The sequence below is a fragment of the Drosophila mojavensis genome, unplaced genomic scaffold (assembly GCF_018153725.1).
Source record: "Drosophila mojavensis isolate 15081-1352.22 unplaced genomic scaffold, ASM1815372v1 contig_74, whole genome shotgun sequence".
NCBI lineage: Eukaryota > Metazoa > Arthropoda > Insecta > Diptera > Drosophilidae > Drosophila > Drosophila mojavensis.
Window position 1 is genome coordinate 19,541,346 of NW_025318899.1, and position 121,896 is coordinate 19,663,241.

The following is a 121,896-nucleotide window of genomic DNA, read 5'->3' on the forward strand; positions in this document are numbered from 1 at the left end:
TTAATAATTATCGGGGCGTGTATTGCAACATTCTGCATACAATTTCCAACTGCCTTTCGGTCCCGCTCCTGCATCTGGCCTTGGCCCAGGCCCTCAGCCGGCCAATGGCCACATTTCGCTTTTATATCCTGCACTTGTTCTCAAAGATACAAAATCAATTTATTGTTTTTGTGCTGCGGTCAATGTTCTGTCCTTTGCTATTGTTGTTGTTGTTGCAGTTGTTGTTGTTGTCGTTGTTGTGGTCAGCCAAGTGTTGGACAGCATTATAAATATTTTAGCTTGCTTTTGCAGCTTATGGACAACAAATGCTTGCCACCAGACTTTGGTTTTTCTCGAGCAGGAGACGGGAGCGGGGTGCACGTGAGCCAGAGCCAGCAGTTGGCCTCTGGCTGGGCAACTACAGTCCATTGAATTGTTTAAGTATCCGAAAAGCTCAACTGTTGTTTGTTTTTACAGCAAAATGTTTTGTTTGCATTTGGTTTTTAAGTCCTTGTAATGAAAAACTTTAGTCCACAAAAGAGATTTTATGATTTTAGCACATCTGAAGAGCAAAGTGCTTATTGCTCTAACGAAATAAAACGATTATAATATCTAATTTCAAGTGTTGCACATAAAATTTATTGAATGTGACAATATTGAAGAAAATTTGCCTTTAATAACATTTCAAGAATTTTTCTAAATATTTTATATTTGTTTTTATGCATTTTTTATTTTTAGCAGAGCTGTTATGCATATAAATAAAAAATAAATATGTAAAATATATATATTAACGCATTTTAATATTTTAAAAAGTGAAATAAATATATATATATATTTATTGACAAACCTCAATCATCAATATTTTATGGTAAAGTCAATAGTGTCTCTGCTCTTGTAATCTCCATTGCAATTTAAATCTCTCTAAATAGTGAAATAAATCTGAAATTTCTCACGCCCTACGGAATGTTTGATTTAACAAACAAATCGCTTAGCATTTGCACTCTGTGGCCCTCTAAAATAATATTTAAACCCCGAGCACATGATTCAGCAAACACATTTGCTGGCTGCACCCCCCTCAACGCCCTCCCCCCTCGGGGCACCCTGACTCCACTTATGAGTAAGTGCTTCGTAGACAAGTCCTTGAACATCGACCACATTGCGGCCAAATGCCGGTCACATTCTGGGCACCAGCTGTTGTGCAACCACCACCACCACCACCACCACCCATGCCCGTGCCACGCCCCCAGAACAACCAACTGAATTCTAATAATTTTTAAACAAAAACAAACTTCCTTCTCATGCAACCGAACACAAATTCTGAAACATTACAAAAATTACAATGAGACACATTCGCTACGAGTTTCGTGAGCTTTGTTGTTGTTGCTGCTGCTGCTGCTGCTGTTGTTGTTGTTGTTGCTGTTGTTGTTTAGAGAATTCGTTTCGAAATTTCACGCCAACGTCTGTGACGAAATTTTCGCCGGCATGTTCGGTCGTTTGGGTCAGGGCAAGGAAACAAGTGCAGCAGCAGCCTTAGATGACAACCCCCACGTGAACGTGGAACCAAATGGAAATGGGAATGGGAATGGAAATGGAAAAGGTTGTGCAACACGAAACCAAAACGAGCAACAAAAAAATCGAAGAACTCAACCCCATGGCCATCGCGTTTGCCACTTTTAATCAGCGCCCTGCGCAGCTATTTAAGGGACCGGGAGCAGCAACCGTCCGCCGGATTCCCCTGGCACTACGGCACTTTCTGCAGTGGCATTAAAATTCAGCTAGAGATACAAAATGAAAATTTCTTTACTGCGGGCTTGGCGTTAGTTTTTTAACGCGACGGCCCAAAATGAACTGGGGAATGAGCCGCTGAATGCATGAATTCCAAAGCAATTTTGATGTTGACATTGAGTAATGTTGGCACTGGGCCCACGGCCTGAACCCTAGTTCGGATTTCGGATTTCGTATTTCGTATTTCGTATTTGTGGGGCATTTTCGTTGGGTGGTTGTTTGGTTTGGCATTTTCATATCATTTTCGAATATTACATGCGGATTAGCATTTCCTCATTGGGATTGCAACAAAACGTGCCATCGTTATGCCCAGCGAGAGCGGGAGACGCAGACAGAGATGGGGCTATGCGCGGTGGGAGGCGGGAGCATGTGGGCACCGTTAAAAAAGGGGGTGGCTTGCATGCGGGTGGTTGGGTGGCTTAATGGGTGGGTTTTTCCGACAGTCACCAGACGGCATGGTATATTGTCTCAGCCAAAAAACCTCATAACTCATTGAAGGGTTACGAAATTAACTCTGAAGGAATATATCAGCGCATAAACGAAAAGCTCAAAGGAATATTCTGGGTAGCTAAACTGGGCTGAATAAAATAGATACATTTAACAGAAATTATAGGGATAGAAACTAAGTTAGTTTTTTTTTTATTTTTTATTTTTTTTAATAACAACCAGGGGCCGCAAATAAGAGTTATTAATTTTAAAAAAATTGCAATTTTTTGGTTAAAAAACTTTTTTTTTTTTAATTTTTATTTTATCAGAAATTATAATGATAGAAATTTAAAATTTTTTGAATGACTTTTATTTTTAAAATTTTTATTTTATTTTATTTTTTTGTGTTTTGTTTAATTTAATTTTTTTTTAATAACAACTGTTCTGTTTGTTTTACAACAGTTATTTAAATATATTTAAATTTAAATTACAATAATTTCCTTCAAAGCATTTCATAATCGCCTTAAGACATACGCTTTCAATTATATTTTAAACAATTTTTGGCTATTTTGTAACTATTTCCTTAATTGCAAATATTTCAGTTACTCCATTTCATCATCATTCTCATATCTGCTGCATTTTATAAAACTTTCAACAAATTATATTTCAGCCATCTTCGAGTATTTGGAAAATTTTGAAAAATCCGAGCAAATGAAGCCCTCTTAGAGCTTGTCTTAGCCCAATCGAATTCACTGGCAAGTTGTTTCAACTTTTTTAGGAATTCTCAAATCAACAGCCTTTCACAACTCAGCCACGAGCAAGTTTCCAATTTGCTTTTCACGCTTGCAGTTTTACAAGCTGCTACATGATTGGGGTCGTCCGGCCATAGTTCCTACGACTGCTCGCTCCAGCCAGCAGTCCCCGCCGTCTGTCCGCCTGTCCGTCCGTCCCATAACAAGCTGCCAAATTTCACACTTGGCTCTGGCTGCGGGAAATATTCAATAGCCGGGCACCTAAACTAAAAGTTTCAGCGCGTGGCGCTTGAAATGTGTCAGTGATATGAAAAATTCTTGAGCTGCAATCGAACTTCCCTAATCCCTGCCCCAGCACAGCCCCAACGGCTACCCTTTCGTCGGACGTCATCTAATTTACTCGGCATTTTATTATTAGCTGACAGTTTATTAAAAACTCATCGAAACTGGGTCTGATTTCGATTCAGATTTGGTTTTCCACTCTTTGGGGTTGCCCCCTTATCAAGATCCACGACACATGTCAGAGCTGCGTTAGCTGATTACCGACGCTAGATAAATATTAAGCAACTATATAACAACTTCCCCCGCCTGGCCCCCTCCAATCATCGCCCTCTCAGCCAACAGTCGCTGCTGTCTCCATTGCGAACGACGTCATCGCCTGTTTGTTTGGGAAGCGCCAAAACAGCTTCCTTTCTGTAATTGACTCACCGCCAAGGGGCAAGACCCCGCCTCGCTACGACCCTCGCCCCTCCCCCCTCTGCCCATGCAGCGTGGTAATGAAATTTTTTGGCTTCGAGTGCTATAAATGTATGCAGGGCAACTCCTGGATTGTTATTGTTGTTGTTTGGCACGTGGCACGCGGCAGTTGCTACGTGCAGCCGGGTGGGGCAAGGAAATGGCATCAAATTGATTTAGATTTTAGTTATGTTGTTATTCAACATGCTGCCCCACGGCATGCTCGTAATTATTTTTGAACAGGGAATTGTGCAATAATTAAAAATGATTAGCTCATAAAGATTTCCGCATGAGGACAGACATTTTCATTGCAATCGAACCACTCGACACTTTTCATTGCAATGGATATTTAAAGTTGCAGCTTAAAAAACTCCATCTCTATGCAAACAACATAAGAGGAAAAAAAAAAAAAGTTTTGAAACAAAACGGAAATACTTTAGCTCAGCTTAAACTTTTTAAAACTTTGTCTTAGACAAAGTCCTTTTCGTTAAATGCCTTCTCTTTAGGGGCGCAGCTCAGTTTGGAAGTGATAAATTTCCATTTTTTTTTATGGCATCAAGAAAAATCAAAACAATTTCGTGTGAAAAATTATGTATTTTTGGAAAATTTATCACACTCACACAGACATCAGCATCGAGGCAGACAGATTCTTGGATTCTTGGGGCCGGCGCATGTCAAAAATCTTGAAGAGCTCCTCAACTGGAGCGAGGCATCGGATGCATCAAGTGGACGACGGACCAGCATGACGATAATGTGACCATGCTGAAGATGATGCTGATGCTGCTGTTGATGTTGTGCGTGCTTGCTGACGATGACGAAGCTGCTCTGCTCTGCCCTGCCGGCACTTGCTCTGCATCTCTGTGTCTGTGTCTGAGTCTGGGTTTTATGGTAATGCCAAGTACGTGAATGATGCACCAAGCTTGGCTGCTGATTCCCGGTATATGGCAGGCAGCGGGGCAAATTTGTGCGCCAGCCAAGATTTATAGAAATAAGTCGAAGGCACTTGTTTACCGCCCCAGCACAATGCGCTGCGCTACCAAGAAATCTGCACAAGCAACCAAATGAATCTCTGCACCAGACGAATAAAGCCGAATATAAAACTTACTACAAGATTATGGCCATCATATAAATTATGTTGCTTTAGATACTTTTGTCGACTTAGTAGCTGAAAGAGAGATGGCGAGAGACAGAGGGAGAGAGAACGAGATGTTGAAAATCTAAAATGTATTTTTTAACAATTTAAAAGCTAACTAAACTGCTATTTAAACAGTCCATAAGGAAAAAATATTTACATAATATCTAAAAATAATAATAAATATTTATATATAGAATTATAATATAATATATAATCGAATCTAGACTTCCTATTCGAAAGAATCTTAACCTCTACGACATAATCAATAACTACTCTACTTAAGTACTGTCTGAAAGCTCTTTAAACAATGTAAGGGGGAAAGTAAATATAGATACATATATACGAATGTAGACTTCCCATTCGAAAGTGTTTCAAAAAACCTTTCCGACATAATCAACAACTACTCTACTCAAGTACCCTTAGAATGCTCTTTAAACAATATTTTGCGCACTATTTTGTATTCTTTTCAGAGCTCTACTCGGATTAAATTTACAAATTTAAGACAATTTGATGAAATGACTTACAAAACCCGGCTGGGTGCTGAACCCAGCCCCAAATCTAGTTTACAAATTAGAAACCGCAAAACCAACAACAACAGCAGGAACCGCAGCAACATCAGCTGCAACAGCAGCAACAACAACAACAGCTGTAAAATCAGTTTTCGCCTCTGCCCAGCCACAAAGCCACGCCCCCTAAGGAACAAAAAAAAAGTATAAAGCGCCCAACGTGCTATGGGGGGCAAGAGCTACTAAAGGCTTTTGTCTAATGTCCAGCTGGAGTCTGGGATGTAGGATGAGAGCTGTGGGATATGGAATATGAGTGTGTGAGTGTGAGTGTGTGTGTGTGAGTGTGAGTGTGTTGCACTTTTGAATTTCAACTTTGTCTGCTGCGTGTAAAATTTACTTGCTCCAAATTCAATTCAAAAGCGATTATCACCACTTAGCTGTCAACGACACGACGCCAGCTCCAACAGATCCCAGCCGGACGAAGTCCTAAGAGCGCGCAGAGCTCTGCCAATAACCAGCGCAGCCACTTGAGCACTTCACAAAGGGCATGGCCAAATGTAGAGACATACATACATACATATGCATGCATCCGTGTGTATAGATGTATGTGTATGTCTATGTATATGCATGTAGCTACATCTATAACACTCGGTTGGCTCAAATAAAATTTACACTTACAAGTGGCGCTAAAGTCAAGTGTAATGCCTCAGCCCCTGCCCCTGCCCCAGCCGCTGTCCCTGCCCTAAGCTGCCGTCAGCTGGTTAGACATGGCCAAAAGGCTGGCGGTGGTGGCGGTGGTGCTGCTGCTGCGGCAAATGTGGTCAAGAGTTTTATAAAGTTCATCATCCATGGCCTGGTCCTAAGCATTTTTCAAGTGCAGCGCCAAAAGATTTTCAATTTCAAATACACAAGTATGCATTATATAAGCAGTTGGCCGCCCAGCAGTCGCTGCCTCTGCGAATCCCCTGTCCACACCTAGCCGCAGCGGCTTTAAGCCATTTCATTATGCCCTGCACAATGGCCACAATGGCTAGCTCATCCCGTTGGCAGCGCTCCAAGTTTGCAGTTGAATCTGCTTTTCGGCTAATCGTGATAAAATTCAATTTATGATGTAAGTAGGAATCATCTGGACGTGAATTTTGAAACGGGATTTGTTGGAATTATTAAATTAAATAAATATATAAAATCAATAAAAATGTATAAATTTTAGCATGATTAGAATTTAAATTTGAATTTATATAAAATTCAATACATATAATAAATTTAAAAAACTATACATGTAAGAATAACTGAAACTTGGATTTAAATAACGAAAATAAATAAATAAAAATAAATAAAAAAAATGAAATTGTATCAAATTAAATATATAAATAAAAAAAATATATAAATAGAAAAAAAATTCAATAAAAAAATAAGATAAAATATTCCTTATACTAGAATTTGGATTTAATTTATTAAATTATTATTTTGATTATTATTAATTATTAATTATTTAGATAAACTTTTGACTGCTTTAATTCAAATTAAATATATACAAAATAAAGAGCATCTGAAGCAGCTATATCATACATATAATTGATATTTCTCACCCACTCTCCCTCCCTCTCATACTCACACTCACTCGCACTGTCTAGCCCTCTCTCTTTCCGTCTTCAACTTGTCTTGACTGCACATACATAAAGTACATAATCATGTTCATGACGTGAGCTGAAGTGGGTTTGGGTTTTGAGTTTTGGGCTGGACGGTGTTGGCCTGTGTTGGGCGCCTGTTATAAAAGCTTAAACCGTTACAAGTATTTAAAAAGCACTTCACTTCAGCTTGAGGACTAACACAAATGTATTAAAAGCATATTGAAATGTATTGCATTGTTTATTTTAATTAAATCAACAGCATTCGGGAGACACTACATGCCGGTTACATAATCCTCCTCTTTGCTTGAGTTGCTGTCTTGAGGCGGACTACGGGCGCCTGGGCGGCATTCTAGCTGCTGCGGCAATGTTTCGGCAGCTCAATTTCTCACAAGGATCTGGTTGGAAAATATATATATGTATATTCAGTAATTAGATGAGAGACTTTGAGCAACTCACTTCTGCAGGAAATCAGCTGCAAATCACATTGCGTTTGATCTCTCCAGACTCTGTCCCGAATCGTCCTACGACACAGATTATTTAGCTCAGTGGTGTTCATCCGATTTCTTCGGCAGGACACACAGGCATTGTAGATCTTATCACAGTCGGACCTCTGTGAGTGGATGGCCGTGAAGCAGATCACCAGGAGGACGACGAAAATTATTTGAATTTGCATCTTGCCCGCTCGTTAAACAGACACTGATACTCAACTGAATGCTCCAGTCGGCTTATATAGGCAGCACGAACTATAGATGCTATAGACAATCGGCAACAGCTGTTCCTTAGAGCACGCATCAAAGAATATGGATTGATCGTATTCCCAAAAGATTTTCAATGAACTAAAAAGAAAGTTTATAATGATAATATAAATGCATTGTCTTACCTGCAATATTTGACTTACATAATGGGACATCTGTTTCACAGGTGAGTCACATACTTCCTCATCTGGAATTTCGACTATAAATAGCTGGCAAGTTAGCCAGGTTTACCTACAGTTCATCTCGTACTCCACCAACTCAGTAATCATGTCAAAAGTTCTGATATTCTTGGGTAAGTTTTGACGGCAAGCCGAGCCCTGAAATCAGGATTATAATCAAACAAATTTCTCCCATAGCTTTCTTCTGCTTGTGCCTGATGCAAATCCAAGCTCAGCCAAACGAGAACAGAAGGATCTGCGAGAAGCTGAACCGTGACTGTGTTGCGTGTCAGCGTAGAAGAGGACCCGACGACGATGTGACTAACATCTTCAATGCCAACTGTCGCAGAAGCGATCGCCGCTGGAAGAATATTACACGCTGCGAGCTGGACCGTGCCACCTGTGAACGTAAGTACAAAGAATTAATTGAAGTGACTATGCCTATAAATTTATAACAATTTCATTTATTTTCAGTAACTCTGGGTTCCTGCAGAGCTGTGACCTGCGCCAATGTGCGTCGCATAATAAACTAACGGATGGAAATAGAGAGAGGAAGTGTAAATGACTAAATTGAGAAATGTATTGCATTGAAAAAGTTAAGAAAATATAATAACATTTTATTTCATCCAACCCAAAAATCAATTAATCAATAGTTGACATAAGTACGTGAATCACGCCCACTTTGTTGACTCAAATAATAATAATATCAAAGTGTGGTCTATATAGCCTCACTAATTCACACACAATATCCAACAGGGGCGCTTATCAGTCAAGTGCATAGCTTGCAAGATCTATGAAACACTCACCACTATCCCTCTATCTCTCTCCCTCGCTCTCTCACTCTTGATAGTTGTTTAACACTCACTCTCTTGCGACTTTCTTAGCTCAACTTAACTCACCACACGCATGCAGCTAAGCTTACATATACATTTGTATATTCACCACAGCTCAGCTGTTTCTGGCGCTGTGTCTACCACACAGCAAACAAAGCGTCGCGACGCTGCTCTCGCATGTAAACAAAACTTGATGAGATGCAGAGAGGAAAACCAAACAACAGACACACGCACACACACACACACACATACAGCTCTATCTGGCTCTCTCTACAGTCGTCTGTCTGTTTGTCTGCCGATCTATCTGCTAAAATACACATGGTGATAATAAAGATTGCGAGCCGAAAACAAAATTTTTTGTGCGGCGTTAGTCGCTGTCATCGTTGCTGTTACTGTTGTTGTTGTTGTTGTTATTGTTATTGTTAATTTTTCACGCACACAAACAGGCCAAACAACGTAGGAGCTCTTGATACTCGTAATAAGCCAGTTGCACGTCCAGTCGCAGTCGCCTAGTTGACAGTTGTCGCGAGTGTCGCGTGAGCCCGAAGAGCAAAAAATAAAAACAGAAAAAATAAAAGTAAAAAAAAAAAAATACCTCACATTTCACCATTGCTTCTGTGTATAAATTGCCATATTGATCGACTGAACTGATTGATTAAGTGTTTCGTGTGTGAGTCGCTGAGTGGAGCAAAGTGAAGTGGAGTGGAGTGGAGCAGTGCAGCAGCTGCTGCCAATGCGGATGCCAAAATGTCAAATAGCACATTTACGCATCTGGCCAAACTGCAGCCGCTCCTCCGTGTGGTGGGCAGCAGCTTCGCGGCGCTACCAGCCACCGACGACGTTTATTCACCAGACTTGCAAAGTATTCGCAGCTACAGCAACAATATGAATGTGGGCAGCCACCAAAACAACAACAACAACAACAGCCACAGTAGCGATATTTTGGTGATGTACGAGCAGGAGAATTACACATACCGTTCCACATCGACCATTGTGCTAATGGTCGCCGCCTGGATACTGCTGATACTGGGCTTTGTCTTCTGCTGCTGTGCGGAGTGCTTCGGCGTGAGCGTCTGGCGGGGAAAGAAGCGCGCCAGTATCTCGCGGAGCGGCGCTGAGAGCTCTGCCACCAGCACCACCGCCACTGGCAACCAGTCGAGCCAACTTCATGCAGGTGAGTTTCTTGGCTTTTCAGAGCTTTGCTGCGGCGAAAATGCCAATGCAGCGGCATACTTTTCGGCGCGGCTGAGAAATGTGACAGCAGCAGCAGCAACAGCAACAGAAGCAGCAGCAGCAGCAACAGAAGCAGCAGCAGCAGCAGCTGAGCTGAAGCAGAAGCAGCAGCAACAAGAGCCACAACAACAATGAAACTTTTGTGTCCCGTTGGCCAAAGCAACACTCAACTTCCTACACACCTCCTCTCTCTCTCTCTCTCTCTCTCTCTCTCCCGTTCCCTCTACGATACAGTTCAAAAATGCAAAATGGCAACAATAACCTAAAAATGACAGTGTAAGAGGTAAATAACGAACTATAAATACCCTGCTATATGGAAAATACTTCTGCTTATGGCAAGCTTAGCTATAATTCTGGTCACTTTTTGGGCAAACATCCAATGGGAAATACTTTTATGCAGCGCTCTCTATAAGTAAATTATATTTATAATATATTAATATTTCTATAAAATACTCTTAAGTATTCACAGATATATAATTATATATACTTTATATAACTTTTTTTTTAGTGTTTATTTAAAAATATATAAATATATTATATAGAGCAAGCCCTACTTACCTAAGCCACATTATAATCCAATCCTAAATAACTTTCTCAACTGCAGCTACCCTCAATTCTATAGCTATCCAGCATATAGTTGCTATTGTATTTATAAAACCTGCCCGCTTTGTTACAAAGTTTTTACCTAAGAGTCATCAGTTTGCATTGAAAATGTCGAAAACTTTGTGCTCCATGGGGATGGCCGCTGCTGCACATGTGCGATTGCTAAACAAAGTGAATTTCTCTGGGGCTTAGGGTATGGCAACGCATTTGTATGGGCTGTCAATGCGCTCAGCTGCCACTGCTGAACTACTTTTGGAAAAAAGCAAAAGGCAACGGAGCAGAGCTCCATGCAAATGTATTTTGCGTTTTGAGTGCTGAGAATTGTGCACTGCCTGCAGTTTTTCTGATGGGGTAGTCTGCCCGCCTGCACTCCCACCCTCTCTCCTGCCCGCCCCGCCCGCTCGCTAGCCTTATCGATATCATAAAATATTTAGCTATTTTTCGTATCTCGTTTCGTTTTGTTATTGGTAAATTTGGCATGCGTTTTGGCTAAAATTGGCTTTTGGCCAAGTAAACGAGTGGCAGCTACACACGTACGACTCCACACACACACACACACACACACACACACACACATAAATTGCCCATATTTCTGGCATCATTTTGAGTTTATGCGCCTCTGCCTAGCTCCCCCCACCCACACACACACACACACACACTCACCCCCACCCCAGGCGGTTATCGGTTGAAACTTGTGCATTGCAGAATGCCCACTAAATTCTCTAAGATATTGAGTTTCATTAAGCCAATGCTCATGTGTGTGTGTGTGTGTGTGTGTGGGTGCGGGTATGTGGGCCAGACGGAGCATCAGCAGCCTTCAGTGGGTCATTAGACTCTCGTATCGATAACGCAAAATTTGTTGGCAATTTATTTGGCCTACTAGTTGGCTGCAGATTTGTGGAATGTTAGCTTAAAGTGGCTTTTGCTTGCCGCATTCTTTCCAAAGCTGCTGCAGCTTCAAATATGCCTTTTGTTTGCTTCGACAAAGTGCTAAGCCTTTATTGGAATGTATATTTCATAAAAGTTATTTCAACTGAAATACTAAAATGATTTAGAGTAAATTTTAAAGAAAACTAAGGGAAGGCTGAGACAAATATAAAATATTATTTGCAAAAGAAATGCCAATAAATGTTAATTATTTGCTTTTTTCTATCGTTTGTCAGCTTTCGATAAATATTTATTATCAAGCTCTTCCGGTCAAGTCTCTAAAAATATTCCATTTAATTGTCAGTTAACAGAGTAAATACTTATCGATAAACAAATGTAAATTACCAATCACTTCACTTCAGTAAACAATTATCGATAAGCATATGCAATAAAAACACGCTGTCGATAAACCAATGTATTCCATTACAAGTTTATAAAGTAAATACTTAACAATAATCAATTATCGATATACAAATGCAATTCAAACAAGCTCTTGATCAACATTTATTACCAGCCCTTCTTTAATATTCAATAACAACAAATATTTCTACTTATCGATCATCGATGAAACGTATATCGATAAGCCGTAAACTGCAGCTGCAGTAAAAGCAACATTGATTTGAAATCAGGACACATTGTTCTCCCCAACGACGGCGTCGTGAAATGTTATTTTAATACACCGCCGTGCGTTAGCAGCATGAACCGTAAGCCGTAAATACTAAACTGCAAGCAGGAGCACGGCGTGCCGAAGAAGCCCGTAAGTAATCGATTTGATGGTCCGTTCCCCCACTCAATGTATGCAGTTGAGCGCATTGGCCCATTTCGATAACTACATAAGACCCGTCTTAGTGTGTCAAGCGATAAATTCGCGCACTCGCCGCACTCCTCCCCCCCTCAGCCAGCAGCAACTCAATGCCAACAAAGCGCAGCGAGGGCAAAGCGATGCGGTAGATAACTTTAAGTTGCAGCCATAAAAAATTGCGAAAGTCACAAATGTTTTATGAAAGTTTCTCATTTTATTTAGCCTTTTATATTATATTATATACATACATACATATATATATATAGATATGTATATAGATATCAGCGCGCCCTGTGCATCGACTCGGCAGAGTTCGCATACTGCACAAGTTTTTAATAAAAGTTCTGCAGCAGCAGCTATTGCAATACCCACCACAGCACCACTTCCACTTGCAGCACCACTTCCACTTCCACTTCCTCCAGGGGCTGTCTGTTCAGGAATTCATAACCGCATTTCTCTCAGCGACTGCCAAGCCGAGCAGCAGGCGCAGTTGTACATACCAATTACTTATATATCGACGATATGGTGGCTGAGACAATAACTGAGCATATCCCCACAGCCCCCTCTCCATTGCGCTGGGCACAGCTGATGCAGCTTTGGCTTATAATAAGTTTTTGTCTCCTCGCTTCGGATTGCGCTTGCCAAGTTCCATTGAGTTGCCCAACTCAAATCTATAATATAATTCAGTTTTCCTCCTCGATTTGTAGACACTTTAAAATTGGGTTTCCATTTATTTATGTTGCGAAATATTGTCAGAGTTTTATTTGCTGTTTATGCGCTTCATTGCTAGCTGTCCCTCGCCTCGCCTCGTCTCGCCCCACCTGCTGTTTATTCGTGTACATCATTTTTTACAGCCCCTCATCAGCGGCAAAGCTGAAGGTGGGCGGGGGGACAGACAGGAGGCGCTGCTTAGTTAGTCCTTCATGGCACTTTGATTGCTCATTTGGCATTTATTTGACGGCCTTATTCTCCGCCTGCCAACTTCTATCTCCTACTGCTGCTCTTAAATTATTCATTGTGCGTGCCTCCTGCCCCACTCCTGGCGCCTGCAGCATCTTCAATCTTCTGCTGCCCACGTACATCGCTGCGTTGAGAGCTATGCGAATTTTTAAAATATTCATGTCCTGCCGCTGGCATCGCTGGCCAAGAAACTCGCTGAAAACATCATCGGACCAGGCACTAACTAAATGTGCGTAATTTTTACCGACAGCGCATTGAAAATATCGCTCGCAGCTATCAGACAGCAGCTGTACGTGAGTTTGCAACTTGCCCCCCTCCGCTCCGCTCCCACTGTGCCCCACACAGACAGACAGGGAGAGTCGGAGGCTCGCATCATATTGGATTTGCTGCCTGTTTAGCTAGACGATGTACACTGAAACCTAATATTCCGCTCTTTCGGTCAGACCAAATTGGCTGTGAAAGCAATGAAATTTGAGAAAACTTACTTTAAATAAAATATTCCTTCAATGTGTAAGCGTTACAAGTTTATTTAAAATTTGTTAAATAGAATTCTCGCATTTCCTTTATGGTTTATATCGACATCTATATATTTATTATATGTAGTTCCTGCTTTGACCTTAAAGATATTCTCTCTATTGAGATTACTCCTTCTGATATCAAGATTAAATTATTATAAATATAATAATGATATTATATATATATATATATATATATATATATATATATATATATATATATATATATATATATATATATATATATATATATATATATATATATATATATATATATATATATTTTTTTTTTAAATAATATTTTTTTATTTATTTATTTATTTATTTTTATTTATTTTTTTTTTTTTTTTTGCATATATTTTTATATTTATCCATTTGTTTACTACTTTTTTTTTATGAATTTGAAGTAAAGATATTGTTGATAGTCTTACCGCATACAAAACAAAATATCTGATAAAAATAAATTGCAAAAAATACATGCGAAATTCTTTTCTCTATGCAACACAATGATCCACTTTGAGTTTTACTCTCATATTTATTCTATATATTTGCCATTAGATTTTTATTTGCTTGGCTGTCAGTGTTGGTTCACCCTAATCCATGTGACCGACATCTCAGTGGACTTGCGCCTTAACACTGCGTCTAATTTATATTTATTCAACAATTAATATATATATACAGTTTGGCAAGAAAGTGTTTACACACAGGGAAAAAATTTGAATTTTTTACTTTGAAGCGAAATAAAAGCAGTAAGAATATGCATATTCAATTTTTTTAAAATGAAAGTAGGTATATTAGACTATAAACTATATTAGTAAGTAAAAAAAATTACAATATGTTTCCATTAACAAAAGAAAATAACAAAAAACAAAAGAAGTAACAAAAATCAGCTGACAAGAAAGTGTTTACACAACTAAAACAATTAATTCATTATAATGTTTTAACTACTTTTTAGTTAAAACTAATACTTTTTTTGGCCACCGTTGGCATCTATGACTGCTCCCAAGCGTCTATTCATCGATTGGACCAAGTTTCTGACATATTCCACTGGGATATTTCGCCATACCTCCAAAACAATGGTTTTCAGCTCAGTTTTATTCTTTGGATGCCTCTTGGCGGTCCTCTTCTTCAGATAAGCCCACAAATTCTCAATGAGGCTTAAGTCCGGGCCTTTAGTTTGCGTATCCAACACATTTTTTTAGTTATAAAGTAGCCAGCACCTCACAATATGCGCCTTATGTTTGGGATCATTGTCTTGATAAAACCTTATAGTTGGTTTGCCATTGACAAAGAATCCAAATTTATTGGCACTGGTTACTAAATGTGTGCGCAAAATGTCAAAATACTGTCCAACATCCATGGTGTTCTCAATAAAACATAGATATCCAACTGCTTTGCTTGAGATGCACCCCCAAAATCAACAGTCGGTATTATATTTTTCTTCTCGAGGGCTTTTAGGGGCTTGCCCCACTCTCTAGTTGGACCATTGTTATAATATACCATCATTTTGGATTCATCGCAAAATATTACATCATCCCGATATGAATCTGGCTGATTTCCGTGCATTTTAGCAAACGTTAGACGCTTTTGAGCGTGATCTGCCGACATCAGTTTTTTTTCCGGGCTAGTCGGGACGACAGATCATTACTTTTTAGTGCTCTTCTGACACTTTCCCGGGAAATGGTTATGCTACACTCCTCCTTCAGCTCACTGGCAACCATCCTGGTCAAAATAGTTGGTTTCTCGTCCATTTTTCTGAGCATAATTCGCTCTGCCCTGGGTGATAATAGATGAGGGTGTCCTTTAACTTTAACCTTTAACCTTTAACTCAAGCCTATCCTCTTTTTTTGCACGGCTTAGTATATTATATACTGTTTTCCAAAAAATCAAAAACATTTGGCCAATCTCTGTGGCAGTTTTACCCACCAAGAGACATCCAAAGAATAAAACTGGGCTGAAAACCATTGTTTTGGAGGAATGGCGAAATATCCCAGTGGAATATGTCAGAAACTTGGTCCAATCGATGAATAGACGCTTGGGAGCAGTCATAGATGCCAACGGTGGCCAAAAAAAGTATTAGTTTTAACTAAAAAGTAGTTAAAACATTATAATGAATTAATTGTTTTAGTTGTGTAAACACTTTCTTGTCAGCTGATTTTTGTTACTTCTTTTGTTTTTTGTTATTTTCTTTTGTTAATGGAAACATATTGTAATTTTTTTTACTTACTAATATAGTTTATAGTCTAATATACCTACTTTCATTTTAAAAAAATTGAATATGCATATTCTTACTGCTTTTATTTCGCTTCAAAGTAAAAAATTCAAATTTTTTCCCTGTGTGTAAACACTTTCTTGCCAAACTGTATATATATTTTTTTTCGTTCCATTTCTATTTCTGTATATTTTTTTGCTGCTATTCAAATTGTGCATAAAATTTACATTTTTTATTAGCGCTGACCACTCCAGAGCAGAAAAACAAGAAGAAGAAGAAGCTGAAGATGAAGAGGAATGATCCAATGGCACAAATATTGCTCGGACTCTCTGACATTTCGCACGTTTCGACTGCTGATTGTGGGTAATTTTTATTGATTGTTCGCATCTACCGACATGGCAGATACACGCAGTTGAATATATGTTGATGTCGATAATGTTGTTGTTGTTGTTGTCATTCTGGTTGCTGTCTGTAGTTATACTTGTATTGGGGTCAATTGGATTTGTGAAAATGTGGCTGGAAGTGGAGGAAATGGAGAGTTGAGTCTGGTCGCTGGGGCAGCTGCCTGTGCAGTTGCATTTGGAGCTGACATTATGCAATTTGATTAAGTTGCATTTAATTGCTTTTGCTGTACAATTATAAATAAATGCAAATTGCTTTGGTTTTGTAGTGTCATTTATATTAATTAATAATGTTAAATTTCTGTATTGATGACTCTGTAGCTCTTTCACCGAACTCTGTGTCATTTAGGCCGAAACAATGAATACATTTGCCTGACAACAGCCATTGGCAATTGCCATTGCCATTGCCATTGCAATTGCCATTGCCATAATTATGGGCAGGTGCTCAATTATACACGCACCTATTAAGTGCTTAGCACTACATACATACATATATGGCATATACAGGGCTTAGAAGTGCACATCCTTTATTTATGACGGCAAATTTCATATATTGCATTACTGCAATTACAATAGCAGCAAGTAATTGGGTTTCCATTATCTGGCCAGGAGCAAAGAGCCTAGCCTAATGCTAGAATGTGCTATATATATAAAGTTAATTATAGCTCTGCATAAATAGTTCAATTTTAGAGCTATAGCCAGTTAAATTATGAGACATAACTTTGGCTTTCTGCTCAATTTTATTGTGACTCATTTGGTATAGTGATAAAATAAATATATTCAAGCTGAAATACCAATTTTAATCTTTAGTGAGAACGGCTATCCATGCTACCTTTGATGAATGAAATCATAAATATTCGCTGATCCTTACTCAGAGGAGCAAAACCTTTTTTATGCAACCCTTATCTAATAATTTGAGCAATAATTTTATATATATTAAATACGATTTATTATGGAATCACAATTGATTTTGCATATATACATATACAGTGTCTAACATTAATATTCGGTTTTTTCATTTTTCAATTTCAACCGCCCATAAAACAAGTAATATTAGTTGAAATAAAAAAAATTGAAAACGCTAAATTGTAGATTGTAGAATTACCCTTCCGATGAGCTATATATCAATATAATAGATTTAGTATAAGTAATAAAAATTATACATAAACCGAAATGACACAAAATTTAACGTTACTTTAATATATTTAATATTATTTTTTTTTTTATTATATTTTATTATATTTTTTATATATTCACACGCATCTTTGCCAACACAAACCTCAAGCCAAAGCCAGTTTTCATTGCTGTATGATGCCTCGAGCACATAACAAATCATTGAATATAAAACTTATATGAACTATAAACCGTGCGAAGGCACTATTTCTTATAAATTTAATTTCCACCTATTCATACATTAAATTTTATGCATATACATATAAATCCCATATAGAAGCGCTAAGAAACAACTTCTTTCACGCGCTATAAACTGTGCGCTATTAAGCTCAAAAGAGCTCTCTCATTTCATATTCTTTTCTCCCTTTAGTGTTCTTTAAATATATATTTAATAACAAGCCAAAAATAATATGAAATGCGTGTGTATACATATATAGCATATGTTAACGATAAAACAGCTCCACAAACAATTTCATTTATGTATGCTTCATAGACTGTAGAGAACTATCAGCGAGTGTGTATGTGTATGTGTGTGTGTGTGTGTGTGTGTATGTGTGAGTATGCCCTAAAGTGATTTTTACGCACACTTCTCTTACTTACTTGTGTATATAAGTATGTGTACTCCTTGCTCTGGCCTCCCTGGGCAAATTCCTTGCTCACTTGGCAGCCTTTCAACGTAAATTACCATAATTCGCGCTTTCAAAAGGCGCACACTTAACCTTTAATTAAGATACTCGAAACTTTTCAATATTCAACGCTTTTGTATGCAATGGCGCCGCATTGGCGCCCATTTTCTTTTATCCCCCTTCCAGGCAGGGCTGTCGCTTACACACGCACACACACGCACACTACTTACACCATTCACACATACATGCACATACACGCACACACACGCTCACACGTCAAGTCGCTGCATTTTGCCATAACGAAATTAACGCCACGTCTGCCTGCGCTGCAAAGTATGCAACATAAATTTTTGCGCCATGCCAATAAAAATAATTGAAGCAAAATGTGCTGCACATGAGCTGACGAGCGAGCGAGCGAGCAGGCTGAGTGAGGGGCGGAGGGGTGGTGGCCTGTGCAGAGTTCATGCAGGTTGTTCGACTCCAATGAGGCTCCAATAAGACTCCGATTGCAATTTTACTTTTATTGCCAGCCGCTTGACGTAGCTGCCTGCCTTTTAAGTGCTTGCTCTTTGTTGTGGGCGCTGTTCATTGGCTCAATAGCTGTTGTTGTTGTTGTTGTTGGTTGTCTGCTGCCTGCTGCCTGCTGCTGCTATTGTTGTTGGCTATGACAATACCCATCCATCCAACGTCAACGCTCACTTGTGCTTGTTTTCATTTCCGCTGCGCTTATCACATTATGGCAAGCTCATTGCCGGCTCCTCCTTTGATTCGCATTTTTCCGTGCTATTGCTATCAGTCAAGTTGACTTTAGCGTTTCCTTTGTGACGTCACTGGCAAGCAGCTCTGATGCATTTGCCATGTACACCGCGCAGCAGCTGTCATATCATTCACAATTTATAGTAGGTACACGTATATGAAATGACACGTAAAACTCCTCAGTTGGGTAAGCTTTAAAATCGTATACCACAACAAATACATTCATTGTGATATTATTAATAGCATAAACCTGAATAATTCGCCTAATTCCATTATAAGTAGACTTTGCCCTGGAAGCCGTTTATAGCTCACGACCAAACAAATTTCTAATCGATTTTCCAATGGCCTGTGACGCTTTTCACAGTCAGCCAGAGCCGAGCTAAATATAAATTCGAGAAAATAAAAAACCAACGGGAACTGTCAAAGTGTCATGCCTCTCAAGGGCTGCGAGCTGCCAGCTTAGCGACACATTTTGCATAGAACATTAATAAATAATTTGGTTTGTGTGAATGATTTTCACATGAATTCCCGTCCAGTCGTCGTTACTGTTACTCTGTGTGTGTGTGTGTGTGTGTGTGTGTGTGTGTTGTCCTGTGTGTAACGTTTGTCTACTTTGCAGCTCATGTAATATTCATGATTATTTGAAATTTGCGCTTCGTTATCCTTTATCCTTTTTATGTGCACACACACACACACATACACACACACAGTCACGAGAGACACACGACAATCATATGTTAGCGCGTCCGGGCGCCTTCTGTGTTTGCACAGATATACATGAATACAAACACTCGCACACACACTCGCACACACACACACACATACATACAGAGAGGGTGTGCAAGTCCTTGCATATCATCAGCCTTTAGTCGCCAGCTAACGTAATCGGTTTTCAGTGTCGCCGAGGAACTCGCCTGGGGAATTCCAACAGCGGCATTGATAGCAGCTCCGTCCATCAATATGGCCCTAACAAACTGTTGCGTACCTTCAACAGCTCCTGCTACACAGTCCTCCTGCTGCTCATCCCCCTCCTCATCCCACTCTGAACTGTCTCTTGGTTGCGTTTTTATTTGTCACACGTTTGACGCCGCCATATTGTCAATACACACAGACAGGCTACTACTACTATGTGTGTGTGTGTGTATGTGTGTGTGAGGCACTTCCGTTTCAGCGCTTATCAGTTGTCGCTGCGCGTTTGTTGTTGTCAGCTCCCATGGCGCGCTTTTTCCAACTAGGTTGATGCAAACGGCGAATGGCAAACGGCAAACGGCAAACGAGCAGCGAACGCCACTTGCAACGTGCCACCTCGAACGGTGGCAAAGTCAACGGCTTTTGTTAGGACTTAGGGACAGCGCCCGCTGCGCTGGCCTTGCCTTGCCTTGCCTTGCCTTGCCTCCCGTCGATGTGGGCGTGGCGCTGCGCGTCGTCTGGTTGCATTGCGATAAAATTGTGTGTATGGCAACTTCAACAAGTGAAGCGCTTCACTTGGCTTCGCATCGCTCGCGCGCTCTGCAAGTTTTGTTGACAAACTGAAAAACAATTATGATTGATTGTTCAACACTGGCAAAAAGATAACCGAGCACGAAAGGTGTGCGCAGTCGTGTGTGTGTGTGGGAGTACTTTTAAGATAGTCAACTAAACAAGTTTGGAGCAACTTCGAATTGTCTGCGTGGATCGTGCGGCGAGTGCTTATGAACTAGTTCCGAAAGTGAGCTAAGAAAACTTTGCAGATTGCTTGAGAGCAGGTGCTTTGCTAAACCAATATTTAGATACAAACTATGCGACCCTTGTACTCTAGGCTGTTTCATTCATTCTCATTTGATTTGATGGAACTATAAAATATTTATAATTAAAATGTCCGCTTTACAGAATTGTGCATATATGTATATATGGAAATAAATTGAATAAAAAACTAAACGGCTTAAGACTTTCAGCTCAGAAACTAGTCGAATTAAAAAATATAAATATATACACTCATGATGAAAATAATAAGTACACCCAAAAAATTTTGAAGATTCGGTCATAACTAATTAATTTTTGATATTTTTTGAAAAAAAACTGGATGGTAACTTTAAGAAAGCTATCTGGAAATATGTGCATGCCAAAAAGAAAAATTATATTTACCCCTAAATTAAAAGAAGTCACAATCCATTGAAAAGAGCCTGCTGAGAATAATAGGTACACTCCATTTCTTCAGTCCGAAAAAAAAGTTTAAAATAAGAATATGTATATATTAAGACTAAGGATATACAGTAACATTGATATTCGTTATTTTTATGTTCAACTTCATCTCCAAACGCCTATAAAAATTATAAAATTAATTGAAAATAAAAAAGTGTAAATGTTAAATTTCCGATGAGGTATATATCAATATATTTGACATAACTAACAAAGATTATACATAAACCGGAATAAAAAAAATTTGAAAAAATTATGGAAAGTTGTTGCTGAGGAATTAATTAGTTCAAAAAACTTCGTTTCACGTCATAATACAATATATATTGAATGCTTGTCTGATAATTGGGAAAATAGAATACAGCGCTATTACTAAGGAACTATGGGAATATATTGACTTTTTCTAGTTTATGACTTGTAAGTAGTTCATGATAGTAATGAACATTTAATCATTTATGAATAGTAAATAAATATGATTGTTTGAATTTCAACAATATATTTATTTGAAACGAAGCCTAAGACTAACTTAATACATAATCACAGTCAGTTACGTCTTCTAGCTGAATCGATAACATGATCTGATTGCCATACATGTATCAATTACCTGGTAAGCGAAAGGGAAATGGCAATTAGTTAACCCTAGCTACAGCAACTATAATTAGCCGAACATAAGCCCAATCAGCTGGCATGGCTCAACGAATTGCTTGAACAACCTGAGCTCTATTCTGTGCCGTCACCTTTGTCTTGGGCGACACGCAACTCGTTTAAGGCCAAGCCCACTATGCGCTACAATCTTATCAGGGCCAACATGCCGCATCTCCAGCGTGTCCTTTGTGCCAGCACATGTCAGCCAAAAAAGGAACAAAAAAGGATACAGATACAACAAAGTGCCGTCAGCTGTTGCCGCAGTTGTTGTTGTTGCTTTGCTTTTGCCTTTGCCTTTGCCTCAGCCGGAGATAGCTGTTTAAGCCAATTTGTAAACCATCAAATCGCGTTAAATGCGCTTTTCCGGTCTACGTCGATGCTACACGGGCCCCTCGCTATCGCTCGAGAGAAATCTCTCATTGTTATTGTTTTCTTTGCTAAACGGAAACGGTTAGGCACCCCTCGCAAAAGGCACTCACTGCACGGCTCGCTACGCGCATCCTTTGCGACTCTGTTGTATTCAGTTCCTCTTTTCCTTTTTTTATTCCCTGCTTTTGCACCTCGAAGCGAGTGCACAGGTATGCGAGCATTCATTGACATATGTACAGATATATGTATATATAAATATGGTATATATGCGTATGTATTACTATAAAGGCATTGGCTGCAATCGTTGGCGCTTCTTTTTCATCTCTCGCCTGGGTTATTCATATTGATTTGTTTGCCTTTTGGCTATGCTTTGTGCGTGAGAACGGGATATTGAATGGCGGCCGGGCGGAGCTCACAGAGAGGGCACAGAGAGCAGGAGCAGACAGCCTCAAAGGCAATGCCTCATGCGAGTTATGCAAACGCTATTCAATTATCGATCCTCAATGGCGGATTGTCACCAACTCCAACTGGCATTCTTTGACCTCATTCTTCGACTTCCGTTCGGGCGGTGCAGTCAAGCGAGGCATGGAATGACCGCTGGCCCAGACCTAAAACCAAACCGTGGCCAATGAGCCTCGCACAAGGTGAAAAGCCTCTGCCTCTGTGTCTGCCTCTGCCTCTGTCTCAGCTCCCTCCCTCCACACATTAAATGCCTAAAAAATGAGCGTGTAATTTACGAGCTGTTTGTCAACAATGTCCACAACAGAAACAGAGCCCAGAAATCTACTTTGTATTTTTATTAAAAAAGGAAACCAAATTGAAACTGAAACTGAGGCCTAATGAGGCGTTTGATCACTTCCGTTCTTTAATATATATCGAATAAATTTAAATGTGCCAAAGGATTTTAACATACGAATCGTATTTTGTGTCATTAACGGAGACAGAGGCTCATAAATTTGACTGCATTATGAGTTTGGCTCAAAACAGGAAGACCAAGGAGGTTTTGGTCGAGACTGGGGCTGAATATGCAAATGCAGACTTTGAACAATGTTGAGGCATTATTTATTTAGTGAAAATGAAACGTCTTATGGCTATAAACTACTTTTAATTAATATTCAAAGCTATGAGCTTCTGTTTATACTGCAACTACACATAGATAAATATACTAAACAGCAATTCAAGCGAATTATCGTAAATTAAATGTTGAACTGTAATTATGTATTCATCTACGCTCATAGACTGCATAGACTTTTAATTTATTTTATTGGTTAAGCTAAATTGAGAACATATTTAGCAGCAAATTATGCGTAAAGATTTTAAATTAGCTGGCTAATTGCTGCTGCTATCTTATGCGCTATCTGACTCTGAAAATGGCATATTAATTTTTAAGAAACATATTTGAAAACTTGGCTAATTCTATAAATATATTACCATATTTTAAGTGTTTTTTTTTTTTATATATATAAAACTTAACTGTTCATTAAGATAAATAAATAAACAAATTAAAGTAAAAACATCAAAACTAATAAAAACAAAAAAAATTTGAATCGAATAATTACACTATTTTTATTTTCTTTACCTAAGACGGTATAAATAATTTTTCGGAAAAATATATAAAATATATATAAATAATAAATATAAAATATTTTCAGAAAAATAAATAAATAAATAATATTTACAAATCACACATTTTATTATGAATATAATTAAATTTATTTAATTTTTTTTATTTTATTTATTTATAATATATTGGAAATGTTTATTAAATATATACAAAAACCTTTAATTTGATAATGATTACAAAGATATTTGTAATTTCCAAATTATTTATTATAATTTATTAAAAAAACAAAACTCTTCTTGTTTATTTAACTTTAAATTTATTCATTTTATTCATTTAAAAATAAGTAAATAAATGAACAACAAATATGTTTGTGTTCTTTATATTTATTTGTTTAAGACATATTTTATCTTTATTTGTATCAAAAGTATTTTCTACATTATTAATTTATAAAGAAAAGCAACAATTTGTTATTAACAACTCCTCCGTTGACTCCGTAGTGAGCTCTGAGCCCCTTGAATCACATACTTTTTGTTTATTTGCAAATATTATTTGCATTATCTAATTATTTGCTTGAATTTCTCATCGTTCAAGTATGTTGTTTGTCAATAATAAAACAAAAATTGTTTAAATAGTTTATGTTTATTCAATTTGTCGACACGCTGAGCGACTGTCATCGCTCAAAGAGCTAAACAGGTGTACGAAAGTCCAAAGAACTTAATCATAATCTAAATTTAAAGCGTAGTTAATGTGGCTAAAACTGAAGTACTATGGGCACGACTATTGTATACACCGAGTGATGTTGTAAGACCTATTTAAAATATACATCTAGTATATTTAATCCGACTAGCAGCTTGTGCAGCGCATAGAGCAAATATTTACTCAGACCTTAGCCGAGCCAACAGCCGATAGACCCTTAGTAATGCCTATAAATAGAGCCGGCTACCTGTGTTTTTGTTCCTTCAGACTGGGAGAAAGTGCCAACAGAGATGACGCTGTGTTTAATCGTGCTCAACTCTGTGAACTTAAGAACTGTCCAAAAGGCTAATAGCACAATGCCAATATCAGCGTGACTCGCAGTCGCACGTACAAAGTGCGATTAAGTCTACGTTGATTTTGTGAAATTCCAGAGATAGACAAGTAAGAAAGCTCTAGTCGAGACTGCTCGACTACGAGATCCCCTGAACCCTTGGAGCAATAGATATTTCAATACTTTTTCGCGACTTTCAGCTTACACAAGAAACACGCACACACACACACACGCACGTACGCAAACACAGGCATACATACACACACACGCATACAGACACACATACACACACACACGCATACATACACAAACGCATACACACACACACATACACACACACATACACAAACACATACACACACAAGCAACCATGCATAAACACGCATGGGCTGCAGTGTGCGCTTACTATGAGAACTTAATTGTTTAATAACTTCTTTTATGGACGTACGATCTTCATGAAACTTTTAGATTATGATTATAACATGAATATGCATGTAATTGCCAAAGCACAAGTCTCTAGTATTTGAAATACGCTTTTTACAAAAGTGAGGGTGAGGGGGTGAATTTAGAGGTGGGGGGTAAATTTTAACAAAAACCGAAATTGTATAAATTGCATATAAGCATACATTAAAAATTTGGAGACTCTAGCAATAAAGGTGTAGAAGATATAATTTTATAACTGGGTTTCGATAAGGGTTTTTATCGATAAAAAAATATCGAGATGAGTTATCGATTTTTAATGATAAACTTGATATGCGCGCTGTAATTACGGACATTTTAAAAAAAATTTGAAGTCTCTAGCTCTTATATCTTCTGAAATCGACGCGTTCATACATACGGACAGACGGACAGACGGACAGACGGACAGACAGACGGACAGGGCCAAATCAACTCAGCTCGTCACCCTGATCAAGAATATATATACTTTGTGGGGTCTGCCACGCCTCCTTCTCCCTGTTACATACATTTCAACAAAACCATTATACCCTGATTTCCCATTGAAAATGGGTTCAGGGTATAACAAGTCAAACAGCGAGGCGCATAGCTAACTGATAGATTTACAGCCGGGCTCGATGACAGTCTTTTATCTCTCAGCCAGACTGACTGGCGCTTGAGTCAGTGCTGAAAAGACTCCACTGTAGTCGCTATCATGTGAGCCGTGTGAATCCCATGACTCAGTGAGTGTGACTCTGCGCCAGTTTTTTCCTTATAGTCATATTATTTCACGCATGCGCAACCAGTAACCAGTTTGCACCTGTTGATTGTCAACAACAACAACAAGCAAGCAACAATAGCAGCAGCAAATAAAATAAGAATAACAAAAGGTACTCAAAAAATGTACTAAATATATATTTAGGCCCCCTTTTTTGTTATAGTGATGACTTGCATAGCAGTCGCTACCGGGGTTGATTTTATTTTATTATTGTTGTTATCAAGCCCTTGAATGCATACAATATGAGATTCTAATTGGCGAGTCTTATTGGAGTTTGCCGGCTTTTAGCAGAGACACAAACCTTTATATAGGTGCAATTAGAAGAGTTGATATATTTATAGCAGTCAGGACTCAGCCCGCAGTTGATCTCCTTAAAATATACATATACATATTTAGCGAAGACGCAAACTCTTCTAAGGCTGAATCGATTCTCTTTGTATACTGTATAAGTTGATTCAAATGTTGGTATGCGTAAGACTCAAACCGCCACAGTCGATCTCCTTTCTATGTATAAGTGATATATTGACATAAACTCCTAGGTGATAATTTTTGTTTAAATTAAACACTGTTATCTTCAGGATATGCTCAACCCAAGGCAAACCTTAAGAATGTTAGTTAAAAATTAGTGAAGACACAAAACCTTATATTCTCCAGGCAATAGCCTGATTGATATCTACAATTAGGACACAAACCTGATTGTGATCTACATTAAATAAATATTATGCTTAGTGAGTACACAAAACCTTATAATTATTGACATGCTAGCTATAAAGATTGCCGTCAAGTTCCTCATGTTAGTGTGGACATAAAAACTTATTAGCGGAGCTCTGCTATGCTAAATAAGGAAATAATTTAAATTCGAACAAATAACTTTATTTGTTAGATTTACAAATGTAAAAGAAAAACAATTTGTTATTTGTCAGCTAATTGCTTTAATTGGAACCAGCTGTAACCGAATTGTGCCGATATGTACAGCATTTTTCCGCATTGGTTTAAATATTTAATTCTCGCATTAGAACAGTTCCTTGCACAGATTTACACAATTGTAAAAGTCAAATAATAGCAAACAACAGAATGCAATCAATGCCGAGAGATATGGGCAATAAATATTATATACATATATTTCGAGTGATACTTAACACACATATTTATAATGCTCTGCTCCATTTGCTATACGCCAAATGGCAGTGCGGCATTTAAGTTGTCAGAGATAATAAACGACACTTCAGATAAGCATCCATCGCCATAGAATGCAGCCCACTCATAAATCATGCGAATTTCACACAAAATGCTTTATCAACGCACTTAAGACTAGACACACAAACTGGGTTAGGAGGCCACATCGCGCTAGGCCTTAGTTGTTGAGCTAAGTAAATAAATAGACTAGCTGTAAGTCCCACTTGCATTCATGGGAATCGCAAAGAGAGATACTATTTGTTGATTGTAAATGCTAAGTGTTTATGCCACGTGTATACGATATTCCGTTTTAAATACTATAATTAATCGAGCGACAAGCTGATAACTCAAATCGTGTGTAACTAAGCTGTGTGGAATGCTAATTGATTTGAGCACAGCATATACAAATGTGAACAAAATGAATTGGAATGCTGTAGAACGCGAGGAAACGCTTAGCTTATACTCTGTAAGCATTGTATAAGAGATAAATATAAGTGCTGCAATTGCACTCATACACAATTTCAGTACTATTCGTCTTATACGATTTACCATAATAATGCCATACTACTGTCTTATACTCCAGGCTTTGACCCTATCACACACATAAGTACAGGGTATAGCAAGCGCATCATCATAGATTGTTGCAGCTGAGGATTAATATGACAAATATTTTGTTCAACTCTTTAACATAAAGTTCATATAATTTGCAAAGATGTCAAATGTAAGTGTATTGAATGTGATTACGAGTATTATGCCATTGTGATTGTGATTGTGACTGCTATTGTGATTTTGATTATCGCCATAGCCACGCCTTAAACAATTGCATAAATTGCATCCGTACCACAATTTGCATGCAAAAAGTTCACGCAACTATGCAACGTGCCGCATTACTCGCATTATCAATGTTGCTGCCGCAAATTGCGCAAATAATCAAAGTGGAATTTTTGACTATAAATTTCCAACAAAATAATTAAATGCAAATTTTAATAAAGCCGCGCAGAAGAGGCATGCAATACGTAGAAATACCGATTAAAAACAGAATAATTAATTAAGAATAATTAATTAAGAATAATAAATTAAGAAATTCATAATAATTAAAAATAAAAAATCAAATAAAAGTTATCAAATAATAAGTTTTTTTATCCAAACATATATTAAATATTTTTTAAATATTTAAAAATCTTCCATAAAATAAAAATGTATTCAAAATATTATTAAAATAAACTTAAGGCAAATTGAGACAATGTTTCATATTTTTCTGACCTCCAAATTGATCTTCTCTACATATTTGACTGCTTCGTGTTTTTACAAGGTATTAAAACCAAAAATGTCTTTACGGTCAGTTAAAAGTTCTATTGAATTATGCAAAATTGTCTGTGAAATTTGGCAGTTAATATAAATGAAATATTTTGCATGTACGAAATGAAACAAATGCCAGAACTAACCCGAGAGGCGTTCGAAATGCACTCGGTAAACTAAACAATAGATGCCTCTCAATGGCGCATATGCAATAAATCTACGTATCTCTTCAGTAACATTTATAGAATGTTGTAAGGCACAAATACTGAAGCACCTGTTAAATTCCAATTAAAGTTAAAGAAAATTACGACTATGTAAAAAAAGAACTAAAAATAAAAAGTCGAGCTTCGCGTTTGCTGTTATCGCCACAATTAGCCCTGTTTTGTGATTGTTCTATTTTTGTTTGTATACACCTAAGGGGGATATGCTACTTAACTAACTGATTATGTAACACATAAATAAAAAAAATTAAAAAAATTAAAAAATTAGAAAAACTATATTGTCAATAATATTTAACTAAGATACACATATTGCCAATAATATTGTCTCTTATTCTAGTCTAGATTTGCCTGTGTGTTAATAATTGTTTATATAAATATAAATGTATTATTAACACTATTTAGCAAATGTTATTGTTTTTTTGTTCATCAAAAATAAATAAAATAACAGAAGAAAGAAAAACAAAAACAAAGAAATGAATTGAACTTTAGACTAAATCTGCTCGAATATAATCAAATATAAATAAAGCTGAATCAAAGCAGCTAAAAAAAATTTTTTTTAAATCATATGGTAAATTCATTTCATGTTTTCATATATATATAGATATACATATATTTAGATATATATATTTACCATATAACCAATTGAATGAATTGTTTTATGTAGAATTTGAATTACAGGCGAAAGTTGATTTTAAATCATATTTGCAAAGGTAAATTATATATATGTATACATATAAAACCTAAACAAAATGCATTATTATATGTAGCTCAATTGACATTTTGATGAGAAATTCGCCAAGCAATTTGCAAGCTACTAAACTAACTCGATGTGAAAAACCAGGTTAACAAGCCAGGCCAACAAGCCCTGCGCTGCATCGACGCAAATTTGATTACTAATTCTTGTAGCCTTGATTAAGATTGTTTGTGCATGGGCATACCCTACATCTGGCGAATAAACACTCAAAGCAATCTGGGTGTAAGTGTATTTAAGCTTCGTCAGCTAAGAGATAGGAATGTGTGTGAGTGTGTGTGTTGTTGTTGTTTCTAATTTATTTCCGATAGTGGAAAACATTGACGATCTGCCTGACTCGTAGTCGGTGGGGCCTGCGTTGTTTCAGTTTATTTAATTTTTTATTTTTATTTTTGCGGCGTCTTCACGTCACAGACACACACACACGCACACACACAGGCACACCTACACATGGAGCGAGATACAGATTCAGTCCGTGTCGGCAGCGCGGGCCGCAGTCAGCAGTCAGCTGTGTGCGGGCTCTTTGCTCTAGGCGGTGTTTGTTTGTGTCGCGCTGTCCAGATACAGCGACTCTCGTACTGGGACCGCAATCGTAGTCGCACAGCAACAACAGCGGCAGCAGAGGCAGCGACGTCAACTGCGTCGCTGGCAGCGCAGTCGGCGGCAAGTTAACGTTAACGTTAACTCAAGCACTTGGCAGCTAACTTGGCTGTAATTGCTGCTCCGCTACGTAGCTCTTTTTAATTGTTGTAAACAAGCGCGCGCGTTCGGACTCAGCTTAAAAATAATAAAAACAAAAATTCTAAAGAAAACATTAAAATAAAGCAACGAAATTACAAATCAGCCGCGAGTTGTTTTCCGACACACAAAAACATTTGTTGACAGAGGTCATGAAGTATTCGTGAATTTGTTTTGTTGTGCGCCCATATGAAAAACATTTATGCAAATTAATTAATAGAAACGGCACCAAAAATTTCAAATTAAAAGTCTACAGAATTTGCTCAAAATAAACAAAATGTAAGCAGAGGCGTCAACAAAATCTCTCAATAAATTACTCAATATATATCTGTTTATAAGTGTACATACATAGCTAAATAGATAGATACAGATATACATATATGTATATATAACGAGCCGCATATAGTAATTCCATAGATATTTGCAATCGCTTCCTACTTTTCCATTTCGCGTGTTGCGCTTTTGTCTTTGCTCTGTATTCTATAGATTATTTGTTTTGTTTTCATTTCTTTATTATTTTTATAAATAATGCCATAGAGAATTATTTCTGTGCTTTTACAATGCTGAGAATGCGCTCCTCAATTACATAAAAATCGTCTGATTGAAATGGAATTGTCTATCGAACAAAAGTGCTAAGAATAAAAACTTTTATATGAATCGAGAAATTCATTTTTCATATCTGACAATTGAACGTACAAGAAATACAAATGTCAGGCAAATTTTGATTACAAACCCAATATGAATGACAGTTGTTATCAAGTGAAAGATCAAAGATAGAGTGAACCATAAGTCTAAAGCAAATCAAATATATTTACTTTACTTGTTTAAAAAAAAAAAGTGCTCTAGCTGGCACTTTGAAAAAATGGAGTGAAATTATCGATTTTTATTTATACTAATTGAAAAATGGATCGTGTTATCGATAACAATGGCAATATACAAGTTATGCTTAAAAATTAAGTGAAATTATAGATTTTTATTTATATTAATTGACAAAAAAAATAATTGAAATATATCGATAACAATGGTAAATGCATAGAATAGACAAGAATACATTTAATGTGTGGGATGTGTTATCGATAACAATGATAAATGCATAGAATAGAAAAAAATATATTTTAAATGTCAAGTCTTTAGCTTTTGGATTTACTCTAGCTCAACTCATTTCGTCAGCCTAATCAACAATATGGGGTCTGCCACGCCTCCTTCTGCCTGTCACATACCTTTCAATAAAATCAGTATGCCCTAATTTTCCCTTTTGCAGTGTATAAAAACCTTTTGCTGCCTGCATAAAAAACTGCATTTAATTTATTTAAAAATATATATAAATATATTTATTTATATACCAGGCATTGATGTTGTCAATTTAATTCATTCCCCTCGTTTTGAGTCCATTCTAATACAGTTATAATTTACTCTTTATGCAAGCGTTGAAAACTTGAAATTTTCCACTTGATTTATTCATTAATTGCGCCCTTAACGCCTGCAATTGTATAAAAAAAATTAATATGTATATATATACAAATTAATAAAAGAAAATTACAGTGTAAACAGCGCAGCTGCATATTAAGAACTGAGGCCTACAACACTTATAATTGCAAGTCGCTTAATGAGCGACAACTTGACGACTTTTATGAGCTGCAATCAAGTGTTAAGCTGCATACAATTGAATCTAATTGGATCTGCTTGTGCTCCTCTCCCCTTGATCCAGATAACAATTGACAAGTCAAAAAAAAAAAAAAAAAAAAAAAAAAACGTTGCTCAAATCGTTTAATCAGTAATAAACACACACTTATGCACTTATATCCCTATATATGAATATGAGTATAAATTTATGAATTGCTTTTATTTTTATCGAATTTAGATTTATATCTTTATTAACTGAGCAATTTATATGTGCATGAGCTTTATTTATGGCAACGCATTTAGTCTTATCATATTGGAATTTATACTTTTGATCAAGCTCAGTAAGATTTACTATATAAACAGTTAACTTTGTAAGCTGAAATATAACTGAATACTGCAGCTGAATAGCTGCCATAGCTCACACAACTTCTGAATCGACATTGAATTATTTGCTGACATAAGTCAAGTACGAGTCTTACATAGCACCTACATATCAGATCCTAAGCTGGGCGCAATCTATAATCGAATTGCGCCAGCTTCGGTGATCTTGGCATGTAGCTAACAATTGTTAACTCAAACAGAAGAGCACTTTTTTATGGCATTGCAGGCAGTAGGAAACGGCAGGTAAATGAAACAGAGCAAGGCACGAGCACGGGTAACACTTCCATACACTTTTACAGCCCGAACGAAATCAACTTGGCACCTTAATAAAAGCAGCACCATATGGATAGAGAGATACCGATACCAAGTTCGAGACCGGGCCGCGAATCACAAGTCAGATACATCATTTAGAAACGTTTATTGCTAAGATAAATTCAGCAAGGAGTTTAATAGCCACTATCAATATTTGTACAACAAATAAGCGACGAGCGCGACCGAGCTCAATGCGAGGCGGCGTAAAATGTCGCAGCCATAAGATAGAGACGAAATCGTAGCAGCAACAGCAGCAGCAACAGATGCGTAAGGCGAATTAACACAAACGCGTTAATACAATTAGTTTAAAAGTGAAAAATCTCATATACAATATATATATTTATATATACACATATATATGTATGATTCGATGAGGCGAAAAAAAAAAAACTGTTAACTAAATAATAAAATTAAAAAAAAAAAAAAAAAAAAAAAAACAAAATATATACGCAGCGAGGCTGTCGACAAAAAGCGCCACAACAAATTTGCAACTTTACACTCGTCGTCGGTTTTCAGTCGCGAAATGAAGCCACAGCCTCAGAGCTGAACCACAGAGCGCGTGTGCCAACACATACAAAAAAGAAATATAAAACGAAATATTACAATAAGAGCATCAAGTGAATATAGCTGAAACATGGTCGAGTTACTCAAGGCGCTCAATTTGACGGGCAATCTGCTGGCGGGCCTGGAAGACAACAGCCTGGAGAATGTATCGAATCCAATTGCACTGATCGCTGCCGCAGATCCGAGCATCAATGGGACGGCCTTGAATGTAACCACCACCACAACGACGACCACCACGCTGTCCAATGCCACCGCCAGCAGCAGCGGCGAGAAACTCCAATTGGATGGCTTCGATCTGCCGGGTAACTATTCCATATTGATCAATAAGCTGGAGCAGCTGGCGCTGGGCCTGGACTCGGCGCTGGGCAACTTCACCATCGATCGCCAGGAGGTGGAGATCAACTTGAGTGGTGCCTCGGCCAACGATGTGGCCGACGTGGCCGACGACTTGATCTTCAGCGATGTCCTGCCCGCTGCACGGCCGCCAACGACGCACATTGCGCACGGCTCGCGGATCTACACTGGCGAAGAGGAGGACTTCGCCCATGTGGTGAGCGACATTTGGATTGGAGTCATCCTGACGCTGCTGATTGTGTTTGTGATCTTCTTCATCTGCGCGTGCTTTTTGTATCACAAGTTTCAACAGTGGAAGAATTCATGTGAGTGCACGCCACACGGCGTATACTTGATAAGCCATTAAGACAACATTGTGTATACGAGGTGTGGGACAGAGACAAGACAAGAGACTTTACAGCCAGCTTGGTTTGTGATATGTGTTAATACTTTATAGTAAACTCATTTCAAAATTCATTAATAACAAATAAATTATCTGTGGACTTTAATTATAATTAACGAACAATAAGACTCAGACACATTCAGCCTATGAATGCTTCCACTCAATAATGTGATTCAGGCAAAAAAACAGTGTGGTAAGACAAAAGAGCTTACGCATCGATTTGGATAAGAAATTAAAATCAGAAAGCAAATCTAAAAACATATGGACACTTGCTATGCCTTTAACGCCCATGATATTGATTTTTGTGGTCCGACTGTCTCTCTCTCTCTCTCTCTCTCTCTGAGGGAATGACGGCCATTTAGAGGCAGACAAATTTTAGCACCAAGTATTTGCATAGCATGCTGACTGCTAGAACTCTCTTGAAATAATTCCGTAGAATATGGAAATAAACAAATAACTTATTTATCTTGCCAATTGGCAAATAACTGTGGGCCTCAAAGCATAGGCCGAAGCAGAAACATAAGTTCTGTTCGGTTCTGTTCCGTTGTTGGGCTGTCGGGCGAATGCTGCTATCATAATTTGTGTCTGGCTTTGTTCAATTATAAATTATAAGGCAATTAGCTAATAAATTCTAAACTGCAAATGATTAGGCTCTTACGCACACAGACACGCAGACACAGACAGAGAAATGCATTTAGATCTTATCTCTGTGGGGCGTTGGCTCTGCCTTTTGCTTGACAGCCGAAAACAAACATAACATTTTCAGTTAATTAAAGCTGCAGTCAAGTGGCCCATCGGCTGGGCCAAGACCTGGGCCAGCTACGTACTATGCAATCAAGTGCTCTGTTTGCTCAGTTCGAGGCTCGATTACACTGCAAATGTGTGTTAATGAATTCAAATTGTTTTCTACTGCTGCTGCTATTGCTACTGCTGCTGCTGCATAGTGAACAAAAGAATCGTCATCTCGATTGCTTGTTAATGGCCAAATACCGAGTCACTGGGCCACTTTCGTTTTGATTAGCCCAGCAATTCAGCTTAGGTGCATCGATTGACACTGGCGAGGCGGCCATCAAATGCAGGCAGCAGCCGAAGGCAGCTCAAGTGCCTCACAAGGGGAAGGGGCTGCAGGCGAGTCAAGTGGCTTGTGGTGAATGAACGATATCCATTTCAATGGGCCAGATAACGAACTGGGCAATAAGATAGTAATCAAGTCCCATGCCACTGCTCTATTCATATTTGTTTGCCAACAAAAGATTTCCAGCAAGAACAATGCGTTCTACAAATAGACAGAGCTTTGCTGCTCTCGTTTCCTCGACTCGCCTCTCTGTTTAAGATTCTTGAAACCATATGGAACTCAGACTTACGCCATTATTATGCAAATATTTAAAAAATTATTTCGCCAATTAATGCAGGTCCAGAATATTGTAAATAAATATGCAAGAAAAAGGAAAAACTCAGTCGAATCTCAATTACACTGTAAAGCTAATAAAAAAAAGTAATTAGCGCAGCGAAAGAGTGTGTCAACATATTTTATATTTTGAGCACATGTGCACACACTTAACAAACAATGCGACGTCACTCATACGCAACGTTGTACGCATTGTCGGCGCTGTTACGGTGCGTATGAGTGACGTTTTTTCTGGCAGTTCACGGCTGTTTAATTTAGCTTTAATGAGCTTGTTTATCTTTGTTTGGGCTGTTGTTGCTGCTGCTGTCGCTGCTGTTGTTGGAGTTGCCTGTGCTGTCACATTTTGGAGGCGCTGCGTGATTATTATCATAACTGTTTTTGGAAACAACTTTATCGTTGTTTTTTTTTTTTATAGTTTTATTTAATATTTTAGAGGAAAAACTTTTGCTGAAAGCTGTGAAAATAGATATGAAATGTGAAAAAAGTTCAGAAAAATTTAATTTTATATTTAATTTTTAATGGCGATTTAAATAAAAATATATATTTTTATTTATCAAAAATATGTAGAAAATGCGAAATCATTAATTCAAAAATTTAGCTCGCTCTTACATATTTCATATGAAAAAAATATACATATTTAATTCTTATTTTTTCCCCCAATTTCATTCATATTACCATTCTATGTAGAACATTTTTCCAAGTGTACTCTGAAGGTGTTTATTTCGAGCATTCTTTATGATACTTTTGGAGAATTAAAATCCTCAAAAAAAGTCGTTAAACTTTTCCATGCGTCGCCCATCCACACACCGCCCGCACTTCAATACAATGTCTGAGTGGCTGGCAAATAAAGCTGCGAAATGTTAATTAAATTAGGCATTGATTAAATTTGCAAGTAATTAATAAAGCGTAAATTGTAATGGCAATGCAGCCGCAGCAGCAGCAGCAGCAGTAGCAGCGCATCATCATCATTATCAACATCATTATGGCGTTGTCAGTTGGGAATTAAATGTGACTTTCACTTGCCCAAACCCCGCTTTAGCCTTAAGCAGCTTTGACGTCAATACATTTCCCACTTGGCTATGAAATGTTTTTCACAGCGTGCAACAAATTTAAGCCGCTTATTCATAAGTAGATAAATTGTATATGTATGCGTGTATATGTATACAGAATTATATTATACGCATGCTAATATTATTTGTTATTTTCGATTTATTGAATCGCACGCAAATTTCGCAAAAATATGCTAAATGAATAAAAACCCCAGACCCCAAAAAGCCAGCGAAAACCAACAGAAAGGCAAAGCGAATTAGCAACAGTAACTAAAATCAAGTTTGTTATTGTATTGCCAATGCTAATACCCGTAACAGGCCAATAACTAAACAGAGAGTAGCCCACAAAGCAGCCAAAGCCGTTGGGGGCAGCGGGCGGAGTTGGGCTAACCAAAGTCGACATGATGCTTCAGTTTATAAGCCACAAAACGTGTTGGATTTGTTTCAATGGCGCTAATTGCTTAATTGAAACTGTTTTTGCATTGCATTTACTGTTAGCTTACTTTCCGCCCGCCCCGGCCCCGACTCCGTTACTGCCCCCGTCACTGCCTTCCGCTGCCCTTCCGTTCTTCCGCACTTCGCGGCCGACGCGCCTGTTGTGCCGTTCATAGCAAAATGTCAATTAGTATTTGCCTGCTAAAAGCCAAAAAATCGACAATAGCCCAAATTAGCTGTTCGCTTGACACATACACACACACATATACATTCACACTCACACACCCTGCCGCGCCACTCCTCAATATTCCAACATGTGTCACGCTGTCGTATACGTAATATACACTTTGATTAGCATTGTGCATACGCCACGCCACGCTCGGCATTCGATATTGGAAATGCATTGCGAAAAATTGTTCCATTTTAATTACAAATTTGTAAATATATGTATGTATGTATGTATATAGCCGATTCGCAGCACATCATCATCATAATTGGCCGAAGGGCAGCTGCATGCAGTTGCTGCTGCAGCATATTTCAATAATTGAAGCACGCTATATTTTTAATTAGTTAAATGCGCGTTTAATTAGCTTTATAAATTATGCACATGCAGCGGTTAGTTGAAAACCCTGCACAAGTTTTTTTATCTCTTTTTTTTTTTGTAATATTATTTACTGGCCTCTGCAGTTGTATCTCTTTTTTTCGATGCTCGCTGACTTTGGAGTTTATTTTTTGTATAATTTATGAATATTTGCTTAACGGACAGCAATGCTGGAATGATGGTCTTTCAGTTATGATTTATTTATACATTTTTGGCATTTTTTTACCACACTCCGTTTGTTTGTCTGTTTATTTGTTTGTCTTTTCGCTGTCGACGGAAATGAACTGTGATTTTTATTTATTAATCGGCGCATGATTTATGTATAAATAATTGTAATGCATTTTTTAATACGCGGATGAGCTGTCAGCAACGGTATTAAATTACGTGCGGCACGCCAGCTAGAAAGAGCGAAAGCAAGTCAGAGAGAATATACTCAAAGTGGCTGAACTGCAGAGAATAAATTAAATCATCAAATATGCTCAAATTTAAATGAAATAATTTGATATGCAAATTGCCAAATTTAATTATCAATGCGAAAATTCTAAAATTCAGCATTTTACATATTTGACTTCATTATTTATTAAACATCAATCATACGCACCGTTACAATTCAAATATCTAAAAAGCGCGCTCAGCATAGTATTGGAAAACGTCAAACAGCCGACAAGCGCTTACACAGCTGCCCAAGCGGTTCAACAAGCGGAGCGAGAACGCGAGCGAGAGAGAGAGAGAGAGAGCGCGCACACAAAGCCAAGCCAAGCAAAGCAAAACAAAACAAAACAAAATGCGACGCGCAATTAACACTCACACTCACACACGCGCACGCACACAGAACTAATAACAGACGCTGCCAGACAATAACAACAGCAACTACAACAACTAGAAGAAGAGCAGTGAGCAAACATGTTCCACAGTTTGACGGCAGCGCATGTTAACGACCGCGCAAAGAATGCAGCAGGCAGCAGGCAGCGAGCAGCGAGCAGCGAGCAACAAACGGCGACCAGAACATCGTGCAGAGCGGCGCAGAAGAGCGACGCAACTTGGCAAGCGGACAGACTAAAGACAGGAGAGCGCAAAGAAAAACAAAAAAATAACACACGCACACAAGAGAGGCACAACAAAGAGATTAAGAGAGAGCGGCAGTGAGAGCGAGAGCGCGAGAGAGCACAGAAGAACTGGCTGGTAAATTGTATTGGCGACAAAAGCCAAGCGGCGCTGCTGCTGCCGTCGCTGCGTGTGGCTTTTATGGCTAGTTTTAAAATTAACCACAGCTGCAAAAAGAAGAAAGAACAACAGCAAAAGCGTAAAAATCAAAAGAAGAGACAGACAAAGTCGCAGACTGAAACGAAATTCAATTAAAAGGCAACAGCACATAAAAGTGTGAAAATGCTGACACAGCCAAAAAGGGCTGCGACTCTGGCTGTGGCTGCGGCTGTGGCTGAGGTTGCGGCCGAGACTGTGGCTTTCGGCAGCGATCAGCACAGACACACTCGCACACACACACACACACTAGTGCATGCTTGGAAAGCAGCGCCGCTGTTGGCGTTGCCTTTGTTGACTGTACAACGGGGCGTATACTCGTTTTTTCGGCTTGCCTGCTTTCTACAGCCGTCAGCCAAATAATGTGTATACGTTTGTGGATTTTTTTAATCATATTTGTTGGTATTGTTGTTGTGCGCTTTTTTACGCTTTCTACACCAGCAGCAACAGCAACAACACCAACAACAACAGTAACAACAATGACAACAACGATAGCAAAGCTCGCCACACTTAATTTGCATATTTTTGCACAACAAAAATCGTTGAATCTGTCCAAGTGTGCGTGTGTGTGTGTGTTTGCTTGCGTTCTCTTGTCTGCATGTTAGCTGTCACGTTGACTATCTTTTTGGCTATTGTGCGACACACACACTAACACAACCACTTACACACACACTGAGACACGCGGTGCACTGGCACCACGTCGTATGCGTAATATTGCATTGAAAGCGCATGCAGTAACCAAATTTTTTGTTGTTCCATTTTTTATTCTAGCTTTTTCTGCTTAGCAACGTTTTTTTTTTTTTCTTTCTTTTTGTATTTATTTTATTCTAGTTTTTCGCTGATTCTTTATACAACAGAGAGAAAAAAAGTAGATTTCATGCTTTTGTTTGTCGCTCGCTTTTGTTTACAAACGATATGCTGCTTCGCAAGAGTGTCAAAAAATACACACACAAATGCATATATATTTATATAAGTAAAATAAATTGTCATAGCGACGCGCTACTGATGATAAGAGCTGAATAATAAAGAAAACATTTCGCCATTATAAACAACACAATAAATATACAATACGCTCGATTTAAATGAAAGTAAGCTATGCTCAAATATTTTCATGGCAATGGGCAACAATGGAAATGGCATAGCTATTGATTTTTAGTTTCAGCTCAATTTATTGAATATGTTGAGCATAAATCAGAAAATGCCTTCTAAGCCTCTTTCAAATATGTCGAATATTTTACAGCTGAACAGAGCTGATTCCACACCGAACTAGATCATTTCGTTCTCTCGCTCTATCTCTCTCTTTCTCTCGGTGTTGCCACCCCTTTTAACCACATGCACCCCATTTGTGAATTGACAAACTATCTTGAGTTTTGCTCTCTAACATTTGCTCTCGCAATAAATATTTGGTACGTGTGCACACCCACCCCCTTTGCCGATCCCAATAGACGCCCTATAAAGTTGACAAAGGGGCTGATAGCAACAGCAGCTGCTGCGGCTGCTGCTTGGCCATAAACATGAAACTGAAGGCCGTCGAAAGCACGCTAAAGGTACAAGAGACTAGATGCACACACACACACACACACCCCAAATGACATTGAGGTAATTGCACCAGGGGTTGCTTGGGTTGGTTGATTGGCTGCAGTAGTAAGCAACAATTGCATATATGGAAATCATAATAAATGTATTTTCATTGGATATATTGGCTTATATATTATTTATATAAATGCTCGTTGTCTTAAATTACAAAAAATGCTTTATTCCGCAAAAATCGCAGAATTCATGCGTGCGCTTGTCTTTTCGCTTAGCTTAAGATTCGAGAGAAATATGATGATGAGAGCGAATCTCTTAAAAATGAGTTGCTTAAACCAAACTATGAAATAAATATATAATTATATGTGTAAAATAAGCTGCATTTGCGTGAGTTGGGTATGCATTAAGTGTTTCTGGTTGCATATATAGAAATATGTATGTATGTATAACTAGATTCAATTTGGAATTTGATTGTGTGTTATGTTAATGAATTTACACATAACATAAATTGCATAATTCATGACTGGCAATTTACTCGCTTCAATGATAATTCATTAAATTACATATTATTTGCATATATCAAATCAGATTCGGATGACAAAAATGAAAAACAACTCTGTATATTGACTGCGGTTGTTGTTTTTGTATACAATTATTATATAAACTCATTCAAGTCGAAATGTCATGGATCTATGCCAAATAGTACCTTTAGCAATCCACAACAATTCAAGTTCAATGGAATTTCATTTGTTCTGTGCTTCGCTTTAACAATTCATATGGTACCTTAAAATTATTTACAATGTATATAGTTTGACTGTTTGTCCATATCAAAAATATGCTGTATATATAAATATATAAACTGTTTGCAGTCTCTTAATTTTTTTTTTTTTTTTTTTTAGTTTTCTTCTTTTTATGTTTTTTTTTTCATACAATTAATGCTTTTAAAACGTAGTCTTTTCTGTTCGTAAATGTTAATTAAATGCAAAAAATTAGATTATCTTTAGATGGTTTTGCTCTTCAAAATGTTTGCTTCATTCATTATGGTAATAAGTCTGTATACATAGAGAATACTTAATCCCTGCAAAATGGAAAATCTTATAAAGAGAGTGAAATCGTCTCCAGGTCTGCGAGGTTTGCGCTAAGCTACAGAATTTCAAGTACAGTTGCATCTTAACCTAATGAGTAAGAGTTGTGGATTGGAGTCTGATAAGTCTTTAGAGTTCCGCCTGCTGCCCAACTACCGTAAAGTAGCTTGTAATCTTGCGATTAGTCTTTGTCTTGCCAGTGCTGGCCACGGCGTCCGGTGCTGAGCCACTGGACAGTGCATTTTCCTTCTCCGGCGTTGTCTCCTCATCGTCATCCCCCTTGGCCGGCTCCACTTGCATTGAAACGGTGACCGAGACCTGTGCACAGCCACCACCGGTGCCGGTGCCTGCGCCCGCATCAGCTGCCAGCTCGGGTAAATTGTGTTTGCTCTCCGGCACCGGGGTGGCAGGTGTCTCCTCGGCAATGTCGTTCAGCGTGCTGAGGCTACGCTTGAGCTCATCCAGCAACTTTTCTTGTGCGGCAATCTTCTCCTGCAGCTTCTCGCGACGCGGACGACGCGTAGCTGGCTTCGACTTGTTACTGTCTGGAGACTCCTGTTGCGCTTGGTTACTCGATTCGTTTGCCGTTTGTCCGCCGTGCTCGCGCTGCTGATGACGCTGCAAATTGACGCGCGAGGAATAGCCACGCTGGCATGTGCTGCAGGTAAAGGGTTTTTCGCCTAAAAGAAAGTTTGGATAGTTAGATGAAGGCAATCATGCCAGATGCTACCTGATCACTCACCTGTGTGCCGGCGCATGTGGACGCGCATGTCGATTTTGCGCGAGAAACGCTTGTCGCACATCTCGCACTGGATGGGCTTGTCGCCCAGATGCGTGCGCCGATGCACAATGAGATTCTGGCGTGCGCGGAACGCCTTGCCGCACAGGTCACAGCTGTAGGGCTTCTCGCCGGTGTGGACACGCACGTGAATGGCCAAATCGGAGCTGCGCACAAAGCCTTTGCCGCACAGCTCGCACTTGTAGCGCCGATCGTTCTTGTGGTGGCGCATGTGCAGCGCCATGTCCTGCTTGGTGGCCAGCGGGAGGCCGCATAGCTCGCACTTGAACGCCTTCTCGGTGCGATGCCGCAACTGATGCTCGGCCAGGCGCATCTTAAGACGGAACGCGCGTCCACACTGGCCACAGACATGCGGCTTCTCGCCAGTGTGCAGACGCAGGTGATCCTGCAGCCGCGAGAAGCGCTGAAAGGTCTTGCTGCAAAAGTTGCAGGTGTGGATGGTGCCATTGCGCTGTAATTCCTCGGATGATTCGCGCTTAATGGAGACCGCTGCATTGCTCTCATCTGTGGAACTATTGTGCGGCGTCAAGCTCTCGACATCGGAATCAGTATCTTTGTCTTCCTCAAAGTCGTCGTCGTCCTCATCCTTCACATCGACCACGTAGTCCACATAGCTGCGAGACTTACGGGCACGTCTCGGGTGCAATTCCTCTTTAATCTCTGGCTGTAGCTCCTTATCATCCTTTTCAAGCTCTTTTGCGATCTTGGCTGGCTGCTCCTTGGGCTGCTTTTCCTCCTTTTCATCCCTCGCCTTTTCCACCTTCTGCTTCTGCTGCTCCTTGCTTTGCTTTTGCTCTGCTTCTTTCTTCTCTTGCGGCACCTGCGCTTTTTCGCTCTCTTTCGGCATCTGCTCTTCCTCGACCTGTGCTGTCTTTTGCGCCTTGCGTCCTCGTTTACGGCTGTCATTGCTGACTGTGGCCTGACTATTTTCTTGCTGTTCTTTCTCCTGCTTTGGTTTCTCCTCTTTCTTGCGCTTACGGGCAGGAGCCCGCTTGGCCACCGGCAGTTTGATGATCATTTTCTTGATCTTACGCTCGGCTGAAATTTCCGCCACCATAGCGCTTATCATAGCGAGATCATCTTTATCAGCCGTCTCATTCTCTGGCGGCGGTGTCTCTGGCAGCTCCAAGGCTTGCACCTGCACCTGCAGCTGCACCTGCGGCAGCGCCTGCGCCAGAGCTGCAACGGACTCACTTGGAATACTGACCATGGGTTCGCTGGGCTCCTCTTTGGGCACCAAAAGCTTGAAGATCCCATGGCTCTCGCTGAGATGCAAATGCAGCTGTTTGCTCTGCTCAAATATCGAATCACAAACATTGCAGAGCAACTGCTGTTTGAGTCCATCTTGAAGGTCCACCAACAGCAACTGCGCGCAGTTCTTTAAATCGCTCAATCGGACTCCATCGCTCAGTTCCAGTGGCGGTTCCAGCTTCACTTGCTCATCCACGGGCGCTTTGCTTTTGAAACGTTTGTTCTCCCTCTCCATCAGCTGCTGCGGCTGGTGCTCTTTGTGCCAGTGCTGAGAGAGCGCCAATGCATCCCCATAGAGCAGAGAGCAATTGGCGCAGCTGTAAATGAAACGATGCGTCTTCTCATCGGCGTGTATTTTGGCAGCCACAACGGGCAATGGAGCGGGGACGGGGACGGGAACGGGGGCGGAGACAAAGGCCGGCATATTAACTGCGACGCCTGCGCTAATGCTGGCGCTGGGGCTATTTGAGCTTTTGCGTTTGTTTTTGTTTTTCTGGTTTTTGTTGTTGTTTTTATTTGTGCTACCCGGTGGACGCCCACGCGGCTTGCGTGAAGCAGCTAGCGACTGCGACGACTCGGGCTGCGTCTCTGACTGCTGCTTCTGTTTCTGTTGTTGTTGCTGCTGCTGCGCTGCATCTGTCATTTTACCGTTACTGACCTGCGACTTTGCTGCTGCGGCCGCTGCCTTCATATCATCCAAGCGTATACGCTGCGCTTCCAGCTCGGCCTCGTCCTCACTATCAATTTGCAGCACAACATCATCGGCATCATCCAACAATATGTCCTCCTCTTCAATATCCAAATCCGACTCAGAGTCCTCGTCTGATTCGTCCGTGTCGTCTGTTGCGCAGCGCAGCGACGCAGCTGCGACGGCCGCTAAACCATTATGCTGTGTCTTTTTTGTTGTCGCTGCTGCGGCACTGCCCAGCTTGAGCGTGTTCGGCATCGGCACATTTGTCATTTTGAGCATGTCAGAAAACAGCAAATGAATAGTTTGCGTTTTATATTAATTAATTACACCTTTTTTTATGTTTAAATTATTATAATTATTGTTACTTTGAGAGCACAGCAACGCGCACCACTGAGGCCACTACAACAAAACTAAATCCACTGACGCCGCTGGCAGACTTTTTTTAACGCTCTTGCGCGCTCTCTCTCTCTCTCTCTCTTTTGTCGCTCTCACTCACTGCGTCTCTTTTGTTCTTTGAGTAGCATTGCCAGATGGTGGTTGAGTGAACTTGGTTCACTTATTCGTGTTGCCAGACAATAACAAAGCAGATCATTATTGCCACCCTGTTAAGATCTTTGTTATTCTAAACGATGTGGCAAGGCTAAAACGGTTTCTGCAATGTTATTCACATTAACATGCTAATTTATTTGTTATTTAGCATATGAATATGTACAGAGAGCGAAAACAAAAGATCAATCGATATACATAGTTTCTTATATTATCGATAATGATAATATAACGTATATTTGAAAGCAATGCAGCTGCTGCTGAGCCCTGCTAATGTCGTTTTGATAGATATTTGACTTTTACCAACCCATATTTGGCAGTAAAGCCAAAACGTTTTGACTATGCGGCTCACGCGCCCAATTGGCACGTTTTAAGTGTGGCCTCCAGTGCATCTTTCGGTGTTATTTTTCTTCGTTTTATGCGGTTTTTCTTCAACATGGTCTTTTTGTGCTATTTCGTGGTGAGCGCACAGACACACACATAAATGGTAGAGCACAGGCCTATTGTGTATGTTTTCTTCTCTCTTTTTTTATCATGCCCGAAGTGTGTGTACATTGTTTGGGCGCATTTTGTTACGCCGGGCAACATGTGCAAAAGTCAATTTGAAAATTGCGGCACAGCCAGCCGCAGCAATGTCGAGTTCCGCCTCCAACCCGCCCCACTACTAAACATGCTGCTGCTGCTGCTGCTGCTACTACTCTTACTGGTGCTCGTAGTACCAACTGGTACTTTGCGGTCCACTTTTCATTGACGCCGCCGACGCACATAAACAACGTGCTACGACGACTCCGGCCGGAACCCCACTAAAAACCCTGGCCCGGGCCCGACCCCGTACCATTGACAAGTTGTTTATATTGTTTTTAATAACATTTAACGCTGTGGCAACATGTGCGTGGTGCACTGCATAAATTACTCCAAATGCCTATGTGGCATTATAAGTCAAATGCTTTCAACTTAAATTAAAAATAAACAACAACGTCAAATCACTTCCATTATATATATATAAATTCCATATATATATATATATAAATTCCATATATATATATATATAAATTCCATATATATATATATATAAATTCCATATATATATATATAAATTAAATTCTTTATATTAAGTTAAAATTAGTTGAATGTCCTGAACCATCTGTCATGACCTTTAAAATATACTTATACAGTTAAATTGTTGCAGTTTGAGATGCACTTTAATCGATTTTAATAGAGAAGCGTTAAATTTAAATGACTATTTACATTTTTTATGGGTTCTGTGTATTCAGTAAATTTAAAGAAAGAAACCTGATTTCATACATAATTATATAATACAATGGGAATACCTGTACCTAAATAACTTAATTTATAATTAATTGGCACAGACATCTGTTCTTTTTTTCGTGCAATCTAAACAAAATATATCTAATATAAAGCTATAATTAATTAACTTATAAAGCAAGCAGCTTCATCAACGTTATTAGCTTTTCAGTTTACCTGACCCAAGCAAGAAGATAATCAGATGTGAAAACACTGTCGTCTAATATCTTGGCCATTGTTATCATAAAGTTAAATTAAGTTTTTGGGGTTTCGTGTTCGTGATTCGCTCATTTTTCTAAGCGACTATAAACGCATTGTGTGCGCGGCGTCTTTGCGCCGGTGAAGTGAAATAAAGGCACGGGAAATGAAATATTTGCGAACAAATAGACACACTTATTACATTTTCGTCCTGGACGCCACAGATGCTGATGCCGATGCTGGGCTCCTCCTTCCCCTCCGTTGTTAATGTTGTTGTTGAATGCTTTTGGCGCGTGTTCGCTGCTCTGGCAATGTCTTCTTCATGTTGTCTGTTTTGTCCCTTTTTATTGTTGTTGTGCCTCTAACTGACATGCCGCAATTTTTCTTCATTTTTTGTTTTCGCCTGTGCACGGTGAAGTCGGCGGCTGGCGCCCCCACCAAAAGATCTCGGAGATGGATGGGTTACTTTCCTAATAATTTAGCAGTTAGTTTTAATGCGCTACGTAAAACTATAAGGAGTTTGACTAAACTAAAATAGTAGAGGATTGCTTGGGTTACTTAAAAGTTGATATATCTATTACTAAAATAACTCAGTGATTAAATATATTATTTCATACAGTTCTAGCCTGAAATTCTTTTTGTAGCTCATCTAGGAGTCTTTAAGATCGAACTACACACAGCATTCTTGTCCTGTTCTCATGTTCTGTTCAGCCATGCTAACATGTTCATAATCATTTTTCTTGTTTCCACAACGCCGCAGCCAAAGAAAAACATGCAATTTGCTCAGAAGTAGACTCGAAAAACATGTTGAGAGTGGACCGAAAACAAAAAATATTTGCATGTACCTGGGAACAAGTTTAATTAGTTAAGCGAAATCCTCTTACCGTTAGGCCAGACGCATAAACCTTTGGGCGTCTCAAGTGCTTGACGAGAATCAGACTCCACTGGGAGGTATTGGTTGCAGTTAACGCCTACCGGATAATTCTCCAGACATTGTCTGACTGCCACAACTTCAAATATAAAGTTGAAGCAGAGCCGCCAAAGGGGGCCCTGGAGCAGGGCGTCGAGGTATTTTTGGAGGCAAGCAACTAACAGTAGTCAAAATAATGTTTCAAGGCCGCCCATGCCCCACACAAAGGGAGAAATTTAAACGGCAATTTGGTGCCGTGTTTACCAACCCCAAGGACAAAGGACAACGTACAAGCGAACGACAGCAGCAGCATCCAAAACTGTGGCTTCTGCTGTTTTCTTTTTGTGCGCCCTTGCCTTGATGAGTGGGGGGGTTGGGGACGCTACCGCAGGGGCAGCAACTGCTTACGTGCCTGGCGAGCATCACACAACGAGACCTTATCCTCCCGTTCAATGGGGCTGTTGTTATTCTTGGTTATGCCTGCCGGGCGGTGGAGGGCTCAGGGTCTTGCCGCCATTCGCCAAACCTTCCTACTGGGCACGTCATTTTTGGCTGCTTTGGGCTGAGTCGTTTGTTTTCTTTTTTCTTTCGCTATTGGCGCCCAAATCCTCAAAAAAAAAAAGAAAGAAAGAACGAAGAGAAGAAGAAGATAGAAGCACTAACGCATAGCCCCCCTTAACATAAACTGTGTTTAACTTTTTCGTGAACGCCCAAATATCTTTAGCCTGCCTTAGGTTATGCTTTTTGCTTCTCTGGTCTTGCTCTAAGCCGGCGCTGCTACCACTGCGTCCTAGTTATTTCTGTTTGGGTTCTTCATGACCTTTAGCATATTGACTAGTGAGGTTTTTGGTGTCCATTTTGCTTTTGGCTTATAACTTGCGGCGCATACTTTATGCACAACGCACTTACACTTTGTGCCTTCTTCTTTATATATGTATGTATATATATTGTACACATATACATATACCGTTTCATTCGTTTTACTGCTGCACTTCATTTTATTGTGGTGCTAAGCTGCGCTTGGGGAATTGAAATGCGTATATCCTTGGGGCTTATGGCGACAGACAGTTCATCAAATGAAGCTTTTAAGTGGCCCTCCATCCATCTCATAATTTAATATTTGATGCAGCTTTAACACTCAGACTTTAAGCAGCAACGTTTTAAGTAGAGAAAATGCTGCCGGACTGATGGAAATTAGTTATGAGCAGTAACCGCTTTATCGCAACTATCGATTGCTCTGCACGCAAAAACATAGCAGATCAATGTTAAGTAAATCATCGAGTAAGTTGTGCAGTGCCAGATAATTTAAATGCAGGCAGACTCATTGTTTGGAAAAATCAAAGTAGATCAATGCTAAGTAGAAAGTATGGCATGACAGATTAGTTTAATTGGCTAAATTACGTGGGCAGTCGCTGCTCCATCACACTCATCGATTCTCTTAGCACACAGAAACATCGATCGTTACATATGTATGTATGTACCATCGATATATCAGCAAATAAAGCTGCTTTACCGCAATTAAACAAAAGTCAATTGAAAATTACATAAAGTCTTAAGCTTGCTAAGCTGCTTCCACAACTGAGCAGCTTTACAGAGTCAAAGTGGGACTTTGCCATATGGTTGAACTACCCTTAAGTCCCAGTCCCCCGCCCCCACACGCCCACTGCCTACACACAAATGACAATGAGTTTCCATTTTGTCTGCTCGTCCTGTGCCCTGTGTGCATCATCAATTTAATTTCGTAAGCTTACAAAGCGTTGCATAAAAAATGAACGTCCGTTCATGTGGGTGTGAAAACGCTCCTGGTTTTTCCGGTACCACACCCCAGCCGGCAAGCCCACACAAAAGGGTGTGAATCGAAGCGTGCGCCATTTTCGTGTGTTTTTTAAAGCCACGCAGCATGCGGCTAATCTTCAAAATCGTGTAGCACGTCTCTAAACGCTTGCCGCATCAACAGTTTTCTCTGTAGTTCTCCCGGTGGGTGGCTTGCTGACTCACCTCTATGTGTGATGAGGGGGGCATTGGGCATTTCCCCACACATTGTAGAACAGGGCAATTGCAATAAAAATTGTGTTGCCTACTTTTAAGGGTTGGACGCAGGTTGCACATTTCCGGTGGCAGCAGTTTTTAGTAGCTTTTAACAAAACGTTGCGACATTCATCCATAAAAATTTCATTAATGTACATGCCGGTCCCCCCACCCCAGCCACTACTAAAAGTAGCTGAAGATGGGAGGCATTGCATAGTCCCAAAGGTACAACGGAATTGATTTGGCAATTCGGATTGCTTTTGTCTTTTTGCTGCCAGTTCCGGTGGCGAGTTGAGAGGTAAATAAAACTGAGAGTAGGGAAAGCAACCGGCCTTTCATTTACAGATATGCATCTCTATATATCATTCCACTTCAGGGCATTAGCAGGTCAGCTGGATTATGTTTATTTAATTTCCTTTCTTCTTCTTTTTTCAGATCGTGCCAATCATGGCGATGCCACCATTGAAGTCTGCCGCCATTGCCCGCCTGAGTACGAAGCCGAATCTCTGCCCTCCTACACCATTGTCTCTGGCTTGCCCACCTACGATGATGCACTCGAGGAGTTCCGTAAAGCGGGCATCATACTAACTCCCTCCTTTGTGCCTGTCATCAAGATCTTCGAAAGCGCCAGCAATGAAGCCGGTGGGGCCAAGGAACCAGCCGTTTCCTATAGCCTTGTGGAGACTACGGCTAGCGATGTCAATGCGGATAACATTTCAATTACCTCCATCACCTGCAATTGTGGCGGCTCCTCGCCCACTGGCTCGCTGCCCAGCTACAGTGCCGCCACAGCAGCTGCCATGGTGGCGGCCAGCGCCAGTGGCTCGCAGCTCACCTCGCAGGTAATTGAGCTGTCGCCGGAGCATTTGGCCTCGCTCTCCGAGAAACGCCTCTCGTTGCAGATCTCATTCAACAACTCGCTACGCCGCCGCTCCCGCTCCACGTTGCGCAACCACTTGCTGCGCTCCCGCGCTGTGGGGAACACCGCCGGCCTCGGCCCCATTGAGACAACGATGCCCAATGTCACGATCGCCACTGGCACCGAGGTGCTGCCGCCCATACATCGAACCTCCTCCTCGGTGTCGCTGTCCAGTGAGCGCCAGCTGCTGGATCAGCGCTTGAGGCATTTGCATCATCGTGGCTCCTTGTACTGAGGAGCAGCTCCGAATGCCAAACGCTCAAATTTCAATTACTTAATTTTTAGTTATAAGCGACAACAACAAACTGATATATGGAATAATAAAGTGTTTATACAAATGTTGTAATTAAAAATGCCGATGATTTTCTTTTTGGAATGCATTGAATGGGATTTAACTAGTGGAAGCCAAAATTGTTCACGTCTACACTTGAGTTAAGGAATTTTAAATAACTTAAGAATGAGAAAAAACATCAAGAGTCTGAAGCTTGAACAGCTTTAATATATGAAACCTTTAGTGATCTGCTTATGTTTTAGTGATTTGCTTATGTTTTAATATTCATAGTAATATAGAAAAGAAGAGCGAATTAGAACTGTAGTACATTGGCAAATGAAATAGGTAAATAATGGTATTCCAAGAATATATATTATATAGATAGCTGACATGGAATAAGGGGATAGGACTGCAACATTTTTTTAATCTTATATGTCTAGAACTTCATTTTAGACTATTCTCTTATTTGAACTACCAATCCTCCCTAGCTAAACCAGAAATATATAGGGTACAAATCAAAAGTCGAAATGCTAAGAAATAGGTATATCCAAAAACTGAAATTTGATTTGCTCTTTTACGGGTTGCCGTGGTTAGCTTTCAGATTGAACACATATCAAACTGACACGCCTCTAGGCGTGAAAAGAAAAAATGAAACATTGCACATGTATCTGACACCGCATAGGGGGAATAGAACTGCCAGCTAACCATATAACAGAACGAAACTCTGGCTTGGCGCATGCCATGGCAACGATTTCGGTTTGTTTATGAAGCGCCGAGGGCTTTGGTGTCTTTTCGCAATAGTTTTCTGTAAACGATGAGCGGCACCACACGCAGCGGGCTGGTGCCTACGCCGAAGCGGCATATCAAATATGTGAGAAAGGTAAAAGAACAGGCGTCTGCTAGAATATGCTGTGTAGAGGTTCGTCTAACGTGAGCGTATGCATCCACAGAGGAAAAATCACCATGCCGACGATTCGCGGATGCCGTTGAAATTCGAGGCACAGCCGATGCCACTATCGCTGCGTCCGTTTGGTGGGCTATTCAATCCATTCGCCAAGGGCTGTTCCGTGCTCTGCAATCATCCAGCGCCGCCGGCCGTGAAGGATGTCATCAACCAGCTAAAAACATCGCTGGCCATTGAGGGCAAGTGTGTGACGCACGCGGCCAAGGAGAAGCCACTGGAGCAGCAGCTACAGCCGCACGAAGCGGACAATATACCCGAGGATTTGTTTCGGCGCTATGCTGAAACCGATTCCCGGCCCATGACACCGACTCCAACAGTGACCAGCATCCATACGCGCACCAGTGCCGGCTCTTTCTATCGGCGCTGCATCACGCCGGAGTGGGGCAAGCACGAGAACATTCAGCGCAAGAAGATCATATTGGATCTGCGACGCACTCACTCGCAGGAGACGCTCTACTGGAAGCCCAGCTCGGAGCTGACACAAAGCGGCATCGAGGAGGGCAAGAAGCCAAAGAGCGCGGGCGCCAACGAGGACAAGAAGCCACGCCACCAGCAGTCCAATGAGCAAAGACCTAAATCTTCGCTAGCCACGGCGACCCTCTCACCTGGAGATGATCAGCATGCGGAGCTGGAGCCGAAGCCACACAAGATTTGCATCAATGAGCACGACATGAGCGACGACGACGCGCGACGGGGCAAGAAGCGTAAAAGGCTAAAGCCAACGCCGGGTGCGTAATTCACATAGATATCCAGTAACTACATTCAGGAAACTGGCTCAAATTTCAGATATTCAAATTTTATAAAGCTTTTGCTGTCCCATATTACTAATCCTAAATACATAAATTACTATTCAACATACTCTTAGCCACCACAACATTTCACCTAAGCGAGGATCCAGAGACTCAGGTGGCTGCATTGGGACCCGATTCACTGAATGCCAGCACCAGACCCAGCTTGATACCCAACACGGCTGGCCTACTGCCCAAGGATCGACGCGAGGTGGAGCGGGAGCCCATTTTGCTCAAAGGCAGCTTCCTAACCGATGAAGCCTTTCAGGCACTTAAAACGGATCTAACAGTAGATCTAATAGAGAACACCTTTGGCAGATATGTATGTTAATATAGGTCGAGAATCCCAGCTCCTTTTTAATAACTTTTCCTACAGCTAAACCGCGCACTGCGCGAGGCCATTAAATACATACCCAAACCAGTGCACAAGACAGTGGAAGAAGTAGACAAAACAACTGTTGGTACGAATTCCAAAATGCCACGGAAATTCTCAAAATCCGCCACACGTTTCGATGTGCCCATGGACCTAGCCATGCTAAAGAGTTTGTACCTAATAGAGCATTGATATAATATAAATTTTAATGTAATATTCAATTCTTGCAGACATGACTCCATGGGACTACCTCAGCAAGTATGTTTGGGTCTCGCAGCAACGCAAACAGCTCTATAAACGCGTTTTCCTGAAATATTTAAACCGTTGCGAAGAACCGGAAGCGGAAACGGATGATGCGACTCTCATTGAGTACAAAGAGCGCACAATGGTCTGGCGTAGTCTGCCGCAGGCCCTGGAGGATGTTTTGGAGTTTCATGGCAATGAGAAAAATGTACAAAATACACTTAATCATTTGGACTATAAGCAGGATGGCAACGGAATTTTGGATTTTCGCGCCTGGTGCGGCATTGTGTCCTTTGCCGAGCGTTTGACACAATCGGATCCTGCCTGCAGTGATGATGATTCATGCGATGAATTGGAAAAGGCCGACTTCAATAGCATGGAGCAGATAATTGACCAGTTTGAAGTGCCCGAGAAATTACAGAAAATCTTTAATATAATTCGTATCACACACAAAATAAAGCATTAACTTTTGAAATTTTCGCACCAACTTAAACGATATGTTTCCATTTAGATTTGCGATAGCTTCTTGGCATAATTGCCATTCACCAAATTCGACCACACAATCAGCTGTTGCTGCAAACTTATCGATACTTTTGTATACCTCGGTTTGAGTGCTTTTGATAAATTTTCTATAATTAAATTAGAAAAATATAAATTAAACTACAATCATGGCCACATTAGAGGACAAGTTATTAGGTGAAAAGCTAGAGTACTACTGCAGCAGCAGCGAAGGCGAAGACAATGGCGATGACGGCGACGGCGACTGCGACGACGAACAGGGTGCTCGCGGTAGCAAAGGGTCTGCTAGCTCCGGATTGACAATCAACACGGATCCTAATGCGGCACCACCGGGCGGTTTTCGCCAGCAGTGCTCAACCAATACCGGACCCAAGGGAGTTGTGCAGGACTGGCAGCGTTTCAAGCAACTCGAAGCCGAGCGCCGTGAAGAAACTGAGCGACAGCGTTTGGCCTTGGCTAAAAAGCTCAGCATGACGACTACAACATCTGCCGAGGACGAGGAACGCAAACGCCAAGAGGAACTGGACGCAGAATTTGCAGAATTGATGAGCGAAGATTTTCTGCATCAATATCAAAAGCAGCGCATGGCCGAAATGCTACGCCAAACAGGCCACCATCAGCAGTTCGGCAAGGTGCTGCAGCTCAGCACCCACGAGGAGTTTCTCTCCTGTGTGGAAGAGGAGAATAAGCACACTACCATTATAATACACATATACGAGCGCAGTCAATCGGCCTGCGCCACGCTCAATAGCTGCCTAGACACGCTGGCCAACGACTATCCTTCCATAAAGTTTGCCAAGATCTGCAGCTCTGTGGCGGGCATGAGTCGTGACTTTCGCACCAAGGGCCTGCCCGCTCTATTAGTGTACAAGGCACAGGCGCTAATTGGCAACTTTGTGCGGCTGACCGACGATCTGAGCGATGACTTCTTCGCCTCCGATGTGGAGAGTTTCCTCATTGAGCATGGCATCATAGTCGATAGAGCCTTGTACAATTAAGTCCACAGATTGTGAATTTTATAGGATATAAGCTAAAAGAGAGCTGACCAATTAATGTGTTCGAACGTCTCGCATTTAAGCAGATCACACTTAAGTTTTCAGTTAGTTTCTTCAGGTCTCAAATATTTCAATTTAGTTATTTATTTTTCCCATTTCAATAATTGGTTACATTTTATCTTGAAGAAGTTTTGTATACAATTTCTATGCAACTTTTTCGATTTTTTGTTATGAAAAAAAGAAACGCAGAATGTCAATTTATTTTTGTTCTTTATATATATATATATGTGTTTATATATACAAATGAAGTCAAATTTGTTTAAAAATATATTCGAAATGCATTCGCAGCAGAATTATAAAATATTATGTATTTTATATAAATATGGAAATAGACCCTGCACATTTTTTATGGTTATTCCATTTTTCATCTGTTTTGTTTTTGTGTTTTTTTTTATGAATCATATACAATAAACATAAGATTTATAATATTTAAGAGCTAATGAATGTACTTCACTCAAAATCGTACTATGTAAGATTTATACATATACAATAATATATCTATATTTATTATATATATATATAGCTTATAGCCTAACATAAACGGGCATTATAAAAAATGATGTTGGTAATAAAAGGTTTACTAATCAACAAATTGGTGTTGCTCGTATTCATTTCACTTTTTAGTAGGTCCAGCATAATTGGCTTCATACTATGTATGAAATGGCCAAATTCTTAAATTTTGTTTTCAACTTTAACTAAGCCTAATTACATTTATGTAAATATAAATTCAAGTTTTCATATCTTCTTGTTTTCTTGTCAAACGAACTCTGCAGCACAGCGTGTGAATTTTTTCTTAACTTTGTTCGATTTTTCGCTAAACTGTGCGAAATATCAGCAAGTTTTTTCAGTTAAATGGTAAAAGGCTAGGAAATGGTACAGATTTTAGGCATTATGTGGAGGATTTAGCGGGGCAGTGAACGAGTTTGGAGCGTACATTATGCAGAGGATAATGACATACTGTTCAGTTGGGAAGGCTTGGCTTTAACTGGGCTAAAGATCGTTAAGTCTGTGTCTGTTTCGCATTTTACTTGAAATTTGTTTCATTATTTGAATTTAAACTATTTTCACTTCTGCACCTTTACTGTGGGTTGCTCGAGCTGTGCTAGCACTAGTTTTAGTTTAACATTTTATATGTAAACATGTATAATATATAGTTTCTTTCTTAGTTTTGTTTTCTTGTTTGGACACACAGACATTAGCTATAAATATAATTACAACTTTGTTTGAATTTTCTTGGCGCCTAGATATTACGTAATATTATTAATTAAATGCTACATATTTGTATATATACAATGGGTTTTTATAAGTATGTGTGTGGTAATATAATAGTATGCATATTTCGCAATTCATTCTCACGATTTATTTATTCTTTTTTTTTTTTAATTTTTTCGAATTTGTTTTTGTACTTTTACGTATATAATATATATAATATTGAGTTTTTGAGTTACGGTTCTAACAATATTGAACTCCTTTTATTTTATTTTGATTGCTGGGCGAGTCTTTGCTTTGAAAATTTGAAAAAACGTGTATATTCTATATACAATAAATATTATTCAAACTGTATTTAGCATTTAACATTTGTTGTTTGTTTGTTTGTTTGTTTGTTTGTTGGTTTCTCGTTGTTGCTTTGATATCTCTGTTTATGCTCAGGTCAATTGTTTCTAAAAGAAATGCAGCTAGCCTAAGAGTTTCCGGTTGACAATGTTTACGAGTGGATTGAATTTGATTTGCTGTTCTCAGTTCAGAATTAAATTTAAATACAGAGATTCTTTATATCAAAAAGGAAATAATTTATAAAATTCAACGTATTCGAATAATAAAATAATGCATTACATTTCATTTCGTAGTTTCTTTGTTTTTTGCAATTTTGCTTTTCAGTTGTCTCAAATAAAATTTGGCAATTTGTTGCAATATCCGTTAAATTTTATCGTTATTAACTAAAGAAAATCAGCCTTTTCTTGCTATACACATAAATACAAGTACATATATATGTTAATATATAAATGTGTTTGTGTATGTGTGTGTGTGTGTTAGATTTCATTTAATATTTAATTAAACGCTAGTCAAATATTAAATCCATTAAATCGATTTTCATTTTTTATAAATGTTGCTTGAGCCTGCGTCGCTTGCCTCCAACTTGGATTACTCCTGCTGCTGCTGCTGCTGCTGCTGCTGGTGTTGCTGCTGCTGTTACAGCCGCGGCGGCTTGAAGCTCAGCGTTGTGCTGCACTCCAAGCTCAGCTGGTGCTCCATGGTGTCCATTTTGTCATAGTCGTGGCTGCCGCAGTCCGCTATGGAGTTGCGCACAGACGGCGGCTGCTCAGCGCCCGGCAGGAGGCCCACCAGCAACAGCGGCTTGTTCAGCGGCACTCCAGCTGCAGCGGCTGTCGTGGCGCCGCCAACTGTTGCTGCTGGCGCTGTGCTGCCGGTCAGCTGTTCGTTGCTGATGCTGTTGCTGCTGTTGCTCTGGCTGCCGCCAATCTGCTTCTCCTTGTGGCGTCGCAGCGACGATCGCAGTGGATACTGCCGCGGCACATTGATGAGCAGGCGGCGTGTGTTGCTGTTGGGATTGCTGATGCTGCTGCTGCTGATGATGTTGATGTTGCTGCTGTTGGGATTGCCGACGATGTTGGGTCGGCGCGTTGCGTACTGTATGGACTCGGCGCTGTTACTCAAACGGATGTTGCCAACTGATTAAATGCGGATTTATATACACAGGTTACGCATTGATCGCATATGGATATATATATATATATATGTACACACATCGGATGGCGGAGGGGGAGAGAAAGAAGAAAAACGAAAAATAAAATTTGTTTATGAATTTGAGCAGGGCTTCACATAAAGAATGGGGCGTTGTTTTTTTTTTTTTTTTATCAAATGTATATTATTTTGTTGTTTCATTTATGGTTTTAGTCGGATGGTTGTTGGTACAGCTAACTGTTCTTATGGTTGCTGTTGTTGTTGGGCGTGTTGTTAACAGCCAAAAACAACTCAAAACATACATGAAAAACACAAACATAAAACACAAAATTTCTTCCTTCTGGGTTGCGTTAGTACACATAAAATCATAATAATAATAATAGAAACAACAATTACAATAGATGTGTGTGGGTGTGTGTGAGTGTGTATAGGTAGGTGTTGATGTGAAGTGTGTTTACAACAATTTCTAAATGTCATATATACGATTTCAAAAAAAAAAATAAATAAAAACATTTAAACAAAACAAAAGCTTAACATTTAATAAATAAATGTAAATATTTATTGTATACAAACAAAATACTAATTGTTTACACATAAAAAGCATTCAGAAATAAAAGGTATTTTCTATTTGTTGAAAATTTCTGAAAGCGCACGCGTTCTACATATAAAACAATATCAAATAATTATCAATAATTATAATTAGAATTAGAAATAAATATTTCGATAACAAAATTTTTTTTTTTATCAAATGTATATTATTTTGTTGTTTCATTTATGGTTTTAGTCGGATGGTTGTTGGTACAGCTAACTGTTCTTATGGTTGCTGTTGTTGTTGGGCGTGTTTTTAACAGCCAAAAACAACTCAAAACATACATGAAAAACACAAACATAAAACACAAAATTTCTTCCTTCTGGGTTGCGTTAGTACACATAAAATCATAATAATAATAATAATAGAAACAACAATTACAATAGATGTGTGTGGGTGTGTGTGAGTGTGTGTAGGTAGGTGTTGATGTGAAGTGTGTTTACAACAATTTCTAAATGTCATATATACGATTTAAAAAAAAAAAAAAAAAACATTTAAACAAAACAAAAGCTTAACATTTAATAAATCAATGTAAATATTTATTGTATACAAACAAAATACTAATTGTTTACACATAAAAAGCATTCAGAAATAAAAGGTATTTTCTATTTGTTGAAAATTTCTGAAAGCGCACGCGTTCTACATATAAAACAATATCAAATAATTATCAATAATTATAATTAGAATTAGAAATAAATATTTCGATAACAAAATTAAATGGTCTTTAATTTTTAATAAATATTTTGTATGCATGCAAATGGATGGATATTCGACGAATATTCGCAAAATTGTATTTAACCCTAATTCTGATATTTAATCTAACTCATAATGAGCTAACTTTGGATTTTGAGAATTGCATAGAAAGGCTACTTAAACAAATATCGCTTAGAAATTGATTTTAAAGGAGCTTAACTCTGCAGAGATATATATTAGGGAGATAAGCTGATTAAAGACTATGATATGTATTATATATTTAAGGTAGATACGACTGACCAAGTCAACTTATCATATCTGACAGGGCAGACGACAATTTATGTTCGATCGTTAATTAATGCATGATTTACACAAATTACGAGTTAATAAGTTAACAACATTCATGGCGATGCTTCGACAAATTTTGCATGGGGACAAAGTTCAGAGATCGCTGAAACATTTCCTATATATGTATATAAATTACAATGTTAGTTCTTGTATGACTTGTACAACTCCACAGAGTTTTACAAATGAGCTTTACTGGATTTATCTACAAGACACAGGACATGCCACTTGCAAACTGTTTCTGATTATTTGGTTAAGCGATGATTGTACAAATGAAAACAGATTTTGGAACATAACGAAGATTTTAAAACAAGAAATCCAAAACATTAAAAATGACTGTGACAAAGTTGTTGTTGCTGTTGCCGCTGCTGTTGTTGCTGCTGCTGGCATGACTGTTGCTGTTGCTGTTGATGTTGCTAATGTTATGGTTGCTGTTGCTGTTGTTGCGATAAATGATGCTGCTGCTGCTGCTGCTGCCGCGCTGCGTCTCAAACGACTGATACAGCGACAAAGCGGAAGCATTACTGTCCAAGCGCTCGCGTTGGCACTGGCGCTGGCGCTGACGCAGACGCCGCTGCAGCATGAGCGGCGTGGAGTGGCGCAGCTGACGCAATGTGGGCTGCACATGCTGCTGCAGCTCATGCGCCTGCAGCGTGTGCAGCACACGGCCATCTAGCGAATCGCAGTCGCTGTCCGAGTCAATCTTGTTGCTGGCGCTGTCCACATGCGCAACAACAACACCAACAGCGCCAGCAGCAGTTGCAGCTGCGGCAGCAGCAGCGGCTGACAGATTCTGTGTCGAGTAGTAACACGTATTATTGTTCTTGTTGCTGTTGTTGTTGAATGTTGTTTCGTGTAGATGAAAGCTACGAGCATGCGGCAACATCAGGTTGTTGTTATTGCTGTTGCTGCTGCTGCTGGTGATGCCCCTGCTGCTGTTGTTGTTGCTGTTGTTAAGCATTTGCTGGGCAGCAGGTGCGTTGTTGGTGAATTGGTGATTGTTGGTTAGTGCTGCTGCCGTTTTATAACTACCCGAATTGGCGTCCAGCAACAGGCGACGCTGTTGCTGCTGCTGCGGCGGTCGCAGCAGACCCTTGGAATGTATATGTTGCTGTTGTTGTTGTTGTTTTTGTTGCTGCTGCTGATGATGACGGCTGTAGCTGTAGCTGTCCTCGGTGTCCATCATATCGTCCAGCTGCGGCTGCTTCTCCCTTTCCAGTTCCAGTTCCAGTTCGCGTTCGCGCTGCTGCCGGCGATAGAAGTGATAGAGCAGCGCGGCTTGGCTGCGCTCCGCCTCGATGTCGGCGGCACCGCCGACGCCGCCCACCGTCTGGCGCATGTCACGCGTGCTGCCGCCACCCAGGTAGCCAGCGGCAGCGGCGGCGGCGACCGCCAGGCAGCAGTTGCTGCACGTGTCCACCGGCAGCTGCAGCGAGACGACCGCATCCCGTGGCCCCAAGAACCATTCGGAGCGGGTGCGCATGCGTGCGGTTTGGCGTTCATGGACCTAACACATATTTGTGTGTGATTTATATATTTTGGAATATTTTTGCATTGATATTGTTGTATTGTTGGTGTTGTAGTTGTAGTTGTAGTTGTTGTCATGTGTCGTTGTTGTGATGTGTTGTTGTTGTTGTTTTTTGGGGAAGACGGGGATTCAAAAATTTCGCATTAGAGTTTTGTCATTTAAAGTATTCGATTTTGTTCATAATTAATATAGGATTTTTTGTATTTTTATTTTTAAAAGCTGAATTTTAAATTTGTTTTCCTTAATTTGTAGATTTGTAGATTTTCAATAAATATTAAATAAATTGAAAAAAAAAACAAACAAAAATAAATAAAATACAAACGAAAATTGTAATAATTAAAAGAGTTGTTAACAATTTTAAATTAGAATTTTGTAATTATTATTTACACAAGTTTTAAGGCAGCGCAGCAGAGAAAAAAGTGCGAACAAAAATTATAGTTTATAAAATATTAAATAAACATATATTAAGATTATTCACAAGGATAGCATGAAATTTAAGGTCACATATAATATATTTAATTTTTTTTTAGCCACTTGTGAATAACCCTTTTCATTATAAACAAAATAAGATTGAAGCAAAAAAAATTTGCAGCTGATTATAAATTGATATATAAATAATAATTAGGGAACCGCCAACAAGCATTTGCTGAGCACACTTTATGAAACATACAAATTATATATATATAGTTTATATTATTTATTGTGAAACAAATGAAAGAAATTTCATATGCAGTTGCGGAGCTCTCCGAGGTGTGTGTGTGTGCGTGTGTGAGTGTGTGAATGTGTGTGTTTGTTAATCTGTGTTAATTCTGTGGCAAACTACAAATTAAAAGACAAAGAAACAAGAGACAAGATACAAGAGACAAGATACGAGCACAGGCAACAAACAAAGAGTTGGTTGGGTTAATTGAGGCAACGACAAGACGACAACAAAACAAAACTACAAATTAACAATAAACAATTAACAATTAACAATGCAAATTCAACAATTGCGTGGCTTAATCAAAACATAACTTAAGCTATTAACTAGATAGCTAAAAAAACAAATTCGTTTGTGTTTGTGCAGCAGTTTGTGTTTTTTGTATTTTTAGTTTGGCTTCAACATAAAAAATAATTATTATAATGATAAGATATACGATATAAGATATACAAACTATGTTTAATTGTCTGAACACATTCGGGAAACAATGATAAGACATAATTTGCTTGAGTTCCTTATAAACTTATAAATAAATATATATGTACAATGCCTAAATTGTTTGCAAAAAAAGTTTATAGAATATTAATGTTTTTTTTTTTTTTATTTAATGAAAAAAGAATTAATTTAATAAAATTTCTGTAAAATTTAGTTTCTGTAAAAAATTGTTTTATATTTTATATAAAATTTTATTCGTTTTTGGTTGATTCTTGTTTTTTTCCTCCTCTTCACTTTTAAAGTTTGGCTAAAGAACATATGAAATAAATAAAACTATAAATGATTTAAATGTAGTTACAAAAAATGAACAAAGTACAGTTATTTTTGTTGTTTGCTCTTCTTCATTTTTTGCATAATTAAATGTGTGTTTTTTGTGTAGTTTTTGTACTTTTTTTTCGAGTTTTATTCTGAGCTTTTTAGTGCCAGATTGGCTTAAAGATATACTTAAATGTAAAAATAAATTGTTGTTTTTTATATATTTATATATATATAAATATATTTGTGAGCGTGTATGTGTGTTTGTGTATTTGTGAGTCTGTAAGTGGTAGTTGTTGTTTTTGTTGTTGTTGTTGCAGGCGCAGCTTTAGTAAGATATATAAGTATATAGTATATAGAGCATAGAATAAAATACAAAACTAGTGACAGAGAGAGAGAGAAAAAGGCGCAAACGTTCAAAATTTTGATAAATGAATTCCAAAACATTTTTGTTTTTGTGTTTGTTGTTTGTTTTAGATTAGTTAAAAACAATTTCGTAAGTAAGTAAGAAAGGTGAGAGGGAGGGGAAAAAGTTCATAGCGTGGGGGGCGGCCGTCCAAAGGTTATTTTTTTTTTATCAAATTAAGAAAATTAAACAACAAATATATATATATATAATTGAACAAAATTGGTAATCAATTGGAAAATAAACAAATAAACAGCGTAAATGATAATATTACAGAAAATAAAATAAAATCAAAATAAAGAAAGTAAAAATAATAATACAAATCAAGAGTTAAAAATTCATCAAATCAAGAAAAACTTATCGACTATCGATTAATTCGGAATTTCTTTTGCAGTTTGCTTGCTCAAACCTGCAAATAGAATACAGAACTTAAAATTCGAGCAGGATTGCTAATGGCAAAGGGAAGGTTGATTGGATTAGGATATCGTTTCTTTTTTTTTTTTTTTGGAGGGGGGAAAGGATTTGATTGCCCTTTTCAAACGGATATTCTAGAACCAGGCCAGAACTTGTCCCTCACCTGTGGCAAATACGAGAGACTCTTGGTGCTCTCCGCATAGCGATTGACGGCGCGCAGCTCCTCCATGGTCATGCCGCCAGAGTTGGCACCGCTGTTGCCGCCAGTGACGCCGATGCCGCCAGCGCCCCCATTGGAGCCAGCGGCTCCGCCAGAATTCGAGCTGCACGAGCTGCTGTGGCGTATGCCACGATTGCACCGACTGCAGGTCCGCTGCGGCTGCTTCAGCTTGCCGCCATTGCTGCTGCTGTTGGCCAGGGCTGCACTGGCGGTTGCTGTGGGCGCAGCAATGGCTCCAGTGGAGGCTGCATTGCTGCCACGACGATCGCTGCTGCCGTCGAGGCTTTTGGTGCCGGTGCGCAGGCGTCGCTGATGATGGCCGCTGGGCAAGGGTTTCTTTTTGTTCTGACGGTAGCGACGCTTCACGGTGGTCAGCTCGTCATCCTCGTCGTCCTCCTCATCGTCGTCGTCGTCCTGTGAGTTGCTCGTTGTGCCCATCAGCTGCTGCTGCCGTTGCTTGAATTGCTGCAGGCCCCGCAGCTGCTGCTGCTGCTGCAGATGCGACGGCGTGGCCGGCGCAATGCTGCTCAGCTCCAGATCGGCGGCAAAGTCATGGGCCAGCTCATCATTATCCTCCTCATCGTCCACATAGTCGTCGTAGTCATAGTCAGTGCCGTTGCCATTGCCGTTGCCAGCGCGCTTAGCCGGCAGCGGCGAGCTGGTCATGGCAAAGATGCCCGGCCCCTCCAGCGACACGGAGAGACGGGCACAGCTCTCGATGAACGAGTGCTCCGGCGACACGCCTAGCGACAGCACGCTGTTCTCCAGCGCCGAACTGGAGCTGGTCAGCAGTGCGGGCGTCGAGCGAGATTCCTCCTGGGCCACTGCATGCAACACGTTTCGATTTTAAGAGTAATTTATAGTTAAGAGGTTTGGTATGAGCAATGAAATAGACATGAAATATGTACAGGGCGTGTGTGAGTCAAAGCAGAGTGCAGAGTTAGAGGAATAGATAGATAGAGCGAAGGCAGAGAAGACAGACAGAGGGAGAGGAGAGACAGAGACAGAGAGAGTGGGAAAAGCGAGTCTAGTGTGTGAAGAATTTGTGTTAAGCCCAAAGCAGAGAAACCCCAAAAGCCTGTTGCCCAAGCAATGGACTTAAGAACTAAGCACATAGCTAACCCCAAATACGAATAGTAGCACAGCTTATAGATAGCCAGATAGAGCTAATCAAGATAGTAAAGGTACTCACGTAAGCCCCAACGCTCGCATTGGCACTGCAGCCAAGTCTTTTCGGCCTCCAGAGAATGTTGTACTGTGATAAGCAAAAGGAAAAATTCATTAATCATTGTGTATTTATATTAAATGTATAAATTAAAAATGATTTAAATAACTTAGTTATAATAATTATATTGTATTATATATATTTTTAAATTTATATATTTAAAACTTTATAAAAACTACGGTTGCCTTTGTTATAATAATTGAATTCTTATGCAATGAAAGTCTATATGCCTTAATAATATATATTCACTTATTGTGGGTGCTTTTGATACTATAAATATTCCATATCGTATTGCGACTCAGAAACAGGTCTAACTGCTTATATGGAACAAGCATTCCGTATTCATAATATATAATTATATACATATTTCTCACGTATTTATCTGATTTTATTTTACGAATTGACAATATTAAATAGTTCTATATTGAGTATGGTTCTAGAAATCAAATATGGATTATAGATCATAACTTATGCAGACAAACTTGCATATATATGATTCCATTTAGCTAAAGTTCTTAAGTACAAACTTTCAATTCTAAATAGTTTCATTCAGTAAAGTATAATAATACTTCTAACTACATACAAATGTAATTCCTAATCTTAACTCGGGCATTACTCCGACACCTCTTCCCACTCCACTTACATGCATATTTCTGTTGTGCCAATTTGCCGCGTGGTGGCGGGGGATATTGGAAACTGCAGATCCATTCGTCCTGCACCTTTAGAATGCGCCCCGTGACGCGGGCATAGTATTCATAGTTGTCGCGCCCAAAGATATCGTGTGTGGCAAACTTATCGATTATGTGCTGCATGATCTTGGTGGCCACCTGAAAAGGAAGAGTGTTTAGTATCCATTATAATCACTATAAGTATTTAAAGTATTTAGAGCTCACCTTAAACTTGAGCACATCCTCCATGCGTGCGGTTTTGCCATCGCTGACGCAGGATTGAAAGAAACTGGGCGCTACAGAGACGCCGAGAGCTTCGCTGGTCATGCCCGTGGATGCGTGGGCCGCATTGCTGGCGATAACGCGGAATGTGCCAAAGAGTAAAACTAATAGATGTTGCGTATATTTGGGCAGTGATGCAAACAATCTGTAAGAAAAGAGGAATGCGGTAAAGAGGAAATGAGTACATTGAATGCGAAATGAAGGCAAGCGTAAATGTCAAGCCAGAAGCCCGTATAAAGATCGTCTTATCTATGCATATCTAGGTGGCAGTGGCGGCAGCAGTTGTTACTCATGTTTTTATTACACAGTGCACTGACTCATTGTCTAGCCAGGGCCATCGAAGAAAGCCATCCAGGTGGGTGCAGCAGGCGGGCGTATGCGGGTGCCGGCGGGGGGTTGACGTTAGACAGAGGTAGAGGAAGACTAAAATTCAGCTGCTTGAATTGTTCACACTTTCATTTTGGCATGCGCGGCTTGGAAAACCTGACAAACAAACTACCAAAACTGGTCTGTCTCTCTCAGCCCCCTCTCTCTCTCTCTCTCTCTCTCTGTCTATCTGTCTGTCTTTCTTTCTTTCTGCCTCTCTTTCGGTCTATCGTGCTCGTTACACAACCTAGAGACCAACGAAGCGAACTAAGCAACTATCACAGCCATCCAATCAATTAATGCTCTTTGCTCTTCGCATCTGCGGCTCCCATAAAAAAGTGAAAACTCGAAGATACAAACACATAGTCAACGTCCATAACCGACGCGTCGCTTGACAATGAATTATACTATAATACATGGTATATAAGAAGTAAGCTCCAGGGGCCGCCATCGTCTATTAAGCTGCCGGTGTGAATTGCTATACAATGAGCTGAGCAAACAGACAGACTGAAAGAAAAGCGTACTAACCGAAAGACAACAGCAACAACAACAACTACAACAAATGTAACACTCTAAAGGTGTTAAATGCATTGATAAGGCACAATAATAGGCCGCCAGCAAATGCAGCTCCAATTATAGACAGAAAAAAAGTAAATAAATGAGACTTTTGTATAAAAAGAAATTATGACTTGGCAAAAGGTCCTCAGTAAACGAGAAGTTCATCCGATTATTTATTTGGATTATTAGAAACCAAGACGTAGGCTTCTTATTTCTATGATATTTGTAAACACAACTTACGGCAGACTAAGCAAATTCCGAACAGTATACGATAGATTCTACAGTAAGCCAAGTCGCTTGATAGCAGGCTGACTCGGCCTTCTTAAATACTTTTTGCTTTCTGTTTCAGCTCAGCAGATTTTACAGACTTTTTGTTAACTCTTTTAATCAACGGGCTGGGCATTAGTGATAAACATTGTTTACCAACAGCGTAGTGCTCATATCGTGGGTCAAGGCTTTATAAAGTTACTTCATCTTTAAACTATCAGCGCGTTCACCTGTTTCCTCATAGCACAAAAAAAAAAAACACGCAAATAAAGAGAAGCAAACAGAGCAAACCCGAGCAATGGCCGCCTAGCCTATGGCTTGAACTTTTTAGGTCTGGCCCCCAACGATATCAACGACCCGAAGTGCAGCAAACAAGACCCCAAAAAAATATATGAAATATTAAAAAATGAAAACGTGCCGCCGCTGTAATACCATAAATATATTCTACATGGCCCACGGTCCAATCTTATCGAAGAGTGCGTTAAGCTCCATTCTTTTTCAACTTCTTCATATGGAGGACAACGCCGTGTGATGCCTCGAACTCGAACTCGAACCCATCAAATCAAAGCAATCTAAGCTAAATAATAGATAACTTATCTATTATTATTAATACGTATCTGGCTATGTATGTGGCTTGGCTTTTGTTTACAACTTTATGCTGTTCGGCGACACTCGTAAATGGAATGCGTACAAATTGTTTACTAATTGCATTAATTACGAGGAATTCCGTTTGGAAAAAACAACAACAACAATAACAACAGCAACGAAAACAATATAATAGTAGAATTGAACGATTGGTTAACGAAACAAGTGTTTACGTTGTCGTTTGATATGGACGCGATAAGGCATTAATTATTATTTTTATATTTTATTTTTTTGGGGTATCGTCGTACGCAAACTGAAATGGATGATTAATGTCCCCCTATCGATTTAATTGTTCAAAATTATTTGATTTTGTTTTAGCTATTTATACAAATTGATTATATTTTACAATCAGCTTGAATTAATCGAGCTGTTTCAAAGCTGTTTCCACATATTTCACATGGATGACGCGAAATTCTTTAAATTAAGTGAAAAATAGTTAAACTGCAATTAAATGGGTATACCCAGACTGCGTTGCACAGCATCAAGAGTGGTTCCTAGAACAGCTGTTACAATTATTTAAAGCATTAGCTTTTTAAATACAAGCCTTCATCTAAAATAATTATTAGTTGCAGAGATGACTACTACGCGTGAGTATTCGATTTATTTATACAGAAAGTCAAGTGCTCTCAATGAACTTAATACTTAATTTCCCATTAAGTTTCCATTTCTTTAGAGAATTTTCTCGCTAAAGCCTGTCAACTAGGTCTAATCTATTTAACATAATTGAATGTATTTTTAAAATAAAAATCGCATAGAAAGGCGACTTCTTCACTTCAACTCCAATCAAACTTTCGTTTTCTTTAGGGCATTTTCTGATCAAATTCTTTCAAAGAGATCCAATGTTGTTTTCTTTTTGTTCAATATCAAAGTGTAAAATATGATTTATTATGGTTTTTTTATATGAAAATCACATAGAAAGGCTCACTGCCCATTAATCTCTTCTTTTCTTCAGGGCATTTCATAGTCGAGTTCTCTCAAAGACATCCAATTCAAGTTTGTATTGTTTCTACACATGATTTTATGCATATTATTAATGGGATACATTAGAGACCCGCATTTTGGGCACACGCACCCAGCTGCCTGCTTATATAATCGCTGATCGAGACGCGTTACGCATGCGCCGTGTTGCCAGCCAGACGGCGCTGATTTTACATAATGCTTAAGAAACCGGCTATATTTAAAGGCATTTCTGTGAATTGGATGCTAAATAGTTTTTCGTATGCTTAACACACATATTTATATGTATATGTGTGCGTGCTCGTGTGTCTGTGTGTGTCTCTGTGTGCGTGTAAGTGCTACTGTTAAGGCCAACGCTGCGTCACATTATAGATGAATCATTTATTATTATTATTGTATTTTTTCATTCATAAAAAAGAAATATGTCAGCCGTAGCCGCAGTCGAATACAATTTTTGTATTTCTCTCGCACTCGTCTGCCTTTTCAAGTGCCGCATTTGATTTGCCTTTTTTAAATGTTGTTGTAACTGTTTTATTTCTTTCTTTCATTTCTTTTTTTTTTTTTAATTTCTTTTGTATTTATCAGAGATATATATATGCACATATAAATGAATGTATGTTTTATATATGTATTGTTACGTATTTGTGCCCTACAGAGAAACCAGTTTTGATATTCCCACAACTCTTGTGCCACTTGAGCGACTTCAGATGCCAGCTCTACCGGCTGATAAGACCCATAAACAAACACTGCAGGGCGGGGCACTGAGAGTTGAGAGTAGCTGAAGTGCTGAACTGCTGAACTCGGAAGCAACCAGGCTTTATCACAATTTTATACTATGCCGCATATAACCACAATAAGAAATCAGGCGTAATTCTTATTAAAGTAATGTTTGCACATTAATTAGATCGCAATTCAGATTAGTCAAATAGTGAGTCAATGTAATATGTCTACATATAGTGAATAGGAATTACTTGAGTCACAATTAAAACAGCAAGAACAAAGGATAGCGATTCGCATAGTTGCCGTAAGCCGCAGAGTTGGTCAGTCACTCTATTTAAAGGGCTTTTTCCCGCAAATTCTCAATTATATCTTTAAAGTCTGCATCAGCTGCAGCTGCATCAATATTCATCGTTGCGGCGGCTTCGATTGCGTCTCATCGTCTGCGGCAACGCGGCTCCACGCCCAAAAGCCTTTGTGTTAATTTAGCAAAAAAAAAAAAAAAAAAAAAGTGGAGAAAAAAAATGAAAGATTCAAACAGATGCGAAACTCGAACCGCAGCAGCAGCAGATTTAGCTGTTGTTGTTGTTGTTGTTGGCGGTAACAAAAAACAAAAAACGAATGAAAAATACAATACGTCATAATAATGAGCCAAGTAAAACAGCAAACGCAACGCACGATAATCATAAAAAATATGAAGCGGTTTCAACATATAAATTTACTCACTTATACATATATACATATATACCCTATATATATATGCATATACAAGTGCAGACAGCCAGATACTGGCATGGCCCAGGCACAAGATACAAGTGAGAATGGTAAAGTCGAGCGTACTTGACATACGGATACCGTTTACTCTTCACTTGCACGCTTCTCTGCGATTCTCATTTGGCAATTAATTAAGTCAAAAGGCACAAAACGTTGCAGAAGCATCAATTAAGCTGGCATTAGCTATAAATTATATAGAAATTTATATAGAAATACATAAGGCATCGGCTACTGATCTAACTTCTAGCTTTATAGTTCAGACAATTAACACTAATAAGCCACATGCCAAAGATATATATTTAACAATTATAATCTCAGCTGCAAAACCCATTTAATTTTTTATTTGACTTACATAATAATGTGAGCAAAGTTTTATATAGAGTCCAAAGATTAATATCGTAGTATTAGTCCGGCATATGGTTTGGTTATGACCGCGCCAAAAGATCAGAGTTCAGGGCAATCACTGGAAAAGTCAAGCCAGACAGGCAGCCCAAACCAAGAGAGACCCAGAGAAGTAGGGTAAATGGAGACAGATACAGAATGTGAATAAGAATATGATGATGATGATGAAAATGAGAATGAAGATGAATAAGAGAGGCTGGCAACAGCCAAAACAGGGCCAGGCGAACAACGCGCGACGCACTCGATGAGCTCTACTGACGCACAATTTAGTGACTGTATGTACTGTGGAAGAGATCGCTGTTTATATGCGTTATATATGAATGTATATTTGTATTGTGCACTCGCTTATTTTACTTTCATTGGTTTTGTTTGGGCATTGGGCATTGTGTGTTGTTTATACTGGGAGACTGACTGACTGACTAACTGACTGACTGACTCTGGCGGCAGTTTAAGTTTATTTATGCAGCGTGGCCAAATGGAAACTGAGGTAGCAATTTTTTCTTATATGTATATACATACAGATATATAATATTATATTTTTATTTTTGTATATTTGTTATTGCGATTGGCGAAGCCCTTTAAGACAACAACTATAACTATGACGACTTTAGCACACAGAACCCAGTAAAGAGTAGAGACGACAACAAAATCGAACGAAACGAAACGAAACAAAACAAAACAAAACACAATTCTGTGCAGTCCGTGACTGACTACATAATGTAATAATCAGGAAGTGAACATCAGTCGATATTGCAATAGACCCAAACAGACGTCCACGTCGCCTCTTGTTAATGCATTGGACAATGCGGCTTTTGTTATAAACTGTTTCCCTGTCGCCGTCTCTGTCTCAGTCGCAGTCCCTTCTTTTTCTTTAGCTCGTGTTTTTTTTTTTTTTTTTCACTTATATTCCAGACAGCCGTCTCTGCTCAGTTGCCATTTCGCCTGTCTAGCCCAACAAAAGCGGGCAATTTTTGCATTCTTTTTGCACTTATTGATATTCGCCAGCAGCAGCAGAAGAAGGTTTATGCCTAACTATTGTCACAGACAGGCAACTGGGCAACCGGACAGACGGACAGACGGACAGTCCAATCGACCGACCAGGCAGCAATTGTGTAAATATCCTATTAGCTTTGGCAGTGTGCATGATATGACAGGCAGCTGGCATATGAAAAGGTCGAAACCAAAAAAAGAAATTTAAAAATAAATCTTTTCCGCGACACAAAGTCTAAATACCCTAGACAATAGACAGAAATTAGATTTGCCTCATCATTAAAAAGATTTGATTTTATTATCCAACTCAAGCACTAAATTACTTTTAACAATAAAAGAAATTTTTCATTTTATTTGATTAGTATTTTATTTTTGTAAGAGAATTCGCTAATCTTCACAGTTCGTAGCAAATGGTTTGGTAAAGTTCTTAAGCTCTGCCTTGGGACAGGCGTATGAGCGCAACAGGCGTTCGAAAAAGCTTCAAAACGAAGCGAAAAAAGCTTTGGCTAGGCAACAAGTTGAAGCTAACAGGAAACCGAAACAATTGACAGAGCCATAAGACGGAAAGAGAGAGATAGATAGATAGATTGAGAGCGGCAGGCAAGAAGCGGGGTTGGGTCATTTATACACACACACATACATACATACGCACACACCTGACTGCAGTCAAACTTTTTTAGCTACCAACGACGTCAGCGTCTTGTTTGTGTTTTGTTGTTTGTTGTTTTTCTAACAGGTAATTTTACAAATAAAAGTCTACAGAAATAACAAACTCACATGGTCTTATGCATTTAGCACACTATACAGATACATATGTGGATATATGTACATATGCATTGGTATTGCTGAGGATTATCTAGTATATTGCAAAAACGTGCAACAATGACGTCGTAGCTGCCGTCGTTCGTCTGCTGCAATAATAATAACACTTAGCAGCAACAACAACAACAACAACAACAACAACGGCAACCAAATGAAGTGCCAACTGATTGAATTGAGTGCCAATAGTTTTGTGGGGGACCTGTTGGGCTGCTCTTACGTTTTACGTTTACGTTAATTGATACAAAGTCTCAAACGCGCGTCTACTGTGTGTATCTATTTATAAAAAGTTTCAGTGGCAGAGTCGCTATTTTCGCGCATTGGTTTGATTCGGCAACGAATCTGATTGCGGTTGCTCAATGTGTGCGTGTTTGTTTGTGTATATACATATCAATATAAATGTGCATATGTGTGTGTGCGTGTGCGTGTGTCTGTTTGTAGAGATATCATTTTGCCGTTGCTCTTGCTGGTTTGGCGGCCTGCGCCTGCCCTAAAATGTAAATAAACAAAAGAAAGGTAACAGCAACAGCAACAGCAGCAGCGGCAGCGGCTACACATAAACAATTACAACAATAAATGTGTATATAATTGTATGCTGGCCACGAACGCAAAGTTTACAGTAACCAAATTAAAATTTACGTTTGAACCGCTGCTCTGCTGAAAATGCTGAAATGGAAAAATCATTTGGCGGTCGATTTTTACGCATGTACCGATATCCGAATTTTAAATTTATGTTTTATTGCTGACGTTATTTGTTTACACGCACATTAGCATTAATGTAACAGCGCTGATGATGTTGTTGTTGTTGTTGCTGCTGATGCTGATGCTGTTGCCGCTGCTTCTACTTCTGTTTCTGCTGACGCAGTTGCCGCATCCAACCACCCATTCATCCTCATATATCAAAGTGGCAGAGTGTATTAACAAAAGCGAAATCTGAATAGACGCATATAAAGCGTTTGCAATCAAACAGCTGTCAAATGCCAATTCAGCAGCATTAAGTTGGCAAGGCCACTGCAGCTCCGATAAAAACGAAAGATAATATCGATTGCGATTGTTAATGCTTAATTGCCAGTGCCGCTCACTTCACTTCACTTTGCTTCACGCACAGCCAATTTCAGCTTCTCCTCTCTACACACTTCACCCACATTGCAAGCTGCGATTGCAATTGCAAAAAACAAAACAAAAAGTAACAGAAGCAATTGTAAATTACAAAACTGCAATATTTTTTGTTTTATTTTAATTGAGCATGCGTGGGCCTGTCTGTTTGTCTGTCTCTTCGTCGGTTGGCCCACGCTTTATGCTCTAATTCAGTTCGGTTAGAAATCGATTGCAGCAACAAAGCAAAGCAAAGCAAAGCAATGCGAATCAACGCAAAGCAAACAGGCAAACAAAACATTTCAATTTACAGCTGCAAACTAAGTACTTACTACAAGCCCAGAGAATTACTCTCCACCAATTTTTGTCGCCTGCGCTTAGCGCTCAAGTGAAAATTGGTGAAAATCTAGCAAATGTGTCAACAAGTGCCAAGCCAAACGGGCGTGAAACGCAGCAAAAGCAACAAACGCAGCGATAGCAAAACATAGTCAACGCTTTTCACTTAATTTCAACTAAATTCGCAGACGTCTTCACCCGCTCGCACACCCACCCAACATCTGCCAACACATACACACATACACGAGTGTGTACATGTACATACAGGTACAGGTATGTGTTTGTATTGAAGATTCTTGAGCTGCAACCAAATCTAGATCCGGTTCAGCAAGTTTACCGCAAGCTAGTTACAATATATACACACACAGACACAAGATGGGTACATCAGTGCTGCTAGAGATGGTCGTGTGTGAGCACGATATACAGTACATTTAACTAGGCTCTATAAAGATCATGTGCCGCATTATTTATGAAGTTCAAATTTAACAGGTAAAAACAAACACTCATAAATATTACCTCAACTGATAAGGTATATTTAAGAAAATGGCGCGCAAACCATTTAGATATACGAGTATACTACAGGTCGTGTCACGTCGCTAACACATAACTATATTCAATATACAAAAGTTTGCATAAATGTGTGTATATATTTATATGTACATATATGCATCTACATCTGCACATAATTGTCAAAGTTGTCAACTCACCTGTGTAAACGGTCCGTTTGCTCGGCTTCGTTTTGCAGCTCGTTAATGGCAAAGAGCTCCATCTCGCCACTGCGTCCAAAGATGCCGTTCGGTATCTTGCGGAGGAACTTCTTTAGTACGCTGGCAATGGTGAACACCGAATAATTATCAACGTTGACGAGTCGGCCCGCCTGCAGGAAATGGATGAGCTTCTTCATTGCGCCCTGATGGCCGGGCGCACGGAAAACATCGCGTCGATTGGGCGACTCCTTGTTCAGTTTCAATATTAATACAAGCAGAGGGCCTGGAATGTTGTTGTTGTGCTTGCACACCTCCTCCAGGGGCACACCGAACTTCACCTTCTCCAAGCGGTACGGATAGGCGGGAGCGGTAGCTGGATGGCCACAGGATGTGACAACGTTGCCCAAATCAGCAGCGCGTCGATGCACGCGTTCAGCCCAGCTGGACATTGTGTATGTGTGTGTGTGTATGTGAGCGTCGGTTAGTTTATGTGCGGCTATTTGCCTGCGTACGCGCGTATGTATATTAAATTATGTGTGTATGCGTGCGTGTGTGTGTGTGGGCAACACTTTTCTTTCGGGCGTTCGGTTTTCACAGAAAAATGTGCTCGCTCACAATTTTATGCTGTTTTATGCTGGTTGAAAACATGTTCCTCGGTTCCCCTTTACTTTCCCACTGGAATGTAACTGCGTTGTTATTGTAGTTGTTAAGGCATTTGGATATTTGCCTTCTGAAATATTATTATATTATTATAAGAAATTGAATTATTATGAATTATTAATTGAATTATTATCGAAATTGTATAGGTTAAGTAATTGAAGCTGAACCACTGTACAGAGAAGTTGTTATTGTACGCGCTAGCACGGGAGTGTCGCTCTCCAAAAGATCGCTCTCTCGCTGCTCGCTGTTAGATGCGCATAGGTGCGCTCTCTACTGTGCAAGCTGCGCTTGCGTTCATGTTAAATTTAATAAATTCAGTACAAAATTGAACACCGGTGCCAGCACTTCGTATATTTCAGAGAGACCGCAAGTTGCTGTCTACTTTTTTTTATAAATATTATACACTGGCCATCGAAGGACCAGACTCCTTTTGGAAGGACATTTTTGGCGCCCCCGGGTGGACACTCTCTGGAATTGAAGGAAGCTGGATTATGGATTTTGTGGATAATCAGGGAAGTACATAAATACATAGAGCACATAGATGACCAAGTAATGCAAGCCATAAATAAATAAATGCATTACTTGAGACATACAAAATATTAATGTATGTACAATCTACGCCTATGTACATTGTGTTGAGCTTATTTCAAATTGAAATTTAAAAAAAAAAAAAAAATAAATAAAAATAATAATAAGGTGCATATTGACCTTTGATCTGCAAATAATTCAATCTCTATTGCCTCGCATAATCCAAGTTTTCTTTGGCGCCGCTAGTGTGTTACAGTTTTTTTTGCTCATTTTCGTCTCGCACTTTCGTTTTGCGCTTGCGCTCACAGCTCGCTCTCGCTCGCACATAAAAGTTCGTTCTCGCTTGCACAGATAATTGCGCTCTTAATTTACGCTCTTCATTTGCATGCGCGCTTGCAATATCGTTTGCACTCGCGCTTGCACTTATAGTTGCGCTCTCGTTTTACTGTCTCGCTTGCACATATTAGTGCGCGCTCACTTTGCGCTCAGTGCATACTCACTTGCTATATCGTTTGCACTCGCGCTTACACAGCAAATTTCGCTTTAATTTACGCTCATCATTTGCATGCGCGCTTGCAATATCGTTTGCACTCGCGCTTGCACTTATAGTTGCGCTCTCGTTTTACTGTCTCGCTTGCACATATTAGTGCGCGCTCACTTTGCGCTCATTGCATACTCACTTGCAATATCGTTTGCACCCACGCTTGCACACGCAGCAGCGCTCTCGCTTTGCGCTCAAAACGTGCGCTCGTCACTTGGATATATTTTCGCTCAAAACTTGCACTCTCGCTTTGCGCTCATTGTATGAGCTCGATCTGCAATTATATTTTGGCATTCATACCGGCGCGCTCTCGCTTATGAATGCATTGCACTCAGTCGCTCAACAGTCAAATATAACTCAATAGACCACTTGCCCAAATAGTCACTCAACATTTTGGTTGTTGTCTTCGCTATATCGTAACAGTCACTCAAGTATAGTTTAACACTGCCAGCGTAATATATTGAGATTTATTACGATCGCGCGCATTTGTTAACATTCTTGAATTGCTCTTCGCTTGTTGTCATACATTAAGTGAACTTTTATTTGTTTCGATTGAAATTGGTTTCAACTGAGCATCACTTATAGCATCATGACTAACAAGCGAGGAAAGAATAGGTCTATGGACGAGTCATCATCAGAGCGTGTCGAAGCTCTGTTGGCCGTTTACAAAAATGTTACAAACGACATAACACGCATTAATAAATCATTAAAAGATTACACTAAACCAGTAGAGCCATTTGAAATTGAATGTCGACTTGAGATATTGAACCGCTACATAGAAAAGGCCTTTAAGACACAACAAGAGTTGGACGACATTAACGCAGATTTAGTGCCTCGGTCAACGTTAGAAGATTTGTGTGTATCGACAAAGGCACTTCTTATGAAGCGAGGTAGTGATAGCCAACCTAAAAGTGAGAGTCCCGCTAACTCTACAATGATTAGCTCAGTGTCACATTCTAGGAATCTACCGAATATAAAGCTGCCAAAGTTTAGCGGAGAATATTCGGAATATAAGAATTTCATTGGACTTTTTGAGAGTTTAGTCGACAACGAGCCAGGGTTATCAAATATAGAAAAGTTTAACCACTTGTTGTCATGCTTGGACAAAGAAGCATTAGGCACTGTCAAGGCATATCAGGTGACAGATGCAAATTATCCAAAAGCGTTAGCTGCTTTAAAAAATGTGTACGACAATCAGTGTCTCATATTTTTTAACAGCATTTCAAAACTATTTGATCTCCCACACATGTCCGAACCGTCAGCATCATCTTTGCGCATGCTGATAGACTCAGTCCGTGCCATTTACGAATCTCTTTTATCGCTAGGATCTGATAAGCAGATTTCGAATGCCATGCTCATCCATTTGGTAATGATGAAAGTGGACGCTGGCACGCGCTCTAGGTGGGAAGAGAATCTTGACTACAATAAGCTTCCATTGTGGCAAGATTGTGAAGCTGCCTTGAACAGACGGTATCAGCATTTAAGTGCTGAAGACTCATCTGGTCCACGTCGTAAGGTAGCTCAGGATAATAAGAAAAGAATTGGGAAAACTTCTCTAGCTGTCGCTCTGCCAAGTGAGCCGCAGAGTCCCAAATGCGTGTGTTTTGTAAAAAAGAACGATCACTTCATTCACTCGTGCTCGTCGTTCGCAGCAATACCTTGCCAGAAACGTTTTACGTTCGCAAAGAGCTATCCGCTCTGTATAAATTGTTTGCGAACAGGACACTCAGTGGCTGCTTGCAAATCAGCCCACTGTCGTGTGTGCTCTAAGCCGCACCATACCATACTGCATAGATACAGCTCTGAAGCGGCTCAAAGTAGCTCAGCAGTTGTATCAGCAGTCCCTCGTGTCACTTCGTCACAGATTTCATCTGTAAATCACGCACGGATAGCCTCTGATCAAGTTCTTTTGGCAACTGCAGTTGTGAAGATAAAAGATCAATCTGGATCTTATCACTTAGCTAGAGCTTTATTAGATTCCGGCTCGCAAGTAAATTTCATAACTGAAGAACTGGCAAAACAGTTGAAATTAAAACGGCAAAGATCTGGGATTCAATTGTTGGGCATTGCTAATTGTCAGTCATCTGTTCGGCACAGCGTTCAAACTTCGATAGCGTCCCGAACGGACGACATAGAAATCCGAACAGACTTTGGTGTGTTACGTTCCATTTCGTCGTATCAACCAGAGAAGCACACTGAAGAGATCAAGGTACCTGATAATGTACAATTAGCTGATCCTCAATTCCACAAGCCGCAACGTATTGATTTGTTGCTCGGTGCTGATATCTTTTTTGATATATTAAGAGAAGGCAAAATAAAAGGATCCGATAACAACCCAACATTGCAATTGACTGCCTTTGGTTGGATTGTATCTGGTCGCTGCCGAACATTGAATGCAGCTACTAGTTCGTCGACTTTCATTAGCGTCGTAAACGACGACATAGCTATAGATTCAATAGTTCGCAAGTTCTGGGAGTTGGAAGAAAAGCCAAATACAATTAATTCGAATTTGTATACCCCAGAGCAACAACTGTGCGAGAAGTCATTTGTGGAGACTATTTGCCAAACTACCTCGGGTCGTTTCAGAGTGTCGCTGCCATTCAAATCAAGCCCACATTGTCTTGGTACGTCTTACGACACAGCCAAGCGACGATTTCTGGCCTTGGAAAGAAGAATGAGCAAGCAAGAAGACATTCGGCCAATGTATATTGACTTTATGAAAGAATACTTGGCCTTGGGTCACATGAGCCCAACTAACAATCAAATTCCGAGAGAGCCGCATTATTTCATCCCATATCAATGCGTGCTAAGACCGCACAGCGCATCCACTAAACTTCGAGTAGTGTTTGATGCCTCTAGCAAGTCCTCCTCTCAATTGTCGCTGAATGATCTACTCATGGTGGGTCCGACCATCCAGCCGCAGTTATGGGAGACTTTGCTAAGATTTCGACTTCGTCCTTGGGCTGCTACAGCAGACATCGCTAAAATGTACCGTCAAATTGAACTTGACGAGTCCCACCGCAACTTTCAACTTATTGTGTGGAGGGAAACGCCCACTGATCCGTTACAAATCTTTCGATTAAACACAGTAACGTACGGGACAGCGACTGCTCCATTCTTAGCAATTCGATGTTTAAAACATCTAAGCGACTTGCATGCTTCCACTCATCCAGCTGCTGCAAGATCGTTAGCCCGAGATTTCTATGTTGATGACCTGTTGACAGGAGCAGATAGCGTCGAAGAATTGTGCTTGTTGCATCGAGACTTGATCGCAATTCTTCAAAAGTTTGGATTTCCTCTCACAAAATGGTCGTCCAATTGTAAACAACTCGCAGCACAACCAGCTAGAAACGATATAGTTATTGGTCATCAAGAGGACACAAAAACATTGGGATTAATTTGGAATCCAATGAATGACAGCTTTAGATATTCCATGAACTGTCCAGTAGAAGTTCAACAGACCAAAAGATCCGTTTTGTCATTTGTAGCAAGGTTATACGACCCCTTAGGTTTGTTAAGTCCGATCGTAACTCGTGCGAAGGTCCTTTTACAGGAAATGTGGTTGCACAAACTTGGGTGGGATGACCAATTGCCTGTTCAAATGAGGCAAGAATTTGAGGCAGTAACTAGCTGTTTCTCAAATCTAAACTCGTTGCATATACCTCGTTACGTTGGCACACTTAAATCGAAAGGATGTCAAATCCATGGATTTGCTGATGCCTCAACGAGAGCTTACGGTTGTTGTTTATACGTAAGAATGCAAACAGATAAGGGTATCACTACCAGGCTGCTAGTCGCTAAATCTAAGGTAGCGCCCTTGAAAACAAAATCTGTTCCGCGGCTGGAGTTGTGTGCTGCAGAATTGTTAGCTACCTTATGGGATGCGGTAAGGAAAGTACTTGATTGTCCTATTAATCAAGTCACATTTTGGTCAGACTCTGAGGTGGTGCTTCATTGGCTGCGAATGCATTCATCTAGCTTGAACACATTCGTTGCTAATCGCGTTGCAACCATCCAAGAGTTGACAACTAATGTATCTTGGCGTCATGTACCAACGAAAGACAACCCAGCAGATATTGTATCTCGGGGATGTTCAGTTGAGGAGCTTAAAACATCATTGTGGTTTTGCGGACCAGGATTTTTAAAGCTCTCTGACACATTGTGGCCAGCCAACCCACAAATCACCCTATCAAAGGAGTTAGAGCTGCTAGAGAAGCGTAGAACTGCAATTACTATGATCGCGGTCGATGAGGTAGCAAATCCTATCGTACATCTTATTGAGTCAACGTCATCATTTTCTAAGCTAATCCGCATCGTTGCCTATATGTTCCGCTTTATCAATGGAAAACAAGAAAGTCATTCTTCACTTGTTCCTACAGCTTCTGAGTTAAGCTTCGCATTCCTTGCAGTTATATCTGTAATTCAACACATTGAATTCAGCGAAGAAATAAAGAAAATAAAGAAGTCAGTCGTGTTGCAACCGTCATTGCAAAAACTGACACCATTTTTGCACCCACATCAGCATGGCAGGCGTATGTTATGGTTGCTACGAGTAGGAGGTCGTTTATTGAAGGCACCATTAGCACATAATGCCAAATTCCCATTGTTGCTTCCAAAAAAATGTCGTTTCGTAACGCTTTATTTGGAGCATTTGCATCACTCTCATTGCCACGCCAATCCCCTAGTACTAATGGGCCTGCTTCGTGAGCAGGTTTGGCTGGTCAATGCTCGACAGGCTTGCAGTGCAGTAGTCCGAAAATGTGTACATTGTTTTCGCTACAAGCCGAAACTCTTATCCCAAATAATGGGCAATCTTCCCGCTGATCGCTTACATGGAAATAGGCCATTTGAGATCAGTGGAGTGGACTTTTGCGGTCCAATACTAGTTTCGCTGGGAATTCGGGGCAAATCGCCAGTCAAAATGTATATTGCCATATTTGTTTGCTTTACTTCGAAGGCAGTGCATCTTGAATTAGTCACCGATTTAACCACAAATTCATTTCTAATGTGTTTATCCAGGTTCGTTGGTCGACGTGGGCTTGTCCGGAAGCTGTACTGCGACAATGCCACCAATTTCGTGGGTGCTGCACGCACGCTGGACCTCAAAGCTACGTTCCATGGCAACACAGCGGACATGGAAATGTTTGCTGCGGAGCGGGGCATGGAGTTTGTATTCATCCCTCCTCGAGCGCCGCATTTTGGCGGCCTTTGGGAAGCGGCGGTGAAATCCGCCAAAGGTTTGCTGCTGAAAGCGATGGGCAGCGCTCGATTACGGCAAGACGAGGTGGCCACCGTGCTGGTCGAGGTCGAGGCCGTGCTCAATTCGCGGCCAATGGTCGCTCCCAGCAGCAACCCCAACGACGGCGAAGTGCTCACGCCAGGGCACTTCCTGATAGGAGCAACGCTCGTGCCGCTGCCAATCGCGTCCACAGAGCCAGTCGACGACGTCAAGCTGACACTATTAAAAAGATGGCAGCTGACATCCAACATCAAGCGTCGATTTTGGAACGACTGGTCAAGGGACTACCTGCTCAGCCTGCAGCAGAAGTCAAAATGGACGAAGGAGAGACAGAACATACAGGTCGGAGCAGTCGTGCTCGTGGGAGAGGACAACGCTCCTCCACAACAGTGGATGCTAGGCGTGGTGACGGAAGCCATAGTCGGAGGAGATGGTAGAGTGCGCGTAATTGTCGTTAAGACAAAAAATGGCACATATAAAAGGGCAATTCATCGCGTTGCACCACTGCCACTCCACTAATACACCATGTTATTGAAGCCCTGCGGCCTTTCAACGCGGCCGATGTTAAGGCATTTGGATATTTGCCTTCTGAAATATTATTATATTATTATAAGAAATTGAATTATTATGAATTATTAATTGAATTATTATCGAAATTGTATAGGTTAAGTAATTGAAGCTGAACCACTGTACAGAGAAGTTGTTATTGTACGCGCTAGCACGGGAGTGTCGCTCTCCAAAAGATCGCTCTCTCGCTGCTCGCTGTTAGATGCGCATAGGTGCGCTCTCTACTGTGCAAGCTGCGCTTGCGTTCATGTTAAATTTAATAAATTCAGTACAAAATTGAACACCGGTGCCAGCACTTCGTATATTTCAGAGAGACCGCAAGTTGCTGTCTACTTTTTTTTATAAATATTATACACTGGCCATCGAAGGACCAGACTCCTTTTGGAAGGACAGTAGTAGTTGTTGTTTCTGTCGCTATTTTGTCTCTGTATGCATTTATCTTTCGTTGTTGTCGTTGTTACTCCGCTCCTCGTACTTGTATCTGTTAATTTTTTTTTTTTTTTTTTTTTTTTTTGTTTTGGGCGTTGTTTGAATTTTCTTCGTACGTAGTAATTATTTTGTTCGTTAAGATTACACAAATGTTAAATTAAATTTAACAAAAGCTGTGTTTTATGTATGTATTTATATAGATGAGTATGTGCGCGTGTGTATGCTTGCTTAGATTTGGCAATTTCAATTTTATATGCTCGCGCACTCACAGCAGCCACTCCTGTATGCACTTTTTTTTGTTGCTTTGCTACTTCTTTCTTTTTCACAGTTGCCGTCTCTTTAGAGTTGAAGCGTAGATAGCGCGGCGCGTCGCAGCATATTGAGCGAAAGATATTTAATCCACATACTAAGTGATAAGTATAACGACGCGGCTGGTTGTTGCTTTGTTTTTTTATTAAATTAATTGGTTAGTTTTCGTGGCTCTTAAAATAATTCTCGCGTCCCTACACGCACAACTTGCAGCTTCAGCACTTGTGTATACACTAGCGATGCGCAGCTTTTTTCCACTAGGGATGTACTGATAATATCGGATTGTTGATACCAAATTCTAGGTTATCGATGTATCGATATAATTCTCAAATATCATTGATTCGTGAGCTATGCTAATGACGATGTATCGACATCGAGTTACAAAATGTCACCCTGCTTGTTCCCAATAGTATCGAATCTCTAATTATGGCGAATATGTGTAAAGTGAAATTGTTGCAAAGGAAATAACAATAATACAAATCTATCAATAAGCCGTATATTCAATTTAAGTTATTTGGCCAAAAGAAGTACGTATTGAACACAGTAGGCTGCAAAGAAACTGGCAACTCCACTGGCATATATTCATTTAATTTATTTTTGTTTGTCTGAATCATTTTGTTGTCTGCTTCAAAATAACACCAGCAACAACAACACATAATTTTCTTCTCATTCCATACAAAAAAGTTAATAAAAAGGCGACAAAAGCAAGGCAACGCGACACAACGCATTTGTCCCAATCGTTTATCCAAAATTTTCAAGTTCCACTTGCAAAAACAATTTCAATATGTGTGAGTGCCGCTGCTCACCTTGAATCCGTAGTCGTTGTTGTTTTCCCCTCCCGTACGCGTTAACATATACAAGATATTGACCCTGTACGCTTGATTCACATACATACATATAACATTTAAGCACTCACATACACTCTCAAGCGTACACATACACCCATACATACGTACATACCAACAAAAGTCGCTGCATAGAAACATTTTTCATTTGGTAGGTGAACAAATGACCACTGCTGCCTCCACATCGCAAAATGCGTCATCGACGTTGATGGCCGCTGCCGGAGCTGGCGGCGCAAGCTCCACGACGACAGCAACGCTGTCAACGACGCCCAGCAGCTCAGCGGTACGTGCCCTGGCCATGGAATACAAGTCCCTGCAGGAGGAACCAGTAGAGGGATTTCGCGTCAAGCTCATTAATGATGATAATCTGTTTGAATGGGAGGTGGCTATCTTTGGCCCACCAGACACGCTATATCAAGGTGGCTATTTCAAGGCGCACATGAAATTCCCACACGATTATCCGTACTCGCCGCCAACCATACGCTTCCTCACCAAGGTGTGGCATCCGAATGTCTACGAGAATGGCGACCTTTGTATATCTATACTGCATCCGCCTGTCGATGATCCTCAAAGTGGTGAGCTGCCCTGCGAACGCTGGAATCCGACCCAGAACGTGCGCACCATTCTCCTCTCAGTCATTTCGCTGCTCAATGAGCCCAATACATACTCGCCGGCCAATGTAGATGCCTCGGTGATGTATCGTCGATGGCGGGACTCCCAGGTAAGCAAAGTTGGAATTTTATTACTATAATCTATGCTCAAGTATATACTAACTGTATTCTTATATGTAATGCAGGGCAAAGACAACGAATATCCAAACATCATACGCAAGCAGGCGTTGGCCGCCAATGCGGAAGCCAAGCGAGAGGGTATTGTGGTGCCTATGACCCTGGAGGACTATTGCCTTAAGCCCACTGTTAAGCCTAGCACAGAATCTGGCCTGGATGCAAATTTCTATGATGATGATTTTGACTTGGAGACGGAAGATTTGCCAACAGACTCGGATGAGGATGAGGACGATGAGGATGAGGAGGATGAAGATGATGGGGAGGACGGCGGAAATGGGGATAGTGCAGCAATTAGCAAAAATAATGTCAATACAAAGTGCACGAACAACAATGGTCTCTCCGCGAAATCAGTTACGGCATCTGCAACAGATGATGCCGAGTCCGCTGACGACAGCGGTAAGGGCGAGACAACATAATGCAGATACACCCGCTCCGCTCCGCTCAACTCCATCTCCAACTCAACTCTGCTCCTGCCCTAGGCGTCTACGTAGCATTTAAATGAAATACTAAGTGTGCAAATGAATCGAGTTAAACAGCTAGGAGGCGCCCCGGATGCCAAACGAGCTGGCGTCTTATCATTTCTCCTAACACAATTATTAATTTTGTACTTTTAATTTGTGTACAATTGTAAAACTGAAACGTGAATCACTTATTAGCTGGCTTTTATTTCTCAGCTAGCCTCTGGCTAGGCACGTTTTGAATCCGTTCATAGAGTTTCAAGAGCTTGCGATTCCTTTTACAGCAACTAAATAACACTCAAAACTGATAATGATTATACAAGATATATATACAATATACATATGTATTAGCTATTAATTATTATTTAAAAATATACATACAATTACACACATCCGTATGTGCTTGTATATGGTACAGATCATTAACGGGGGGCGCTACAGATGCAAACAATTTTAACGTGAACTAACCTCCTCCTAGAAAGCGAGAGACCTCCTAACAAAAGCTAAACTAATAAAAGAAACAACATAATTTACAATCAACGGATTTCAACAATATAAAGCAAATATTAAACGTAGCAATTAAGCCATTTGTAAGTGCAAAATTGAAAAACAAAACACCAATTGCAATATTAAAATGAGAAACTGCATTGTGTAATTAATTGCAAAGATAAATAAGCCAAATAAAATTATAAAAAAAAAAACTCATGTGTCTATTTTAAACTGCGAATAATGGAAAACATTCTCAAGTCAGTTAAACTGAATAGTAAAAGGACAACTTAATAATCTGCTAGTAAATATAAAACTTCAGTAAATATATTATTTGCTACATCAGTATGTTTTAAAAACTTCATAAATATATTTTTAGGATTGAGACAACACTCGAAGTAAATTTAAAATCACGATTACTGTATTTGATATCACGATTCGTGCTTCCAAGTTTATCTCAATTAATCGATCGACTGTGACAGTAACAAAAGTTGTTAAACCTCTAATTTATTTCTTAAATTTCGAAATATTTTAGATTTGAGTTATGAGTTTGGCTCGTTTGCGCCATGCAAGAAGCGCTGGAGTAAGATCCTTATCCTTAATGGTAGGCATGCGTATCAAAGAGCTATAGACGCCAATGTCTGCCACAGACATTTGATTGCCGCCAAAATATTGCTGATCATTTAGTCGCTTGTCGAGCAGCCGAACCATGGCCACTTGGCTCTTGTGTGTGTTGCACCGCAGCAGTTGATAGCAGATGTCTAGCACAGCATCGATTTCATTGCAGAGAGGCGAGTTCTCATAGCGATATTCTGCGGGACCCACTCGTCCCAGGTATCTGATGATATTCACTTCACCATATATGGGCACATACATTGTGGGCGAGCTGAGCATCTCGGTGTGTTCACCTGATGATATATTAATTATTTAAAATAAGTATATTACAATGGGATTTTAGTAAAACAAACTTACAGTTCTTCCAGATTAGTGTTACTTTGATCTTGGGCAACGATTCGTTGACTTCTATTTTGGCCAAATTAGACTCAAATTCGCGCGCTGCTGGTCCAATATCTGCCATAGTCGAGTGTGTAAATGTCTTCACATCAATTGTGTACAAATCACGCCAAGCGTTCTTCAATGCCAGCAGTGCATATGGTATAAAGTTGGGATGCCCATTAACGACTACATCATGCAGTGGTACCTATCGAAAAGCAATTCGTTAGCTTCCGTAATTTAAGCCATTTGGACTACCTCCTATATTACCTCTTTAAGTCCGCCGTTATTACAGGCTGCCGTCTGCTGCACGCTCTTGTCGCACACTTTGACACCCAAACCTTCCCGCATAAGACTCAATTGTGCTTTCAGCTCCTCCAGCTGTTTCAACACCTTCTCTTGGCGCTGCAAAATTGCTGCCGCGTCTGCGTTCTGTAAATAGTACAAACAAATTACATCATTGCAGGATAGCCGATTTATAAACTAAGAAATAAACCAAAATAGAGATGGGCGCGTGACAATTTGACTATGGCGATCGCAGTGCCTTATAAATGAAATTAATGTTTTCGTTTACTTAAGAAGCCACACTTATTGTGATGATTATGAGTATTTATTTAAATCACCACACTTTTGACATAGAGCTTAAAACGGAATTCGATGGGAACACACACTTAACTATAAACAACACGTATTATCATGCGCCCATTTCCAAGAGGAACACACAAATGCAAAAGTACGGTACGTGTTATGCAGTTTTGTTAGTATTGTTTATAATTAGATTTGAATATTTTTATAACCTTTAGTAAATGTTGTATTTGTTTGCCTAAAATGTCCAAATCAAGTGCACAGGTGGCCGATTTTGAATTGTTCCTTTCACTCTTTGCAGCGCCATTGCATTGAATTTGACGGGCCTTTTTCGAAATCATACATTGAATGAAAATTAATGTTTTTGTTTTTAATTGTTTACGAAGTTGAGTTATTTAATTTTTGATAATCAATTATAAAGCAATTCACTGTCACAGTGAATTTCTGCTGTTCACAACAATGCGCATCTCTAATTTTGGCCACGGCAGCTGGGGACAACACACTTACTTCAGGGCATGGCGCAGATCCAGCAGAGAGGCTTACATTCCTTAATTCGTACATACAGGTAGGCAGTTTAATATCGAATTGCGGCAACAAGGTTTTCAACTCGTACATTTCACAATCCAAATTTGGATAAGCTTAAGCAGATCTAACACAGAAAAATGTGCTTGGCGGTAGTGTTGAGTCAAGTCTATTATCGAATCGTTGTACTTACGATATATTATGCAAATGCAATCGATAACGATAGCTAGCGGCCAGCTGATTAACATTAATCAAAATATTTAAATGCTTAAAAATAATATTTTTTATTCAGCAACTGATAATATATTATATTTATCCACTCTTGTTAGGTTAATGATTCAGCGTAGAGAATTTATCATTATGCCTATCCTACAAAATAGTTTGTATCATAAGCATTACAAATAAAATTTTCCAGCTCAGAATTAAAAATTACGTAGTTATCGCCACATTGTTAATTGCAGACAAATCTGGAGGATATCAACGAAGAAATTTTGTGTATTAAATTACAAAAAAGTGACCGCACTTCGTAAATATTTGAATAAAGCAACAACACTATTTATACACAATTTAAATATAACTGCTTAAATAGCTTATCGATATATCGATAGCTGTCAGTCGTATAGTAGAGGCGAAAAATAATTATACAAGTTGGCAGTCACATATATTATGGCGTCTATATTTTAAATTACGAGAACAGTAATATTTATCTAACAAAACAAAATGAATAATAAGAAAGCAAGAAGTTCGGTGAGTAAAATATTAAAACACATAAGCAGAGGCTATAAAAAATCTCTTATTCTAGCTTAAGAAAGTGTCGAAACTGCCAGATGAAGAGGCTGATCATGTACGGACAAAGCGTCGCATCAGTTTCAGCGGCAAAAAGTTTATACGGTACGTATTATGCATAATATAAACGAATTCTTCTAGTTACGGAGCTCTTTTCCAAATACAGAGAATTTGATACAACAGAAAAAGCGCGAGACTATGACAACTCATATGAAATATCAGATCACACCAATGGAGAGGACAGCTCCGGGCACTCCCATGGCACAGTAGCAGCGTCTGTTTTGCAAAGTACAGCACATCTCTATGTGGCCGATGAGACGGATAAGGAAAATGCATCTCCCGAAGGTCTCATAGCTGCCGTCAACAGTGCATCAGTATTGGAGCAGAATTCGCGATTCAGCGATTTCACATTCAAATTGCAGACAAGCATCAATGTGACGCTGCTGCCGGATGAACTAAACCGAAACCGGCGTCGCAATGAATCGCCACCCCGATTGGAGCAAACGGTCAGTGACAGTTTATCTTTGAATGAAATAGAACGTGAGAAGCTGAGAGAAAATAGTGTATACAAAATGACAGTTTTAGAAAAAACTGTGGATCTTATGCCAGAAACGTTAGCTTATGCTGGGGTGAGTTGAAACTGGTGATAAGAGTTACACTGAAATTAAGAAATGCTAAGTACAACTTTAATATGATGTGAAGAAAATGTACTTTGATTCTCATATATACAGATCTTGACTAATTTCTGGTTTATTACAGTTGCAGCCAAACCATATCGAAAAAGTCAACATGCAAAAAACTACTATAATGTCTACAGACATAAGTGTTTTACCTGAAAAGCAAACTGAAGTGAAGCAAAAGACAATGGTATTTGAGAACAAAGATATAACGTGTGACTTTAGTGATATTGGTAACTACAATTATATAGAAATCTGACAGACTTTAGATAAATATATCAATTCCTTTATATCACAGAGCCAAAAGGGATGATTGAAGATGTGCCGAAGGCAACTCAAGAGACTCAAGAGAATTTATCTATGGATATGGCAGAACAAGACTATATTAACTATTTGGCAGATGATTCAACGTTGTCATCGCCTTTAATTCCATTAGACGTCATTTCAGAGAACGGCATTAGCAAGAAACTGAACTTTCGGCAATTGAACGATGCATTGAATTCTGGCCGCATACAGCTATTTCCCAATGGTCCAAGAACTCCAACTACTGATCGCAAAGGCAATCAGCGTTTCTGGCATGGATTGGAACAGCAACCCATGGAAGAGGAAGTTCCAGATAAAGTAATGATCAAGCCGCGCGGAACACTCAATTTCAATGAGAGCATGATGATGTCGCCCGCCGTTCCACAAAAGTCCGAAACAAAAGCAGACCATGCAGAGCAACATGTGAACGCGAAGACCTCCCTCAATGCTAAGCGCAATTATCGTTTCTCTCAGGCAGACGAATTAATGCTGGATAACACAAATTTTCTAGTTAATGCCAAAATGGGCGATGAAACACACTCACGAAATAACTCCAAGTGTTCATCGCGGCGTGAAACAACATACGATAATACTGCCATGGAATTGGATGACCTAGAGAAGCATGAGGCAGCGGTTGCAGCAGCTCTGGAAGGTGCAAAACTTAAGCAAACCATGCATGAGCCAATGGAGCAAGATCATTTCTTAAGCCCCTGCAAAAATGTGAAGAACAATTTGACGACGCCAGCTGTGGCTCAACAATCCAATCAAACACATTTAAGTTCTCAGGAAGCAGTCGTAGCTCAACACCGCACCAAGTCAAGGCCAACATTGCTCATGGCTGAGCCCATTGAAGAGGATGAGGCTAAACCAAATTCCGAGTCTTCAGCTTCTAAAACAAAATTCAATGTTCGCAGGCAAACATTGCATTTGGCAGAGGCCATGGATGAAGATCTTGAAATGCCAAAGCTGGAATTGCAATCAAATGCAATCAATAATCGTCAGCAGACATTACATATGGCTGATTTCATGGACGAAGATTCGTTTTGCTCAAAGAAAGAAATTGATGCTGCTTCTATGAAACCCAATTCCAAAAAGCAAAGGCAAACATTGCACATGTCTGAGCCAATTGATGAAGAGAGCGTAAGGCCACAAAAGGAATCACAGGCAATGCCCGTTGTTGACAAGGATTCCAGCAGACGTAGGCAATCTATACACTTACCCGAACCAATTGAAGAGGACTCATTTTGTGTGCCAACTTCTGCACCAAGGGAAGTGCATCAGAACAAGAACAGACACACAATGCACATGTCCGAGCAGATTGAAACGGATTACGTACAGTCACGGATTACAGCTTCTGCAGAAATTGTACATCAGTACACTAGACATCGACAGACATTGGTCTTGTCTGAATCCATTGAAGAAGTTGCTGTTCAGCCGCAAAGAGAGGAACCATTAAAGCCAAAATCCAATGCAGGGGCACCGGAGGGCACCAGGCGTAGGCAAACAATGCATCTGTCTGATCCAATTGAAGAAGATTCCTTTTGCTCAACATCCACGTCTGCCGAACAACATAGGGAAACATTACAGAGGAATAAGAAAGATGATGTAAAACCTCAAGAAGTGAAGTCAAAGTCAGCACCTGCTGAGGCAGACTCTCAATATAATAGACGCAGACAAACTTTACATCTGGCTGATCCAATTGAAGACGATTCAATGTGCTCAACATCCGCAGCTACCAAGCAAAGCAAGGAAACCAATAGACGCAGGCAGACTTTACATCACACTGATGACATTGAAGAAGATCCCTTCTGCTCAACATCCACAGCTGGCAAACAGCATAACATTGATGGAGGCAATCGACGTAGACAAACATTACTTCAGGAAGATCCCATTGAAGAAGATCCAATCTGCTCAAGATTACAAACTGAAAAGTCAGTTCATGCAGCTAAGTTGAATCTACAATACAATCGACGTAGACAAACATTACACGTAGATGATCCCATAGAAGAAGACTCCTTCAGCCTAAAATCCACATCAGCCCATCAGCATAAGCATAATTTACAGAGAGATGCCACCATGAAGGAAGAGAAGTTAAAGCATGAAGTAACTGTCAAACAACAATCTGCAGCTAACTTGCAATGCGTCCAACGTAGACAAACATTGCATCTAGCTGAACCCATTGAAGAAGATTCAATCTGCTCCATATCCGGTGCCCCCAAGCAGCAATGGGAGGAATGCAATCGCCGTAGGCAAACTGTACATCACGCAGACCCCATCGAAGAGGATCAATTCGATTCGACAGTCCCTGCTGCCAATCAGCATAGACATCAACTACGAGGAGTCGAGATAGTTGAGCAAGCAGACAAAGAGGCAACATCAGCTGCCTCTCTTGTTGATAGGCGTAGGAAAACCATTACACAGGCTGACCCCATTGCAGAAGATTCCTTTAATTTAACATCGCTCTCTGAAAATCTGCATAAGCAAAATTTACAAAGAGATGCTCCAATTGAGGAAGGTATATTGGAATCTAAGAATGAAATGAAGCAAACCGTTAGCCTTAAATGCAATAATCGTAGACAAACAACTCACGTGGCTAATCCCATCGAAGAAGATTCCTTCAATTTAGCACCACCCTCAGATAATCTACATAAGCATAATTTACAAAGAGATGTGCCAAGTAAACAGAATGCTCCTGAATACAATACCCGTAGACAGACAACTCACCTGGCTGATCCCATCGAAGAAGATTCCTTCAATTTAGCACCTTCTGAGAATTTACATAAGCATAATTTGCAGGGAGATGCGCCAAGTAAGCAGAATGCTCCTAAGGTTGACCTGAAATACAGTAACCGTAGACAGACGACTCACCTGGCTGATCCCATTGAAGAAGATTCTTTCTGCTCAACATCCAACGCTGTCTATCAGCAGCAAGGGAATGCGGGAATTGAGAAGGATATCTTAAAGATGGAGAAGGAAGTAAAGCAGTCACATCGGCCTAGGCAAACGTTGCATGTGGTTGATCCCATGGAGGAAGACTCTTTCTGTTCAAAGTCAACCGTTGGGTCCAAAGGCAATCACTTCAGCAAATATAGAGCAACAATGCTGACCACAGAAGCCATCGATGTCGATCAGAATTTATCTCCCACACATACAGTTGCTCCAGCTAAAAAAGAAAGCATCAGACATAGACAAACTCTACTCATGACGGAGTCCATTCTGGAGGAGGATAAAGCAAACGCAAACAACGACAGCAACTGCAAGCAGTTGCCCAGCGAAACATTAAATCTAAGTGAAGCCCTTGACGAAGTCAAGTCATCAAAGGAGGCTGCCCAAAGCCAGCGCTTGGCAAGCAAACCAAGGCAGACACAATACCAAGAGGAAGCCATGGATGTGGAGATGTCAAATATGGAGTGCACTGAGCAGCGCGCCAGCAGACCCAAGCCCAAACTGAGGGAAGCTGTGCTGAGGAACGATCTCTTACGTAAAACTCTGGATAAAGAAAACGTTTTTATCAGCTCCAGCTTCGAAACGCCTGAAATGAAAAAGAAGCGTCAGATGTTTGCCCTCACACCAGGTCGATCAATGATTGAATTCGAAGACTTGGAGGAGGATTGCAAGATCAAGACTCCAGCTGGAAAAACTGCTTGCCGATCCATATACCAGGCGATGGACATGGAGCTAGACATGGACACATCAAACTACGCCACGCCCGAGAAGAAAACTTCGTTCAATGTGAAACGCCTGCCAATACATTTGACACCCAATTTGCCGGAACCGAAGAAGCGCAACCTGCAGCTGCATCTGGACATGGAGGAGGAGAATATGTAAGTATTATCTTCGCTTAGACATCGATGGGATCTTATTTGTGTTTATTATTTTATTATTATTAGCTCGCAGCCTGAACTGGAAACATCAGAGCAACAAGTGGAGGAATTGGAATATCCAACGAATAGGTCACGCATTCCCGTTTTGTGCAAAAGCTTGAATTCGCCTTGGCGTGAAACGGAGCAGCTGGATGGCACCGTGCAGATGGTTAGAGCACAAATGATTCGCCAAACGGGTAGCCACGGAATGGCAATTCCACACTTCATGGAGCATAAAATGAACAAAGATGCAACGGTCTATGAAGATAATCCCATTACCATATCTGATGTGTCGAACCATTTCAAGTCACAGCGAGAGTTGGCCAAGAACTTAGCTGAGCAGCGCCAGCAACCCAAGGAGACATCCATTGAGAGTCGCAACTCGAATGAGCTCAGCAATAAGAGCTACGCTACGGCCCATAAGAAGTTCATAAATCTAAGTGGTGATACCATAATCTTTAACAATATGGATGATCTTAGCGATAAGTCGGACAATTGTGAAATTGACAAGACACGACTCAGTCTGGTGTCGACCTTGCTGGACGAGGCGGACGACGAGCAAATCCGAGCAGCTAACAGCAGCCACATTGACTTGGTGAACAATGAGACATGCCTTGGGCAGCTCGATCCGCCAGTCGTGGCTGGAGCTGAGGATGCGTGCAAGAAGTGCAAACATTGCCGGCGGTCCATGGACAGAACGAGGACACGTAGGAGCGCTGAAGAGACATTTGAGTTGCCCGTTTGGCCGGACCTGGGCGTGCAACTTGAGCGTCTAAAGCGTCTGCGACAAAAGCCACGCATATCAGATGTCCACAAATATTGGGAGCTCAAGAAACTGGAAAATAATTCCGATGATGACGAGCACGAGGAGACGGAAACGGAATGCGATTCACGTAACACAAGTCGCTTAAGCTTGCTGCAAATGCAGGAGATGTTCAACAGCAAGTGGGAGGAGTAAGTAAAATAAAATATATGCAATAGAATGAAAAAATCTAATATTATTTTTCTCTTTTCTCTTCTAGATACGCACAAAGCTTGCCCCAGCCCAAGCCAGCGGAAACGTTTGCAAAGTGCTTAAAAACAGCATTGCATGCTGAGCTGCCCAATTGGATATTTGATTCTAATCTGCAAATCTATCGTACCTACATATTCTCCCATCGTAAAATAACCACCTTTAAAATCTATATGTGTTATGAGCCGTTGGACTTGTTGGAAACCAAAATACGCGTAGGCAACATTCAACTAGAGTCAAAATACGCACCTCCCTCACGTAAGTGATGAGCAAAGGCATTCCAATTTGGTTTAACCTTAAAGCTTAAATGTCTTTTTAGCTTTAAAGACTGCTTTTGCTGAGCTGTTGGACTTTCAACTTAAACTTAATCTGCCGCTGAATCTGGATCGGCTGTTGGACGGCAATGATGTGGCAGATCTTGTCAAATTTCTAAAACACATCGATGGAGTTTGTTTGCAAACCACTAACATATGCAGGAAACTGCTCTTAACCATAATTACAGCAAATGCGCGCCTAATCAGGTAAAAATAATCATTTTCATAAGTAATTTACTTAATTAATTTGATATTTCTATTATTAGTGATTCCAATCGGATTATCGTGAGAAAAACTGTGCGCAGATCAGTTAAGAAAGAGGATGAGGCATATGCGCGCACAGAGAGAATCCATTTTAATATTCAAATTGGTAATGTTCAGGAGATCTCATTTGAGGATATTTTGCAGCCGCCGCTGCATCAATTCGATGAGAAGATTCGATTTTTGCCTAGGGGCATAGAGTTTTTGAAAGCCTTCTTGCATAGCCCCGAACAATATTTAAAACACAACGTCGACTACAATAAATAATATTCCAGTGCGGATGTTTCGATGAGCCAGCAATATAACCAAAATATCTTATATATATTATCGTCAAGATAAATGTATAATTTTATATATCAATGATAAGCACTTCTGTTTTTTTTTTTTTTTTTTAAAAAAAAAAAATTATACATTTAATTAAATAATAGTTGTATAAATGTTAAATTAATATAAAAATAAAATTCAATTCTGATTTTCTTGTTTCTAATGTTTAAATTAAATATTTGGATTTTAATGTTAACGGCCTTGAAAAAGTTCACCATTGAGTTTAGTATTTAGATAGTGTTTCAGTATTTAAATCAGTTTGCAAGCTGGTCACATTCCTGTTGTGGAAGTCATCAAAACAAAAATCTTGTAATTGTAATAAAATATAAACGCCTAAACTGGGCAAATATATTGGACATGTGGTTTGATCCTTCGGGCTACTATGTGGTGGCCTTGACCACTCTGTTGTTATGTATTCTAATAGCTCTTTATTTTGCCAACTTTTTAAAGGACGATGCCGTGAGTAAAGAATTGTTAAAAGCCAACCCCTTCAGAATCATAATTCATATACTCGATGCAGGACCTGGAGGACGAAGGCCTTGGCGCTGACGAAGTACGCTTGGAGGACGATCCCGAGTTGAAGGCACAGATGCAAGCGCGCCTGCAAAGTGAGATCGATGATGACGAGGCGTACGAGGAAGAGCAGGAGCCGATGAGCGAGAGCGACACGGAGCCGGGACCAGGAAGGGCGCCCAACTATAGCAACCTGGTGGGCAAATTCAAGGCCAAGCGCTACCAGCACAAGCTGGAAAAGAACCTGTCGCCCAGCCAGATAGAAGAAGAGCGACGCATTGAGCGCGAGCAATTGGCGGCCATTTTCGAGCTACTGCGCAAACAGGAGGATGAACTGAATCTCAAGGATCGCATTAGCGATCGCGAGCTGAAGCAACAAGTTAAATTATATCGTTAGACTGTTCGATGTCGGCTTTAATCTTACTAAAACGTGTGATTATATCGCTTATGTGTATAGTATCTGTTTGCCGCTTAACTTACAAAATGTGGGCTGGAGCCTTAATGTAAACTGTTGACCCCAAAGTCCTGGCGAGTAAACAATTTACAATTTGTAGTCAAAGACACTTAGATTTTATTCCATATATATATATATTTATATGATGTATATACGCTATATAACGAGTATTAACTAACTGCGAAGCGTGTGCTTAGGCTAACTTAGCCCAAAGGATGTGAAATTTAATTTCAACTAATTATTATCCAGTTATTTTATTCCAAATAGAATCTGAATGTACAAAATGTTGAAATGAAATTGCCTATTATTTATTTATCCCATTTATCTAATTGCGGGTAATGCTCGACATCCACCCCAAGTTTTAAAACTTAAGAATAATAAGCACTGCAACCCCTTGATAGTTTCTCTTAGAAGGAACCTAGCAACCGGAGCCAGTTTAGTTTCCATGACAACAGGAAAGTTGTTTATTTGAAGTATTATCCACATCATTTTCACTCGACGATCTTCTTGAGAAGTGAATAGTTTAGTAATTCAGTTAAATCATTTTAAAAATCTATAAATATGGTCAACTTTGTATATCCCGAGGAGCTTTACTTGTTTGTGGAGAGCATTCGCTGCTTCCAGGTGCGCGATGTGGGCAGCAACAAGTGGCTGGAAGTGCACGAAATGATCATCAAGCTGAGCCAGCAGGCGGCTCTGGAGGTGGCCGAACAGCGTGAGGAGGAAGTCAAGGAGTTTCTCATATCCCGGGACAAGCTCTCGGTGCTTATCAATGAGGCCTATTGCGTGAATCTCTGGAAGTCGCGTGTGCTGCCTCATTTGCTGGAAATTGATCCGAACCCACAGGCCACATTCCTGATTTACACCGTGCTTTACCATGAGGCGGCAGTGGTGGCACTGCTGGATCTGTGCCTCTACCATCCCAGTGGCTGTGAGTCACTGCAGGATTCGGTGCTAGATCTGATCGACTATGCGGCCCAAGGTGTCGCCCAGGTCATCGGCTTGGTCAGCATGGGCTATCACGAGAACGAGACCAAAGTAGATGTGGACGAAGCCGTGCTCACAGAGCTCGAGCGCCAGAAGCGCGATCTCATCTATAAGATTGGGCTGCGTTGCGTGTCCCTACTCAGCTACCTGGCCGACAACGTGTCTCTCTTCCACTTGGGCGCAGCTCGTCGAATGCTGACCACCCACGATGTACCCTGGCTGATGGTAGATGTGCTTTGCTTCAGGCCCTGGCAACGCAACACCAGCAAGGGCTTGGAGAAGTATATTGATGAAAAGTGGACTTCCGTGGAGGATGCCACTAAAATCATAAAGACGGAAGCCCAGGCCTGGTTCTGTGTTCGCCAGCTGCTGCTCTCTCCCCAGATAGCCGATAACTATCCCCTGAACGAGGCACGTTGCAAGCAAATATCAAAGGTAAAATATGCTATAGGACTTTAGAATCCTTTCTAAATGCTTGTTATCACAGCTTCTGGGCATGCTACATGAGACGCTCTTGGATCAGCTGCCCGTGCTGATCGAGCTCAAGCACTTCGTCAGTCGCTTGACAATTAGCGGCACAACCGGCAAAAAGACTCAAAACTTGATTTTGGAGGACATGCCACAGATACAGGATAATCTCATCAAGGAGGTGGAGCGTGACGGCGGCTTCTACCAGGTCGCTCAGAACCAGGATGGCGTCTTCCTCAACAACAATCGTGAAGAGATCTGTGCACTGGCTACCAAGCTGACCAATGCCTACGGCACCGAACTATTGTGTGAATTGGAGCAGCACATGGCAGATTTGGAACTGAAAAAGGATGAATCTAAATCAGAGGACAGCGCAACGGCTACCACTAGCGAGGACTCGGAGGAAAAGACTCACAAGTGCGGCAACTGCCAGGTGCCGGCCAAAAAGAAGTGCGCCAACTGCAAGCTGGTTCACTATTGTTCACGGTACGTTCCACAGATTAGCGCTCGAATTTTCACAATTAACTTTCCTTCAAATTGCAGAGAGTGCCAGCTAAAGGATTGGCCACAGCACAAGGAAACCTGCTTGAGCTGCGTCGATTAGTTTTTATCATTTCATTTGTATTATTGATATTAATTATTAAATAAAGAACATTCCAAAAATTGCGAACGCCTCCAGTGTTTGATTGTGAGTGTTAGTTTTTCGTTAAGTTTTTGTTTTTATTTAGCAATAAAAAATTTGCCAGGTAGTCTCTCATTCAGCAGACAGGGGAACAGCAATGGCAACATGTTTAACTGTTCTGTCTGAGATGGTCCTTAACTACATCCAATGCGGGCGTCTCCTCACCGTAGTCCTTGATGACGACAACAGAGCAGCCGCAGACCTTGCGGGGCTTGCCCTCCTTGTCGATCTTGCACAGGCCGGACCATTCGCCCAATTTCTTGTGCGAATCGACGCGGATCAGTGGAATCTGATGCTCATTGCACAAGGCAGTGATCAATTTCTTGTAGTTGGGCTCATCAAAGGATTCGGCCAGAATGCAGAGGACAGCTTGACGCCTGTAAAACAAAATGAAAAAGTTAATTATAATGGTTTACAATAATTCGTGTATTTATTGATTGAATTTAAGGTGTTTTCAGTAATTGGAAGAATTGATAATCAATGTAAAATTCATAAACACGGACCAATTAATTTCATCAGCAAAAAAATAAAAAACTAAACTATGAATTGTTTTTGCTTACTTGTCCAATGCCTTGCAGGCCTGGTGGATGCCATGGACGAGTCCATCGGCGATCAGCGACTTCTTCAGCACTTCCTGTAGCGCGGTGTTTATGTCCATGGCGCCGCCAAGAACGGGCGCTGCGGAGGGCACATCTCTACCGGAAATAAAGAAAATATTTCAAATTAATAATCAAATCTATAAATTATCACAGAGCTTTTAGCTCAATACTTATTTCAAAGAATTTGCTCAGTAATTGGAAGGTTTCTAATCAATGTTAAATTCATAAACACGGACCAATTAATTTCATCATAGTGAAACACTGTCAAGTTAATATTTTATTGTTTTCTGCACTTACACATCAACGTCGGCCATATCTGAAAGGTTGAGGCTGCACTGCACTGTAAATGATATTAATAAAACTATTATTAGATATGATGCCGTACATAATTGTAAATTAAATTCTTCGTAGCGACTTCAGCACAAAATTAATACGCTTTCGTACCTATTTGACAACCGGAAAGAAAGAGAGCCGAGCCGCGTTGCAGCTAACTTCATGTTTTTGGCTTTAGTGATGTTTTGACATATCGATATCAGCTGTTTACCTGAAATAACATTCAAAAGCTAGTAGCTATAACACACAGGGAAACTGCTTTTGAATTACTAGACTGAATGAATTTAAAACATTCCCTTTTTAATATCCTGCATCTTTATCTTTAACTATATTTTTATTTATTATGCATATTAACTCATTACTATATTGTTAAAAAAAATATTGTAAATATGCAAAAATGGGTACAATAGAAAAATACAATTTTGATCGTTATGAACAGGGTATTTTTTAGCATATTATCAACGGTTGGTTTTTGTGCCATTTTGCGCCCAAAATCTTTGGAGCCAATAAGCTCCCGCATCTCGTTAACAACGCTAAAAATAGCTCCTAATAAGTCTAATTAAACTAAGTCATAGGATATATAGTGATATAAAATCAATTGTAAGCTACAGCTTTCTAGTGCAACAACGTGTTTATGTTTACATAAGCCGACGGGCAACATCACAGCACCTTCAACAACAATAACAACAAAAAATGACAAGCAAACTACAGTAAGTTGAGTGAATCCGCCCCGGCTGCCCTCAGCTCGTGGTTTATGAATGTCTACAAATTCGGTCCACGTGTTCGTGTTGATTCGTGTTTCTAATTGTCGAAATTTACAGCAACATGTGAAGATCGTGTGCCATTGGCTGACGCTCTAGTTGGTGTCGTCTTTTATTTGTATGCTTTATGTTATCTGAATTGGATTCCGTACTTTTGATCCAATTGGAATGGGATTTCTGTATGAATGAATTTAACTAATATTTGCTAAAGGCATGCGACGCTCTGATAAGAAACATTCTTCTATACAAATACAACAATGCACTTCGTAAACAACACTGGCAACCAAAAAAAGCACCCAAGCTCAAGTTGATATCAATATACGACACAACGTACATACATATGTATTTGGATGATCTCTCTGTAATAATATAACATAGCTCTCGACACATTACACACAATATAGGCTTATATTATTCGGTATTTATTCAGTGTCATTAGCAGTGTGCACATCAATTTAGCCCGCACTGTAGCTTTATTTGGGGCTATCGCTTCGGTTCATCGGCAAATGATACTGAATATTAACATTAAAGCGGCAGGCGTTGATATTGGACTCGGTTTCAATTGCTAGTTAACGACAAGCCCTCGACTAGACAACATGAGCAACAAAAGCAACGCGAGGTTGCGTATCTATAGGGCGCATCATCAACTGTAGCCTAATTCTTTTGAATTCGATTTTATTTGCAGAGAAGGCATCCTGGTAGGATGTGGAAATCCCCTGCTGGACATTTCGGCACCTGTTCCCTTGCAATTCCTGGAAGGCTATGGCATGAATGTGGATGATGCCATATTGGCAGAGGAGCGACACATGCCCATTTACCGTGAGCTGGTCGATGGCTATCAGGCGGAGTACCTGGCTGGTGGCTCGGTGCAGAACTCCCTGCGCATAGCACAGTGGATATTGCGTCAGCCAAACGTTGCTGTCTTCTTTGGTTGTGTGGGCCAGGACGATTATGCGGATATACTGCGGGAAAAGGCGCGCGCTGCCGGCGTCGATGCCCATTATCAAGTGAGCCCAGACACGCCCACGGGAACATGTGCGGTTCTTATCACGGGCACGCATCGTTCATTGTGCGCCAACCTGGCGGCTGCCAACAAATTCACCATTGATCACCTGGAGCAGCCAGCAAATAAGGCGTTGATCGACAATGCTCAATACTATTATATCTCGGTGGGTAAACAATCTTCATATTCTGGCATACTTACTGATTAATCTATTGTGCAATCCTTGCGTACAGGGCTTCTTCTTGACCGTCAATCCGCCCAGTATAATGCGCGTAGCTGCCACAGCCAATGCCAAGCAGCGGCCGTTCCTAATGAACCTCAGCGCACCATTCATATCGCAATACTTCATGGAGCCGCTTATGGCGGTTATGCCTTATGTGGATATCATTTTTGGCAACGAAGCAGAGGCCCATGCCTTTGCCACGGCGCAAGGCTGGCCCGCCGATGCGGATCTGCGTGAGATTGGCAAACGTTTGGTGGCACTGCCCAAAATCAATTCAGAGCGACCACGCATTGCCATACTCACGCAGGGCTGTGACCCCGTGCTGCTCATCCAGCACGACAAGGTCCAGGAGTTCCCGGTCACACGTTTGGCGGTCCATGAAATTGTAGATACCAATGGCGCTGGGGATGCATTCGTTGGTGGATTCCTCTCGCAGTATGTGCAGGGCAAGTCGCTCGATGTTTGCATACGCTGTGGCAACTATGCGGCGGGTCACATTATCAAAAATCCGGGCTGCACATATTCCGGTGAGCCGGAGTTTAATGAGTGAAGACAAACCGGAATCACACACACTAACACAGACACAAGCACACACACACACAGAGACACAACGAGCACTCGCAGATAAGCCTGTAAGAGGCACTAAGCATGGCGCAAATCTATTTGCAATTAATGCAAATAAGTTCTAAACGTGACTAAGAAAATGTTGTTAACACTATTAATTATTTGTACATATTATGTATACACATGAACACACACACAAACACACATGCATATATATATATATACACAATGACAAACACAGTTGGCAACGAACATGTGAATTATGCACGGCCTTGTCGTTTATATACAATGTTAGAGCAATATTCGAATTTAAATTGATAATAAAATAACAAAAGCCCAGAAGCAAATCCTATTTAACCGTTGATTGGTGAGTTGACCTCTAAATGACCCCGAAGAAATCATAATTGATAATAATTGCTTAAGCTCGTTTCTTTTGGCAATTTGTCGTCTTTCGTTTGCATCCCTTTTGTGTTTTGTTACATTCGCTGTGTTTTGTGCGTTTTATGACTTTGGCTTTATTTAACAATTGAATCAGCGGCAGATTAGATACGGCACGATTACTGCTTTGAGATGTTGGGTGTGCTCAATTATCATAGTATATTTATTATTTATATTTTTTTTTTTTTCAATGTAATATATCACATCGTAGCAAGCTAATTTATGTCGCTCAGGTTTGTACAACCTGTTGATAAGCCTGCTTGTGGATTATCATTGACATATTGATAGAGTGGATCAGGGATTATAATCAAGCTTTAAAAAACATTGCAAGCTACTGAAGAAAAGACTTTCCACATACATACATACAGATAACAAAATGCATTACCTTATTCACACTTCTAAATTTATTTCATTGTTGCAAAATACAAAAAGATAATAAACAATAACGCTTAAATACATTCTTATACTTTTACATTTTGAGACACAATACAAATAGACTCGATAATAATTGAAAAAGGTTCGTCACTATATCTATTGTTGCTCTGTGCCCAAATTTCAAAAGGGGAAAATACTAAGATTAGATTTGTTGTTTGCTTTGCATTAACATTTGCATTTGCATTTGTGTGGATGACATTTGATCCCGTAAATATGATTCCTAGTCAATCAGATAGCCTTTGATGAAGGGCAGCCCCGTTGGCACTTGCTTCTGATACCGTGCGTAGTCAGACTGAAAGAAGTAGAGCAGCGAATACTCCTCAACGTATATGCGATCGTGAAAGAAGAGCCAGCTGACTAATGCATAAATGCAGATGCACAGCGGGTTCATCAAGATTAATTGTGTGCCAATTGACCAGTAGAACCAGCCCACATAGGACGGATGCCGGCTGTACGCGTATACGCCGTGGGTTATCAGCTTGTGATCCGAGTGCTTCTCATCCTGCACCTATTTGAGAACACATTAGATTATAAATAGCCATTTCTACAGGAGATAAGCACTTACTAAATGCGTAAAACTGCGACCTGCTGTGATGATTGCTGTCTTTCGTACAATCTCGCCGAAAGTGCATAGTGCCACGCCCACCAACCAAATGTGGGCGTATCGCTTGAAATCGGGCAGGAAGTGAAGCTCTAGACCGAACTCTATCCAACTGGCTGCTGCGGCCAAACCATAATGCACTGAATGGTTCAGCATGAAGGAGTCCAGTGAGAGTGTTCGAGGATTTGCTACCGCAATAACCAGAAACTCCGAGTAGTGGAAGAAAGCCATAAAGCAGCCATAGACGCCAAATTGCTGCCATGGTGCGGGCGCAAAACAGACGACTAGTACGCTCGCCGCCATGACGAAGCCAAGAAAAGAGGCGCGAATAGCAACCTTGTTGATAAAATAATCAGATTGAGATATTTTTGTATTTTTGTGCAATGGATGTGTGAGTCATGCGAAATACCTGATATTCCATGTTGCGGAGGACAAACCGTATAATTAAGTTGATCAGGGCGTAATATAGCACTGGACCCCACAGGATGGCACCCCATACGTTTGGCACTATTTCATAGTAGATCTGTGGTACTGAGGGCAACAGGACCAGACCTGCCGTCGCTAGAAAGCAATATAAACTAATCCGGCCTTCGGGACACAGATGGCAGCGGGCTCCTGCCGAGGACCGTGAATTCATTGCGCACATTATAATGCAATTAAATGTGCTTTTATGTAATTTTCTGTATAAATCACATTGAAATTTTGATTTTTTGTAGCATTTGCAGAAGCGTAAATAAATATTCTAAAACCGGCAGCAGCTGTGTGTGTCAATAGTAAAGGTTAAGAAAATTAGAAGGTTGTGCTGCATTGTTGTGCGCAATGACGTCATAATGTATGCAAAACCAGACATTCAGAGCTCTAATATTTTTAAGGTTCATTAACCATATAAGTCGTGTGGTTTTATATATAGACTTTCTGCAGATTTCACAATATAATTTTAGTATTCCTTTTCTAAACAGGTTTATGTCTATGCATTTTGTGTAACCTTCTTTGATTATTCAATGGCTTGATAGTTGTCATCGATAGTTAAGAATGCGATGTATAATGTATCGGCCGTCAGCTGCGCGTGCAAAACATCATTGCGATAAACTGATGTGTGCAGGTTATGTAAATTTATAGAATTGTTAATGAAAATATAAAGGATTGCTGCACTTCTTGTTAATAAGACATTGCTATGGTATTCTTGAATCTTCCTTTGATGGTAAGGGCCCGTGGCCCCGATGAATTCTGGCGGAAAAGGCGTATTTTTAAGCTCGCTGCGGTAAGTATAAGAATACTATTTAATAACGTTATTTTAACTCGTTATCTATCCTCTTGTTAATTAGCATTATCGCAGTCGAACACGGAATGTTTACACCTTTGCCATACGCAGCGTACATCGTGCCCTCGCCTACGCAACCAAGGGGCGTAAGCTCAAGAAACTGGATATGGCACAGCTGTGGACAACGCGTGTTGAAGCCGGTTGCCAACAGTATGGAGTTTCTTTAGACGCCTTCAAGGAGGGCCTTGCACGCTCTGATATCTTGCTGAACAAGTAAGTTGCCGGCTAATGCATTATTTGCCTGATTATTAATCGCTAAAATCTTAATTTATAGAAAAATATTGTCGGAATTGGCTATTTGGGAGCCACGCTCATTTGAGGCATTGGTCAATATTTCAAGAGAACGTGCTGCTGTCGAAGGCTACCCCGACATTAAACGAAGGTCGGCCTTTAATCAGGTCTATGGATTGAATAACCTGAAACTGGATTAGTTTTTAAGTATCTAGATGCAAATATAGTTTTTATATGTTAACACTGAAGTTTTCAAGCTTTATTTTTTGTATGTTATGCAAACATAAACATTGCATAGGACTTTTATTGTAGGTAATTACGTACTAATAGAAAACAGAATTCATAGAATTGTTACGGGTCATCTATTCCAACTTAGCCAAAATATCTGATTCGCGGAAGAGGAACAGCTCCTTCTTGTCGTCGCTATCCAATTGGACCTTGGTGCCGCCAAATTCGGGCAGCAAAACGCGGTCACCTTCCTTCACGCCAATTGGAATATGACTGCCAGTGGTCTATAAAAAATCCAAAGTTGATCATCAATGAAAAAACTGTTGTAATCATCGCACCCAACAATGAAATACTTACAGCATTGCGAGTGCCGGGACCGACGGCGATTACAGTGCCCTCTAGCACTTTGCCCACCGATTTTTCAGGCAAGACAATGCCACCTTTCGTTTTGGTAAGAGCTTCAGCGCGTTGAATCAAAATGCGATCCAGCATGGGGATGATTTTCTTGATTGCGGCTGCCTAAAAACATTTGTAAATAATTTCATTTACTGAGCAATCTATGGTAATTGATGTCAGACAATATTCCCCCCTGCTGCCCAAAAGCTACGCCAGAGCAGAGTTACACAACAACCCGGCAAGGCGAATGAGTTATCAGCATATGTAGAAACTTCGAGAAGCGCAAATGGTTTTTGTGATTTACACAGGCGGTAAACGGAATCAAATCAAGCTTAGCAATATACTCACCATTTTTTATGTTATTAAATGCAAAACTGGACTGCTTTAAATATCTTTAAACTTAATTGATAACTGTAAGTGAAGATTCACTACACGTGCGGACCGGTCGCGGTTGTTCGTAATAGTGATACACAACAGTCCCATACTGTGTATCGATGCTTGGTGGGTGTGCGATGTATCGTTCTATCGGCGATACAATTTACTCGTTCGATTTAAATTTAACCGTTTCAGTATTTTAATAAAAATATAAACAATGCGAATTAAGGCTTGTGCAATTAAATTAAATATTACAAATTAATATATGTATTAAGAATCTAGGTGCGAAACAATAAAATTAGACTAGCTTATTACACTTACTTATGAAAGTCATAATGTCTTAAGTGAAATATTTTAAATACCTACCTATTTCAGTTCAAGAAAACACTATATTATTCGTTAATTATGAATGTATTATCGCAATAACAATCAAGTTTTATTACCTGAACTCATTGAAAATAGGAAATCAGCGTATAATTGATTTGTATTTTTAGGACATTGTATAGATAATTCAGAGTTCAGGGGATCTCCTAGTCGTGCACTCTCGACAATTGATTTCTTACTGGTTCTACTAAGAATAGCCCAGCACATAATGGATTATATTCTTTTAACTATAAGGAATGTGATCAGCATGCATGTGTCAGCTTCATACCAATACGAATATAATAGAACCTACTCAATAGATGTAGATATTTGGTAGTATGGATTTATGCAGTCAAAGCCAGTTGTGCTGCCTGGATGCATTTTCATCGCCACTTCATCGGATTTTGTTTGTTTGTTAAATTCACAGCTGAATTTTCCTGACATTTCCAGAAGATCGCTGCAAATATTTCCATAGATAAGCGTGTCGTGTAGCTTATGTTGTAATATGGCGAGTTTAGCCAGATACCGGAGTTGGCTCTTGGACAGCGGACGTGCTGTAAAGTTCCGAACTGATTCGTTAGCCTGCATTAAAAATAAGATCTTTTTATTAAAATGTAAAGAATCACAAGTATAGGTCTTACGCTCGTTATTTCATGACAGGTTAGCTCAGTTGGCGATATTTCCAAAACTATCGTAATGGCATCCTGCAAGGTGCAATGGCTGCGATCCTGTCGAGCCACGCACAAGGCAACGAACGTGTCACTAACTCCATTTATTATTAGCTTATGCTGATGAAACAAAAGATCACATATTCGATGACTGTAGTGCAATATCTTCCTAGGATATTCCGCTTCCAGCAGAACACACAGTTCGGGAAAAATGACACCGAGGGCTTTTAGATCAAATACATAAGTGTTATTCGCCGTGGCAATCACAATCACAGATGTTTTACAGTGTCGGCCATAGAAACTGGGCTCCACCAATACCGAAATTATAGTCTGGTCGCGTATGTCTTTTAACGCCTGATGATAGGACTGGTCCGTTTGCTGGATAACAATAATGCGGTTCAATTTTTGATCCAGTGACAACAATTCGTGCGGCTGCAGACTTTTTGTTTTAACAGACTTTCGCTCCCAACTATCAGCTGTAGCGAAAGATTCCGTGCTGGTATTATTGATGTCCTCGCAATTGCTCGTATCATCATCCATTGTATTTTTAGTCTTAATCTGCACAAATAAAATTATATTTAATTACAATAAACAAGAACATAGATGACATACTTTTAAATTCAAACAAGGTGGCAACGCTTCAATAACTATCAGCCGTTTAATGGTAAACAAAAGCGAGTGCGTATAAAGTGCCGATTTAATATTAGATTTTGTAATAACCAATTAATAGCTACGTTTAGTGTTTGATCCTATTGTGAAACAATGTGTAGAACATTAAATATATTAACCACAATATAATAATCTCTTAAGCAACATACCCTTATAATTTTTCTAATTAACACAAGAGGCGAAACTAAAAGAAAGCAAAACAAAAACACATGCAAAAGTGAACGGGATCTAAGCAAAGCTAGAATTAGTGATGGCCAATACATTTTACCGTCACTGTTACTGCGACTTTCGATAATTTTTATAAGTTAGTAAAGAAAGAGAATGCATATACATATGTACATATATTTACATACATATGTATGTATGTTTTTATTAACTTTAAATGGCATTACTATTAAAGAAATGTTGTGAGGTATTTAATTTGTTATAATTTTTGCTGTCCTTTGAACTCAATTACGTCTAAAAGAGACGAAGCAAACTCAATTTCAAAGTGAAAGAAAATAAAACCTGTAAATAGACAATATTTGTTCACGAATTTCGCATTATTTTGCTCGCATTCATACAAATGCAATTCGAACTACCAAAAAATGCTGTGACAAAATGTAGTTCAATTTATTAAATGGCTTCTCGGTGTTAGGGCACAGAAACTTTCGCAATCGAGTGAAGTGCTTCTGGCAATGCAATAAGCTCAATTCATGATCTCCTTGAAAGGGGCGCACAATGCGAATAAAGATTTTTCGAAAACTCTTAATACTCGAATTTACTAATTGCAGTTGACTTAAGTTGCAATCATCGAAATACAGACGTGCCATCAGATAAATTAATATTTAAAGCTATCATCTAGGCCAATTCTGAGAACCTTCCTGCCATGGCAGCCAAACAGCAATCGGACGTTAACCGCACTTTGGCTGAGTGTGTTGCTAGGTTGCTGATGCGGACTTAATACTATAGCCCGATTAGCTTTCAATTTGAGCAATTGTGACATTTCTTCTCCTTGTTATGAAATAAAAAAGAGCATTAGCCAAATAAAATATATATATAAATAGATTTGCTTGTATTACATATGTATATGTACATACCATGCATATATACATATGTATATAGGTAAGTATATATGCTTGGAGCGTATACATAGAATAGTATATAAATAAACATATATCAGTATATATTAATTCATACATATAATATTGAAACATACATAACTTATATAAATTTAACATTATTCTAGTTAGTTGTATATTCATTCATTCATTATTTTATATTACCCATTATAATGTATAATGTTTTTCATTGTAATATAAATATATTATAAAATCTGTGTTAAACCAATGTCTAAAACAAGCGTAAGTGAATTTGAAAACGCCAATGCCTGAAACGGGATGGAAAATTTAAATTAATTTAGTTTAATTCATTTTTAATTAACTGTTCTATCCTATCCTTGCTCGCACCATCTACGATAACATTAGCAACTAACCAACCTCAGCTTTGCTCCAGGATCCAGCTATTGGCGACGAGGTGATGGCCACTTGTTGATGATTCCCACGATGTAACAGAAAGAATGTTCAAGTTTCCATTAAGTATTTCCTCGAAGAAATTCTTCTAAGTATTTCCTCCAGGAATTTCTACTAAATTCCTCCTCCATGGATTTCCTCTAGGTCATTAATGCTTAGCTGAACGATCACTAAATATGTATTTCTACACACTTCACTTCACTTCACTTCACTTTACTGCACTGCACGACTGACCCCCACTAGGCCTGGGCGACTGAAGAATTGCTGCAGCAGCTGCCCTTTATATATGGAGACTCACTTAAAGCCGAAGTTGCGCTCAAATGTTGAGCCCGACGACAGGTAGAGGTCGTGGTCGTTTGAGTGACCAATGGGAATACTCTCTGCTGCTGCAATCTAGCTTCGTTTTACTCAAATATAAATGCAGACTGAATACTACTGCATAAATATAGACAGCTTAAATGATCTTACGGAGAGACAGAGAGACAGAGAGCCAGATATACAGACAGACATACGAATAGATATATAGACAAACAACACACATAGTTAAATCGGATTACTTCATAACGCTGCTCAAGAATATATATGTATGTATGACTTGATCTAGCCTTAAATAGGCTAAGCTGGCAACACTGCTACTGTACGCCGCAGCTGCGCTCTCGGCTGTGCGCTGTTATGCGCTCACTTCTATGCTTTCTTTGCTCTGCGCTCCCTATCCGATGTGCGCTGATATGTATTGCTTCTATGCGCTCGCTTTGCTTGTGTTGGTCGCTGTTAATCCTCTTTCGGTTGTCTGTGTCTTCGCTGGATGCCGTTCTTCGTCTTGTTGTAGTTGTTAAACGCTGTGGTCGTTTGTGCTGTTGCTGAGCGCTGCTATCCGTATTGTCGTTGTTCTCTGCCGTTGCTCTTTGCTGCTGCTCTGCGCTGTTGCTCCGCTTTACTTTGTCGTTGTTGTTCGCTACTCTGTCGCTCTGCTTATACCCTGTACTCTGGCCACTGCTCTATGAGGGATATGCCTTACCCAAGTCCATCTACTATTCATGTGAAGTCTTTTTACTAATGTTAAGCTAAAGTTAATTCTACTTGACCTGTTGACCTCGATGTGAATCATTTAGCTCATTATTACCTTAAATAGACATGAAAACGCCAATAATGAGCATCATGTAACATATAATAGAGTAACCTGCCTTTAATCAACCAACGCAAACTAAAAATGCTTTGATAATAATTCAAACTAATAATTAATTGATAAAGCAAGCTGTGGTTGCTGTGGGTGGTCATTTTGTAATTTATTTTTGTGTTTTCTTTCCTGGCACTTTGGAAGATGCTTTCGATTTTCTACTCAATGCTCTTTGTGACTTAAGTTAAACTTCGTTTCGTTCTTGAAATCCACACTAATTAGGCGACTTACGAACGGTAAGCGACTGCGTGGCGAAAAGGTTAATTGCATTGTAAGCGCCTTGATGAAAAAATGTGGAGCTAACCACGCGGCATCCAGCTTGGCCGCTGACTCGACTTAATTGGCGCACGAGGCGCATACTTAATGCGCTTAGATGCGGGCCAGGCTCATCTCATCTCGTCTCATCTCATCGCAGCGCCTCGAATCGCATCGCACCGCCTCATTGCCATTACAGAAGCGGCTTTTGTGCTTCTAATTAGATCCATAGTGCAGCAGCTGGTCCTTTTGGTTCGACCTGGACCTCGAGCAACACAAATTGAAACGTTTCCAAAGACGAATTTGGTTTAATGCGTTTGCTAAGTAAATTAGGTGTGAAAATAAGTAGAACTTACCTGACTGTTTGTGTGCGTGTGCAATGACTGTGAAATGATTTTAATTGATACTGCAAAGGCTGCAATTCGAAATCTATCTGCCAACTTTGGCATTAAGTGTTTGATTTATTTAGCTGGCATTACGGTAAATAAGGCCTGATTAAAGCTTCCACTTAACCCATCAAATAAGAAATGGAACATAAATTTAATGACAGCATTTTGTTCAATCTCCCTGCAATGTTAATCTTTGTGTATCTATTAATTGCTTTTGGTGTCACATCGATTGAAGGCGAGCTGAAATTTCCCATGGGCAGGTAAATGCAAATCAACTGTCTGATCGAAATTCCACAAATAAATGAACTAATTAAATATTCTGATTGTGCGACAAGCGACATATTTGATTATTGCAAATTTAATGCATAACAGCACCCAAAAACCTTAGCTAGGGTCAACTGCGGGCCAAGCTCTGATTCGATGTCACAAGTTAAATCAACAATAACAAGCGAACAGAGGCAACAGCAACAGCAACAGCAACAATGATGATGATAAACACGCGACGACAACAAAAATAAATAAAACAATTTATGCTGCGGCACTGGACGAAGAGATACCCTGCAGAGTGCGGGGGTGTTGAGAGATATTATTATACACGTACATGTTGTGAAAAGGGTAAATAAATTGGGTTCGCGATAAAGCTATAAGATAGGGAAGAGAGATACATATACGTAAGCCCTTGGCATTTCGAATCGAATAAAAACTGATTTATACACCTGATATGTTGAATATGCTAGATTGAGGAGCCTTGAATTATACTTTTACAAATCAGAACTCATAATTTCACACTGCTTTTACTGTTTAGTTTCTCCGCAATTCGTCTCAGTATCATAAAATTCTCTTGGTCGCATCATAACTCGTCTTATCCTGTGAAAGTAGAGTTAGAATAACCAAAAATGGTATACGACTATACCAAAAATTCAAAATAAACTCAAGTAAACTGGATTCATGTTGCTTAGTTTATTTAAAAAATCTATGCAGATGTATATATGTATATTATTATAATACAATATATGTATATTGTTTGCTATCCTTTTTGTTTAACTACTATCTTTGCTAAGTACTTAAGCTATTAGCAACTCTTCTCAAATTATATTTTTATAAATTATTCTGGTCTTCCAATTATGCCAATGTCCTTTTTAATCTCACTTTCAATCGATCCATTTGCACACATATTACAAATACAGGGTGTACTAAAATAAATGAACGACTGATTGTGTTGGCGGTTTAATACTTGTGCATGTGAAACATGAAAATGGCTTTGCATGTTATGTGTGCTGAGAGCAACAACAAAGGCAACCACTGCTACAACACCAGCAGCAACAACAACAAGAACAGCATTCGTAGTAGCAGCGACAACAACAAGAACGTTCCACTAATTACTCTAATTGTGCACGGGAGGTGTGGAAACACTTCGAGCAACGATGACGACAAAACTCCAATTTGGACTTTGACTTTTGTCTGCCAAAGTTTCTAACAATGTTTGAGCTGGTCACGTGACAGCATCATGAACTAACCAGCCAGGTAGCAGGACAGCAAGGTAGGCAAGGTAGCAAAGCAAGCAGCCAAAAGGTTTTAAGCTCGGCGTATCACTTTACTTTATGCTACTAATTGTAACGGAAAGCTGCAAAGTTCCAAGGTAAAAATTCAACTTGATTTTCCCTTTCTCTTTTTTAATAGCTTAATTAACTATATAAAAAGTTTTGCTATAAGCAGCAGCAAAGCGGAAATAATTTGCAACCAATATTGGCTGAGAAGCAAAATAAAATAAAAATTGAAATTTAAATAAAGTTTTTTTTTTTGGAAATCTTATACAATAAAATTATTGCTTTTATTTATCTAGATTTTCTGATTATTAAAATAAAAATATTGTTTTTATTTTCATATGCTTACTTAATAAAAATGGAAATACAAATATTGTCTGTATTTATTTTAATTATAAATTCAATTTTTGTTTTCATTTGTATAATGATTATAAAATAAATAAAATATTTAATATGCAATATTTAAACTAATTAAATATATATATATATATTTTAATTCAGAAATCTAACCTCATAGAAATCTAAAGAAATACAAATATATATCAATTTTTTTTAAATAAATTATCCCAATTAAAATACCAAAACTTTAACAATAAACAGAAAAGTTTTTAAAAATATTTGACACTTGGCTACGTTTCCATTTGGACTGAATTGTCTAACTGAAATAGTGCAACACGATCTCAAATCACGTGCGCAGCTCTATTTAGTACAGCTTGTTTGGGGCGCTAGTGTTGCCGTTAACGTCATCAGGTTAGAAGGCCGCAGCACGTTGGCATCGCGTGCTCGACATGTGCCGACTGTTATTACGTATACGCCAGCGCGGCCAACTGTGTAGAAATAAAACATTAAATTACGTAGGTCGCCAGATGCCCATTGTTTCTGTCTCTGACTTGGAGCTGTGTGCGAGTGTGTGTGTGAGTGTGAGTGTGTGTGTGTGTGTGTGTGTGCAACTGCGACTCGTGCAGGTGTGGCACACACGTAGACCGCGCACGTAGCTGAAATTTTAAGCAATCAGCCAGGTAGCGGGGCAGACACAGACAGACAGACAGACAGATAGTGAGACAGCAGGACAGGCTGACAGACATTCGGGAAGGGCTTGCTGCTGGTAGAGGAGAATTCGGACCGCCTGCGGTTTCCTACCGAAGTGGCCTTTAATAGTTTGCTGTCTGCAACTGCAGCAGAATGTGGCATGCACACATACACATACACATACACATATATACCTACATACATATATCTAGCCATGCCGCATGTTGAGTTGTGCGATTGTGGCGTGTGTGTGCTCGCCAAACCAAAGACCAGCTTAATGAAATAGCAAAGAAAATTGTGGCCGCTGCCACGGCTACATAAATGCCACTGCTGCAACACGAACTAAAATTGTAATTATGCAGCAATTGCACTGAATGTCCAGTGCCGAGAGCCGAGAGCCGCGAGTCCAGTGCCGCATTTCAAATGACCACAAGCGCGGCATCCACAAAACTGAAAGTCCACTTTGCTTAAGTAAATTATATAAATTCCACATTGGCCAATAATTATTCCCGACTGACTCGAAATGCTTCTGCCTCGTCACTCAAGCTGAATAGTATTTGGTCAACAATTTTTGTATAGGTCTTTCTCTTCTTTAAGATACTTAAAAAGCTAATAAGAGTGGTGTGAATCGAAACTTCATGGGAAACACAAATGTTGAACAGACACAATAATAGAGGGAATGACATATTCCCAGAATCAAGTTGGCAATTTCAATTTGGACGCTGATTGCATATTTGCATGTATTTTATTTTTACGTAATTTTGTTTGTCAACGTTACATAAATGTGCCTCAAATAAACGGATGCACGTTTTTCATATTAAAATGTATTCTATTTTTAACTTTTTTTCAAGAAAAAAAAAAAAAAACAAGCACATATACATACACGCGCACACACAAACAAGGCATTGATTTGTATTGGGAAACATTGCTCCGCCCTTCCAGAGGGGGAAAAATTCGTGTAAGCAACAATTGGCAATATTTCAATTCAAGCTAAGACTTTTATATAGCCTTGGGAAAATGCTGAGGCTTAAATAAAATCCATAGCAGCTGGCACGCAAGTAGCCACAAAACATGGCTTAAAGACTATTTGGCCACAACTTTAAGGCAACAATCCGCAAGACGAAAAAAAAAAAAAAACCGTCGCAATAAAACTAAATGTGTATATGTGTGTGTGTGGGTGGGTGTGTGTGGGTGGTTGTAGGGGGCATAGGACAAGCAACATTTGCATTGTACATGTTGTTTGTATGTATATATATAAATATGTGTGTGTGTGTGTGTGTGTGTGCGTGTAATAACAGAGCAAACAAACAATGGCAAGAAAACAAATATTAACAATGCCAATAAACATAAGTAAAGCACATACTGCGAGAAGTACCAAGAAATAATCCTCAAAATAATCATTATGGCCATAAGGAGGCGATGCCAGAGAAGCAGACCCAGAGCAAGAGGAAGAGCTACAGACATTGCCATAGCCATGTAAAAATTGCAATGGGCTATCAAAAAACAAGCAAAACAACATGAAAATGGACAAAACTGAAATATGTCCACATCCTTGGCCAAGCACTTTGGGTGTATTAGAGCCCCGAGTCACAGTGTTTATCTTAACATCCATGTACTCGCATTAGGCAACCACATACCAGAAATTTTAGCATACACAAGCAGACACACACACACACACACATGCACACACTTGCTCAGCCCAGACAGCGAGACATTGGCTAAGCCCAAAAGGATAATCGGCAAAGATTTAATGGTATTTTTATGTTAGCAAAAGGATTTTTAATTGCTTATACGGGGATTCTGACCCGACCACCTCGACGACTTGGGTCTCCTTGGGCTACTTATACACATATGTGCATACGCATGTATGTGTGTTTGTGTGTGTGTGTGACAGGTGTATCGCAAATTAGACAAGAATTAGCAGGAGCCACAGACAGACGCACAAGGCCAGGCCCCACTCGCTCCCAAAATTGATGATAGCCCTGGGCATTCAAATGCTGTGTTAATTAGTTTTGTGTCCTTTTAGGCTTGAGGATATATATTTAATAGCAGAGTTCAGCCTGATTGATAGGACTTGCAGCAAAAAGCTTGATTAACGCGTTGGCAATTGGCAGGAGGTGGCGGAGGGTTGCTGCAATCTTGATTTTCCAATCGATAATCAAGTTTATTTAATTTACGGAAATTGTTTCTAACATATGCCAAATAGCATATAAACATATATAGTAAATATATTGAAAAATACTGACATATAAACATTTATACATAACACAAATTAAATAAGTTTGTTGTTTATATATTGAGATTAACATAAATTGTTTTATTTATTTAGATGTTGATATTAAGCTAATTACAAATCCTTATTGTCTAACTAGCATTTAGTGCCCAATTTTATTTTAATGATCGCAGCTGTATATACATATATGCATACATGCATACGTAAATAAACTTGTACATACACATACATGCTGCTCTGACTTGGATGGGACTGAAATGCAAAGGCTTAATACTTCATTGATTCAGCTGTGGTGAGCGCACAGTAAGCGAGCATAAGGAGAGCGAACGCAGGCAGAGCGAGAGAAGGAGAGCGAACGTAGGCAGAGCAAGCGTAAGGAGATCGAGTATAAGGAGAGCGAGCGTAAGGAGAGCGAATATAAGGAGAGCGTGCGTAAGTAGAGCGAGTGTAAGGAGAGCGTGCGTAAGTAGAGCGAGTGTAAGGAGAGCGTGCGTAAGTAGAGCACAGAAAAATCGAGCACTGGGAGAGCGAGCTTAGGGAGGGCAGCATGCCCACTCTTACAACACCAACTTCAAGTGCTGCTCTTGCAAAAGTAATGTAATTGAATGATACAAATTATTTGCACACATGCAAGCAGATGATCAAACAAAACATACATGCAAGCATGCAAACGTACAATTATTCACGAGCACATATAAACATACACGCATACATAAACCATACAGCTGCGGTCATGAAGATAACAAACAGTCCGACTGAGCACAAAATGTTGAACAAAAGTGATAAGCTGAATATTTTTCAAACTATTTAAATCATTTATTAAGATTAACATATAATATAATGTATATATTGATATTCGGTTTAAGTTTTTGTCCAAAATGGAATCATATATATTTATGTATACATATGTATGCATGTCTATATACGTATTAATAAAATAAATATATATTTTCAACATCCACTGGCATACACTCATACATACTCACAAGTTTACAGTTTCTCAAATTTACAGTTTACCACAAGCCATGAAAATCGTGACTTTTGCATCTTTTATTTGCTCAAAGCACAGCTGGAAGTCTTTGTATATAGTAGTAGTAGTATTACACTAAACTAAAGCTTAAGCTTTGGCTTATTTAGTTTTCTGTTTAAGCGCTTTCCGTTGCTTAACAAACAGCCAGACAGTCAATCACACAATCCATCAAGCAGTCCATCAGTCAGGACAAACAACTTCTTATATTAAGAGGATAAACTAACAGCGATAATTCGAGCAGCAATAAATTATTTAGCTAGCTTAAATTATATTTGGTTTCAATTGATTTTTCTTTGACTTTTCACTTCACATTGTTGTTGCTGTTCTCTCGAGTCTGTTGTCAACAAAGTTTTGATAAATGTCTTGTCAGTTGCATTAATGATTTTGCGCTAGCCAAAAATGGCGAAGCAAAACAAATGAAAGCTCAGAATCTGGCCAGAAAACTGAAAAAAAAAACAAAAAAACAAATCATAAATCAAGAAGATACTCATTAATTCAGAGCTTGACAATTGGTCAATGTTCACGATTTAAAATGCATTAAATAACGTGGCCTTAACACAAAATAAAATAAAATAAAATAAGAGTAAAGAAAAAACACAAAAATGGAAACATTATGTCAAATAAAAAATAATGAAACTCGTCGGGCAGAGGTTCGGTGTCCCGGTCCTGGTCATGTCCTGGCCGCGAAAATGATAAATGATAAATTATTTAAGGAACGTTGACAGCAAATAAAACAACAGCGCGCCACGGCAAGGCAGGTGGAATATTTACGGGCATTTAATGTATTTAAAATGTTATTACGGGTCGTGCGCCAAGCACTCGATGGGCCCCAAACACAGAACAATATAAAGCACAAAACGAAATAAATTATGAATATTAAGTTGCGCGACAAAGAACAAAAGTCACTTGCTCAACTTCATTGATGGGCTCCAAAGCTGACTTTGCCGCATGGCACTTGGGAGCTTAACGGCTTAGAAAATGCCAGCCATCAGACACAAAATACCAGCACATACCACCCACCACCCACCACCCACCACCTACCACCTACCACCCACCCGCACAGGCATGGACCACCGCTTACGGACAGCAAATGCCATAAGTTTGATAAGATTGTCCGTCCGTCCAGCTATGATTCGAAATGGACCCGAGGGTACCAAATGCTTATGCAATTGGATTCAATTTTGCTATCTTCCGATTTAAGCAATTCTACCATTCAACAGCAGAGAGCACTACGACCCCACTGGGTGTATGTGTATGTATATGTATGTGTCTGTGTGCGTGTGTGTGTGTGTGTGTCTGTGTTTGTGCAGTCTCTTGCTGTTTTAGCATGCAGTCTACTTTCCCAGCATTTATGGTTTCGTTTATCAAATTCCGACCACAAGATTTTTGAAGCTCTAACCAAATGCCTGTCAGCAGCACCCTCCCCCCTCCCTGCCGTCCGTGTTCACTCACAATTCCTGCACAAACTGTTTACAAAATTTGAAACAAATCTGTTAGGCTATGCATTTTTAAAGCTTCCATTTACGGAAATTTCCCCAAGTTTTGCAACTGTACCCCAGATGGCACTTTAGTGAACTAAAGGTGAGGCATGTTTCAAAAAGGGCATATCAATAGGTCAAATAATTGAAAGAATTTGTTAGTTTTTATTGATCAAGAAATATGGATGTATGTATATATATTTGCCGTTGTAAATAATTTTAATAATTTTATATAATATACAAATTTATATATACTTCTATGAAAAGGTAATTCTATAACTACCGTTTGTCCTTTTTTTTTTTATTATAATTAATTTTATATTTATTTATTTGCATTGGGAAAATGAAATACGGAATATGAAGGTTACACGCTGTATATTTTGCTTTAAGCAAATAAATTTAGATATTAATAAAAAGGATTTATATTCAAATTTTGCACACAGAAAATATTTAGAGGATCAAAACCCGTATATTAATGTTACATACGGTATAGCATGCTGAAAATAAATTCATTTTGCTTGATATAAATAAAGATGGTTTTCATTTAAATTTGGTATAAAAAAATATTTAGATCATGTATACAACCGTGTCTCAAATTTTATATGTATTTTATTTGCTTTGCTTATCCTTGAAAATTTCATCATTTCTTTTGATTAATCTTCATATTATTATGCTTAATATTATTAAATTGAAATACTCAGGTATAGCTAAAAAATTTTGACAGCTTAAAGCAATTTCAATATGCTTTCCCTAATATAATTTAATTTAATCTTTCCCTTTTGATTATTTTATTTTACGGTATCTAACAGTGCAGCATGCCCTACCAGAGCACTTTTGTTTGTTTAAATATGCAGTCAGCTTTTCCAATCAAATTTTATTGCATGTTAGCTCAACTTCCGGCTGAGTTGATTTTACTATGCTATTAGTATTTGTATATCCCGAACCTATTGATTTGTGATAGAAGTACGTAATTATACACTTGCGCTGGCAATTACATTGTGATGATTGTGATGAAAGTACGACAACAATTGCTGTATATATGTGTGTGTGTGTATGTGTGTTTGTATGTGTGATGGTAATAAGCTTGTGGAAATCTTAAAGCTCAGCAGCTCAATTGCTTGTAAAGTAACAATTTAATTGAGCTTACCTTTTCCACACATCTAAATGCCATGAAAATCTTATGGTAGCCATAAAATGCACAATTGTTGAACCGTCAATGGGGCACGCAAAATTCAGACAACATAAAAATAACACAGACAACGCAACCAAAACGAGAGACAGAGGAGGTAGCAGGAGCAGAGGCAGCAGCAGGAGCAGAGGCAGAAGCAGAGGCAAAGGCAGAGCAAGCAAAGCTAATTTCATCTAAGTGGGTAAAAGAAATGCTGAGACTTTCTGCAGCAATGTCAGCCCAATTCCAGTGGTAATCCTCCCCAGCAACCAGGGCGCAATGCTCAGCTTTTCTTCTTCCCACTCGGTATTTTTTTGTTGCTGTTGCTTTTTTTTGTCATATTTGTTTTGCCTGAATTTTACTGCTTGCTGTGGAGCGGCCCAAGCCGGTTGTAACTTCAAAGGAAACCAAGGGCAAAAACAACCCAAGCAAATGACAAACAATAAAAATCGAGTATACGCATTGGTTACTTAAAGGATCAGCGCATGTGTCCTGAATTGTGTGGTAGCATTGGTGGGCGTGGCAACAATTTAAGTGCCTTGCTGGCCCGTTAAAGTGATTGCAGCATAATTTCTCCCCTAAAAAAAAGAAAAAACAAAAGTCCTAAACATTTCCGCTGCACATAATTACGCGCATAACGAGGCAGCGCATAAAATCTCAAGTGAATATATAACTGAGCCTAGCAAAATTCTAAAAAAAAAAAAACACCAAAAGCTCTGTATATATGTATGTATATATGTATTAATATATATTGTGGCTGCCGCATGTGGCGCTGCGATAAAAAACTGCCTGTTAATGTTTGTGCCGCGTTGCCCGCTACAATTGTCCTGCGGGACGCCGTATGTGTGTGTGTGCCGCGGCCATTTTGCTGGGGCTTATGGCCGGCCCATTATGGACAACTGCAATGGCGACAATAACGTGCCGTTGATGTTTCACACCTGAGACACATTTTCTGCGCCATTCCGCCAGTCGAACAGGTGGTTGGCGCAGCGCCCAAAAGTGTGCTATTAAAATTGACTGCGCTATAGCCGAATACACACATGTATATATACATGCATATATACATGCATACACACATGTATACATATACCAAGCTGAGCCTGAAGTGTTGCCAAACTGGCAAATGCAGCACAAATTTTGTGGTTTTGTGGTTATCCTTTTAAGATGCCAAATGCCAACAACAACAACAGTAGCAACAACAAGGATACGCTGCTTACTAAGCTTGTTAGGCGTGAAATATGTTTATTTTGCACATTTTATTTGCAAAGGGTATTTAATAAATAAATTTACATGTGATTCAGCGCTTTGTGCGCCGCAGCAGTTGGCAAATTGACACGCATTGAATCAATGTTAATTTCTTTGTTGGATTTTCAGAAGTTATCCAACTGAATGGGGCTGGGCTATTAAATTCGAATTACATCTATGAGGTGTACGGATTGTGCACGGCTTAATGGAAATGCCTTCGGTTAGGGGCGTTTCAAAGAGAAATATGAGTTGGCACATATTCGGTTATTTAACGGTAAAGGATTACATTTTGCACATTTGCTTGCCTTAAAGAGAAACCTTTATTTTTAAGGGTAGTTCTGCTTTACTTAGACTGCTTAGATAGCTGAGAGAGATACGTACTTGGGCGTTCAGATAGGTGAGAGAGATTGTTAGGGAGTTGTCAGTGTAACCATAAGGTGTAACTATAATCAAATGGCATGGCATAACCAAAGAAGGGGACTTGGAATATTTTAAGTAACCCAAAAGATGGCTTTAAAGACAATGTTATATATTACATATTAAATAAGCTGTTGTGCTGCTGAAACGGTTATTGGCTAGCAAATTGAGCTGCTTTTGGAAATGCCTTCGGCCTTGGAGATTTCTAAGAAAAAGTAAGCAAAGCAAGATTTATCATATTTGAACTCGGTTTGTGTATGCTAAATATTAAAGCTTAACTCACTGAACTTTTGAAAGCATTAAAGACAGAGTTTGCTTGTGAACCGAAACTCTTTAGGTGCATTAAATTTGTACAGCTTAAAGTGAATTTTTCAGAGAGAATTTAAAATTTGCATTGGTGTTGTAGAGTGGTATAGATATATTTGACTTGAAAATATTAAATGAAAAAACAGTCAATCATATTCGGAGCATGTGCAAAATATGACAGGTGTACAATATATATTTCTTAAAATATTTGGCCTAAGTTTAATCAAAAATTTAATGTTTAATTTTGTTGGGTATTAGAATATATAAATATTTATTTATAATATAATAATAATAATATTTAATATTTATTTACAATGTTCTACAATATCCTTAGGCTATAGGAATTGTATTTAAATTAAATATTTGTAGTGTTAAAGTCCTTAAAGTCTACTGAACAGAATATATGAAAGTCGTACAGCAACAAGTTAAATCTAAACTTAGTTAGAGTTTTTTTTTTTTTTTTTTTTTTTTTTTTAGTTTAGGATAACTCCAGATGAGTGTAAATATTTCAATATTCAAATTATTTTAATATTTTTACTAACATATCTCATAGAGATTTCTTAAAAATATCAAATTTTTAATAATTTAACTATTTTTAAAATCAATTTTTAATTAGGCAAATTGTGAAAGATTTACTCAAATCAATAAATTTCTTCAACTTTCAGTTTCAATCAGTTTCAAATTAAATTTTGTTAAAAATTTCTTTAACATTTTGCGTAAGTATTCTAAGTCATTTAAAATTTATGCAAAACTAGAAAAGTGTTTATTTTATACAGTTTGAACAGCATTTCATGCCAAGTTTGTTGAGCTAAATGAAATCTAGCCAGCTTTAAGTTAAATCTACATAAATTCTACGATTACTTAACTTAGATTTGAGGCGAACAATTTATGCGCCTTATGCAAGTGGTAAGATTTTTAAGCAACGGTTTTCGTGCCTCACCGTAATTAGCCTAAGCACACAAAATGATTTCGTGTATGCCGCTGGCAGTTCGCCAATCAAATTGAGCATAAATCTAAACAAATTTCTAGGCTCACTTGGCGGGCTGGCACTTTTTGGGCTACTTGAGCCGGAGGGGGAGGGGGGCGGGTGTTCGGTCTGGGTATGAGTTTAATTAAACCTGAGCCGCGCGAAATTTAAGCGTTTAATTGAAAAACTTTAAACGGCATTTGTCCCCGAGAGAATATAAACGACACTTTTTAGTTGAGTGCCGGCTGCTAGGTGGTAGATGGTAGCTGATAGATGGTAGCTGGTAGATGCCAGGTATTGGGTATAGGGTGTTGGCTGTTGGTTGCTGGCGCTTGGTAAAAGGCATTCCACTGGCATCTAATAATGCCACAAGCGGCAACTTTGACGCAAAGTCAAACGAGAATTTTTGAGCGACAGTTTTTGGTTGCTGGCTGGAAAATAAATTTGCGACACTGAGCAAAGTTATCAAGAGCCAACAATATGGCTCCCAGGCAGGCAGGCAGGCAGGCAGGCAGGCAACAGAGCTGGTGAATGGGCGGAGGGATGGACGGACGGATGGGTTTGTCAGGCAGGCAGCGAAAATTATGGCACTTGATAGTTGGCAGACAGTGGAGGTGCAGCATTAAAATCACTCATACGCACCGTGAGCTGGGAAAAGCGACTAACATCAGTTCTTGTTGGCAGTTGCTCTGGGAGCAGCATTAATTGACACGTGATAATTTAATTAACGTAGCTTCCAACGTGGCCAGAGCCGGGCTAAGCATCATCATCGCCATCGCCAACACCATCGATGGTAGCAGCAGCAGCAGCAGCAGCAGCAGAGCCAGTGCCAGTACCAAAGCAAAAGCTAAAGAAACATCGCTGGCATTTTTCTCTCTTTTTTTTTCCCAGTGAGTCTGCTAATTGGGTCAGCTTTGTGGGCTGGGACAGAGCATGGCCAGCATTGTTTGCGCCATGCCATTGGCCACAGGCGCTACCCATTGGCAGGGCTCTGCCATGCCACTGCTACGCAGCTCTGTTGAGTGTCTTTTAATTACAGTGTGCGGCGCTTGTTGGCAGAAGGGATTTTCTTGTTGTTTGCCGATGACGCACCGTCACAGTTTTCCACTTCGCTACGTTTCAGAGCGGCAATGTATGCAGAGATAATTGACATCAGCTCAACGCTGAACAGCGCGTTTTGAGACCCTCAGCCTCGGTTGCCCCACACTCAGCGCATTTATCATAAACTACATGTGCCTCGAATCAACTTCAAGTTGGCCCTCAA

The 121,896-nt window shown here is 39.7% G+C and overlaps 19 protein-coding genes, 2 long non-coding RNA genes and 2 other non-coding genes across 36 annotated transcripts; 12 read left to right on the plus strand and 11 right to left on the minus strand.

The window, feature by feature from the left end:
* Positions 1–7,130: 7,130 nt before the first annotated feature.
* On the minus strand, positions 7,131–7,668 carry LOC6582991. The gene is made up of 2 exons (XM_002008636.4): positions 7,406–7,668; positions 7,131–7,344 (listed from the first exon to the last, which is right to left on the minus strand). The coding sequence occupies exons 1-2, from the start codon at positions 7,620–7,622 to the stop codon at positions 7,277–7,279; spliced, it is 285 nt and encodes a 94-aa protein (XP_002008672.1). The 5' UTR covers positions 7,623–7,668; the 3' UTR covers positions 7,131–7,276.
* A 267-nt stretch (positions 7,669–7,935) lies between these two features.
* LOC6582992 lies at positions 7,936–8,492 on the plus strand. Its single transcript, XM_002008637.4, has 3 exons — positions 7,936–7,996; positions 8,061–8,270; positions 8,337–8,492. The coding sequence occupies exons 1-3, from the start codon at positions 7,972–7,974 to the stop codon at positions 8,393–8,395; spliced, it is 294 nt and encodes a 97-aa protein (XP_002008673.1). The 5' UTR covers positions 7,936–7,971; the 3' UTR covers positions 8,396–8,492.
* A 728-nt stretch (positions 8,493–9,220) lies between these two features.
* Positions 9,221–50,065, plus strand: LOC6582994 (protein commissureless 2). 2 transcript variants are annotated; one of them, XM_032731002.2, is made up of 2 exons: positions 9,221–9,869; positions 49,229–50,065. In XM_032731002.2, exons 1-2 carry the CDS (start codon positions 9,443–9,445, stop codon positions 49,945–49,947), a joined length of 1,146 nt encoding a protein of 381 aa, XP_032586893.1. In that variant the 5' UTR covers positions 9,221–9,442; the 3' UTR covers positions 49,948–50,065. The 2 variants fall into 2 exon arrangements, with proteins under 2 accessions (XP_032586893.1, XP_002008675.1); XM_002008639.4 differs by lacking the exon at positions 9,221–9,869 and adding an exon at positions 32,810–33,620.
* On the plus strand, positions 30,324–32,746 carry LOC122757531. 2 transcript variants are annotated; one of them, XR_006357589.1, is made up of 2 exons: positions 30,324–30,360; positions 32,385–32,746. It is a non-coding gene; the product is annotated as an uncharacterized LOC122757531 (long non-coding RNA). The 2 variants fall into 2 exon arrangements; XR_006357588.1 differs by lacking the exon at positions 30,324–30,360 and adding an exon at positions 30,367–32,328.
* Positions 40,186–44,256, minus strand: LOC6582995 (serendipity locus protein H-1). The gene is made up of 2 exons (XM_002008640.4): positions 41,808–44,256; positions 40,186–41,745 (listed from the first exon to the last, which is right to left on the minus strand). The coding sequence occupies exons 1-2, from the start codon at positions 44,083–44,085 to the stop codon at positions 41,195–41,197; spliced, it is 2,829 nt and encodes a 942-aa protein (XP_002008676.2). The 5' UTR covers positions 44,086–44,256; the 3' UTR covers positions 40,186–41,194.
* A 177-nt stretch (positions 50,066–50,242) lies between the features above and the next one.
* LOC6582996 lies at positions 50,243–52,844 on the plus strand. The gene is made up of 5 exons (XM_002008641.4): positions 50,243–50,863; positions 50,934–51,675; positions 51,813–52,057; positions 52,112–52,277; positions 52,339–52,844. Exons 1-5 carry the CDS (start codon positions 50,798–50,800, stop codon positions 52,815–52,817), a joined length of 1,698 nt encoding a protein of 565 aa, XP_002008677.1. The 5' UTR covers positions 50,243–50,797; the 3' UTR covers positions 52,818–52,844.
* A 72-nt stretch (positions 52,845–52,916) lies between these two features.
* LOC6582997 (phosducin-like protein) lies at positions 52,917–54,292 on the plus strand. The gene has a single exon (XM_002008642.4). It carries the CDS (start codon positions 53,020–53,022, stop codon positions 53,866–53,868), a length of 849 nt encoding a protein of 282 aa, XP_002008678.1. The 5' UTR covers positions 52,917–53,019; the 3' UTR covers positions 53,869–54,292.
* Positions 54,293–55,502: 1,210 nt separating this feature from the next.
* LOC6582998 (rho GTPase-activating protein 20) lies at positions 55,503–74,712 on the minus strand. Of its 5 annotated transcripts, XM_044009871.1 has the most exons (8): positions 74,450–74,712; positions 73,082–73,811; positions 64,392–64,593; positions 64,142–64,325; positions 63,466–63,528; positions 62,217–63,097; positions 59,288–59,762; positions 55,503–56,615 (listed from the first exon to the last, which is right to left on the minus strand). In XM_044009871.1, the coding sequence occupies exons 2-8, from the start codon at positions 73,528–73,530 to the stop codon at positions 56,116–56,118; spliced, it is 2,754 nt and encodes a 917-aa protein (XP_043865806.1). In that variant the 5' UTR covers positions 73,531–73,811; positions 74,450–74,712; the 3' UTR covers positions 55,503–56,115. The 5 variants fall into 5 exon arrangements, with proteins under 5 accessions (XP_043865806.1, XP_032587589.1, XP_032587587.1 ...); XM_032731696.2 differs by lacking the exon at positions 59,288–59,762 and having other exon boundaries at positions 56,499–56,615; positions 74,450–74,710; XM_032731697.2 differs by lacking the exons at positions 55,503–56,615; positions 59,288–59,762 and adding an exon at positions 61,946–62,048 and having other exon boundaries at positions 74,450–74,710.
* On the plus strand, positions 74,103–80,667 carry LOC122757530. The gene is made up of 2 exons (XM_044009873.1): positions 74,103–74,253; positions 79,830–80,667. The coding sequence occupies exon 2, from the start codon at positions 79,945–79,947 to the stop codon at positions 80,566–80,568; it is 624 nt and encodes a 207-aa protein (XP_043865808.1). The 5' UTR covers positions 74,103–74,253; positions 79,830–79,944; the 3' UTR covers positions 80,569–80,667.
* Positions 80,668–81,752: 1,085 nt separating this feature from the next.
* Positions 81,753–83,639, plus strand: LOC6582999 (ubiquitin-conjugating enzyme E2 R2). 2 transcript variants are annotated; one of them, XM_015162687.2, is made up of 3 exons: positions 81,753–81,881; positions 82,355–82,920; positions 82,996–83,639. In XM_015162687.2, the coding sequence occupies exons 2-3, from the start codon at positions 82,363–82,365 to the stop codon at positions 83,401–83,403; spliced, it is 966 nt and encodes a 321-aa protein (XP_015018173.1). In that variant the 5' UTR covers positions 81,753–81,881; positions 82,355–82,362; the 3' UTR covers positions 83,404–83,639. The 2 variants fall into 2 exon arrangements, with proteins under 2 accessions (XP_015018173.1, XP_032587592.1); XM_032731701.2 differs by lacking the exon at positions 81,753–81,881 and having other exon boundaries at positions 81,959–82,920.
* A 691-nt stretch (positions 83,640–84,330) lies between these two features.
* LOC6583000 (probable aminoacyl tRNA synthase complex-interacting multifunctional protein 2) lies at positions 84,331–86,213 on the minus strand. Of its 2 annotated transcripts, XM_002008645.4 has the most exons (5): positions 86,017–86,213; positions 85,722–85,835; positions 85,195–85,356; positions 84,904–85,132; positions 84,331–84,839 (listed from the first exon to the last, which is right to left on the minus strand). In XM_002008645.4, exons 1-5 carry the CDS (start codon positions 86,122–86,124, stop codon positions 84,463–84,465), a joined length of 990 nt encoding a protein of 329 aa, XP_002008681.1. In that variant the 5' UTR covers positions 86,125–86,213; the 3' UTR covers positions 84,331–84,462. The 2 variants fall into 2 exon arrangements, with proteins under 2 accessions (XP_002008681.1, XP_015018174.1); XM_015162688.3 differs by lacking the exon at positions 85,722–85,835 and having other exon boundaries at positions 86,017–86,212.
* Positions 86,214–86,659: 446 nt separating this feature from the next.
* Positions 86,660–93,619, plus strand: LOC6583001. 3 transcript variants are annotated; one of them, XM_044009870.1, is made up of 10 exons: positions 86,660–86,778; positions 86,834–86,922; positions 86,984–87,446; positions 87,577–87,727; positions 87,793–90,489; positions 90,622–91,621; positions 91,688–92,614; positions 92,683–92,930; positions 92,992–93,193; positions 93,253–93,619. In XM_044009870.1, exons 1-10 carry the CDS (start codon positions 86,752–86,754, stop codon positions 93,512–93,514), a joined length of 6,066 nt encoding a protein of 2,021 aa, XP_043865805.1. In that variant the 5' UTR covers positions 86,660–86,751; the 3' UTR covers positions 93,515–93,619. The 3 variants fall into 3 exon arrangements, with proteins under 3 accessions (XP_043865805.1, XP_002008682.2, XP_032587110.1); XM_002008646.4 differs by having other exon boundaries at positions 87,793–91,621; XM_032731219.2 differs by having other exon boundaries at positions 86,984–87,323; positions 87,793–91,621.
* A 213-nt stretch (positions 93,620–93,832) lies between these two features.
* LOC6583002 (matrix-remodeling-associated protein 7) lies at positions 93,833–94,830 on the plus strand. Its single transcript, XM_002008647.4, has 2 exons — positions 93,833–94,030; positions 94,092–94,830. The coding sequence occupies exons 1-2, from the start codon at positions 93,929–93,931 to the stop codon at positions 94,479–94,481; spliced, it is 492 nt and encodes a 163-aa protein (XP_002008683.1). The 5' UTR covers positions 93,833–93,928; the 3' UTR covers positions 94,482–94,830.
* Positions 94,831–94,929: 99 nt separating this feature from the next.
* On the plus strand, positions 94,930–96,663 carry LOC6583003 (zinc finger MYND domain-containing protein 10 homolog). Its single transcript, XM_002008648.4, has 3 exons — positions 94,930–95,960; positions 96,013–96,479; positions 96,537–96,663. The coding sequence occupies exons 1-3, from the start codon at positions 95,100–95,102 to the stop codon at positions 96,595–96,597; spliced, it is 1,389 nt and encodes a 462-aa protein (XP_002008684.1). The 5' UTR covers positions 94,930–95,099; the 3' UTR covers positions 96,598–96,663.
* Positions 96,664–96,688: 25 nt separating this feature from the next.
* On the minus strand, positions 96,689–97,747 carry LOC6583004 (40S ribosomal protein S12). The gene is made up of 4 exons (XM_002008649.4): positions 97,719–97,747; positions 97,572–97,614; positions 97,236–97,370; positions 96,689–97,052 (listed from the first exon to the last, which is right to left on the minus strand). Exons 2-4 carry the CDS (start codon positions 97,586–97,588, stop codon positions 96,785–96,787), a joined length of 420 nt encoding a protein of 139 aa, XP_002008685.1. The 5' UTR covers positions 97,589–97,614; positions 97,719–97,747; the 3' UTR covers positions 96,689–96,784.
* On the minus strand, positions 97,125–97,197 carry LOC6583005. Its single transcript, XR_047727.2, has one exon. It is a non-coding gene; the product is annotated as a small nucleolar RNA U18 (small nucleolar RNA).
* Positions 97,458–97,529, minus strand: LOC6583006. Its single transcript, XR_047728.2, has one exon. It is a non-coding gene; the product is annotated as a small nucleolar RNA U18 (small nucleolar RNA).
* A 324-nt stretch (positions 97,748–98,071) lies between the features above and the next one.
* Positions 98,072–100,510, plus strand: LOC6583007 (adenosine kinase). Of its 2 annotated transcripts, none has more exons than XM_002008650.4 (3): positions 98,072–98,317; positions 99,054–99,537; positions 99,605–100,510. In XM_002008650.4, the coding sequence occupies exons 1-3, from the start codon at positions 98,301–98,303 to the stop codon at positions 100,142–100,144; spliced, it is 1,041 nt and encodes a 346-aa protein (XP_002008686.1). In that variant the 5' UTR covers positions 98,072–98,300; the 3' UTR covers positions 100,145–100,510. The 2 variants fall into 2 exon arrangements, with proteins under 2 accessions (XP_002008686.1, XP_015018175.1); XM_015162689.3 differs by lacking the exon at positions 98,072–98,317 and adding an exon at positions 98,881–98,987.
* Positions 100,511–100,977: 467 nt separating this feature from the next.
* On the minus strand, positions 100,978–102,590 carry LOC6583008 (protein-S-isoprenylcysteine O-methyltransferase). The gene is made up of 3 exons (XM_002008651.4): positions 102,042–102,590; positions 101,597–101,968; positions 100,978–101,539 (listed from the first exon to the last, which is right to left on the minus strand). Exons 1-3 carry the CDS (start codon positions 102,276–102,278, stop codon positions 101,252–101,254), a joined length of 897 nt encoding a protein of 298 aa, XP_002008687.1. The 5' UTR covers positions 102,279–102,590; the 3' UTR covers positions 100,978–101,251.
* Positions 102,591–102,678: 88 nt separating this feature from the next.
* Positions 102,679–103,432, plus strand: LOC6583009 (39S ribosomal protein L20, mitochondrial). The gene is made up of 3 exons (XM_002008652.4): positions 102,679–102,893; positions 102,958–103,166; positions 103,228–103,432. Exons 1-3 carry the CDS (start codon positions 102,807–102,809, stop codon positions 103,382–103,384), a joined length of 453 nt encoding a protein of 150 aa, XP_002008688.1. The 5' UTR covers positions 102,679–102,806; the 3' UTR covers positions 103,385–103,432.
* On the minus strand, positions 103,409–104,281 carry LOC6583010 (10 kDa heat shock protein, mitochondrial). The gene is made up of 3 exons (XM_002008653.4): positions 104,157–104,281; positions 103,770–103,931; positions 103,409–103,696 (listed from the first exon to the last, which is right to left on the minus strand). The coding sequence occupies exons 1-3, from the start codon at positions 104,157–104,159 to the stop codon at positions 103,547–103,549; spliced, it is 315 nt and encodes a 104-aa protein (XP_002008689.2). The 5' UTR covers positions 104,160–104,281; the 3' UTR covers positions 103,409–103,546.
* A 294-nt stretch (positions 104,282–104,575) lies between these two features.
* LOC6583011 (protein Exd1 homolog) lies at positions 104,576–106,137 on the minus strand. Of its 2 annotated transcripts, XM_015162690.3 has the most exons (4): positions 106,033–106,130; positions 105,827–105,963; positions 105,188–105,772; positions 104,576–105,128 (listed from the first exon to the last, which is right to left on the minus strand). In XM_015162690.3, the coding sequence occupies exons 3-4, from the start codon at positions 105,752–105,754 to the stop codon at positions 104,856–104,858; spliced, it is 840 nt and encodes a 279-aa protein (XP_015018176.1). In that variant the 5' UTR covers positions 105,755–105,772; positions 105,827–105,963; positions 106,033–106,130; the 3' UTR covers positions 104,576–104,855. The 2 variants fall into 2 exon arrangements, with proteins under 2 accessions (XP_015018176.1, XP_002008690.1); XM_002008654.4 differs by lacking the exon at positions 105,827–105,963 and having other exon boundaries at positions 106,033–106,137.
* A 990-nt stretch (positions 106,138–107,127) lies between these two features.
* LOC26528711 lies at positions 107,128–108,768 on the minus strand. Of its 2 annotated transcripts, none has more exons than XR_004364325.2 (3): positions 108,518–108,768; positions 107,362–108,425; positions 107,128–107,252 (listed from the first exon to the last, which is right to left on the minus strand). It is a non-coding gene; the product is annotated as an uncharacterized LOC26528711 (long non-coding RNA). The 2 variants fall into 2 exon arrangements; XR_001449159.3 differs by having other exon boundaries at positions 107,362–108,440.
* Between the last annotated feature and the right edge of the window lie 13,128 nt (positions 108,769–121,896).

Coding starts and splice junctions, on each gene's coding strand:
- LOC6582991 (XM_002008636.4), bottom strand. CDS start 7,622: ATGCAAATTCAAATAATTTTCGTCGTCCTCCTGGTGATCTGCTTCACG. Junction 7,345..7,405: donor GCAGCTGATTTCCTGCAGAA/GTGAGTTGCTCA, acceptor TTTTCCAACCAG/ATCCTTGTGAGAAATTGAGC.
- LOC6582992 (XM_002008637.4), top strand. CDS start 7,972: ATGTCAAAAGTTCTGATATTCTTGG. Junction 7,997..8,060: donor AAAAGTTCTGATATTCTTGG/GTAAGTTTTGAC, acceptor TTTCTCCCATAG/CTTTCTTCTGCTTGTGCCTG. Junction 8,271..8,336: donor GGACCGTGCCACCTGTGAAC/GTAAGTACAAAG, acceptor ATTTATTTTCAG/TAACTCTGGGTTCCTGCAGA.
- LOC6582994 (XM_002008639.4), top strand. CDS start 33,032: ATGGTCGAGTTACTCAAGGCGCTCAATTTGACGGGCAATCTGCTGGCG. Junction 33,621..49,228: donor TCAACAGTGGAAGAATTCAT/GTGAGTGCACGC, acceptor TTCTTTTTTCAG/ATCGTGCCAATCATGGCGAT.
- LOC6582995 (XM_002008640.4), bottom strand. CDS start 44,085: ATGCTCAAAATGACAAATGTGCCGATGCCGAACACGCTCAAGCTGGGC. Junction 41,746..41,807: donor CCACATGCGCCGGCACACAG/GTGAGTGATCAG, acceptor ACTTTCTTTTAG/GCGAAAAACCCTTTACCTGC.
- LOC6582996 (XM_002008641.4), top strand. CDS start 50,798: ATGAGCGGCACCACACGCAGCGGGCTGGTGCCTACGCCGAAGCGGCAT. Junction 52,058..52,111: donor AGAACACCTTTGGCAGATAT/GTATGTTAATAT, acceptor CTTTTCCTACAG/CTAAACCGCGCACTGCGCGA. Junction 52,278..52,338: donor GGACCTAGCCATGCTAAAGA/GTTTGTACCTAA, acceptor CAATTCTTGCAG/ACATGACTCCATGGGACTAC.
- LOC6582997 (XM_002008642.4), top strand. CDS start 53,020: ATGGCCACATTAGAGGACAAGTTATTAGGTGAAAAGCTAGAGTACTAC.
- LOC6582998 (XM_044009871.1), bottom strand. CDS start 73,530: ATGTCCAGCTGGGCTGAACGCGTGCATCGACGCGCTGCTGATTTGGGC. Junction 63,098..63,465: donor ATGCGAGCGTTGGGGCTTAC/GTGAGTACCTTT, acceptor TGTTGCATGCAG/TGGCCCAGGAGGAATCTCGC. Junction 56,616..59,287: donor GTTGCTGGACGCCAATTCGG/GTAGTTATAAAA, acceptor GCATTTAATCAG/TTGGCAACATCCGTTTGAGT.
- LOC122757530 (XM_044009873.1), top strand. CDS start 79,945: ATGGAAATGTTTGCTGCGGAGCGGGGCATGGAGTTTGTATTCATCCCT.
- LOC6582999 (XM_015162687.2), top strand. CDS start 82,363: ATGACCACTGCTGCCTCCACATCGCAAAATGCGTCATCGACGTTGATG. Junction 82,921..82,995: donor GTCGATGGCGGGACTCCCAG/GTAAGCAAAGTT, acceptor TATGTAATGCAG/GGCAAAGACAACGAATATCC.
- LOC6583000 (XM_002008645.4), bottom strand. CDS start 86,124: ATGTACGAGTTGAAAACCTTGTTGCCGCAATTCGATATTAAACTGCCT. Junction 85,357..85,721: donor AAATACAACATTTACTAAAG/GTTATAAAAATA, acceptor TACTATTTACAG/AACGCAGACGCGGCAGCAAT. Junction 84,840..84,903: donor AACACTAATCTGGAAGAACT/GTAAGTTTGTTT, acceptor ATATATCATCAG/GTGAACACACCGAGATGCTC.
- LOC6583001 (XM_002008646.4), top strand. CDS start 86,752: ATGAATAATAAGAAAGCAAGAAGTTCG. Junction 87,728..87,792: donor GTGTGACTTTAGTGATATTG/GTAACTACAATT, acceptor TTTATATCACAG/AGCCAAAAGGGATGATTGAA. Junction 92,931..92,991: donor AAAATACGCACCTCCCTCAC/GTAAGTGATGAG, acceptor ATGTCTTTTTAG/CTTTAAAGACTGCTTTTGCT.
- LOC6583002 (XM_002008647.4), top strand. CDS start 93,929: ATGTGGTTTGATCCTTCGGGCTACTATGTGGTGGCCTTGACCACTCTG. Junction 94,031..94,091: donor ACTTTTTAAAGGACGATGCC/GTGAGTAAAGAA, acceptor TACTCGATGCAG/GACCTGGAGGACGAAGGCCT.
- LOC6583003 (XM_002008648.4), top strand. CDS start 95,100: ATGGTCAACTTTGTATATCCCGAGGAGCTTTACTTGTTTGTGGAGAGC. Junction 95,961..96,012: donor GTTGCAAGCAAATATCAAAG/GTAAAATATGCT, acceptor TTGTTATCACAG/CTTCTGGGCATGCTACATGA. Junction 96,480..96,536: donor CTGGTTCACTATTGTTCACG/GTACGTTCCACA, acceptor TTCAAATTGCAG/AGAGTGCCAGCTAAAGGATT.
- LOC6583004 (XM_002008649.4), bottom strand. Junction 97,053..97,235: donor GCCTGCAAGGCATTGGACAA/GTAAGCAAAAAC, acceptor TTTGTTTTACAG/GCGTCAAGCTGTCCTCTGCA.
- LOC6583007 (XM_015162689.3), top strand. CDS start 98,965: ATGAGCAACAAAAGCAACGCGAG. Junction 98,988..99,053: donor AGCAACAAAAGCAACGCGAG/GTTGCGTATCTA, acceptor TTTTATTTGCAG/AGAAGGCATCCTGGTAGGAT. Junction 99,538..99,604: donor CTCAATACTATTATATCTCG/GTGGGTAAACAA, acceptor CCTTGCGTACAG/GGCTTCTTCTTGACCGTCAA.
- LOC6583008 (XM_002008651.4), bottom strand. CDS start 102,278: ATGTGCGCAATGAATTCACGGTCCTCGGCAGGAGCCCGCTGCCATCTG. Junction 101,969..102,041: donor TCCGCAACATGGAATATCAG/GTATTTCGCATG, acceptor TTTATCAACAAG/GTTGCTATTCGCGCCTCTTT. Junction 101,540..101,596: donor GTCGCAGTTTTACGCATTTA/GTAAGTGCTTAT, acceptor GTTCTCAAATAG/GTGCAGGATGAGAAGCACTC.
- LOC6583009 (XM_002008652.4), top strand. CDS start 102,807: ATGGTATTCTTGAATCTTCCTTTGATGGTAAGGGCCCGTGGCCCCGAT. Junction 102,894..102,957: donor GTATTTTTAAGCTCGCTGCG/GTAAGTATAAGA, acceptor CTTGTTAATTAG/CATTATCGCAGTCGAACACG. Junction 103,167..103,227: donor TCTGATATCTTGCTGAACAA/GTAAGTTGCCGG, acceptor CTTAATTTATAG/AAAAATATTGTCGGAATTGG.
- LOC6583010 (XM_002008653.4), bottom strand. Junction 103,697..103,769: donor GTCCCGGCACTCGCAATGCT/GTAAGTATTTCA, acceptor GATTTTTTATAG/ACCACTGGCAGTCATATTCC.
- LOC6583011 (XM_002008654.4), bottom strand. CDS start 105,754: ATGGATGATGATACGAGCAATTGCGAGGACATCAATAATACCAGCACG. Junction 105,129..105,187: donor CCTGTCATGAAATAACGAGC/GTAAGACCTATA, acceptor TTTTTAATGCAG/GCTAACGAATCAGTTCGGAA.